General features: G+C 38.5%; 2 protein-coding genes across 5 annotated transcripts in view; both read right to left on the bottom strand.

Moving 5' to 3' along the window:
• The window catches only part of SPMIP7 (sperm microtubule inner protein 7), a gene marked incomplete at both ends in the record, with an annotated part of 16,249 nt that extends 13,423 nt beyond the window's left edge, over positions 1 to 2,826 (bottom strand). Inside the window, 2 exon segments of the mRNA XM_079299368.1 lie at positions 2,560 to 2,763; positions 2,766 to 2,826. Coding sequence (XP_079155494.1) covers positions 2,560 to 2,763; positions 2,766 to 2,826 — 265 coding nt within the window.
• Positions 2,827 to 36,115: 33,289 nt separating this feature from the next.
• Positions 36,116 to 89,014, bottom strand: VWC2 (von Willebrand factor C domain containing 2). 4 transcript variants are annotated; one of them, XM_079302241.1, is made up of 5 exons: positions 88,605 to 89,008; positions 88,061 to 88,186; positions 86,668 to 87,449; positions 79,903 to 80,032; positions 36,116 to 36,585 (listed from the first exon to the last, which is right to left on the bottom strand). In XM_079302241.1, exons 3-5 carry the CDS (start codon positions 87,379 to 87,381, stop codon positions 36,434 to 36,436), a joined length of 996 nt encoding a protein of 331 aa, XP_079158367.1. In that variant the 5' UTR covers positions 87,382 to 87,449; positions 88,061 to 88,186; positions 88,605 to 89,008; the 3' UTR covers positions 36,116 to 36,433. The 4 variants fall into 4 exon arrangements, with proteins under 4 accessions (XP_079158367.1, XP_079158366.1, XP_079158369.1 ...); XM_079302240.1 differs by lacking the exon at positions 88,061 to 88,186 and having other exon boundaries at positions 88,605 to 89,007; XM_079302243.1 differs by lacking the exons at positions 36,116 to 36,585; positions 88,061 to 88,186 and adding an exon at positions 64,343 to 64,379 and having other exon boundaries at positions 88,605 to 89,013.
• Positions 89,015 to 144,179: the final 55,165 nt, after the last annotated feature.

Here is a 144,179-nt window from a genome sequence, read left to right as displayed (position 1 = left end):
ACCCCATAATCTCTGGGTTAAGGCCTACAAATAGATTAATATTTACAAACTGAGCAGGTGGACTTCATCACTCATTCCCCAGTAAAAATACACCTTTATGGTCAATTTCTGAGGTCATCCTCTTCCTAACCACTCCAAAGAAAACTTGAGACCACAGAGAAAAGATTAGAAAATTGTGTTGCCATGAGAGGAGGGGACTCTAGAGGGACCTAGTATTCTAGCACAGAGCACCTCCCCTATAAGGACTGAGAATACACAGAGAAAACCTCCTCAGGTGTCATCTTTTCTCTGATTCTTCAGTCTTAGAACGACCTTCATCACCAGCTTCTCACATTTGCTTTGCTTACAGAGCTTCACAGAGCTTGCTTTGCCCAGCAGATGCAAAAATCTGCAAGAGAAGTTCAAAATTGTGGACTGCCAAGGCCATAGTGCTACATCTTCTCACAAAAGAGAAGCTCCTGTCTGCTGCAGATGTTTTATATATCACAGTTCATCTGTCTCAAAGGCTGCTTCTCTCTTTTTTTACATTCATCCCAGACACAGTGGAGAAAGTGACTGTAGAATTTGCTTGCAAAATGCCTGACTGATCTCTCTTTCTGCACAACTTCCCCAAGAGACTTAGCTGTGGAATGTCTTGGGACTGGTATCTAGAGAGGTTAATAACTTGCATCACATGCCTGGGGGCTGGTAGTTGGGCTCTGAATCATACAGCTGAAATCTGGAATTTATTTATGCAGTCTTTAAAATGTTATCTAAATTTTGTCTATTTTATTTTTCAATATTTAAGCATTTGTAGTTCATACCTCAGCATCACAGGAAAACTTGTAAATGCATACAAGGTTTGGAAGAATACTTATACCACTTCCCTAATGAATTTATGCTGCACTATATCTGCTTCAAGGTTTGTCCCTGAGTTCAGTTTGAGTTTCCCTGACAACTTCAGCAGATTCAGCATTTTAGTCTAATAGTGAACTTTCCTGAACAAAACAACATCAGAAAGCCACCAGCCAGTTTCTACCTGCTTCCTGAACTGCTGTTCATTTCAGAGCACTTTCTTGACTGTAACCCAGATTACTGACTTGATGGCATTCAGTTTCAGATTCTGTCTGTGTTCATTTCTGTCTCTGTGTGCCAGAGTACATCTCTCTCTGCTTTTCTTTTCTTTGGAAAAACTAATGGGCAGATAAAATTTCTTATCGCAAATCTTCTTCCCCCTTCATTTTCCAGAGGCTTGCAGAAAAAACAGCTGAACATTTCTGACTGATGTCTGAGATCTAATTTTCATATGTAAATAAAGAAAACAGTAAATGAGAAGTGAAAGTTACATGGTTTGTGCAAGAAAAGAAAAAAAAAGGAAATTTATGTAGTTTGTTTTTTATCCCTTGTGGTTTCTCGAGCTACTTACAGTTCTTTTATATGGCTGCAGTAAGCAAGAAGTAATTTAAAATGCAAAGTTTGAAGACAGAAACCAGGAATCAAAACCACTGCCAGAATTTATGGCACGTAGAGATGTTTTTGGTGACAATAACATGTATAAAGTATTGCTATCTGTGCAGTGACTGCACTGTTTACCTGTGCAGGGACTTCACTACTTGATAGTAAAATGGAAGTAGGAGTTTATTTGCATTTCTCTATCATGTTCTAAGGAATGCCTCCCCTTGTCTATGAGCATGTAGTGTGGCATACCATAAAATTTTGTTCTAGCTGTAATGAGCATTTCTCTATGAAAGTTACTGAAATTAACTTCAAATATATTGCTTATTTTTAATTATGTCTATCCTTATAAGGCCTGGGCAGGTATTTCTGCTTTCCACAATTTTTACCAGAAAATTCTGAAACCATCAAGCCAATTTTACTTTATAAACAATGAATTTCCATTTTGGTGCTACAATCACAATAAAATAATTAGACTCAAAATTATGCACAAAACACTGACATAAAATAAGAGGGCAGTGTGGTACTTTGACCACTATGTAATGGCAGTCTTCAAGAGCTTTTGTTCTCTGATCAACCAGACAATGGAACAGGTCTCTAAATGTGCTGAACTGAACTTGTAAGGAAATACTAAAATACACAGATATGTCCAGGGGATTTCTGACTTTGGAGTGATTCGGGTTTCTTGTTTTGCATTAAAGGAGGTGTTAATTAGAACAATGGTAAATAACTTCACATTTTACATAAATAGGTTTTTTTAAAACCCATTGATAACCTTCAAAGTTATTTTGGGTTTTTTTAGCATTAGAGTTCTCATTAGAATTTGCTGACTGGTACCTCTTTGCTACATCAGGAACCACAAATCACACAAATACTCTACTGCATTTGTTATAATCAGTTCAAATATCCAGAACAAATGCATTTTATAAAATTGTTTCTTTAGGACCCTGGGAATGGAGATCAGAAATTAATTCCATTTATTTGTTAAGCACCACCAGTTTCTTTAGTGATAAAAACCATAGTTTACTTTACCTCTGACTCATACCCTGGACTTCCACCTTCTGTCCTGGCTGGTTTCCTCCAGGAGGTCTGGAGGTCTTCTGTGGTCAGGCTGGGCTCTCTCACCTGTGATGGGGATGCTGGTGAAGTTTCCTATTGCTGTAGTCTGCCAGGGATTTAATAGCACTGGGCTGCTCTCAGCACCTGCTGCTGGACTCACAAAACCTGAGCAGGGATCTATTAAAGGCACAACTTCCTGGTGTGGAAATAAAGGATTATCTGCCCCTACTGGAGGGGTGAATGGATAGAATTTAAGGAAATAATTGCTCTTTTCTCTTCAAAGCTTGCAAAACCATTATTGCTCTCAAGACCCCTCATAACAGGTGCACACATCTTCTTCAACAGTCTTGGATACCATTGGTGATCATCTTGTAGACTGGCTCCACTGACAAGACAGCTGAAGACTTTTCAAAGGCACTTGCCTGCCTTTCAGGTCCATCAGAAAACTGTCATTCTCTTCTACTGTCCTTGTGAGCCACTAAACTTAAAAGATGTAACTTATTCCTGTTTCTCCAAGATTCTGAAATCCCAGTCAATAAATCACAGTAAAAGTAGAGGTCATTCTCCAGAAAAAAACAGGGCATAGAGGAGCATGGCAGTGATGCTTAAGTACTGAATTCTTTCCTGAAAAGAGATTTATCAAGTATGGTACAGAAAGAACAGGGCCATTGCATGCTCAGATTTTTCCTGTTGCTTGCTAGTGATGGAAAACAGCTCTTAATGAAATTTCTTCTGAAAGTGTGAAACTTAGTTCATGCCTACTACTGTAATGTAGTCCTTCAAGGGGACACACATAGCAAATTGTAGTTACAGCTGAGAATGTTTTATATGCAGTGTGGGCACTGTAAGGCTAAGCCAATACACTGAAAACACAGAACTCTCTCCGATACATCCTGTGTCCACTTTCCATCATAACTCTACATTTACCAGAGTAGAAAACAAACTTTCAAAATTTGACTTCTACCAGTAACAAGCCTTTAAAATGCCATACTGGTGTCTATATTTACTGACTCTCAGTAATTTCCATCTCAAATATAATCAGTTTCGCACCAGAAATTACATTCAGTGGTGCAGATTGACTTTTTCCTCTTTACTTTTTTACCTCCTCCTGGAAAGCTTTAGAAAAAGATGACAGGAGAGGTAAAGGCATGGGACCCAGGTAAGGCACAGGGTGGAAGGCATCACAAGGATGACTCTTGTTTTGTTGCATTCATCTTGTAGAATGAAATGCAATTTAAACTGTCTTGGATTTTGCTGACAGGGATTCTATTCTGTTTATCTTGGTAAGTGAATTTTCCAAGGAAGGCTGAGTTATTTCTACTGTCAACATTCTGAACTGATCCATGCCTAAAGAAGCACATGGATGGATTGGTTTTGTGTCCATGCTAGTTCTCTCTGCCTTTTACTTTGCTTCAGGATTCCTGTGGGTCATCCTTGCCTTTACATAAACGATTGCTTTCATTCTCTGGAAAAGTAACAATATACCAAATCTTCCAATAAAATGATGGTTTTTTTGTCTGATTTTATTTTCTCCCCAGTGAATTCCTCGTCTCTCACCCCTCTTGTCCTTCCCTCCATCTTTCAGCAAATCCCTTCTCTATTGCAGCATAAATTCCAAATGCTCGAATGGAGCATGCAAATGCCCTCGATTCCAGACACTTCAATTGTCTTTTTACAGCGTGCAATGGAGACAGAACAGCAGAGCTATGGACACCCACGGCAGTGTCTGATTCAGCACTTTAGTTCTTTGGCTCTGCAGCCAGAACTTCCTTGGTCTCTAGTTTTGGAGGAAGAGCTGCAGGCAGCATGGGGTTCCCTGTGCTGCAAGCCTGGCTGCTTCAGAGGAGCATCCTGGAGTGGGGATGGCTTGGGATTAGTTCACGAAACCCAGCGGCGGGGTGATTTTGGATGGCGGCAGCAGCAGCAGATGTTTCCCCGGGGTTTGAGGATGTGAAAGCCTCTGCTCCCGTCCCCTCCCCGCCCTGCTTTCGCCAGAGGTGCAGAGCTGGGCGCTGCGGCCGGGAAAGCCCCACGGCAGCTCCGGCAGGGAAGGACCGTGCGCCCGGAGGAGCCTGGCGGGGAGAGGGGCCGCCTCCCGGCCCATCCTCCTCATCCCCATCCCCCTCCCCATCCCCATCCCCATCCCCATCCCCATCCCCATGCCCATCCCCATCCCCATCCTCATCCATAATACAGGAGCTTTCCCTGTGGGTTTTGTGTTACACCTGCCAGTGCTTTACCCATCTACGCTCACCCAGTGGGATTGAACTTCCTTTCCATGTATGATTGTGCAGATGGATGCAGAAAAGATAAAGGATTATCTAATTTGGTTTTATTTCTGCCACAAAAATGAGCAGAGGGTGCTGGAGAGGGGGGTGTTTCACCTTCCCATGTGCCAAGGAAGTTGCATGCCAGGGTGGGGGTTATAGTCTCTGCTTCCTAGTGAGGTTTTGAAATTTGAACATAGTAAATCGCTTAAGCTTTCTGGTAGTATTAAACTAGGTTATTTAATTAGTGTACAGATACACATTGGATCTTCTTATTCTATGGTCTGGTTGTGATCAAAGATGAAATTAGAAGTTCTCTCTGACAAAAAAGGCAAACCCATAATGCAGTATTTTAGTACATAGTCCTTAAAACATCAGAGTATTTCTCCTGTCTTTGATTAAAGCAGACATAATAGACATTGTCTGCTCCAAAAGAGATGCTTCCATTTTATTGCACTGGAGTGTTAGCAGTAAAATCTGATTTTCAGACTGATGTAAAAACATGAAACTTTTAAATTTTTTTTTTTTGGTTAGTTGGTTAGTTTTTTGTTTTCTTGGGTTTTTTGTTTATTTTAACTTACTAATGTTGAGAGTTTTAGTACTATATTTTAAGCTTTGGCACTATATTTTATCTTAACTGATTAATTAAACTTTTTGAGAACAATTGGAGCATGTTTCTTGAATGTCTTAATTACATTTGAGTTTTCTGAGCCACCTGAACGAAGTTTCTATCTTACTGAAAAGATACCTAATTTTTAACTTGGCTTGCTACATGATAAAAAAGTTTCTTTTTGAACTGAGGAAACACATGAGTGGTATAGTTGTCAGAAAGAAAATATAAAGATACACTTGCAAAACATAATATAGTTTATATATTGCAAGGCTTTTGTCTAAAGGGTTACATTTAAAAGAGACAGATTAGAAACTGAAATTATTTCTCCTGTATGACTTTAAAACAGGTAATGGAAATGGTAATATTTTTGCACAGCACTTACCATGAATAGGCAGTTTAGAAATGTCAGTTGTCATTAAAATACTTAGAACTAGAAAACCACTTGATTAGCATGATTGAGAAAAATAACTTAAGTAAGTAGAATTGCTATATATATATAATCTTTTGCTACAGAAATCTCTTTACAAAAACTATCTCAAAATATGATTACTTTGAAAGAACTTTCAGCAGTTATAATGACTTAAATCTTTTCCTACCACTTTATAGAATTTTCATTGCTAAATAAATGAATCAAAAGCATGCCAACTGAACATTATAATAATACAGCCCTTAATTAATAAATTGACTGTTTAATTATTTAAGGCTCATTCTAAACTGTTTCCTGCCAATGCAAGTTTCAGACTAAATTTAATTTTCTGATAAATTATTGTGAAGATACTGGATTTTGCAACTCTAATGCTAATTCTAATGCTAAAAGTTTCAGAAAAAAGATATTTTATGAAATGGTAGGAAGTACTTGATGTGAAATTTTAAGGAGGTGAATGGCATTTCCTTTCAAGTCAATGGGCATAGGAATAATGTTAGTTTGGTCTAATATATCCTGGTTCCTCCTTTGGACAAGAAGTGGGAAGAGACCGCTCTGTACCTGAGGCTGTTGTAGTTTCCTCCTCAGGGTGGAGCAGGAAGGATTGTTTTCCTGTGTGGGAACAATCCACCTACTATTTCTCCTCTTGAGTTGAGACTCTTCTCCAATAGGCAGAACCCCTTAGACACACAAGGGCTCAATTTCTCCATGTTTAAGTGGTATCTCTACTGCTGCCCAACAGATTTTAAATGCATTGAACAGGATGTTAGCATTTTACACTTGAATTTAACTCACTTTTTTGGCCTGTTTCTGTATCATAAATTAGTAGCAAAGCTGTTGAATTAACTCAGTCTGATTTTAAAGCTGAGTTAATTCAGATTTTTTTTTTTTCTTAGAAAGTACTGAAACAAAGGATTTTTTCTGCTGTTTGTTAAGGATGGGTTCAGACAGAAGAGATGGAATAACATATTTAATGACTTAAGTGGTTAAAGCAGCTTCCTGGACTTAATTTTCTGTGACTCTTTCTGTGAGACTTATTGACTTCTTGATACATTTTTTTCCTTATGGAATGGGTCTCTTTAATCTGATCACACGCACTCTTTAAACAGAGCCAAGGAATGTGAAAATCATTTATACCTGACACTGCCGCAGCAAGTACCATTTCAATTCAAAAGGAATTCTTGTAAGAAATCTAAAACAAGTTTTGAAAAAATGTGAAAGACTGTCTTAAATGTGAGGAAAGGTGTGTTTGAGAGTTGGAATTCATCTGTGGACAGAAGATTTGTGGAGTGAAATGGCTCAATGTAAATGAAATGTGTATGCACATGAAACAGCATTTAAACTGACCTTCTCACAATACACCATGCAATGCCATTGAAGATACTACAAAAGTAAATCCAGAAGTTCTACAGTGTCTTCCTTTGTTAACTATATTGCTTTCACTTTTTCTAGTTCTTTCAAAACAAACAGTTCAAGAGCTCCATCTTCGGGTTTAAGGTGTTATTGTAAAAAAATATTTATTTTTGCATTAATACCTAAACCTCCTACAAGTTATGTAATGTACATCTTCCTGTCAGCTTGCTCTGCTTAACATTTCTAGATAAGTTTATTCCATTGCATTTTGATAAACTTTAAATAGTCTCTTTTTAATATCATTGCTTTCGGATTTTCTTTTGTTAACTTACTTGGTTTTGGTGCATTATGTTTTGCCCTTCCAATTACGATACATAAATTAGTTTGACAGTTCATAAAATATTTATGGACCAAGACAGAAAATAATGGTAGATGGAATTTTAAAGCAGGCTGGTTTTCAGGTAGGCTTTGTTATTTGTTAGAACTTAGTATGCTTTTATTAAAATGAGAACATATGCTCATTTTTGTCAATGGGGAATCATTCATGTTCTTTTGGGAGCAGAATTTTAATGAAACATTAATTTTGTTTCTGCCAGTGCAGCAGAGTTCTAAAAGACCTAAATATTACAGTGACAAAAACTTTAATCAATTTTATTTCTCAATAAAAAGCCTCTAATTATTCCAGGAAGTCTTTGGGGAAGATACAGTTATTTGAAAAATGTTGGTCCTCAAAGTTGTCAAAGTGGTACATGAAAAAAATATTGTGGAGTAAATTAAACTGTTAATCACAGAAATCCACCACCTATGAGATAGTCGTACCACTCTTTCCAGTATCTTGTGTCTCTTGTATTTTTCTTTCCTTCTCAAGTTGTTTTATTTCTTCCTACTTTCTAAGTATCTCTGGTGGCATACTCTGCTGACATTCTGACAGGACAAGTACAGACAGTTCTTTTAATTTACCCTGATTGCCTTGTTCTTAGAGACAGAGAATTTGCCTTGCTTCTGTTTTCCACAACACTGTAGAGAAGTACAATTGCAATTTTTGTACTAGACTGATGATTACCCATTATTGCTTAAATTATTGTTTAAGTCAAGATAAATCAAACCCAAGTTGTGATTTCTTCTTATTCCAAGGAAATATCTCTATCTATAATCAGCTCATGTCACTATTTATTGATGCTTTTGGTTTTTGACTACTGAATCAAAATTAGCAACAAACTCCCATCTGGTGTCACAAAATTATTTAGCCTGCCTTCATAAAATAATTGCTACTGATGATATATTCAGTATTTTGTTTTTGCCTTTTGTATTTTAGAGTTTCTCCTTCATTATTTACTTTCTTTCACAGATTTCTCCAAATGAATTAGAAATCACAATGCTTTAACTCCCTGTAACACACATTCTTTCCAAGCAGAAGGTGGAGACAAAGAACATAAAATGCTCAGAGGCTGAAAGCTGTCCTCATGTTCCTGCTGTCTTCAGTTCTGTACCTCAGGAAACTCTGTCACATAACCTCAGATCTGACTTTATTAGAATGACACTTGAACGAAACTTCAGTTTTCTTTTGGAAGCCTTGAATATCTCACACATCTCTGCAATCTTTAAGAACATTTTTAATTTCTAATTAAAATAAACTCAAATTACAGCAGAAATGAAATACCTTGTATTTCACTTCATGAAGAAATTAAGAAGGTCACAGCCATGACAGAAACCAAGGTCATTGCTTCATTGATGGTTGATATATGTGTGAATTGACAGGCTGACTGAAGTCATTGTAACAAGGCAGCTGAATTTTATCCACATTTTGGACAGTGCTTATTCCCCTTTTCCTCATTATGGGCTGCCTTAGTTTAAAATGCGACAGGTCTTTTTAAAAACATTAATATATTCAAAACTAAATTTAAACGTAAGTGCTGTTTAGAATAAGGATGGTTTTTTGATTTTAGGCCTTTGGCATTGTTGTTGGTTGCTGTAATGAGTCAAGGTTGCAAAGATATTAAGCAGATATTAACTGAATGCCCACTGAAGAAAACAACTATTAAAGAGTGTAGATTAACCTAAAGTATGTTAATTGATTTTTCTTATAAATTAAGTAGTTGTATTAATGTCATTGTCCTGCTATCAAAGTTCAACTCTTAAAGAGTTTTTAAGTGTGGCACCAAGACAAAACAGCTTAAAAATAGTGGGGTAAGTTTTTCTTTAAATATAAAGTAACAAATTCAGTAGAAATATTTTTAAAAGAAAAAGCATTTCTTTATCAAATCCCTTGCTCCTGAATGTTTTTAAATTACTTTAAGTTAATTAAAAATCTTTAATTAACCGATATATGCTTATTAGGTCATCCCGCAGAATGCAATATTTTTTTTAATGTTTCTTTGGATTCTCCCTCATAATTTTCATGAAACCAAGATAAATATTTTCTGTGATTGTTGTAACAATAACAGTGTTCTCTGTACTCTTCCAATTGTTTTTAGGACTGTTTACCTCAAAATATTGCTTTCTTCTACTGTAGGTATTTCAACTTCATCTAAGTTGTTATGTTCACAGAACCTGAAGCTTGAAGTTTATGTCATATCCTAACAAAAAAAATAGAAAGAGTTAAGATTATATTGCTTTCTAAGTTGTAAGTATCTAACTTCAGAACACAAAGTTACCACTTTATTTTCTCATTAAAAAAGCAATTACTGGAAAATCTAAGAGTTAATTTTTTTCTAAAGGTGAAACAATTCTGGGAACTAAAGATTTCTTTTATTAGTTTGTAATATTATTTCATGTTCAATAATGGCTGTGAGTGGTATAAAGGTTCATTTTACTAGCGTATTTTTCTCTCTTCTGACTCTAATGCCTGTACACATGACTACTACTTGAATGGCTCACTGAAATTTGAAAGTTAAAATGTAATTAAATGTTTTATCCCAACTTTGTTTCTAAACAATTTAATAGTAAGGAAGAATATTTTCATTATATTTGGGACAGACCATGGTGAATATACTAGGCTGGCTTCCATGTTCTTTTGAGATGCAGGGCAACATCTTTTTTTTTTTTTTAATGTGTGTTTTTCTTTTTTTCCCCACAGAAATTTGGTTAAATACAGTCCTTCACTTTTTAAATCCTGCAGTTTTAAAATACCTCACATTAATGTTCTTTTTTTTGAATTATCTAACTGAAGATAAGTATTTTTATTATGGAGAAAACATGAACAAATAAGAACAATAGCAAAGAAATTTAATTAAAGAGGAAGACTATTTTGAAAGAAAAAAGAAAAGGATGCAGATTTTTTCTCAGCCTTCATTTTCTATCAGATGCCCTTCAGTACCTTATGATACATGCTTACAAAACTCTCATGGAAATTTACAGTGGTAAGATAGAATTTACCACCTTGGCAGGTTATAATGATAATGACATGATCATTTTGTTACTTATGAATACATAAGGTTTTTCTTACTGCTCTAAGAAAAAACAAAGTGACTTTGAGAAAATAAAAAAGTGAAGAGGAGAAGAGAGAAACAAGTGCAACATGTAAAATTTTGCCCCAATAAACTAGTAAACTTTGAGAAAATGGCATTTATTTCCCTGATGTGGTATTGTACATATGAAAAGGTATAATGGGCTGGTTTCTGCATTATATGGTATGGTAAAAAATCAGAGTATTGGCTAGGATGGCCTATTGATCTTAAGAGTATCAAATTTCTTTTCCAGAAAGATGCCTCTAATGATGTAATTGTCTGAATATTCTAGCACGGCATGAAAACCCCATATCTTTGTTTCTGCATGGAGTATGTTGGATTACTTAAATATAAGGACTGCTTAAATATAAAGATTGCTTAGAAATCATGACTGGCTCATCAACAATATCTTTTGTAGTCTGAGCAGGGAACCCAAGTTCTGCTTCTTTGTTTCCTTCTATGTATGTCTCAATTACCCCGTGGTGTAATTTCATTTTTAAAAAGATTAAGAAGTGATATGATTAAATTATAAACCTGTTTAATCTCTTATTAATTTTACAATTTAGACTGAATCATTCATCCCTTTAGAAGGCAAATTCTATCCTATTTGCCTTCCTCTTAGTTATACTAGCCTCAATCAGAACTCTGTCCTTGGCCTAGTATTTTCCTATTACACAACCTGAAATACCATTTATATCATGGCAGTTCTTCATTCTTAATCCCTTCATGGTAGAGCATCTCTCATTTATGTGATTTTTATCTAATACTGCCCTGTGTCTTTCTCTCAATCTGAGGATGGACTTTGCCCTTTGAATTTTTAGCAATCTTTGCCTCCAAGTGGTTTTGTTTCTATTTGAGGCTGTGGGCAATGTCCTTGCAGTTTGAGCTGCTAATCTCCCTTTGGATGCATATATTCTGGTTATCTGAGTGCCCTGCACTGTAACTGATATATTTTGGTGCCCAGTCTGTGAAGCATGACAGACAGAATACCTGTTGTCATGTATCTAATTGCTGAGCCTCATCTGATTTGACAGAAGAAAACCTCTGATTCACAATTAACAAGAATTGCCTGTTTCACTTCTCTGGCTTCTGTTCACTCAAACTGCAGTTTCATCTGTGTAGAACAGAAAACCATGGAGACCTCAGACTTCTTCCAGCTGACAGGGTTAAATCCCTTAGGGCAGGTTACTTGAGCAGTATCCCAAGTTGCTATGCCAACCTTGGTTCTGTAGCAGAAAAACCTATGGTGGCAGGGATTCTTGGCTCTGTGGCAACTTCAGGTGCACTGCAATCAGCAGCAGGAAGCCAAAATCCATTTCAGTAGGAGAAGAAATCTTATGATTCCGTGATTTGCCTATGCATAGGAATGAGTTAGGTTTTGGAAAAAAGAATTTAAAAAAAAAAATGTTAATCAAGTGTTTAACAATGGGTGTAATCCTCTTTAGACAGTAAAAAATATTTGGGTTCTTGTGTAACAGCTCAGTTTTCTAATATCTGTCATAGCAAGTCTCCATTACAGTGGGAAATCAGGATTCATTTCATTTTCAGTGTGGTTCATGGGAAAGAAAAGTGGAAATTATGAATTCTGAATCAAGTAGTATGAAAGACTAGTAACATACCTCTTCTTTGGATGCTTTAAAATAAATAAATGCAATTGTTTAAGCATAACACCTGCAGGAAGAGAGTCTATCTTTCATTGCACTATCGGTCAGAATTAGAAAAACCAGATTCTCTTTCAGAGATGTTAGCTCTTGACACATACACTACCTAAGAAGGTGTTTTGTGCCCCAAAATCTGTCTAGTTGCATGCATTTAGACATCATGACTACAACAAAAGCTCACAAAGTGCAATTAGCACTTTCCTTTCTATATCATTAAAACCCAATTGTTTTTTTGAACAAGCAGCTTTGTTCACAGATTGTTCCAGTCCATATATAGAGTAATGAAAAATTAAATACTGCACAAAATTTAATTTAATATCACTACAACTTTAAAATTAGCAAGCCATTTTTCTTCAGCTGGGGCACAGTGGCTCTTTTGTAGTGAGATCTGGAAATTGTACTTTGAAGTTTTTGAGCAGCTGTTGGGCTGGCTGAGAATAAGAGGTTTTTAAAATATACTTTGAATGGAGGAAAAAACTCTTCAAAATAATTGCTTCTTAAGTTCAGGATCTTAGAATTTTACTGCATTAATCAGAATTTTTGATGTTCTATGCAGCCAAACAGAACAGCACAACAAAAGACAATGTTTCAATTTTTATTTCCAAATGCAGACATTGGAATAGGCCTGTTCCAATTGGGTGAAAATGAACATAGGAATTAAGATTTACAGGAAAGTAACTGCTTTTCATACACATCACCAAATATATGCATAGAAAGAATATATGTGTGGCAAGATTGTGACTGTCCTTTCATACTGAAAAAGAGCATCCTGGAATTTTGTAAAACAAAGCAGCTGAGCAACTGAGTAATTAAATACCTGCAATCAGCCTCTCAAATACAAGCTAAATCCCAGACATTATAAAACCTTCTATTGGTAGATAGAACAGCTCTTCTGGTGGATAGAAAACAAAGGAGAATCAGAAGAAATATAAAACAGCTTTTAGCAGCTGTGCCTATCTGTATACTCATTTTATCCTTATAATTGGTACATAGTTATTTCCTGATAAGACTGCCAGAGTCCTCCTACAGAACAGAGTATGTTTCATTCTTAAGAATCTTTTCAGTTAACTCAAGTTTATTATATATGTACATATGTACACATATATACATGTAAGGTTTATATGTACATATATAACTATATATGTTACCTTTAGTTTTGTAATTAATCACTGAATTTCCTTATTTGAACATCTTTATATATTACTTATTTAAATTTGAGCATGCCCAGCAGTTTAATCTGAATTTCTGATTTCAATTAATAGCTGTTTCTAAATGTCTGAAAATTCTGTATCTGAAAAACCCATCAGTATGATACCATTATCATTTAATTTTGTTCTTATTTTATAATTTCAAAATACAGAAGTTGAAGTACTGTAAAACTGGTCTGAATAAGAGGGCAAAAGGATAGGGAGTAACTTCATTTTTTACGCTGAATGAACTGGAAGAAGAATTAATCTGTTGTTTTTAAACTTAATAAACAAACTAAAAATAGGAACATTAGCTTTAAATAAAAGTATACAAAGCTAAGGGATTCATAAACCTTGCTTGATGCATCATTCATACTTTTTCATTGGGATTTAGAATCTGTAACATAGCTTTCACAGAAATAGCTCTGCTTTGCATCCTTCTAATTCCAGAGGGTCCTGGAAAATGGTCTAGCTCCCTCTCTCATCATTAATTTAAAAATAATTTCAGCTTTAAAATATGCCAATTTCCACTGACTCCAGGGAACCTCTGAACTTGCTTTTGGTTCATGGTGCATGTGAAAAGTATCCTGTGTGATAGAGACATATTCACAGAATCACAAAATAATCTGAAGTCCAGCCCCTGAGTTTGCACAACACCATCCCCAAGGGTCACACCGTGTTCCTGAGAGCATTGTCCAAATGTTTCTTGAGCTTTGTCATGCCTGGTACTGTGACCACTTCCCTGGGGAGCCTGTTCCAGTGCCTGATCATTCTCCAGGTGAAGAATTTTTTCCTGACATCTATAGCAAATGAGAGGCTACATGTAATCCCAAAATCCACCAGACAGGTTTATCTAAGAGAACTGCCAGAGGTTATGTTTTGCTTTGTTTTGTTTTTCTGTCTCTTACAATAGCATATAAAGGATTGCTAGGGGAAAAATGTAGCAACAGACCAAACATGGAATAAAGTTTTCATGGTGTTGCTCTTGGCGGTCTGTAGTTTAGAGACATACAGAACCAAAGTCTCTGACATTAGTCTCTGACATTACTTTAGAATTTTTAACTGCTTTTTAAAAACGAAATTCTATCAGAAACAAAACCAAAACCAAAACTACAACTCACCCCCCCAAAAAAAAACAACCAAACCAAACTAACAAAACATCCTCCCCCACCATTCAAGAACATACAATATTAGAGAACAGTGGGTTTGGTTTGCTTTAAATTTGTTTACTTTCCAATGGGTACCCCTATTTTCTATAGCACAACAAGTGCTGAAAAATTGTTTCATTAACTCCCTCATTTAGTTTTACAGCTCACAGTATCCCAGAATCAATATCACAGAATAAGCTCAGTTGGAACTGACCCTCAAGGATCATCAAGTCCAACTGCAGGCACTGCATAACTCCATCCCCAAGAGTCACACCACGTTCCTGAGAGCATTGTCCAAGTGCTTCTTGAACTCTGTCAGGCTGGTGCTGTGACCATTTCCCTGTTCAGCCTGTTCCAGTGCCCAAACCCTCTCTGGGTGACAAACCTTATTTTAATATCCAACCTAAGCATCCCCTGACTCAGCTTCAGGCCCTTCCCTCGGGTCCTGTCACTGTCACCACGGAGCAGAGAGCAGTGCCTGCCCCTCCTCTCCTCTCACAGGGAGTTGGGATGGCAATGGGATCTCAGTCTCATCCAGGCTGAGCAGACTGAGTGATCTCAGCTGCTCCTCACACAGCTTCCCCTCCAGGTCCTTCACCATCTTTGTTGACATCCTCTGGATGCTCTCTAACAGATAAAAATCCTTCTGGAATTGTGGCACCCAAAGCAGCCCCCAGCACTGGAGGTGAGGCTGCCCCAGCTCAGAGCAGAGCAGGACAATCCCCTCTCTTGCCTGGCTGTGATGCTGTGCCTGATGCCCCCAGGACAGGGCTGGCTCTCCTGGCTGCCAGGGCACTGCTGGATCATGGTCAACTTGCCCTCATCAGCATGGTCAACATGCTGATTAATATATAATGTGATTCACACCACAAATCTGCTTGTATATGTCAAAGATCGGAAGTATATATAGTTCTTAAATCTATTGATTTTTCTGACAACATTAATCTATTTATTAGCTATTGCAGGAGAAAATGAAACCTAGTTCACAGTCAAGAACCAGACCATCATCCAAAAAATGAAGGACAGTGTGCCATTACTGTAAGTGCCTAGGCAAATATGAAATGCCAAACCATTCTTGCTAAAGAATTTGCATTTTCTTTTTAGTAGTGCTCCTTTTCACTTGCACTTTTTTTTTTTTTTTTTTTTAACACAGTCATCTATATATAACAAAATTAATTGAAATCTTAAATAGCTTCTTGTGGAGCAAAGTTGTCCTACATCCTTCTGCAAAGTATGCTAAGAGTTGCACTTCATTTGTGTTATTTTTATTCCTCAGTATCTTTCTTAAAATCCCAAACCAAGTAAACCAGCATGTATCTACAGCAACATGTTGTTTTGAATAGAGTGTGACTTTGAAGTGAATTGCTTGATTGTGGCCACTTACCACATTTTGTTTGGATCTTTGTCTAGTTTCTTGAGTGCACAAACTGGATTCATTTTGGATGAAGCTTATTGGAGAGGTTTGCTTCAAGAAATGTGTGCTCAGCCGGTAAAACCACATTAGGACTGGTCTGAAGTAAAAGCCCTAAGCTTGTGTGTAATATGGATATTTCATTGATTTTTTTTTTCAGTAGAAAAATACTTTTGCACCACACTAACTGTCTGTCTTGGGTTGCAATACAAGATGTGGCCAGCAATGTGTATTCTATCATCTGTTGAAGCCTGGTGGGGCAGTGATCCTTATCTCTGTGGCACATATTATCTGCTAAGGGGCCATCTTTAAGAACAGGTGGGGCAATCATCCTTATCTTTTCCACAGTCCATCCTCCCTCCATAAGATATCATCTGCTGCTGGGCCATTCAGTCCTACTGTATGACTGATAAAATTACATCATCCCACTGGGAGATGCTCCAGCCAGGGGGAGGAGCCAAGCCTTTCCTACATAAAAATTGAGATTTTGGACAGCAAGATACCTTCTTTCCACTGGATTCCAGAGGAAAGCTGGACAGTCCACATTATCCCTGGACTTTTGGATGAAGGCTGCACCCTTCTACAGCAGCACTGCTTCAGCTGAACCACATCTGTCACTGCAGGAGGACTGTAGCCACCATTTAATGGGACTGCTACCAACACCCTGAATGACTGACAGGGTGTCAGGTTGTATTCTGACTCTGTCAGTGTTTTGGGACTGTTCTTTGTAATATTGTATTTCTATTTTAATTTTCCTAGTAAAGAACTGTTATTCCTAATTCCCATATCTTTGCTTGAGAGCCCCTTAATTTCAAAATTATAATTATAATTTGGAGGAAGGGGGTTTGCATTCTCCATTTCAAAGAGAAGCTTCTGCCTTTATTGGCAGGTACCTGTCCTCCAAACCAGGACACTGTCTAAGCTTGTGTTGTCCACACAAAAGGTCTGAATTATTTAGATTGTCAGAACTCTTGGGTTTTTTTGGCCTGAAAATGGAAACAAAATATTTTTTCTCAAAATATTTTATCCAAGTGAGAATTTTACCTTGGAATCTATTAAAATTAACTCTAATATAGTCTAATACAGGCTTTTTTCAACAGCAAGAAGGGCTGCATATCATTATTATTAAACTCTTTCTTGTTACTGCCTGAAGGCTTTTGAGGAAAGTCAACTGTCATCAAGTGACCCACATGCAGAATGCATGGGGCCACTCTTTGGCTTGTGGCCAGTGCTCAACCCAAACCTTTAGCAGTGCTTCTCTTTCAGTTTAAAAACACAATTTAAGAGCCATGCTCATGATCTTTCCTTTGCAGCAGAGCCTACTTCCCCTCTGCCTTGAACTACGGAGTTTTGTTAAGACTTTGGCCATGGTGACAATGCATAGCTTTCTCTCCAGAAGGATTATTTTGCAATATTAAAGACATTTCTTATTTTGGCATGGAAATATAATTTTTGAAGGTCCATTGTGTAGTACTTGCTTAGCATAAACTTTTTGTCTTACTTACTTAGAGGTTTACTGCATGTTAAACACCACCAGCAGCTAGCTCATGAGGCTCAAGACTGAAATGCTGTTAGTCTGTTTGCCTCTATAGAGATATAAAAACAGATTACTTACACACTTTGTTCTTTTTTCCCAGTAATACTTTTGAGTGAAGTCTGCATTTTCCCCATTATTTATAAGCTAACATCAGTGAAACCTGATAGAACCCTCATAATAAACTACTTTGCTTATATTGAGTTATCAGTCCAGGTAAGTGGGGTGGTGTTGCCTTGAAGAAGTTCTGATTTTTAAAATATATCTTGCTAATTTTAAATTAATGGATTTATTTAGAATTTAATATGCAGAGATAAGAACATTTTATTTCCTTGGGAAATAATTTTTAATATTAGTCATTACCAGGGAGGCAATTTACAGAGCCTTAAGTGAAGCTCAGTGACTGACTGAGAAACTTATGATACAGTTCTTGGCTAAAAAAAGAAAAATAAAACATAAAATGTAACACATTGAATAGGCACTAGTCCTTAATAACATTAAATGCTAGAATTTTAAACAGTTATTCTTTAGGAGATTAATTTTAGCACAGCCATATGAATTTATTTCACACATATTAATGCTTTGATTATTATCTGATTGTGTTTTTAAAGAACATATAATTTAATGATGTAGCATGTTTTTTTCTGCTCTGATTACATTTTCTTCTGTCAGCAGATAAAAAAAGTCTTTGGTAAACTGAAAGATCATAAAGGCAATATTATTTATTAATTTTTAACTTTTCTTCTCTTAAGGCTGTTGTGTTCTTGGGGAGATGTAGGCAAGAGGTCCTATTGCCCTCAGCAGGAACTACATCTGTTCTTGAATTTACAATGCATACCAATGTTCATTTAGAAACACAGTACAGCCCAATAACTTCAGCCAAACTCTGAGGAAGTTAAAAAATTGGTCCTTCATTGGCCTTCATTCAGAATAATCATGACTTTTAGCACCTGCCTTCCTTGACAGAACAGGAAAGGAAAAGGTTTCTTTGAAACAGTTTTGACAGAAAAGTTACAGTTTATATACATACAAAAAAAAAATTTCTGAAATATGAAGCAGCATATTTCAGGTAGAGGTTCTAATGAGCTGCCTTAATTAGATACTGTATTTTTCGTGTTCTGTTTTTCCTTTTAGGTGATTTGGTTTCTATTCCTTCTTTCTTCCTTGCCACCCCTTCTCATTTTTGTGATTGCATCCACAACTTGGTACCTCTGCTTCATTTCTTTATTCGTGTTTTCTAGTGAACATTGTCCTCTGTTGATCTTCAGCTTTGGATAAGTAGAGGGGTTATAATGAAGTAACTGGAAACATGTACATGGTACATTGGATTATTTGTAAAAGATGCTCAGCTGTGCACTTAGCTTCATGGTAAATGGGAAATAGCCTATCCATCCATAAAGGTAAAATTCTTACCTATACAGAAACTCTTTCAGTTGCTTCTGCTCACAGAGAAGGAATTTCTGTTCATCTATTAGTTCATCTTCTTCATCTCCAGGGAAGAGGTTTCAGTTTTTATGCCCTTGAAAATATTTTTGTGATAGTTGATTAAAATGTGTACTATAACTGGTCAAAATATGACATGAAATATCGTGCCACATGCAAAAGCATATTTTGTACTACTTGTAGCTACTACATTATGTACACTTCCTAACCTTTGAGTTCATATTCCTGATTCTCTTACTGTAATCTTCTGTTAGTTTAAAAACAATAAAACAAAGTGACAATAATAAACAGTAAGACTTACTTGTGGATGTAAATATGCATCTTGAAATGTAAAAATCTCTTCAGTGTTTCCATCTGACCCAGCATACAGTATTTTATCATTTGAAATTCTGCAAGGGTGCAAAACAAGTTTTGTTTATACATTGAGGATTTAAACCGGAAATTTTATTTTCAAATATGCTAGTACTTTTTTTCTTTTGATTTTATATCTGTTCCCCATAATCTTCCAAATTTTTTCTTGAAGCTTATTCTGATTATAAAGATTGCCATGAGTTCATAGCCTGCTATCAAACAGCCCCTGCAATAATTTCCTTAACATTTCTGAGGAAGTATTACTTCTGATACTAAGTAAAGTAGTTTCTGAACTTTTTGAATGGCCATTCAAGTCAACTTGTCATCGTGTAAAATTGCAGAGAGGAGGTCTACAGAATTTTATACCTTCAGGTAAAAATCTGCCTTCTTTAAAAGCATGATTAAAATTTTTATTTTAACAGTATTTACTGCTTACATGCAGAAAATATTGTAAAGATTTAATAATAAAGTTTCTCGATTGTAAAAGTACTTCCAAGTATTGAATGTGAAATTCATGTCAATTGCAAAAGGATAGTTGATCTACTCAAAACTGTGTATTTGACATTATTTCAAATAGCTTTAGAACTTTTTATAGCTGTGGATGGATCAAGATGTTTTTAATTTTGTATCATAAACCATTATAATGTTCCTTGTTGCACAGCAACACAAGAAGGAAAGTGATAAAACACATTATTTAACTGCCCTGATAACCTTCATCCAGCCACGTACAGCAGGGGTATAAATCACTTCATGGATGTGCCTTGGTCTTTATAAAGAGCTTCCAAATGACTGACTTAGGCTGATGGCTGATTTTCAAGAACCAAAGTTGAATGATATTTAATATTTTTTAATGATATTTAACATTTTTCCTTCTTTAAGTGGCAACAGTCAAAGAGAGAGATTTTTAAATTTTACATTTCTTTAAAACAAAAGGAACCTAAAGGAGACTTGGGTAAAATAGAGTTGTCAGAAAAACTGAGTAGGCTTGATTTACAGCAAGTGATAAGGTGCCTTGGGAAGCTGTCACCAAATTATAGGATTTTAAGGATTCTTACTGAGTGTGATTGCATATTGTAATAATTATAAAACTTTACATCTGATATCCAGGTATTTAGGTGTTTGAATATAAATGAGTTTATATATAAATGAAAACCCTTTCATGTCTTGGTTACTCATTCTTCTTTGATAAAGTTGTTAAAAATACGTTTCTGCTTCAATATGAATTTTTTTTTATAAAATATTTTCACTTCCAGATTTTCTCTGAAGGCTTTAAGTGTGGAATTCAGAAATCTCAGTGCCATGTCAATTCATTAGAGATTTTTTTCCTGATATTTATTCTTAAACTTTTCATTCTGAACACTGAAGACACATGAAAAAAGTTTCATTTGTGCTGTGAGTTCTGAAGGAACCTATGAGAGTTCCAATATACAATCAGTTCATTGAAGTGCTTTGTTATTAAAAGAGATATCTAAAGCCTAAAGAGGTGCTACTTAAAATTGTTGAGCTGAATATACATAAGAACATCCGCAGTATCTTCTTGGACTTACTGTTTCTAATTGCTTTGGTTCTAAAAAGGCCATTGTTTCCCTATGCTGTATTAGATTAGTCACTATGTATCAAGACACACAGTTTAAAAATATCTCCTTCTGAACAAAGTATACCAATTATCCTTAATTTTTTTTTAATTAAAGCAATGAAATCTTTCATCTGTTGTGTTTCTCTGGAAACTATTTGTAGTGGATGGCACTGATGTACCTGAAAAATCTGTTTCCTCTCGTATGTAGTTAGTTAAGGTTTTAATTCTAAGGTTATTGAAACTACATAAATGAGACTTGGACAATGTGCAGGCTTTATAGAACATTGGAATGTTAGTAGGAGAAATTCTTCACTGCGAGATTTTGACGAATATAAAGTTTGACATAAGTCAGTCGTAAACTGCATGGTCTTAAGCAGCTTCAAGTCTTAGAAAGTACATTTTGATTTCTATATAGCATTTGATGTTTCAGAATAACTTCTATGACAGAGGTAGATAAAGCTTGTAATATGAAGAGTTAAATTCAAATGCTAACACTTTATTTCATTCTTAATGTGGCAGCTTGCTCTAATGTCAGTCCTGGAGAGCAGTCCAGAAGTTTAGTTAACAGTTCCCCGGGTCCTGACCACATGTTGGTACCAGTCAGCTGATGAGGAGAGTGGATCCAGGCAAATGCATTACTAAAATGCAATCATGCTTATTCTTCAGTCTGTACTTGAAATCTCCCTTTGTTCCTGTGTGTCAGAGACATTCCAGGAAGAATGTGAAGTGCTGAGTGCAGGAGGCTCAAGAACTCCTATGTTTGTGTACAGGGCTGGAGCAGTGAAAGTTTTTAAAAGCTTTAGATATTAACCTGATTGATTGTTCTTGAGGGAAAACTCGAGTCCATAACTGAAATAGCCAGGAGCTGGAACTGTTATGGTTCCTGTATGACTGTTTAATAAAGCTGAATCTTCATAAAACTGCAACAGCAGGGAAGTTGAGAGGGAGTACCTTATTTTTTTAAGCAATTCTGATAATATAAATTTGGGAAGAGTCCAGAATTACACAGTTCCTTGCCATTAGAATTTGCAAATAAATGACAGTTCTCATGAAAAATTTAAGTATACTGAAAATTAGGTGTAGATATGTGATATTTATTAGAGGGATAAATTTCCTAAATACTTGCATCAAAGCTGACTAGAATCTTAAGCAAATAAATAAATAAATAAAATTTCATTGACTTTGTTCTTCTATAATCAGATTATGTTTTGTTACAGTTGCTTCCTTAGACAGAGAAAAAAAATCAGCAGTGCTTGTGATGCACCTCAGAGACTAAGCAAGGTACTGTAGATGGAAGAATAAAACAGCACCTAACATAATAATCTATCTCACAATAAAGAATAGCAGCACTGAAAAAATGAAACTTATGCTGCTTAGTAAATTAATAAATCGATAGGCCTAGTGGATAGAATTTTATCAGTTACAACTCTAATATTCTACTGCCATTATGGGCAAGGCAGATCACACTATCAATCTATATTAAGAGTATGAAAAGTGGCAAGCCAACAGGAAACTGAATATGTGCTACCTTATAAATAACCAACATGTTGTTCTACAATGGGAGTGCTGTTCCATCACTTCACAGTGATTTTATTAGTGATTAGGCAGAATTTTTAGCTGCTTGAGGGCATTTGGATGCTGCACTCAAGAACCAGAAGCCAGAGTCCTGCTTACCAAATTAACTGTTAATTCAAAGATTCTTAGAGGGGAAAGCACAAAGGGGAAGGGAAGTATGGGTGAATACCAAAAAGGAAGTATAGTTTTGTATACATATTGTGCTTTGGGATTCCAAGAGAGGGGTGAGGGAGTCTAATTTGACATTTTAGTCATTAAGCAGCTTCCATGTTGTCCACTGAAAAAAGTCTAAATTTGTAGGGAAAGCTGATGACTAAAGTGCATCTTTTCGATACAAAGGGGTGAAGTTAAGAGACCATGAATAAATTTGGTTTTGGTAATTTGTTTGTGTACTGAACCTTGTAAGCATTATAAAGACTTTTTTTTTTTTTTTTTCCTTTGTCCTCTTTGCTTTCTCTCTGTACAACTAGACCCTTGATACAAAAAAGTACAGTGGGATATGAAGCACTGACAACTTCTAATGTTACATTTTGTCAGATAGCTACTTTTTTTTTGTTCTGTATTTTATGTATTTAGCCCATTATAAGCCATATTTTCAAATTTAACTGCTATGACTTAAAAACTTTAATATTGAAATGGAAAATAGTGTATAAAAATAATCCAAAATTCGTGGGAAAATAAAGCATTTTTAAAAACAAACACTGTCTTTGGCTAGGGAGATAAAATAGATGTAATAGCTCCTTTGCATCCTAACATTCCTGTGATTCTGTGCTGCAGATTCTACTCTGAAATTAATGTTTTTCCTGTTAAGGATTGTAGTTGTACAAATATTTTTGAGTAAGCATATTAGTCTTCCATGATTATATTTGACTGATTTATCATTATCATCATCATCACCATCATCATCATCTTCATTTAACTTGGCTTCAAGAGATTTTTGACACTTTCTCTTTATTGAACAGAAATAGCTAATAAAGATGAAAAGTATTTCTGAAACATAAGGGGACATAAACCATAGTATTTATGCAGATGGGAGAGCTGCAAGTCAACTGAGGGTAGATGTTTTCATTGTGGAACTGCCTGAAGTCATCAGGGAAAGTCCTGATTTATTCCATGTAATGCACCACACTGAAGGTACTCTGCAAATGGTGAGTTGATTGCTACTGTCCCAGGAATATCCAGGGGATATCCATGGAATGAATGCTCTAATACATCCATACTGTTGTCTTAGGTGGCAAAATAATTTACCATATGAAGTACTAAATACTGCAATGCTTTTTGCTGATTGGACTCAATACTTTGATATTTAACTTCATAAGATTATTATGCCAGAATATTTTGGGACAAGTCTGTCAAAGTAACAAGCACTAGATCAGGTTAGTACTTAGGTAGAACTTTAATAAGACCTTGTTGAGTTAGATTTCAAGCCAGATCCTAAATTTCTATGGCCTGATTAAAATGAAAACCAATCAGATTGAGTTCAGACCTCTAACTTCAGTGGTGGTTTTTCTGTAATTAGGATATAAAATCTGCAATCTGACAAGGTATGTTTCAAGGGCTCTTCTACCATGAAACAAACAAGATAATTATTTTTATTCTTAAATTTATAAAGGGGGTCATGATAATGCAATGCTGTCATCTAATTACAAATTCAAATGCTCCATTCCAAATCTAAGTATAGTAAGGATAATAATTACTCTGTATAAATTTGCAAAATTAATCTAAATTTGAAATCAAGATGAGAAAAACAGGGGCTTTTTTTAGGATCACTTACTTTGAATGGACTGCAGTTTTGTTTTGGGATTCCCCTCAGAATATTTTACTTGATACTAAACTGATTTGTATTTCTTTTTTCTTCAAAATACTACTTTCATATTAGCTCTGCTGGCTATTTAACATAAGTAGAAAAAATTAATGCTGTTTTCTTAGCTTCCATGCTCCATTGTCTCCTGCTCTAGACAGAAACATTACACAGCCCTACTCCAGCATCAACCCCAGGAGCTGATCCCTGCTCAGCAGGGATTGCAACAGGCACAGCTTTGGCAGAGGCTTTGGCAAGCTTTCACATCTGAAGAACCCAAGAATCTGAAACTTGACTGCTACTAGAACCCATTGTTGAGGATGTCCCATAGATTGAGTATCAGCATGCTCAAAAATACACTAGTTTCCCTGGTTAGTCTCTTGGTAAAATTAGTAATTTCCTTTCCCAGAATCCAAATCATAATCCAAATCATATTGCTTATCATCCCCTGTACCTCAAGGCAAGATATGAGCTTCAGTTATGCCTGAGAGATGTATCCTCCAAAGCTTTTAAAAACCCAGAAGGCTTCACAGACTCCCAGGGAAATAAAACTCAGTACTGCAAATCCTGACCACTGGAAAGCAAACCTGTATCCTACATGTCATGTTTGATTTTAATATCTCTACCCAGGGTCACTAGATTACAACATGATATTTCGTATGAACTCTCACCAGTTCCTTTTACATCATTAATTATTTCCTCTTGGTCCAAATAATCTCTTTTGCAAAAGATGTCACAGCACACACTTCCCTTTTCCATTGTGACTGTTTGTGCACACAGTCCTCTTTAATCAAACAAATATTATACAGGCCACTCTCATTCTTCTGTTTCTTCTTGCCTAGTTACACATTGTCTTATATATAGGCTTCTCACACTTTTACTGCCAGCATTGTCCATTGGAACTTTTTCTGATAATCTTGTTAGTGGAAATATTTAGTAAGTCTGGTTAAATGCAAGCTCCCCTTTAGCAATTTCTGTCTAACTCTCATTTCCCTTTAGGATCATTCAGTAATCTTTTAAAAATTTTATTCTGAACTTTTTTTTTTAGTTAATTACATTTGTATGTGGTGCCATATCAGGCACCTTCAGATTACATGTTCATTTTAACTTAAAAAACACATCACATTGTATTGCTTTGCACGTACCTGCATGCATTTCAGCATTTATTAATGAAGTCTTTACATTATACAAGTCTGATCAGCTGGCCTGTGATTGCTTAGATTATTTTTTCTGTTTTCTGAAAAGTTTATAGCACATTTCTTACCAGTCATAGGCTATTATCACAGACACATTGAAGACCTCGTATTATAATCTGTGGGTCAGTTCTATTTTGGAACATGCCACTCAGACTTTCTAAAGTACATGAAACTTTGAATAGTGCATCTGTTTCTAGTCTCCATGTCTTGATAAGGATATGACTGAATGAAAGAGGTTATGGAATAAACCCAAGAGCATGGAGAAATGAAAAAAAACTATGTTTAGTCTCTGCAGGTTTCATAACCAAGGCTGCTTTATTTTTAATTCTTAATACAGCAAAATAGCTTGATGTTCAGTTACACGTGCTCCTTTTCATCTATTATTTTTAGAATATCTCTTTCCACGTGGTGTTTCAGTAGTTCTGCTCCTGCATGTTGCTGTTCAGTGCTCTGTTGTGCAATGCATCATTTATTCCACACTGCCATCACAAACTCTAAGCATGAACCCCTTTCACTTACTGCATCACCTGCAAGTCTAAATCTTTGTATCAGACCTTTAATTCATCCTCTTCTCCATGCATCAGTCTCATGCTCTTCAGTGTCAAACAACATCCTGATTTGTTTTTCCACTTCTGCTTTTCTACTAACATGGCAGGAAATATTGCGTTATTGTCTCAACTTCTACTCCTGTTTCCTAGTCTAAATCTCTTTTTGAATTAGTTAAATGTATTATCTCGATAAGCCATTTTGTGCTGTACCTATCTATTGAGAAAAGTTTTTGGCAGAAAACACAGGTGGTAAAACATATCAAAGTTTTGTTCATCCAGTACTAGATAAGCCTCAGGCTTTACTGAGCAATTTTTTAGAGGCAATGTCTTAATGACATAGACCTAATGATGACTAATATTTCCATTTAGTCTTCTGCTTCTGTAAAGCAGTCTTGAATTAAAAGAACTGATAAGCAAAAACATCTGAGAAATTATTTAATATAATTTTGTATTAATTTTAATGTTTTTCTGCGTTTAAAATCCTGTTTTATGTTAAATAAAGAATGTTATTTCAGAATAAGTTAATTAAATATTTTGGCAACGTGTTTGATCCACCATTAAATTTTACTTAACATGAGCAATGGAGTCACTTTCATGTCATCAAAACTTTTAAATATAAATTGTATGCTTTATAAATATATATATATATAAGTCATATGCAGCTGTGAGATTAATATAGTACAAAATGTCATATGTTTCTTAGGCCTTCTCTGGAGAGACAATTTGATATGAGATGCTGTAGAAACTTAATGAAATATTTTTATTCTGCAGAGCTTGATTTCCGTGGTATTTTTAGTAGACTAGATATTGAATAGTCAGTTCTAATTTGGTTTTCTTCAGCTCCTTCTCGTAGTATGGTGATTATTTATATTGCAGAAATATAGCAACTTGAAAGTTCAAAAGGAAAAGCATTATTCAAAGAATACTGAAACAGACATAAAAATAGGAAGAAAGTGCAAAAAACTATTAGTTTAGAGGATACAAGAACAAATTTGGATGCGTCCATTTTGGTTTGTGAGGTGATGTGGCAAGTGTAAAATAAGCTGTAAAGACTATTTTGTTAAGACTTTTATGCTTTCAAAGTGTATGTAGAGAAATAGGAGTTTTCCATTAGAGAAAATATTGAAACAATTTAACAGATAGAGAGTTTCCAGTAGCTGGCTATGTATGCTACTGTTCCTTACTTCAGATTCCTTTCTGTTTGTCATGCTTTCTGATAGACAGCAAGCAGATGACAATTCTGAGAAATAAAGTTTTCATCCCATCGTAAGAAAAGTCCACCTTCCTACAATTAAATGAACTGAAAACTCTGAAGGATTTCCTAGAAATGTGTCAATAATCTTCAATAAAAAGAGAAGAATTATTCCTCTGGTGCACAGGATGATGGATTTTCCAGACAGAAAAGTTATAAAATACCTTTAGTTACCTGTAAATCTTTCTCTTTCCAATGAAGCCATCTTGGTCTGCCTGTACTAATGCACATTAAAAGGCAAGGTTCTGACATCACCTGCAGAGGACTCCTTCTCTCTTACATTTCATAACCTACAAAACCCCTTCCATCAATAGCTGTGGCAAAAAAAATGCTTGGTGAGTGAATAGAAGCCACTGGGGATCCAGGGAATCCTGCCAGCCTCAACAAACAAAGATAAACCAAACCAAATACTGAAAATCCTGCTGGAGGTTCATGCAGCAGTGACTGTGATGTCAACATTGAGACAGGCAGAAACCAGTAACAAGGGAAACTGCAAAAGGGAAGAAGGCCTTAATTGTTTTTGCATACTGAATGCTAGCGCTGTTAATTAAAGGTCTATCCCAAAGAAAGGCTACCATTGCCAAACTGAGGTATGATTCAGGACAGTCACAACCAAACAGCTCAAATCCTGCTTTTTTCTCTGCCAAGAGCACTGTGCTGTGTTAGTCTTCTGCAGTGAAGTCATTTTGCAGGTGACTGTGCAGACTTTGTCAAATGGTGTACCATGAGCCAACAGGAGAAAAAGATTTTGTTCAGAACACTTGTTCTGCACCATACACTGATTTCTGGTTTGATGTATTATTTTTGCACTACTTCTTAATAAATACTGGAGCATAATTTTTAGCTTTATTTTGTCTTGTAGAAGTTATAGAAGGAGCTATAGAAGTATATTTAAAATATTACTGCATTAGGACCATATTAAAATGTAATTGATGGACATATTCCCCATATCTAAATGGAGTAAAAAGTGAAAAAAAGTATGGGTTAAGAAAGGATGATGTTTAAAATATATACAACTTTTTCATCATCATCTCAGAATGCTGAAGAAAGCCATTTCAAATAAAAATGAGCTCTGAACATTCTGATTGTAAATATTATTTATTAATGTCACTGGAATTCCATTTACTTTCTTTTCTCCCCATAGCTATATGAAGTAATGAAATTCACTGTCTTCAGTGTGATGGTGATTTGACATATGGAGTAACAAAACTAACATCTTGAAATAGGTCTTATGTATTTTAATATAGTAATAAGAATATTTTAAAAATGCGTACAGTTTGTTTTGGGCTCATAAATAGAATACATATGTTATTAAGAAATAATAATTTATCATCATATTGGTAAAATCTTTTAGTTAATACCACTTAGGACTACTTAATTTTCAAGGTCTTTAGAAGTTGTGTTAGGTTATTAGATAAGTATTTGAATCACAAAGCTATTTGAATACAAAAGCAGAGCTTGTGTTTTGCATACTTAGTCCTTTGCTGATAGACCTCAGTTCTCTCCACGTGGGCTGATGTAAGGAGCCTGTACTGCAGTTTTCAGCTCCCTGCCCATTCAGTGCTTGGTTAGGAGGATTAGAGCAGCCCATAGTATATGAGAAAGGTCATGCACAAAAGGTCATGCACAAAAACATCCTTAAGTCTTTCTTTCAGGATCACTACTGACCCATTGGTAACTTCTTCCCAAAGGATGTAATGTATCCACTTGGGTCAGTCATCTGTCCATCTTTAAGAGACCTTGTTGAGCACAACACTTTTGCTCTTACCCAAAGAAAACAAACAGCTACACGAAGTTCTCTGATACTTTTCTTGACATTCACCTTCTTAACTTTTGTAAGACTGCTCAGCATTACTAAGCAGTGGACTCAATGCATTCCTTGTCATCATTTCTCATCAAGCACCTTTTTTAAGTCGGCATTCACTAGTGGACTCCTGTTTAAAATCCTCTGTGTTTTTATTTGCAAGTTGCTTAGTTTTTAATAAATATTACAGAGTTCATAATCTTCCATTTCTTTTCCATCTAGTTCATGTATCAGTTAGATGTTAAAGCCATTTGTGCTGGTTTTGGCTGGGGTAGAATTAATGTTCTTCACAGTGGCTTTTATGGATCTGTGCTTTAGATTTGTGCTGTAGGGTTGATAATAAAGAGATGTTTTTGTTATTGATGAGCAGGGCTTACACAGAGCCAAGGACTTTTCTGCTTCTCACACTGCCATGCTGGTGAGAAAGCTGGGGGCGCCTGGGAAGTGGCAAGGAGACACAGGTAGGACAGGTGACACCAACTGACCAAATGGGTCAAATATTCCAGATTATCAGACATCATGCTCATTATATAAAGATGAGGGAAAGAAGGAAGAAGTGGTAACATCTGGATTGAGGGTGTTTGCCTTCTCAAGTAACCTTTATGTGTAATGGGGCCCTGTTCTCCTGAAGATGGCTGAACACCTGCCTGTCCATGGGAAGCAGTGAATTAATTTCTTGCTTTTGCTTTGATTCCTTTAGCTTTTGCTGTTAAACTGTCTTTTATCTCAACCCATGTGTTTTCCAGCTTTTACACCTCTGATCCCCTCCCCAATCCTGCTGGTGGGGCAGTGAGCAGATGGCTGCACAGACCTTGGTTGCTGGCTGGGGTGAAACCATGGCATCATTTTCATCTCTTTGTCATATCTGGAAAATGAGGAAATTGCAGGTACTTGTTTTTTCAAGCACAAATATGGACCACAGAGACAAGTATGTGTCTTTGTAAACTCTACTCTGAAAACAAGGACTAAAAAGAAATATTGTCCTACATCTAAGAAATAAGTTCTCAATATGATGTATTATCTTCAGATACCATACTGTAAGATTCCCACTAATATCTTGTTAATGTGACAGAGCCCGAAGGTCCAAATATATTATGATTTGAAGGACATCAAATTGAGAACAGTATACTTGAAAGTAACTACTGTGTTACTTGCCTTTCTTGTCTGAATTAAGTATATATGAAGTTTTTTGTATGAAATTAAGTATATATTAAGTCTTTTGTATGAAACTAAGGCACTTGGAAGAAGATGGAAAGCAAGCATTTTTAGTATTCTACAGTTACACTATTACCTGCTCAAATATCAGTACAAATGGCATAACTAGCACAATATATAAAATAGCTCTTTCTATGAAATGGCATTTGAAAATAAATAGTTGGAAAACAACTTTACAAAATGCTTGGCAGTTAAGGAATTGAACTTTTACTGTAACCTTAAAGGCCACCTATTCTTTATTCTTTGTGCTAACCAAAACTGAACAAACCACTGGGTTGTTACATTGGGCATGTCTGTGCTATCTCCATCATTTCTCACTCACAACAGACTGAATTAGTTAGCATTCATTTCAACTAGCAGTGGCTAACGAGCATTATATGGAGTATTTCTTTTGTGACAATACACACTTTGGTATTGTTAAACAAAACTGTAACAAGTAATACAGCACATGGACCTTACTGAGGTATGGATAGCAAACTAATTTGAGAGTTACCCTCTGAAATGGATACAGATATTTAAGGAAAATAGACATTTAGGTTGAACAGCACTTTGACATTTTTATAATTTGCCTTCATTTATATCAGAAATGGGAAGCTCTAATTGGCAGATGATTTCATCAATTAAAGATATGTATCGATTTGCATCTGTACTTTGTGAGAGAACAAGAAAGCTGATGCATTTTTCACTGGAGTATTATACACACCAGAATATTGAATTTCTTCTCTGAGCATCCATTTATGGATTTTAGCAAAGTACAGGAATAGTGGGATTTGGTCCTCTTGATAGGTGAAATTCACTTTCTTTCACTGAGTTTTCACAGCCTTTAGGACTTACTGGAAAAAGCAAAGTAAATGATTATAAAGGTTTGTCTTTAATTTTGCCTACTATGAACAAAGGCACTTTACACAGGATTTGTGAGTGTTCCCTCTCATTCACTGACTGCAGTCAAGCACAGAGGCTTTATTATTTCCACCTGCAGAAGAAATCCTGATCTCAGTTAACAGTGCTAACTTGGGCTTCTGAAATACTCTTGTTTTATGATGATTTAGCTGAGGAAATAATTTTTTCCTATTACTGATAATCTAATATTCCATATAATTATTTCCACTTCTCTGAAACTATTGAGTGACACACTAGTTTGGAGTTTTCCTGTATTTCTTCTACAGGCATATTAAATAAATAAATAGGCAAAAAATTACTATATTGTGTTTATTTTTTTTGCCTGCTATGGAAGTTTAATGTGAAATTTCAAGAGTCTGCAAATTTTCATTTTCAGTGTGGTTGAGCCTATTCATTTCAAAGGAAAGGTCCTTCCTTTCCTTCCTTCTGGGAAGGTCTGGCTGTTATCTCAAAACTGAACAAGTTATATACTTTCTAAAGTGTATTTACTTCAGAATAAAGTAAATCAATCATCACCAAAAAGTGATGAGAAATTTGATTCTTGCACATTCAGGAAAATAGTCTGTGATAGTCAGTTCAGTGCTGTCTCTCCAGTTTGAGTTTGGTTTTTAATGCAGCAAGAAGTTGCATTTTTGCAAAGAGAAAACCCATGTTAATACTGGCTATGAAGAAAACCCATTGCCTGATAAGGGTAATAAATAGAGCATTTAATTGGATGTCATTGGATTCTTAAATAATGTGTGCCTTTAAAAGCCTCCTATGCATCACAGAGCTATGATAACTTAGAGTTACTGTCAAAAGTAACATTAAGTACAAGCCTGACAGTACAGTTCCCCATATAGAAACAGAATATGTGTTTTCTAGAGTGAGGGAACCTTTCATCCTATCTTTTTTCTTTCTTGCATGTATTAAAGACTTTAATTCAATGTCATTAGAACCTGGTTTTTAACTTTACCCCTCTGGAGATGATCCCATCAATATCTTGCTGAATGCAAGTTCAGCTACAGCAGGCTGCTCAGGGCTGTGCCCAGTTGGAATTTGGCATCCACAGAGACTCCAAAACATCTCTGGACAGCATCCTCCAGTATTCATTCACCCTCACTGTATGACTTTTTACATTGACAACTAGAATTTTCTATATTTCAATCTGTTCCCAAATACTTTTCTCATTTACACCTCTTATAATATTCTTTTGAAAACTATGTTTTTCTCTTTCTTTGAACATTCCCATTGTAATGCTCAGCTCATCTGTCTCTCATATTTCCTCTTTTTCCCCTTTTGCCTTTTAAATCCCACATAATATTTAACTGAATATCAGCTTTTCCATTTTTGTGGCTTAAATGAGTAGTATAGAGAATCTTACTGCACACTAACTGTGCAATTTTATAATTACCTGGAATCATCTAGAATGTAATCTCTTCAGGCACCTGCTTACACAGGTTAGAAGACAAATTCATGTATAATGCACTTTTAGAGAAATGGATTGTCTTGATTTCAACTGGGAAATAAACAGAAGCAAGTGAAGCAGAAGCAGAAATCTCATATTCATACCAATGCAGCTACACGAGAGCATCTGAGAATATTCATTATCCAAGCAAGAGACCTGCAAATACAAAATTATTCATGAATTATCAGTGTGTCTAGAAATACAGCTTTAATAGACACAACCCACCTGCAAAGCTGAAGAACTCCTCACATGCAGGATGCATAATTCTTTTGCACTGACACAAAGACCAGCTGAGTATCTAGGTTTCAGTAGGATAGACAGTGTTCTCTGGAGTTTAGCTCACTGGAAATAATGCAGATGGCTTTTCTCTTCTTTTTTGATGTTACATATAACAGGTATATTACATAACCAAAGCATAACAATTAGATTAGTACATGTGGCCACCACAGCAGTTCTGGGGTTGAGTTTTATTGCTTTGAGATTAAATTAGCTGAAAGGCAAATGGCTCCCAAATGCATTCCATAACGGTTAACTTGAAATTTTACCTTCCCTGTTTTCATTATCAGGACCAATAAAAAGAAAATTTTAAGCCTGTTTGTGTGAAGTAACATTACACATCCAGCTGCAAATCTCAGTGCCCCAACTCTGCTGCCAAAGGCCCATGTGCTGCTTGGTGCAGTCACTGGTTAGAGTCTGGATTTTGGGGTGTGTTTGCCTCTGTGCCTGTGTAGGCTGGTGGAAACACCACATGGAAAGGAGCTGCTCTCTGTAACAGGCAGTAGGGTGCTGTGGTTCAGACTCATGGCCAAAGCAATGCTGAAACACACGAGTGTTTTGGCTATTGCTGAACAGGGTGTGCACAGTGCCAGGGTCTCTGCTTCTCTCTCATCCCCTGCAAATAGAAGAGAGGTGTGTAAGAGTTTGGGAGGGGCTCACAGGCAGCAGGTGACCTGAACTGAGTACCAAAGAGATGTTCCATGCCATACAGTGCTCTGCTCAGCAGTAAAATGAAGGAGAGTGAGGTTCAGGTAAAGTTGGCTATCTTTTGCTTGGGAATGGGCTGTCCACTGGCCTGCCCACGGGAGGTGGGGTGTGATGGCCATTGCCACGCTTTTTGTGTTTCTTTTTTCCCTTCTCTCTTTATTGAACTGTTTTTACCTTGATCCATGAGTTCTCTTGCTTTTACCCTTCTTTCTTTTCCCCTGTTCCACTTGGGTGGGCAGCTGGGGAGTGAGTGGCTGTGTGGTGTTCAGCTTCCTACTGGGGTTATCCCACAGTACATCGTGTGCCAAATGGGCAAGATTGGGAGATCTGCCCAGAAAGAGTTGCTCAGCCCATTTCCCCATCTCAGAGACAACCAAAGAGCTCATGTGGTAATACTACAGGCCAAACCTGGATGTGGCCAGTGATCTAAGCACAAAGAAAAAACTCAGTTTAACTTTTACATCATTCCAGAAAAAGAAAAAAAAAAAATCTAAAAATATCTGAAATTTGCTTCTCAAAAATAAACAAACAAACAAATAAATAAATAAATATACATACAACTCAAAATATAATATCTTTAAGAAACCATTCACAACTCTGGATGTCAAGATGAACAAGCCTATGAAGTTCCACATACAATTGAAAGGACCATCCTACTACTACAGTAAAAAATCACATTAATATGTTGGTACCAAGACTTAAAGACAGAAACATATTTTTCAAAAAATGTGAAAGAGAAAATATTTACGAAAGCTATACTAGAAATTAACCCTTTAACTTTGTACTTACTACTTCAGCAAAGAGAACTGCCTAAAAGAAATTTGCCCAGGAAATGGTATAAGGCCTAACAAGAACCTTCAGTGAAGAAAAGTGTGAGTAGTCTGAGGTGAGATTTCCAGAAACTACTGAGGCAATACACTGAAAGACACAAATAATGAGCTTCTCACAGTTCACTGAAAACACTTGTCTCTCTTAGAGAAACCAAGCAGCCTACTTGGAAAGACAATCCCACGCTGAGTTGCAAGTTCACCTTCTCTGCTCAAGTTTCATGGCTGCTTCCACTTGCCTTGACAAGTCATGCGTGGAAGACCACTGGCACTCATGGCACTCGCTCAGAGCTGTGCAGACACTTGATTTCAGTAAGCAGAAGCTCACACAGCCATGAGGCATGGGTCTGACTGGCTTAGGAGCTAGCTTTCTGTCATTTGACTATTGACTTATGAAATGGATTGGTATACTTTATGACAAGTTTTAGACAAAACACACATCCTTTACTCCAAATAACTCACAGTGATAGAAATATGCTCAAAATAAGGACATGAAGTGATAACTGGGATCCAGGATCCACTGAAATCACTGGCAAAAGTCCCTTAGTGTTCAGAAGCAGAAGGAAGTCCTACTTTGTATGGATGCAAACCTAGTAACCGGGTTACACCACAGGAGAAATTGGCAAAGAGTAAATGGGAATTTAAGCAATAGTCTTCTGGTTTCAGGTATTTATTCATCAAATCTTCCCTCCAGCAGAAGCTTAAAAGTAAATCCATATTTCTTGAGCCATTGCCTTAACAGGTATCCAAAGCAGATATATTGTTGGATTTGGTGACAAACTAAACTAAAATGAATTTAAGCAAAGGCTGTTTGTTGGTGGCTGAAGCAGGGAGATGCAATTCACCTCCTAGGCAGTCAGGGTCAGATTATGTGCCAGAAATTCTCTGATGGATTCAAAGATGGAATTTTAAACCTTTCACTTCAATACAGAGCATCACAGATCCTGTACACGCTGCCAAACAAAATGTTGAACCAGGTGGCAAGAGCAGGGTCTAGGGAATGGTGCAGGTACTAACCAGCTCCTCTCCCCACAGCTTAGCAATGTGGAGCCACATCAGTGAAGGCTTGTTTGGCTGCTGCAGCCCTTCCAAGCTGCACTTCTTCATACCCATTATGTCACTTATGTCACATCAGTGTGATTAACTCTGTGGTTACTTACCATCACTTCCACCAGCTTGGTGATGCCATATTATGTCACAGAGATGTTTGTCCTGCTGATAAATTTTATATCAGAAACGAATATTAAGAATTGAATTAATCTGAGTAATTTTTTGTAGCAGCAGCTGTGAGAGACCAGTTTTGAATTACCCACTGCTCCAAGTAATCTTGGCTGTGGAGCAGGAGACAGGAGCATGAGTAAAACTAAGATATGGAGCTGACCCTCTTCTACATTACAGCCCATTTATGTTGATAAATGAACACATGTTCTCTGAAAGCCTATTCTTCTCCTCTTCTTTTTCCAAAATTGAGAATGTCAGTTTTGTCATGTGATATATCCTGCCTGCCCCAACAAACTCAAAATAAGCAACAGCAAAAAAACCACAAAACAAAACCAAAAAGCACAAAACAAACCCCTCATCTAGCGAAACTGGAACAGAAATGTAATGTTTTAGCACATGTATACAAGAAGAGAGGCAATGATACAGTACTTCAATCTGTATTGTCTATATAAAACATTTATTTTTAAGCTCTATAATGGTATTATAGAAATACATAGAATATTTTATAGTGTATTTTAGTGTACTCACTGTGAAAATAACACATTTAAGACAGGTATTCTTATGTCCAAACGTTTTAAATATATGCACTTCTTTGCCTTGCAGTATTATGTTACTTTGAAAAACAAAATATCAGTATTTTATTCCTTGCTCCTTGCCAGAATCTCCTCATTCAGATTTCCCAGGGTCATCTCAGGGTGCTGACTGCAGTGGGATATTTTATAAAAACCACAAAAAGTCTGTAGATTTGTAGGTTTCCTAGATTTGCTTGCATTCATGTCTCGTGCACATGGCTTGCCGTTCAATCCTCCAAGTGCCTTCCTCGTAAGTGCAGTGACATATAGTGCATTCATCCGTTTTCACCTCCCGGCCTGCTGGAATCACAAGGGTTTCTGCAAAGCAGTTTGGGCCTGAAAGAAGGAGAGAGTTCATTATGGCACACCAAGCAAACATGGGAATCGTGCACAGGCATAAAAGCAGCAAAGAATGCAAGGACCTGCCCACCAAAGTGGCTGGATGTTCCTGGTACAGACTGTTCCTGCCCTCCATGCAGAAAGGTGCAATAAAACCTTTCTATGCAACTGTGACAGGGACCTGGGCACACCCTGATGGTGCAGATGAGCAAAGACTGATGCTAGAGAAAATGCCAGCTGTTGATAATTCAACAGTGCTACTGTAAGCCACTAGAGAGTCGCTTTTACATTTTATTACTTTTTCCCACTGGAAGCAAGCATTTTAGTTTCTGTAGTAATCATAGTATCACATTAGTTTATCTTCCCTTTCATAAGAAAATAGTCTATTTCCAGCAGAGGGAAATAGCTTCAGCCTCCTCTGAAAGAGGACACTTTTCATGTATAAAATAAAATATCCCATTTTATGTCAGTCAGTAAGTCTACAAATACCTCTTTTCATAGTACACTGACATAACTTCATTTCCAAGGATGAGGCATGAGAAAAACCCACCAGCACGATGTTCACAAGGCCAATCTGGTTCTTTCAAAAAGCAGAAGGCTGTGAGGTCTGTATTATCTGTATTTTTGTCTTGAAAGAAGGAGCCTATTTCTGCCTTGAAAACCCACTTGCAGAGCAGCATTAAACCCTCCAACCATGTATCTATCCACTGTCATGCCCCCAGTGGAACTCAGCCCTTCCATTCAAGGAGCACACACAGCAGCTGCTCAGGCACAGCCTGGTCACCTCATGGCACTTTGGCACCACTGTCACCAGGGTAGGATTTGCAGGAGGGGGCAGGATACACTGATCTGGTACTGCTGAAATTCGTAATGGCCATGGATGCACTCAACACTTGTTGACTGCCAGCCTGTTAGCCATACAAATAAATATATCCCAGATGGGCTCAATCTTCCATTGCTGGGGGTTTACTGCAAGACCTGCACCAAAGAGCATGGCTTCTTCTTCTTCTTCTTCTTCTTCTACAGAAATGTCGCCCACCTCATGGGCTGCACATTTTAAAGCACAAATCAAATAGTTCACAAATCAGTTTTAACAGCTAATTCATTGAAACAGGTTGTCTTTGTGTGCACACAACAGCCTGATAATTAGATGCCAAATTTGCCATAAAGAAGGCCTTTCCTACTGAAGAATAATCTCTAGAAGAGACCTACAAGATCTGCAGAAATTTGCTTCCCCAAGTTTTACTCCTTCTTAATGCTCTGAACATTTAAGCACATACTTTGTTTACAAAGAATCACAGACTGCAGAATCATTAAGGTTGGAAAAGACCTCCAAGGACACAGAGTCCAACTGTTAACCCAGCACCTCTATGTTCACCACTAAACCATGTTCCCAAGTGCCATATCCACATACCTTTTGAACACTTCCAGGGATACTGATTTCATCAATTCCCTGGGCAGCTTATTCTAGTTTTGGAACTGACTGTTGATAATTATCTCCAACATGTGTCTTCCATAATTTTGGGTGACTCTTGCCCATTTGGATGCAGGAAGTGCAGCAAAATATAGCATAGCTCATCTAAAATCACCTGCTTTACTGTCCTAATGTTATAGTGGTATTTCTGTGTTTTCAGTGCCTCTGTCTGCCCATGCAAAGTATTACTGAGCTGAAAACACTGGAAGGAGGACTTCTGGGGTGGGAGCAATGCTCCTGGGTCCCCACTGCACACTTTGAGGTGCCCTGTGTTCCAGCCAAAGTAAAGCAGAGTTAACAATACTGTGCTCAGTTGGACTTCGTTTAAAATATTTGAATTCTGATCTGCATAATTTTGTTTCTCTGAAATACAGTATTTTTCTTGAACCTAATAAAGTTTCACCCATGTAACTGTAACAGCCCCATGATTTACAAAGCTATATGATATAAAGAGTTAAAATATTAAAAGCTGAATCCACTTTCCATGGAGAATTTGTATGAAATCTACAAGACCACTTGAAATTTAAACACTATTTAAAAGGCACCATAGAAAAAAAGGTGATGTCAATACCCTGCAAAGGATTTATTTTATTCTGGAAAAGTAAATGTTATAGGTTATACTTGGTTAGAAAATCCAGCTGGGGAATGAAGTAAAAAGGGTGCAACACACATAATATAATTCACTCAGATTCAGAATGTAAATGCCTCCAGTCACAACTAGCAACACTTTAATGTCATGTGAGATGAGTTCTTTTTAAGAAAAAAAAAGTTATTTAATGTAAAGATTTAACAAGTTAGACCTCAACTGTTAAACTATTTTATATGGGAGAAAGTAATTGCTTTGGTAAATCTGCAGAAGAGCAATAGCCATCTCCCTGAGAAAGGGACCTGAAAAATAAAAGGCAGCAACAAATGTTGTTTTAGTACCATGGAACTTTTCCTTAGAAAACTGCCCATTTTCTGGTTTTTCATTTGCACCCATCATTACTGTAAGTGCAAATCTTATATTGTACTTAAGCTGACAAGTCAGCTGGCATCCTTGCCCTCACCTTTTTCTCTGCAATATCACACACAACATTGTGGGTAATGTTACAGAAAAGGTCACTAATGAAAAGGCTGGATTACTGCAACATCATGCACATAAATGTCAGTGCAATATAGTGTCCAAATAATAATTCCACAACTCTCCTGTTATTATTTTTCCAAACTATCAGACTTCTAAGGAAAATAACTCTGAGCTTCACCCCAAACTCTCATGCAATTTTGAAGCTGTATGAGCTTGTCCTGGCTCTTGGTGTCCTGTGGCTCCCTTCCCTCCAAGCAGGGAATGCTTGTCCCTTTTCCTCTGAGGAGCAGACACAGAACACAGACTGACGTGGCTGGACTGATGAGACCAGCCCACAGTGATGGGGTGTATGTGGGACAGCACTGGTGGGACACTTGGTGAAGGGCTCTGGCTGCTCCTGTGACTCCAGCAACCCTGCCTGTAACACAAACAGTGAATATTTATTCTAAGTTGCAAGAAATCCACAAGGATCATCAAGTCCAGCTGGAAGCACAGTGGTGGTGAAGCCACTAATGATTCTCTGCCTGTCTAAAAGGATGGTAGGGAAACTGAGGAATTGAAAATTTTGAACAGACTGTGGTAAGGCCAGAAGGCACGGCAGGCACACAAAGGCTGGTTTTAAAAGCTTAAGAGTGCCTTTTCATTAGCCTCTCTTTGAAGAGGGAGATCCTCCACATTCAGAGAGGACCAGCTGCCCCAATGGCAAGGCACTTGCTGAAACTACTGCTTTAGTTAAAACTGGGAAGTTTATACTGATTTAGCAAGATTTTCAAAAAGTAAGCCGTTTTTGAGTTTTTAAGTTTGCAAAATTACATGTCTTAGCACACGAAATGCATTTCCAAGTAAACTGGGGCTGTTCCAGTCCCACAGCAGCAGTGGGCTTTCTCACTAGATGCTGCTGCAGGAGCAGTGAATTTGCTCTCCTTGATCTACAAAGGAGGTTGCCTGCTCCCTGAGCTCTTTCTTGGCTACACTACTATTCTGCCCAACTTCAGCACCTGGTACTTGCTCAGTGCAGCACTGGCTGGTTTGCTCTGCAGTACAAAACCCATCTATGTATACTTATATAGCACTAAGGCACAGTCAGGGGTGCTGCACTTCTTCACACCAGACATAGATCTTGCCATATTACTCTTAAATCTGGCAGAAAATTCATTATGACATATTGCATCAATTCTGAGTGCAGCCCAAAATCTACCAGGATGCTGTTTGTTTTCCTGAAATATACAACTGGTGCTGTCAGACTCCACTCGAGCCATACCATGCTGGTATCAGCACAGATTTTTTTCCCAGGGCTAAGGCACAGTTGCTGCCATTGCAGCAATGTCTCAAAGCAGCAAGTTCAGTGCAAATCCTTAGTTCTCACACTGAGCACTGGACTGGCACACAGCTCTTGGCTTCCCTGCATCTGAAACAGTGAATCCTAACTTCCAAAAGCAACATTTTTACTGGTATCTAAAGAACTAAGAAGGCAGGTCCCGGTGGTTGATTCATTGAGTGATTACAAAGAGATCGCCATCCTAGAAACACTTAAAAACTAGAACAGTTTCAAAGTATTACTGGGGTAAATGCATAATTTCACTGGTCCTGTGGAAAGTTTCCAACGACTTACATGCTATGCTTCAGTGTTGACAAAGGCAACAATCTAATTAAAATGCAAATGTTTTCACCTCGGAAGGAAACAGTTGATGCCAATTCTCAGCAGAGAATGCCCAAGCCACTCACCTACAGAAGCACCTGTAACCTAGACAACCTCAGAAGTGCCTCTCTGAAACTCCTCCCTCCTTCCACAAAACCACAGCTGTATGTCACAGAGCTGTTCCTGTTTCCTCTTCCTCCTGCCCTTGATTTGTATGGGAACATGTTCCAATCAGTTAAAAAATATGAGCTACAGCAATTTGGTAAATCACTATTTAATCAACTGTTTTTATCATGTGGTAAACCAAACAGTGGACAAAGAAATCTGTTCAACTGCAAATTAATGTGCCTGCCTGGAGAATAAGCCACAGTGAATTTTGGCCAATTAAAACTACAGTGACAACCTCTGTAATACAACACTTTGATATAAGACTGCTTTGGGCTCTGGGTTGCACTGAACTTCCTCTCAGCTGGCTCTCTAATAGCTCCTTGCAGCAGTCAAGCAGACCATTTCCAAGGCACCTGACAGCAGTCCCATCTACCCTGACAGTTTTCTGGCATTCATCATTAGCATCATTCATTCTGGCATCATTCATGTGGTATTAGAGCCCTTTGTAAATTACATAACCTCAATATTTAGCTTACACCCTTGTTTTTTTTGGGTTTTTTTCATTTTTTTCATGGAGACAGTTCCAATGGCTGCAAGGAGGTCCACAGCTACCATGCACAGAGTTTTCTTTTGTTGTCCACTCACTACCTAAACGTGGTATTTCCAAATCCTCATAGTGGAAGAGGTGGTAACAACCATCCCCACCTTTGTTGTGCTGTTCCTGATGCTACTGACCTGTATCATGCTTCCCCACTGTCCCATCACCTCACTCCCAGGTTGAGGAGACTGGTTCTGCACCCTCACTGTTCCTGACTTCCCCAGACCTCCCCCAGGTCTGCTACCTCTTTTTGGGGCTGCAAGGATCAGACCAGTGTACCACACACAAACTGTAGAAACACCATGGACCTGTACAGTAGCACAGTGCTATTCCCTGTTTGTTTTCCTGTTTCCCTCCTACTTCCTGACATTTGCCTTTCTATTGTGACCACTGATAAAAAAGTTGAGCTGACATTGCATTTTCATTACACTTAAGAATTTTACATCAGATAGAAATCTTACAGAAACAAATGTATCATTACACTCAAGTAAAATCTGCCAGTGCCTGTGTTACGTAAACATTTCACTGCCCAGAAATGCTACTTGACAGTCTCCCATGTAAGGCAAGAGTGTTTTTGTTCCTCAGTAATTTCAGGAACATGCTGGAGAAAGTGAAGCCTTCCTTCCCATCTCTCAGATCTTTCTTGTTTCTGATGTTTTGAGACTTTCTCCATTGCAGATGCCAGGGAGACTAGTAAAACACTGCTGGGAAATGTAGCCAAGCACCTGCCTGCACTTCAAGCTGTCTATTGCTGCAGGTGACCTGTGATGCCACAACACAAAGCCAAGGATGCTTTGGAAGTTACACTGGGGAGCTAGGACAACTGAGGACCAAACCACAGGCAGATGCTGGCTGTGCCTGCCTCCCAGGGCACAGGGACACCAAATCCCTTCTCACCTGCTCAGATGTTTGAGACGGGTTTTGAAACGTGCTAATGTGGCATGGTGAGACATGAAAATAAGGCTCCTGTGCCACGCAGAACCACAACCAAAAGATATCTGAGACTTGGGCATTATCTCCCTCCTCCCTCTCAAACCTGATCACTTTCTCCAGAGACGGCATTGGTGCCTATTTTGTGTCCTTCCCATCTCTAATCTCTTCTAAGGGGTCTGTAACTCCCTGACTTGATTTTGTTTCCTTCTCTCGAGGATGTGTGTATATATATAATACATCTATCTCCTGTGAAATGTCAGCTCAGAAGATAAAGCACAAAAAGCAGCTGGCAAAAGGAGTCTGTGACCAGGATTACAGCAGACTCTCACTCTCTCACAAAAATAAGTTCATCACCCCTGCTACTGTCATAATTCTGACTTCTCCCAATTCATCCATATCTTTTACTTGCCTCAGTACCCCTGGACACAACTGAACCAAGCCCAAAAGACAGTTTTCAATTAAAGAAGGATTCAGGTAAACCAAATTTTAAAAAGCAATTTGAGACCCTGAAAAATCATGTACTATTTCCATATTTTATCAATTCTTTAAGATACTGGCAGCCAGAGAACCGTGGCAGATATCCTAACAGACTTCCTGTAAATGTGTCTATTTATATGCATGACAAAACCAAAATAAAAGTTTACCCATTTTGTGGTATTTCCTAGCTGCTATGGGAAGTAACAAAAAAGCAGTGGGTGCAATATGCAACCTTCCAGGAAAGCATCATGTTTTTTCATGCTAGACAGAGCTTTGGTGATTTTAAGAATAAAAATGTCCCACCTTCTGTTAGGGCCATATTTTGTTAGATGCACAGGGAAATGACAGAACGGAAGAAAGAATTTAAAATAAAATTTTGTCAACCAATTTAGAAGGATGTGTACAGCAGTGTCTGCTGTGAGTAGACAGATAGAGGAGAGCCCAAGGAAGCTCTTCTGTAGCTAAACAGGATGACCATGTCATCAGTGGCACTGCTGTGACAAAGTGAGTATCAAAGCTCTGGCACTTGCAGTAGCCTATGTGTGTCCGTGTGTGCATGTGCTTTAATCCAGAATATGAACCAGCTATCATCTATTTAAGAGTTGGGTTTTAATGTTCTGCTGATGAGACTTGCAAGTGCTGTTTGTGACCTTGTCTTACTTTTTCATTTATCATGTGTGACAGCACTATATTTATGAACGTTTTACTCTGGCTCCAGTCCTAGAAATTGCAGTAGTGTCAAAAAAGACCCACAGAACACGAAACAATGCCACCACAGCCACTGGACTGATCCTTTTCACCATTGCTTCCACCCAGCTCCGATTTTCCATCACCTTGCACTTGGTGGTGATGTTAGCATCCCTGGAATGACAAGGCCAAATACTACCAAAACCACTGACAGCAGCACCACGACCAAAAAGGGCTGCACAGATAGACAGTTTAGCACAGATAGAAATGGCTTGCAGGAAGGGAACAGCCTGTAACATGCCACTGCTGCTGTTTCCTTAGATTTTCAGGTGCACCCAGTGAGCAGCATTTCAGATATCTGCTTTTTGTGTACTGAATACAAAGAAGCAAAGGAGCATCGAACACCACAAAATCCAATACCACATAAGCCAAATAGAAAGCCTTGAAGCATAAAAGGGCCCAATTAAACATGAGGCTTGACTGCCATAAAAATAAACTGCATCAAACAACTTCCTTTATCAGAGAAAATACAGAAAGACTTAAAATAGGCTACTTTAAATGATTTTCAAAGGTCCTATGACTTGTAAAAGGACATTATATTCCACCCAGGAACAGCACCAATTAGACATGAGCTGAACATTGTGGGTATCTCACAGAAAATTACATAAACACTTAGAAGCCATCAAGCTGTGCATTGATTTTAGGCTCAGCTTTCTTGCAGGTCTGTCACAACCTAGATGATTAGGAAATTAAAGACATTGGACTTGAACGTATGAATAAAAATCATGTCAGATTCCCGAGATGAAAAAGGATCACAGAAATGTTGATGTTGCAAAAGGTCTCTAAGATCATTGAGTCCATATGATAACCAAGCACTGCCAGCTCTACCACTAAACCATGTCCCCAAGTGACACATCCACATGCCTACAGAATGTCTCCCTGGGCAGCCTGTTCCAATGCCTGACCACCCTTTTTATAAAGAATTTTGTTTTAATATCCAGTCTAAAACTCCCCTCACACAACCTGAGGCCACTTTCTCTCATTCTGTCACTTGTCACTTGTGAGAAGTGACCTGCACCTGGCTGCAACCTTCTTCCAGGTAGTTGTAGAGAGCAATAAGGTCTCCCCTTAGCCTCTTTTTCCCCAGGCTAAACAGCCCCAGCTCCCTCAGCTGGTCTTCACAGGACATGCACTCCACACATCAGCTCCACTGCCCTTCTCTGGACATGCTCCAGCACATCAGTGTCCTTGTAGAGAGGGACTCGGAACCAGACACAGGATTCAAGGTGTGGCTCCAGTGCTGAGCCCTGGGAACACCAGCAGTGAACAGCTGCCAGCTGGATGTAACTCTGATCACCACCACTTGCTAGATCCAGCTGTTTTTTTACCAAGTGAACAGTGAACCAGTCCAAGCCATGATGTCTAAGAAAACAAACTGAATAACTGCTAATTTTTCCCTCTGTTACAGAAACTGCAGAAGCATTCCCAGGCACTGCAGGGACTGGCAACAATGATGGGCCAGTATGTGGGCAGCAGTGGGGTAAAATGCCTGCCTGCCCCAGCACTTGTATAATGGGAGCTTAAAAACCCTGCTGCTGAGGTTAAGGGGGTTAATCCTTCCCTCTCTTAAGCTGTTTATACACCCCAGTGACCCTGCTGGCTTGGCAGAATAACTGGGGGTCTGGTGAAAGACCTGTTCAGCACTAAGACATTTTCTTTGCACTGGGAAACATCAGTTTACTCTTCAGATTAAGCAAGCCATGTGAAATGCCTTTGTTGAAAGATCCTCAACAAGCTATCCTAAAAACTGTTATGCAAGTTTAAAAATATTCTCCTCTTCCAAAAGCACATGATACAGGCCTCAGAGATTTGCTGCAAACACTGTAACTAAAAGCACATTATAATTAGCCAAAACACTGCAGCACTGGTGGGCTGTAGTGCCTATCAATTAGGTTAGTTAGGTCGCTGAGTAGTCAGTAACTTAGGCAAAAATACACATACAGTCAGGACTTTGTATGTCCTGAAACACAGGCTAAATGTGGGATACTAATGAAGGATAAGATTTAGAGAATTACTTTGGAAAAATCCCTGAAGATTTCAACTAAATCAAAAGCTTATGTGGTACCAAAATACAGTATAATTCTGCTTTAGCAATTAAGCAGAATCTAAATCAGAATATTTTTCCAGTCACTATAAATCACTGGTATTGAGAATACAATACGTGAGGATGGTCAGTGGCTACCTACTACTACAAGGAATTATTCAGTCAAACCAACAAAACACCATCAGCCAAGCACCAACCATTTTTTTCACACATTTTAGAAAAAACACACTGAATACAGTTAAACCAGAGGTTATCTTTCTTACTGAGAATGATTTATACCAAAATCCTAAATGCAGTATAATTCAAGTCCTGACAGACTGTCACAGCACCCAGTGACAACTCTGCAAATTACACCATCTCCTTGAAAGTTTAGGTATTTTACAAAGTCTTGGTTTGGCTTTTTGTTATTTTGTGTTTTGTGTCATCATTACTGATCCTGTGGGGCTTTTCTTCCTTTTAGTTTTAGTTGTAATCTTAGGGGCTTGCATGCACAGTCAGATTTCAAGCCACTCTTCACTAGAGTTGATTTGTTCTGACTGTAGGTGTACAGATGTCCCTAACATGCCTCTCTCTAGGTAATCTGCTGCTGAAGTGGTACACACCACTGAGAAAAAGGTTCCATCACTGAAGGAGCTGCAATTTGGGATCTCAGACACCTGTGTAACCCTTTCAAAAGACAAGCTGTGAGCAAAGCTGACAGCTGCAGAAAGAGGAAACAGAGGTTAAGACTCTTAAAGGGAATAAAGTTTGTGCAGTAACAGAAATAAGTGCTCTGTTACATTTTAACTGCTCAGCTTTTTACTTGAAGACTTTGGCCCTATGGCATTTTCTGTGATGTTGTGCTTATTTTATCCATTTTCTTTGAGTTACAAAAGGTAAGTATCCAGCCAAGACCAATATCAGCACAACTGTTATTTAAAAAACTAAAAAACCAAACAGTTCCACAAAGAATATTCTCCAATATATACTAAAGACTGACCACTTTATTTCCCTCTTCTACCTTTCTCGTTTAGAATGCTTCCAATAATCTTCCTCTTAAAACCAGAAAAATAGTACCCCTTCTTACAGGAATAGAAGTGTCAGGGATGTGTGCCAAAGAAAGAATTACAACTGTCAGCATGTCATGCATCGTTTTAGAATACAATGAATTCTAACAACGTCCTTTGCTGTGCATTGTTAGCTTCACTGACTGAAATAAAAAGCTGTCCTTGTGAAAAACAGGTGTAATGCATGGGAACCACAGCAGGATAGTGAAGAACCTGTTTAATCACCAGTCTTAACATATTACTTCTGTAGGTGTGAAAATTTACAAAATATGCAGTTGTAATTGCTAATTGATTTAATGTCATACTATTACTATATAAATATATCTGCAAAAAACTGAGTTGTTTAGTTTACTTAAGGAAAAAAATGCCTTATCAGCTAGCTTTAAGATGTACCCAGGTTACTCCACAACTGAGAAAAATCACAGTATTTTTATGAGCAAAAGAGAGGTTATGCTTTGCCCTCCATGCTACTCAATCAATAATTCCAGCTTTTTATCCCCTTTAACGATTTTCCTCTGGTGGTTATGAAACACAGCCCTGACACAGCTTGCTTTGGAAAGACTGCATTTTGTACCCATGGAGGAAGATGAATTCAAAATCAGAGGAAAATGTCTCTGTGAGAGCATGCTCTTCCTACCCCAAGCAGCCCTGCTCCCATGGCTGGTCAGGGTACAGTCTGGAAAATATCTGGCATCTACACCTGTTCCAGCACACTGCTTCTGGACAGACACACTTCTCAGGATGAGCACCCAGCATTGCCCCCTAAAAATGAGGGATCTGGTCCAAGCCAGCCACCCATGGACTCAGTATATGGAGGGAAAGGAAGAGGCACCTGTGGGGACCTGTCCTTGTACACCCTGCAGGCAGCTGGTGCCACAGCTGCTCTCTAGTCTGCTCTGCAGGTTGAGCCCTTCACCAGCACACAGGCATCCTCCTCACATTTCAGCCCCGTTCCTCACATGGGCTCCTTGCAGCACTCTCCCACCTCACCCAGGTCTTGCACAGAATACTGAGGGAGATGCTAAAACAACACCATTTGGATGAAAGAAATATGACAGGAAGGGGTGCATCAAATATTAGGTATTTGGTTGATCAGAAACTGTCAGTAAGTCAGAGCTGAAAATCTGAGACACTGTTCCTGACGAGACTTCACACACTCCACTTAAGACCATGTCTAAAGCCAGCTTTTAAGAATTACAACTGGTATTATGCAAATCTAAGTATATTAAGTTGCAACATGAAAATCCATCACTACCTGAAGTTAATTTCCTCTGATTTCCATTTGTCTCACCCTCACACAAATCATGAATCAAAAACTAGCTAACAGGGATGCTTTGGAGTAGGAAGAGTGGGAAACTAGAAAATGGAAGGGGTTATTCATTGCAAAAGCAAAAGATTAGGAAGCTACTGGTGCTGGAAGAAACCAAATTAATGGGATTTCAAGCAGGAAGGAAAAAGGAAGAAAGCAGACAGGGTGACTGGCAAAATTATTTTAAGGAATCACCTTTTTGTTGAGATGGAGCGACAGATTGTTTGAAGTGAGAGACATGAATCATGAAAGATATGAGAACCAGCTTTGTTAAATGTAAGAACTGCCTGTGAGTTATACAAATCCTTTCATCCAAGAGAAGTGCAGCAGCACAGAAATTGCATGTCATTCACAGGGGCACACATAAAAGGACACACACTACCCAAAACAGTCTTCCACATAACACTGCTCAACTTCTTCACTTTTAGAGTCTTAAGCAGCATTTATCTGTGTGCTGCAAAGCCAAGAGCACCATTTGATAGTGCAGCACTCTTCTCCCATGATGTTGTTAGTGCAGGCTCTTTCCTTCCATTACAGAGATGTGAAAAGTGGGGCAGAGCCCAGCAGAGAGCACAACCCCCTCAGAGCAGACAGATCTTTGGCTTCCTGGACATATGACAGCTGAGCCAGGGGCTAGTGAAAGAAACAGAGTGAGGATGATCAGCTCAATGTTCCCTGCAACATTCCCATGACAACTTGTTAAGGAGTATCAACAGATCAAGTCTGTATATTCAGCCACCAACACCAACATCACAGGGTGAGCTATTTCAGCTAGGAAAATTCAACAGTTCATCCCAGTCACACAGCATTATACAGACACCCTCAAAAAACACCAGGGCTCATGTAGAGCCCTATGGTTTTAGTCAATGCAAACTCACAATCTAAGAAGTCAAAATGTGTGCAAAGGAGATTGCAAAGATTCTGCTCTTCTAATGAGAAACAAGATACTCTCAGTGAGGGGCTGAACTATTTAAATGCCTGACCAACAAGTCAAGGCACTCAGCCCAAGAGGAGGCAAGCACTACCAATATTACTGGAGTTTCAGTCCACAGAAGTAGCCATCAAGCTCCTGCAAAGATGCTCAGGGAAAAGTAAAGTACCAGATCAGGCCTTTCATTAAATTAATAGTCCAGAAAAGTCTGAAACAAATCAAATTAGATTCCAGAAATGGCCCCCAAGATGGCGAAGTTGGCACTGGGAAGCTGGGCTGCTTCCTAGAACTTTCTTTTCCTTTCTTTCCCCCTTAACGTATTAGACCTCTGGAGCAGTCACTGAAGCATGAAATACAGTCTTGTATTTACAGTAACAGAATTATTGTAAACCTATTCTTAAATATTTCCACATATTATGTGCTTCTTCTTGTAAAATTATCTCCAAGGCAATTATTATGGAAATAAAAGTTCTGGAGGAAAACAGCTGGTGTTTTTATGTTTATCTGAAAGTTATGTTTGTTTTTTCCTAGGCAAAACCAAAGCATTATGAAACTGTAAATGATTCCCATGACATTTTGAACTGATTATTTTTTTAAACTCAGATTAGTACACTAGAAGAAGAGCGATAAAATAATATGAAAGTGGCAAAACTAAAAATTAAATCTCACTTTTCTAATTAAGTTATTACTCCAGAATGCCCCACAACCAACAATTAAACACTTGGTGCATGATTACAGTGACAGCTACTCTGTCTTGGGGGAATTCTTCTACTCTCTGGTGATAAAAATGATCACTGCTCACCTGCCACATACACAGCATTAAGTGCAAAGAAGACTTGAGAAGTTTGTGTAGAGCAGAAGTTATTATTTTCAAGAACCTCCCTAGAAGACAAAACTAAACTAAAACGAAAATCTCTTAGTAACAGAATAGATGGGAATGTTGTAAAACATATGAGATTCAGACATGTGGAAAATAGATTTTTCTGCAGAAGAACTGTGTCCTAGCAATGGGGGAATATCAGCCCAAGTGGAAGAAACCAGCAGATCTAATTTGCTCCCTTTGCAAGGTGAGGCTAATTTCTGTCTTGCTCTAGGGTTTAATTTGCAATTACTCCCTTTGCACTGATATCATAACCAGTAATAGCATGAAATGTACTTGTAAGGTCTAAAACCATTACTGGATTAGTAATTTATTTTCTGATTCTTTATTCTAAGTCTATATGTAATTTATGCATGTGCAATTGTAATCCATGTATTAACATGCATAAAAATGAATTCTGTAAGGAATCTTTGTGGAACAAAAGCTGTGGATAGGTTTCAAGAGAGGAGAGAAAATTAGTAAGAACAGAAGGAAAATCAGGAAAAAACCACTAAACCAAAAACCAAAACCTGAACTCCACAAGTTTTTAAGGGAAATCTTTACCACAACACTGTGAATAAGACAATGTAAATGCTTTAAAATAGACTAAAAAACTTGGGAATGGGAACTTTTATATAGAATATGTATCATTCCAGGCACATTACATCAAGGAATAAAATACATCAAGGAGTCTCTTTCCTCAAGCATGACTGTCAGCTGATTTCTACTGTATTAAGAACACTGCTTCAGGTAAAAACATCTAGTAGCAGGGCAAAATAATATAGCTGAAAACATGAGATTCCATGAGGGAATCATATGCAAACAGATGTCTTTCAAACATCTCTTCAAAATGCAAGCAATAAAAACCATGGTTAAACATATCTTCATCTTTGACTGGTGCTGCAAACACTAGAACCTACAAAGAATACTGAAACTAACTCAAAACCCTAATCATGGCTAAATAATTGGATGATAAATCTAGATTTCAGATTTTAAGCCTTTCTGGCACATTATGTCAATTTTTTCCTCTGGGCACAAAGTCTTATCAAATAAAACACCTCTATAACTCTAATTATGAGACTGGTATTTCAGCTAATTCTTACTGAATAAAATTGTGTTGTCAAGTAATGACTGAATACAGATGCTGACAAGCCAAAAAGGGGAAAACTCTTAAAATAGGGTAAAAAGGCAGCTATAATGGAAGGCAGGAAGAAAAACTGCTTTTTGGCACTTTCCCTCCTTAACTTTCACTTCTTTTCAAAGCAGAACTCCTAAAAGCTACACTCAAACATTTATTTTTTTCCCCAGTGCCTAATCTGTTGTGAGTTCTTCCTGCAGATGACATTGCTTTTAAAATATCATTTCTAACACAGGTTTCTGGTTAAAAGACAGAATCCACTTTCAGCCTGCTAAAAAGTGAGAAGAAATGTCTAAAGGAGAGGGACAGCCATATCTGACCACATTAGGGACGGAACACCTATGGCTTTGTTTCTTATTCATTTGCTTAGTGTTTAGAGAAAGATTTTAAGAAAAGCTTCAACCTTCACCACATTTATTTTTCCCCCCTTAAGATATTGCCCTGCCCTGTGTTCAGTTTCCATATGTGAGCTGTGTGAAAGGATTGTAGGAAGACTGTAGAGGGCATTAAAGCATATAGACTTAGGAGGAGAGTGCACCTTGGCCATACTGCAGTAGAGAGTAATGGGGATGATTAAAAAAATCAAGAAAAAGTAAGAAAGTAAGGAAATGAAAGAATCTGCAAGGTTCCCATGCAGAAATGTGAAAGTCTTCATGTTAAGGAAACCAGGCCAGGGAGTAAAAAGATTTCAAAAGAGGTCATGCAATATAAATAAAACTTAAAAGCACTTTCTCTTCCTCCAGCTATCATGGCATGGCCACGTCACATCTAAACAAGTTTTCTCAAATGTACCCCACTTCCAAGTCTTTATGTGCTGCTGTCCCCAGCATCACCCTTAGCACACTACTTTTCTTACTACCTAAGTCCCTCAGCTGACATGTACACACAAGTACAATCTGTAAGCAATCTCCTTACCTTTTAATAAAGTTTAAAGTTGATAAAATAAAATTACAGTATGTAAAGATCTCCAGGTTCTCATTCAATTTATCTTTCTGTCTTCACCTCTAGTCTTTCCATCTCCTTCTGCTCAGTTTTACCTTGCTTCCTTTCTTGCCCATAACTCCTGATTTCTGAGCCAGCTGCTGTGCAGCAGCACCACTTCATGCTGCCAGTTCAAGCACAGACAGCAGACCTGGCCAGAAAGGTTATCACCTTTGGGGGCATCACATTCTCACTGACAGGCACCACAAGTATTCCCAACTGCACATTCATTCAGGAATTCCACACCTGGTGAGGGATTTGCTTTCTCCTCATGAACACTACAGCTTTCATTATAGTAGTGCATGTTGCATGAATTCCCCCACGTATCTCCTGAACTCCTGCAGAACATGGATAAAAAAAAAGCTGATCTTGACATCTTGGCTGTCCCTAATGTTCTGAGGTATACTCAAGGCAAATCAAAAATACTGCAACCACTTTGGTGCTTCTGAACAGCTACTGTAGGTTTGCATCTCCCAGAGGGGCATTTTTTGGACTTTTCCCCCAGAAGAAATAAAAGTGCCTTATTAAGATCCTAGTAGAAATCTAGAAAAATAATTGTCTCTTGTTTTTGCTTTTTTTTTGTTTGTTTTTTTTTTATGACAGGCTCAGGTTCTTGAAAATTTCCATGTTTCTAATACAGGCTAGTCATTGGCCTAAATTGGTAGCTCTGGGGTAATACAGAGCTCCTTCATATAACTTCTTTACAATCAGCAACATTTTCTTTTAAAGATTTACCCAATATGTAGCATATTGGACACCTTAATAAAGTTTAAATTGTTTCTTTGTCTCCATCCAATATGCTGCTTCCCTCACAGTTCTGGAGGTCCCCTGTTGTATGACTTTTTGCCCTATAGTTATTACATAGATTGAGCTGCTAATTTAGGCACGGAATTCTGGTGACCATCCACACTTTTGTTCATTATTTTCCTCTGCATTTTGACAGACTTTTCTAAACCATCCAAAACCTAAAGATTCCCTAGAGGTTTTAAAAGAAAAGAAGTTGCACATGCAACTCCAACCCAAAACTCTGATGTCACATTGCTGGAGATTGCTGTCCTCATGCAGCTGTGCATACACTCACATAAACTATTAACTCCAAAGTAGTTCAGTAAATTGAGCAGGACTCAAATCTCTTTTCCCAAAAAGAAAGAAACTGAGGAGACAAAGTGAATAATTATGGCCACTTGGGCACTTATAATCTATGCTTTTAGTATATTATAGAAATATTTGAATGTTCCTTCATGCTTTTAGAATAATGGTACTTGCAGAAATTACAGGCCAAGCAGACTGCAAAGCACCTTTCAGAGCATTAATACCAGACTGTGAACCTTCAATGAGCAGACATATACCTGTCATCTTCTAAGGTTATTTTGGTATAGATTTAGTGCACTTAAGAAATCAAAACATATGATCAGTCAGAGCCCCAAGACCTCTTGGCTAAAGCAGTCTGTGTTCCTGCAGACCCTTGGTGCAGGAGGGGCAGTGCTGATCACTCCAAAGGCCAAACAAGAAGTCAGAATGAGAATGAATCTACACATTCAGCCACATAAGACCCAGGACAAACAGAGGAAAGGTGTTTCTTTTAAAGATCTTGGGAAGAAGTGGAATACAGAACAAACTGGCTTCCAAAACTCACGCCATGAAATTTTTTTTACTTCACGAAAATGTTATAAATGGATATAATAATTCAAAACCTGATCAATTTAAAATAGGAACACACACTGGTGCTTATTATGATAATTTCCGTATGAATTGGTAACTTTCATTTGCAAAGGACATATCAAGTCAATAAAATTCTACCAAGGCTTTGTAGAGTAAGACTATATTGGATTCACAATTAAAAGTACCACTTTTAAGAAAGACTGCTCTCCTCCTTCCCAGCACCTATTCAATAAATAGATTAGTCTTAGATAATACACATAACTTTTGTTGTTGACTCTGTGTTCAGGTGGTGCACACACAGACACACACACTCAAATTACTGTGAAATTTAGTGTTACCAGTCTGTGCAATGCAGAATGAAGCACCTCTGCACATAAGCATAAACAGAGGACAAGCATGGAAGGCAATTGAAGAGCAAGAACAATTGCTTAAATGAAAATTATGTAGAATAATAATGCATAATGCTCCAGCAGAGATCCTAATCATGATACAATGTACTACTGTATAATAAAACTTGTTCTGCTATAATTCACATTCAAGCAAGAAAATACAGAGGAGGGAAGAAATATTTTCATTCTCATAATTTTATACACAAGAAAGTTCTAACATCTTTTTTTTTCAAGGTCATAAGGAAATCCTGTGGCAAAGCAAAGGTTTGTATGAATATGTTTAGTGGTGTTCACAGCATGTGAAAAATGAGCCAGTTCCATGGCTGTTACACACCTGATTGCCTCCATGGGCTTTGAAGTATGAGCTTGAAGGACTTGTATTAATAGGGCCTTGCTGACAGTACAGACCAGGGCTACTTTGCTGTAAAGTAGTTAACTATGTGATCATGAGTGAGGGTGAGAATTTAAGCATTTTCTTTTGAAGGCAATACTAATGTTTCAGCATATAGCCAACACCTTTTCAAACAGAAATGAAGCTTTCTGTGTCCAGCCTGAGGGAGATAAACCTATTGGTGCAGTGATGCCTAACTGGTACAGGGAGTGCAGCACAGACACACAGCCTGGCACAGCAGGAAATGTTCAATGCAGAGAGACTTTTTTGTATTGTAACTTGGGGAGAACAATTGGATGAGCCTTTGAAATGGAGCAGGGTATGACAAACGGTGGCCAGGTCTGTGATTAAAACATTTCTGGAACATCTTCTGAAACTGACTCAAACATGAGTTTGCACCAGAACCTCTGCAAGCTCTTCAGAGACCCATGTGTGCTAAGAATATCCTCCAGTTGTTCCCAGTGACCAGCGTTCCCAAAGGCAAGAGCCAGAGAGAGACTCGTAGGCAAACAGCTGGAGGAATCTGAACTAAAGCATGGAAACACACAGAGAGCTCCCCCAGGGCATGACACAGAGACCACACAATAGACCAGCTTCTGCACCCTATCATCTTTCTGCACAGCCCAGAAGAACAGAGCAGGATAAGCACTGAGCCTTCCAAACCATCCCAGTGTTGGGGAAGCATTTGGACAATTTGGAGCACCCACAGAAACAAGCACAGCTTGCAGGCTGACCAACCTCAGCTCTGTCCTCAGCAGCTGCAGACAGGATTTCCATATACTTCTACTAGCATCTACAGCTGACAATTCTCATCTGAGATTTTTGTCTCACTAGTACATATGTTTCAAAATAGTAAACCTCCAAGGCCCTGGATTTAGTATTAGAATAATTTTCTGCAAACCCCCCAAACATGTACCATTTGATTTTTTAAGAAACTTCCCCAAAAATTACTCCTCTCTCCCCATCAGAGCTTTACACTGCTTGCAAAATTTACATTAATTCTTTAAAGACAGACAAGAGTTTAGTAGAAAACAGTCATCATTCAGAACTCATTATTGGACATGCTGGACATGCATTTGTCTCTCAGTTCCTGCTCCCTTGATAGGTGATGCAAAAAGGCACAGATGCGAAATCATTTTAGCAGCTGACCATAATAAAAAAAGGCTTTTGAAAATATGTTTGTTTGAAGGATTAAAAGAGAAAGATGATTTTAAGGATTAGAAGACAAATAGTAGGAAGTCTGAAACAGTGTCACATACCTTATGCTGCATGAGTCCAGGGACTTTTAAAACTTGTGGGAAATTTTACCCAGCTAGAGGTAATTAAACACAGCTGGAGAGCACACTTAAAAAGTGCCTCAAGGACTGCTCTTGGATGTCAGTTTTGTCCATCTTGCTCACAACATGGATCTTATCCAAGCACTTCCAGGAAAACACAACCAGGGATCACTCTGCTCCTCAGGCCCAGCTCTTTGGTTTCCACAATGGGCCAGCCTGTAACTCCTCAAATTGCTGCTCTGTGCTGAACATGCTCACACAACAACAATAGACAGAAGGCCAGTGTCCTTCAGCCTCACGCTCTTCTACTGATAGCTAGGGACTTGGCTAAAAAAGAAAGATTTTGTGCCATTAAGTAAAAAGAACAAAAGCTGCTTTAAGTGTATCACGTATTATTCCACAGATACATTCTTAAAAGATTTTCCAAACATATGGGACACTACAAGGCACACTATAGAAGTCCCAAGTTTCAGCTCATCACAGGGTATAACTTCATGGAATACTCTTAAGTGAGTTGTACAGATCTGTATGTAAGTGCAATTTTGGTTCCTGACAATACTTTGAATTAAGGTGAGAAACTAGTGAATTATCACTTTGGGAATTTACACAGATATACCACAGGTTTTTGGCTGTCAAAGAACTTGCTGAAGACTGCTGTGGGACGTGCTGTAATGAACAATCCCAGAGCACAGATGCACATTGGCTCTATATTTAATATCTGAAAAGATCTAAGATATTGATTTTCATTACCGTTATTATTTCTTCTTATTATTTTACTTTACTTCAGTTATTAAACTCTTTTAATCTCAACCTACAGGTTTTACCTTTTTTCTTATTCACCTCCCCATCCCACTGGGGTCAGGGAGGGAAGGAAGTCAGTGAGCAGCTGCAGGGTACTTACTACTAGCTGGGGTTAAACCACAACAGAGGGACACAGCTGCAGATTACAGTAATAGAGCTCAAAAAGTATAATCTCATCAAAATTTGAAGATTCATGAACCCACGGGTCAAGGACAATTAGCTCAACTCATCTAACAACACAAAGGAGCTGCAAAACAAGTTTCTCCATGTCTTAGATGAGCTTTTCTTCCAGCTAACCAAAGACAAAAAATTCTTCTCAAAAACCCTGTATACCACTAATGACTTTGCTTGTGCTTCATCTGACACCTAGCAGACCCAATTCAGCCCCTATATTTGTGCACACAATGGTTGGGCTCTTTGGTGATCTAAAATGCCCAGGATGCCAGAAATTTGGAACATGCAACATAAATTAACCAAGAATTAATCATGTTGTTAATATAAGGGCTCAAAATCGTCACAGCACTAACAGATCAAAATGTCTTTTTGGTGTGGTAATCAATTAGTGAACTTGCAGGCAAAGAAAAACAGGAAATCTACATGGTTGGACAAATACTTATTGGGGAATACACTCCTTTCTGTACATGTGAAAAGTTCCTATTCATGAACAATGTTTCCACTGTTGTCTTGAAGAAACCAATTCACGTGCCATCTCCACATCCCTAAGAGCACAATGACTGTTACCCATCAACACTGCTAAACTCCTCTGCCAAAGAAAATCTCCTATCTACTGGCCCAGCAGACTGGAGAACAAAGTAGCAGCAGGAGACAGCTCCTGGAAGGCAAAATCCCCCTGGCAGGACCAACAGAGTATATGGAAAGAAACCAGGGCTTTTGAAATTAATTTCCATCCTTTCTTACCAATTCAGTCTCAGGAATCATTTAGGTCTCCTGTGGTATTTCAATGTTATCCACAGATACATATATTAAACTTTTTCCTTTTTCTTATAATTAGTTTAAGTAAGGTTGTCTCTAGTGAGCATATACATATATATGCTTTCTCTATACATACATATAGATGTAAGCCATCAATAAGAATGTATTTACCACTCCTAGGCTACCACTGAGAGATGCTCATCAGGGCCAAATCAGAACCTACAGACAGGCACAATCCAAAAGAAAACCCCAAAAATTTATCACCCCAAGCTATAACAAGCTGAAATTTCTCAGTGCAGCTCAATGACTAAAACAGATTTTGGGAAATACTCTGTTAGAAGCATGGACTGAATTCTGTTTTCCATGTATTATGGCAGCCTTTCAGTGGCATTTTCTGCTCAGGGGAGCTACAAGAGAGACCAATTTAAGCAATTACAGAATATGTACCAGGGGACATTTACTAATGGGACTAAGCTGTGATCCTGCCATTAACTTATTGTAAGTAGATGATTTTATACACAACTTACACTCTGTCCTGGTCAATGAGATACTGTAATTACAACTAAACCCACCAACCCTGCAGGAGTAGGGTATTTCAAAATAAAGACTATGACTGTGCACACATACACCTGTGTATATACACACACACACAACTAACTTTATGCTGTGTGTCTTACACAGTATATTATTGCAGAATGTATTGTACATTTATTATATATTGTACAATTATTATATACTACACCATCTGTAAGCATCGCATAAAGTGTAAAAGGCAAGACAGTATTCTATATAGCGTTATAAATCAGAGAAAAAAACCCACATGAATTTGGTTAGAATATTAAAACACAGCAGCAAACACGAGCCTGTCAGTGACAATATTTTCTTCCTTTGTAAGATCTGGATTTCCTGTACCATGCTGCTTTAGAAACAAGTGATTTTTTTTCTAACACTAAAGCAGCATACACATTGCAGGGACAAACTCATGTTCCTCCAGGAGAGGAACACCAGACTCTGTGGGAAGTGTGTTGAGGCCACTGGCTCAGCATGATTCATTTGAAGCTGATAGTGAAGAGAGCTCAGCTCTGCCAGTGTTCACCTGCCCACAGTGCAAGATGAATACTTGATCCTGGGAGTAAACAGCTTTGGATCATCTGGAATGAAAACTCAGAGCAAAGGAAAAGCAAAAGGCTGATAAAGTCTTTGTTCTGCAAGATGAAATTTGAATAAACTATAGGCTTAATTGTGAATCACTGTTAGCTTGTTTTTTTAAAACCAAGACTATGCTAGCTATCGAAAACCCACCAAAACAGAGCTCAGCCACCCTTACCAAATAAAATAAATGAGTGCACAAGCACAGATTTCTTTCTCCACACATTAGCACACTCCTCTCTCATCCACATCCTGATAGGTGCCTCTGTTTTGACAGTGATGTGCTGGAACAAAAAAACAACTGCATACAAGGAAACAGGAGCACAATTCAGATGAACTACTTAGTTCTTCATCCACTTCTTTTGAATCTTTGACTCAAGGAGAAACTGCCACTGTTTTAATAAAGTGGTTGAAGAGAGTAACTTTAAGGTCTGGGAAAAGCTCAGGACTTGCACTCTTGTACCAGGAACCCAAAAGCAGGAGTGGAGTCTGATCCCTGCAATGAATAGAGCTGGATTCTCCACAAAGCTCAAAAACAGGGATAAACTTCTTCAGGGTATTTTTCCTGTTATGTAACTATGGGCAATTATTACCAAGATGATATCTGCAATGCCACCTGTCCAGCATCACTGTCATCCCCAAAAGATAATTAGAAGAGTCTGTGTTCATCATCCAATAATTATATCATTTTAATTCCCTCCTCCACTTTTAAGGAAGTACTTAAAACCTCCAATAATAAAATTAAGAAAAAAGAAAGAATCATGTGACAGCATACTGTATAGGAAAACACCAGTTTGTGGATCCTCATCTCTGATAGAATGAAACTATTCATTGCTGTTGAAAGCACCTCAACCACAACTTCCATGTGGGATTTGAACATAATAATGCCATTCAAGAAAAGAGCAAGTAAAGAAATAATTACTCACAGGCATCCAATTTTGATTTATGTTTTGTAATGTAGGAACAGGGTATGATTTAAGGGTGCCTGGCCAATAGAATTTCATATGGTGTGTCTATTTTTTACAATAGCTTTTACCAAGTTGTAAAACTGGAATCATTAATTTAAACCCTTAAAATATTGACATGATGTATTTACCACCAAGTCTTAAAAATAATTGGGTCATTATCATTAAAAGCTCCTTAACTGACTGCAACTTGAAAGTGCTTGCAATGGTGGAGACATGATGTATAACATGAGCATGTTTTTAATCTTGTTTTTAATCTCATTTTAAATGCTATGTGATCTAAACAACTGAGACATCAAAGCCTTTTCTAAGAGTTTTTGAGTTTTTGTTTTCAGTTAAATGACATCCAGTTTTTCTTTGCCATTTTCCTCTTTGTCTCATACCTTTCAATTTTTCCATTTATTTAAAATCACATTAAACCTCCAGCAAAGAACAGATGTGCAATCCTAAATGCCTGGGTGCATGATTCTCACCGTGGCAACCCCCATTTGAGAGCAGCCAGCACCACCTCTCTCAGAGGTCACTTTATTTCCTTTTCAAATACTCATCAGCTTCACAGAACAGGCAAATGAGTCAACATATCCCCTAATTATCAGTAAACCAAAGATGACTTGAAGAGATAATGAATGACAACTCTGATGTACCAACTCTCTGCTGCTGCTTTTGTCTGATTTCCACTGCTTAACAGAGTTGTCCTTGACCATGTGAGGGCATGCCAGACTATGACACTGCCATGTACTAATGCATATCCTTTAAACCTCAAGGTGATGATTTGCTTCTACCCTGCTCTGTGTGAAAGCAGCTTCTGGGTGCCCCAGAGGCTCCTTGGTGAGCACTGCTGGCTGGCTGGGCTTCCTGAGGCACTGCAGCACTCCTTCCCTCAGCTCCAGCCAGAGGAGCATGCTCACTCTGCAGTCACATTAGATAATCTCGTGGTTTCTCCACTGCCAGTTGTTTGATGCTACATGAGCTGCTGACATTAAGGTTTAATCTTGTTTTGCTTGCTGGGACACCTGGAAGCCAGAAGAGGAGGTGGTACCAGTCCACATGTGAAGAGCTAAGGGGGAAGAGGTTCCTGCCCCTTTGGGGGGAATTTCCTTTCAAGCCAGAACTTAAAAAGTACAGAAAACTGCAGGCCAAAGACAGGAAAACCAGAGATGTCTTGGAGAAGACTAAGCAGAACTGCAGGTAATGTGGAACCTTGATTGAAAGAAGAGTGGAGAGATCTCTCCTCAGCCAAACCTTTCCAAGTCATCCATGTCACAGCTTGGGAGACACAGGAATACTGTGGACAATCTCCTATGGTGGGAAAAAGTCCAAATTGACATAGAGGTCAACAGTTCAGTAGAGAGTTCAACTCACAGGCTGCAAAGGGGAAAAAGAGATCTGAATAGTTCACCACCTGTAACACTTCCAGCACTGAGGAGCACTGGCTTACAGAGCATCTTCACACACCTTGATGGTGTGTACACAAACTCACCCTGTTCTTTCTCCTATTCTCCTTATGCTTGCATTATTTATTTAAGATGTGAGTTGTTCATAGGAAAGACCATCTGCTTTCTAACCTCAAAGCTGCTCTTCCTTATAAAAAAACTCCAAATAACCAAACTCTGTCTCTACTGTAAAGCACATGTAATATAGATATGTGGGTCACTTAATGGTGTTTTTTTCTGTGGTGAAATCAATTGTTAGTGTTTATTACAGGTAGCAATAAAAGACCTTGTCCTAGATCAGGATCCTGCTGAAGTTCTGTTGTCTCATTATTTTCTTCTTTGGCTTTTTTTGTTTTGTTTATTTGTTTGTTTCCTTTTTCTCCAGAGATAAGGTTAGAGCATAGTGCATCCTACTTTCAGTCTGTTAGGACTGCATGACCACAATTGTGCAACACAGCCAGATAAGACTGGGCAACCCAAAGAGCTCAGCTGCTGTATCTAGATGTCTATATCCAGGACAAGGCACTCATTCCTTGCAGTTTTGCTAAATAAAATCTGTAAAAGTGCTGCAATGGCAATTTGAATCCTCCTGTTCTGCACAACTGCAAACAGTAGAAGCCCATAGGAAACATTTATAAGAGTGCACACAAATCAACACCTGCACTGTCTATTCTGAAAACACTATAAATAGGCAATGACCCGAATGCAATCGGGCTATGGTCCAAACCAGTCAGTCTGAAAGTTGGCAACTAAAATTATGGCAACCCAAGAAAACTACCTGAGAAACACTAAACTTTCAAATGAAAGTCCTTATCTAAGAATGACTCATACTTTTTTTCCCCTAAGGAACTAGGTAACATGGCAGTATTGATGGCACTAATAAATGCCTGGGTACACATATTCTTAATAAATGGTTTGAATGTGGAAGTGGAAAGTTCCCCATTTACTTAGACATGTACACCTTCTTTGTGGTTTAATAAAGGCAATTAAAGAAACTGAAGTCAGGGTTAAACAAACAAGCTTATTAAACTGGAACAAGCATGTTCATGAATAATAATTACTTTTAAAGGTGTCTGGAAGGTTTCTTGCTTCCTTCACTGGCCAGGCTTCAAGATAAATGACTGAAACAATTCTATATTTTTTCAATGCTTTCAAACTTCACATTGGCACAGGATTATCAGGTATAATATGTATATACTGTACAATATATACAGTATAATGTACTGAATTGTTCTGGTCGATCATGAGTAATAATAACAATCGGATTATTTTTCCTCCATACTTGATACATACACATCCTTTAGTGCTATCCAAATCCCCTATGTTTTGTGGCTATAAAAAATGACAACTCAAGTGTGAGAAAATCACCCTGCATATAGGATAAGTAATTGCTAGTTTAAGTTATGATAGTGTGGGGACTATGACATTAAGAACCATATTAATGAAAATAATCACATACTCCTTATTAGAAATGTGCATTTGGACTGTATACTGTTAAAGCAGAGATTTACTTTTTATCGTCCATAAAAATGCTCATGGATTTAAAAACTGTAGTGCCAATATAAGCCAATTGCAAACGTAGTGAAAGTTTCCCTAAGACTAGAAACATCTCCAAGCAAGACATTTCTGATCAAGTGATGTGGGAAAGGAGGCACTGAGATGCTGAGATACATTATTTGATCTGGTCAAGAAATCTGTGCTAGAAATCCTTTCTGAATTATACAAGTAAACATAAAACCACCCAAAAGCAGCTGAGGGAGTCATTTTATCCAAGCAACGAATTCATAACCATTGCCAAACAAGTTAGATGAGCTACAGGTGCCACCAGACATCAGAACTTCCTGTTTGAAACAGATGGCATGTCCTTAAAATAAAAGGGGAAGGAAAAGCAAATCATTCCCCAAACCTCATCCTTTTTTCAGCCAATGCCAGTTGTGATGGCTACAAGCAGAGCTGGGCATCATGGGCTTCCCTCAAACAACACAGCACAGTGATATCATGGACTCATACTGGAAGAGATGCCCTTGGGTCCCCATTCTGAGTTTCTCATACTCAGGATGCTTGCCCTAGACACTGAAAATCTGTGAGTCCCTAAAGTACCTAACACAGAATTTGCATATGATATTGACCTTACAAAAAGGGGAGACCTTCTCCTCTTTCCTACATTCTCTTAAAAATCCCAAAACAATTTCCTTGTGATTTCTGTACTTGCAGAAGACAAAACAGTACCTTACAGCCTGCAGCATGGAATACTTTTGCCAACAAGAAAAAGCATCATGTCTGCTCACTCAGAAAAAAATAGCCAAAAAGTGAAATAATTTAATCTTTCCTTAAGTTCCTCTGTTGTTCACAATTAGTTTTAAGGTAATGAAAAATCTATTATGACTAAAGGCAGTAACTAATTAAAAAAAATCAAATCACCCACAAAAAAATTCAGTCAATTCTTTTGAATACTCCGGCACCTCCACTGGCTACAGATCTCTACCACCACATTCCCTTTTTTTAAAAATAAGCATTTAGCAGCGCAGAAGTCCTAGTATGCTTCATACATTAAGAAAAAAAAATCTGCCAAAGCAACAGAACTGTGGTTTGATGAGAGTCACACTGTCAGACACATACAAAATCTCAATAATCTCATCAGTATAATGGGTGCTTAGCTCCTATGATGCTGGAATGAAATTTTTAAGATGGTGATGGATGACCTCGTTGAAGATGATTGAAACAATGAAATAAATCTGGTGCTGGTGCAGGACAGATTCAGGGAAGACAGAGACACATGCACTACACAGTTTGTGTCCACCTGCCTTGCAGGTGCAGGCTGGGTTTGTGTAGAATATATGGCACCACAGCTCTGCTTTCCATGCCTCCCACACCCTAATTCTTCACTAGACAAACATTTGGGCTTGACCCTACGGCTGGGTATATTCTTCTGCAAACACAGATAACAAAATACATCAGACTGCAATAAAAGCACTTCTTGCCTACCTCATTATGGGGACACAATTTTTTTCTGTGTCTCTAATTCATCCTCTCCCATCTTCTTTGACTACTTCTCCTCTCCTTCTTCCTCTTCATTCTTCTCTCTCATTTTTTCCTCATTCCCATACCTTCCATTTACTTTCCTTAAATCACTTAAGTGATATTTGAAGTGAAATATTGGTAGAATTAAAGAACAGCTTAGATGACCAAGAAATATCCACAGCAGACAGAACAAATTTATCAGGAAAGGAAAAAATACTACTTCGTTCCCAGACTCTTTCTGAGCTATATTCCAAACAAATGAAAAGTTTTTTAATTAAATATTTAACATTTCAATGATGACATCAGAAAAGGTGCCCACATTTTCACTGCAACACCAGAAGAGAGGAGTTTACTCTCTTTACAAGTCTGCACATGTACAAGGACATAACAAGGGCTAGCACATTGTTGTTGGAAATGGTTCTAGAGGTGGGAAAAAGAAAAAAAAATGCAAGCTTTCCCTCCCTTATTACAGATTTTCAAACCTCTTCATATCAGCTGTTCCTGGGATACAATAATATTTTGTGTCCTTTTATCACTCCTGTGCACATAATCTTTATCACGGTTTGGCACAGCTTTGCTCTGTGCCTCTGCAAATAGGTATAGCTCATACCAGTGGGAAAACAGCCAGGGACAGAACTCAAGCTGCAAACCTCACAGCTACAGACCTATCTCAATCTCACCAGCATTCTCAAAGCTGACAGAGAAAATACACAGACTGCACACCTATTTCTGGTTAAACAAAGAAAATTGGATTTTTATCTGTTTCACTTCCACCTTCTAAATAGCACTGTTTTGTCAAGAGCCACTAATGAAAGAGATTAGCAGCAGATAAAGAACATACAGTTTTGACTGAATTCATAGATTTATCTAAAACATTTTCCAGACAGAATTATATTACATTTTTTTTTCAGAGCTGAAATAGGATTACAAAGCATGAAAATGAATTTCTGAAAATATGTATCTATATTATTGCCTATGATTGAGAAGCTTCATTAATAAAGACGTCTCTAAAGCTTTCAGGTTTGTGCATAGTCTTGGTGAAGGTTTAAATATAGTGACAGTACATGTCAGTAATCTATACTCCTTTCAGCTGGCATTTTGAATGGATGCCCTAGGAAAGAACAGAGTGCTTTAGCAGCTCATGGTCTAAAACATAACCAAAGAAGTAAAACATAATTTCCTTTTCTGTCCATGTCTCCTGTGCACATGACCAATGACATTGGCCCACCAAGATTCTTCTCCAACACCAGTTCTGTGTGTGACAGAGGCACTGTGAGGCTGAACTGCACTGGAGATGTTTGGGTTGACTACATACTGTGATTTTGGATGTCTGTATAAACACTTAAAATAGACAATGCTAGCTGTAGACCTGAGGTCTTTCTGAAACACCCACCTAATGGCTCAGTGGTGCAAGAAGAATGGAAGAAACTTTAAAAAAACTGAAGAGAATTTCTGAACCAACACACAGCTTTTAACTGAGACCAACAAAAGAATGTGTTAAAAAAAATAAAAATCATGGAATGCAAATACAAATCCCAACAGCTGAACAGTAGAGCAAGCTCTCCCTGCAAAGCTGGAGAGGCAAACTCTTTTCCAGAGTCACATGTAAGGCTACCCTGACAAGGCAGCTGCCAGCAGACACCTTCCTGTGCAGCCAAGGAGTCAGAGCTGACTAAATAACCTGGTAACCACATCATTTCTCTGTGCACACAAACTGCAGGAAACCTGTGTGCCTCAAGCACACTCACCAGATGGGATAATTAGGCTCAGACAGATCACTGACCTTCCTATTAAAAATAACCCAGATATAGAGGTTGACTGAAGAAATCTGTGTCACGTTACCAAACTCCTCAACAGTCCATGGAAAGCCATCTATACTGACTCATGCAGCAGCTTGGTGTTCCTACAGGTGCATTTTGTGAGGGCAAAAATCACTTCATTTGGGGCATTCTTAAGTATTTATTGAATTTTCTTTATGGAAAACAGGCACTGGGATTTCACTGCTGGGAACTACTCAGTTGTCCTTCTATGAAAATGATGAAAGCACATATATATGCATTTATGCTAAGCTATTCTTTCTATAATTATCACTAAGGCTGGTTTCTCACACTAAAACAATTTTGGAGAAGTCAAGTCTTTCAAACATCACAAAATGCAAATGCCATTTAACCTTCCATAAATGGAAGGCTCGCACCCATTTAAATAACATCATTTTATCTGTAATTAGAAACGTAAATATAATCAAATATTCTGATGCTTGAAAATAAATTCATTATTTTAGAGTTTCAAAGGCCAAATGAAACATCATGCTCTCCCTGAAATCAGGGAGGTTTCCATCCTTTCTCCATCAATTCTATTTCTCCTTCCTTGATGTGTACCACAATGTTTAAAATCACATTGATGAATAACCACATTCACACAAGGCTACTCTTTTGTTTTCCAGGAATTGTTATGTCATATAATTCTCCCCCATGTCCTAAACCAGAAAGGATTAGACACAGTGCCAGGTATTGCTAAGCACAATCTGCTATGAACAAAGCACCCACCACAAGCCCAAAGACAAGCAATTTTGCAAGTTCACAGGCAGAAGATAACTGCAACTCCTCAAAAGACTCATCAATCCCATGGAGATTAGGCCTGGCTCAGTGAGCTTTAGCAATTGGAAGCATCTTTGCTTGCACACCCATGGCCTGGCATTCTCAGGCAGCCAAAACTTTAATGTACTCAGAAGCTTTCTGTGAACAGAGCCTACAAACACGTTACATAGCCCAGCACAGTCAGGCAGCTCTACTTGGCCATGAACTGGACACCCTGGCACATCCATCTTGCTACTTGAGATTTACATCTATATATATTATTTCCCTAAGAAAAACTAGGCTAGTTAGTCCTCATTTTATTAAAACACATATATTCCAAAAATCAGACTAACTAAATATTCTAATTCAACTCTACCTTTTACAAACAGAGCTTCTTTAGCTGGAGTATTAAAAGGAGATTGAAGGGACCTACACCAATGTTAGAGGCAGGGCATTGGTGAAAAAGTTTTAGGTCTTTGATTCTACACAAGATACATTCATACACATGGATACCACTTCCTATATATCCAGCTGCTGTCCTGAGAAAAAACAGCGAATCACAACTGAAGTATCACAGTATCTGTAAATTTAACTTCTGATACTAATCCCTGACTGAAAATTATGTTAACAGCTATTCAATTCGAACTCTGCTAAAAAACTGACCCACGAATTTGAAAAGGAACACAGATTTTTAATTATAAAGTAGGGAAGTAAGCAGGGAGGAGAAAAGAAAAGATAGCACGTTAATCATCTTGTTACTTACCTTGAAAGCAGCAGTCACACCATCAAAACAAGAGATAACAAGAATGTATGAAATTACTCAACCCAACCATTTAACCTCCATATTTTACTCATTTCATGCAAGTCCCATCTGTGTCACAACCATCCACAGCTCCAATCCACAAACAATTCACTACATGATAAGAAGAGATTTGATCTTAAAATTACTTTAATGCTGACCTCTAGTGACAACTGATGGGAATTTACCTTTTTATGGGCCTTCCCATTTGGGAATATATTTTTGGGCTTCTTTGTAATTACAGAGCTTGCTCCAATTCACAGCTACCCCCACTGCAAGGAGTGTTCAGCCAAGGAGAGACCTTGAAGTCACATTTATTACAGTCACAGGTGAATTAATTCACCACACTCTGCAGAAATGTTATGATTGAATCCAAAGCTCTGTTTTCACTTATTAAAAAGAGGAAAAGGCAACAAAATACAAGCACTAGATTTTGAGCCTTGTAACTGTAACCAATGCATTACAGTACCAGCTGTGCACAACTAATGACACACAACTGCCCACATCTTCAGGCAACCAAATGTCATCTTTCATCTCCGGGACCATCATAACCAGGCAACCTCTAGTGCTCCACAGCAAAAGCAGTCCTGCAGCTGGAGCAAAACCCTGCAGCTTTCTCTGCAAAACAAGGGTGTGATGGGCCCTTGGGGGCAGGCATTTCCCCACACATCCATTGTAACATAGCCCAGATGGAGGGATACTCAGGTCACAGCAAGTCGCCAACCACCTCGTCTCATGAAAGCAGAGAGGAAATGACAGTGGCTGCTCCAGAATGCAGCCTTAAACACTTCCATTGATGGAGCATCAACAACATCTGCATCATAAAAAATTTCCGCCTTATATTGAGTCTAAATCTATCTTCTTTTAGTTTAAAACCATTACCCCTTGTCCTACTCCAATTAAAAAGTTTGCCCAGTGTCTGGGAGGCAAAGTAAAAGGGTGATGGCCATGGACCACTGCAGGCAACTGTTTTGAGAGGGTTCCCAAAGTGGGAAATGTTTTCATCAAGTATGGTGATTGATGACCCTTGTAGCATGTGTTTGTGTGTGTATATGTATATATATCTATATATCTATATCTGTGTATACACACACACACACATTCAAAAAACATGCTTAGCCAGGAGGCTGGAAATCTGCCAGCTGAATCTCAGAGGGTGAGAACCTCCTTTGAAGCTGATCCCAGCTTGTGTTATCTGAATCTATAACATTCCCTTTTGCATTGTCCAGATGTTGCAACCCCTGTACATCATTTACATGGACATGACTGAGGTCAGGGGGGATTTTGACATTCTGTCAGCTGTCCACCCCAAATCTTTGTCTCTGGTAGAGTCCTCAAAAACAGAGTCAAGAAAACTTCTGCCTTCCTGGAAGCTTTCTTAAAGTACTGAAAAGTTTCCAGACTGTTCCTCCACTCAGCTGATAACACAGGGACTTTTACAGAAGCATCTTCTGGTGCACATGGCCAGGTGACAGCACAGAGAGCAGCACAGTCAGGGAGAGAGCCCCAGGGCCCTGAGTAAGTGTGCACCACAACACAACATGGAGCCAAAGACTAATCAGTCATACCTAGGCACAAACACAAACCCATGTATTTCAAGATAATGACTTGACTCTTCAGTCATTGTGACTGGAAAGAATCAGTTGTCACAACAAACATAACTTCAGAAGACTGAAGATTAAACACCCAGCTGATGTGAAATGAAAAGGTCCTCTCACACTCAGAAACACATCACCTTCTCATGATGTAGATTGCACAATGCTTAAAACATCTCTTCTGAATAAGCTGCTGGCAAAAATATCCAAGGAAGTGTTTATTTTTCACCACCACAGGCATATAAATGGTACATTTGATGAACACCTGCTTGCCAGCAAGCCAAGCAGCCTTTGGCAGCAAACCTGGATCTTCCTTCCCTCAACATTTGGACTTGATGATTCTTCCAATGCCTTAGCAGCTTATCTAATCACAGCAAAACACAACAGTCACGTGAGAAGGAAAGCACACCTTATTTAAACACACTGAAATCAAGCCCCAACTTGCAGATTTAATGTCTAGGCTACAAACCAGGTAAATGAAGCTTCCTCATGTGTGCCAGCTGCATGTAGGAGTGCTTAAAGATGTACATATATAATTAGACAATTATCTAAGAGGGTTGGCAGGGAAGAGTGGAGGGGAGAGAGAAAGAGGAAGCAGAGGCTTAATAATGGATACAGAATAGCCTCTAAGTTGTCATAATAATCACCTAGCTTCAATATCAGCACAAAGTGGTCTTAGAAACAATTATTTGCTCATGTTAGTGGCTGTCAAAGCTCCATCTAATTCATTCATTAACAAAATATCAGGTTCGCAAGCTGCTGTGGCCAGAAGATAATTAGCTTTCATTGTGGGGTGGCACATTCTGTATCACATTGACATAATAACTTCATAAACTGCTATATTTTATTTGCTTCTGAGCCTTTTTTTTTCCCCCATTAGTTCTTCTGCAGATTGTATTAAACATGCATGAACTATAAATACAGAGTCCTTTGACCCATCTCAGAAGTCTTGGACAGTCTAGATAACTATTACACGAGCAGCTCATGGGTGACTTGCCTTTAGGTCATTTAAAGAAAGGCTGATAGAATGGCTGAGAGCAGACCATGCCAAAAAGGCATCCTCATTAGGTCTCATCTACAAGTACTGAGTAAGGTGCTATTGTGGTCCAGCACACACCACCAGGATTGTGCAATGGCTGTGCAGGAAAAAGACTGCTGGTTTTTTTCACATCTCTTCATTAGGTCTGTCTCCCTGCCTTCACAAAAACATACCCATCCAGCATGGGTTTGGCTGGGCTAAAGTCAAGACAGCCCAGTCCTTTTTGTGCAAAGTAATTCAAAAAGAAGCAATTCAAAAAAGGAAATTGTAATATGTGGACAGTAGGAAACAAGGTTGTATTTCAGTTCATGTGAAATTAAGCAGGTTTCTGGGAGGCTCTGCAGCTTCCCATCCCAGCCAGTTTTATGGTAGCTATGTTAAGATATTTTATTCCTTCTATCAAAGACATGATCTTCATTCTAATCCTAGGGAACTGTGTATCAGCACTATCTTCTGCAGTGAGTTGATGGGTTTATTACTATATCTCCTATTATTTAAAGATCTCATGCATGATGCCTTTTGATTTTCTTGCTCCTCCCTTGACTTATGAGCACAGGGGAGATTTTCACTGGTACTATCTCTCTCCCCTTGTACCACACTTCATGACATGATTTTGAATTCATGTGCTATCTGGAAGCCTCTTTTGTTCTCTCAGAGGAATATTCCAGGGGAATTTGTTGCTGCTCTTCTCTGTACTTCTGCAACCTCTTCTTGCTGACTGCTCAGCAAACATGGAAGATTATATAAACCAAGTGGGAGGAACCAGTCTTCAAACACTACTGTGCTTCTAATAAATGCAAGCCTTTCTTAGTGAAGCCTGACAGATGTTTACATACAATATTTCACATTGATATGTAAATAAAACCACTTGGCAGAAATCTTAACAAAAGGTCATCAAATTACCCAAGCAATTTCTTTCAGTACTTAACATATGGTTTCACTGAATTTCATTTACCATTGTGCTACCTTGCTGTTTGGCTTCATGAGATATTATTAATGGTCACTGCTCCTTGCTCTTCTGTCTTTAACAGGACTCATTATTTGCATATTTCCCCAAAATTGTCCAGCTTAACCAGTGATTTCTCTTTTGAATTCAAAATGTTGACATTGTATTAGCAGAAAGGAATGGGAGCTATTTTGGAGCATAACAAGCCACTTTTTCTGAAAAATGCAACTAACATCACCCTTCAGTGAAACTAACTCTGACAAAGGAGGTTATACTGTAAGTATTTGAAACACAGGAGGCCTAAAAGCAATTGCCTGGATATGGATCTTCTTTATTCAATGTTATTCACCAAAAAGTATTTTGAATCCTTTTACAATGCATTGCTTGTTCTTTTCTTCTTGCTACTGTTACATCTGATCAATTCCACTTGAAAATGAAAAAAAAATTAAATAACATGTTGGGTGAGCATGCAGTGAAGATATAGTTATCTTTTCCATGGGTAATAAAGAGTGTGTGACTTGCTGCTCCCAAGTTCTTAAAAAAAAAGGTGGTCAGTAACCAGTGTGCTACAGCAAGAAGAAAAAATGCAGGAGGAAAAACACTCATCATCTACAGGACTGTAAGGTAAGTAGAATTTATGTATGCAGTTTTTAATGGGCCCCTATCCAAGGGCTAGCAGCACAGAAATAACCAAACAGAGCTGAAGACTCAGCAAAAGAACAGGGCATTTAGAAGTGATGTTTACCAGTAGGAAGTCATTCCTCTAATGAAAATTTAACAAGCACTAGTGTAGTCAGAAAAAAAAAAAAAAAAAAAAAAAAGAAATTACAGTTTCCCTAAATGAAAATAGCAATCAAAGTTTTTGATTGCCTATCAGGTTTGAAATGCTAATCATTATGGTAACTGTGTTGGTGAAGGTAAGGAATTACTTAAAGAGTGTTATTTTCTTTATTCAGGCTTTTTTTTTTTTTTTTTAATCACTGCTGCTCTACAGCTGCTCATGCTCAAGGAAACAAAACTGTATGGATAATTACCCCTATGGAAGCAATCCAAAAGGTTCACAAAGTAAAAGCTCCTTCCACCTTAAAGATCAAGGTTTTAGATTAGGAAAATACTTAAGTCTCCAGCTGATAAAGATGTTTGATCTGCTGGGCAAAGGTAGTCGCCAGGGACTTAATTCAGGACTCTCTCAGCACACAACACAGAGGGGATCCCAGTGCAGTAGTTTGAAACAGTAAGATGCTACTTAGAGCAACAAGAAAAACAAGCACTGCAATTTAAAAAATATTAATAAAAAATAAGAAAAGCTTTTAGCCTTTTTCCTAAGAACTCATCATTCCTTTTTCCTTCAGAACCCTTTTCCAAACACTGGCAGAGATGTCCCAGTCAGCTCCTGGTCAAACTCATGTCAGGAAAGAAAACAGGTTTTCTTGCTGTTGATCAGATTTTTACTTCATTTACAAATACAGTTCCAGTAGAACCAGAAGAAAACTTTTGCAACTGCTGTCATGCTTGTGTTAAGACACTCAAAAGAAAGAGTTGTGTTAAGACAAACCTGGCATTAGCAATCCTGTGCTGTGTGGAAAGGCCATCATGATTGCAAAGCTCAACCACAGCAAAGCAAAGTAATAAGAGAATGAAATCTAAAGAAATCAGCTAATTCCCTGTTTCAATTAACCAGTAAGTCACTAGGATCAATCCACATCTTCCTTAATGCCTACATTACAACTTCCTATGAAAAAATAAGCAAAGAAAATTACACTGCACTTAGAAATATAGGAAATTTTGATTGTATCATTAATCATCAGAATACAAGTGTTCTTGTATGAGACAGATATGCCAACATACCACAGCACTTTAATATAAACCTCCATTTCCCCTCAAAGCCAAGCAAACTCTTGGATGCCTCATTGAACATAATGAAATAGTAATAAAAAATGCAAAAGACCATAAAGCAAAATGCACAAGGTGTCTATTCATTGCTTCTTTTGATCACACCACAAAATACTAATCAGCCATGTAGACCTACTACTGTAGCACCTAGCTAGCAAACAGCTTCTATTTACAAACAGGATTATCTGCAAAGAACACAACTTAAGAGCTCACATGGACAGTACAGTAGCTCAGCTGACACTGGATAATGAATTAACCTATGGTAACTCAAGCTGGACCAAGACAGGGTTTCAGAATCAAAGAGCTCACAATTTAATCCAACAGTGTAGTGTTCTATTCATAGGGAATATTGCTCCAAGGATGTAGCATACAGCAAGATGCACACAAGTATTTCAGACCTTGAAAGCCTACATGCCCCCCAGATGTTTGCCACAATTTCAGCTAGTGACACAAACAAAATTAAAGTAAGATGTCCAATAGCAGAATGGGGGACCAAAATTAGCACTGTGAATATTTTCTCTAATGAAAAGCTTATAAAGAAATACTGGATGTAGGAGACAAGGCAACTCCCTTAATGTTTGTTTTCTCTGAAAAGCAAAGAACTAATGCTGGGGGCAGTGAATGGAGCAGGAGGAGCTCACAATGTGAGTGAGATCTGTTTTTCTCTTTTTACATCTTACCCATCTCCACGTGTGTGGAATTTAAAATGCGATAGAAACTCAGAAAATTCTCATATGAAGAACTTAAAAATAAAAGCAAAACAAAACAAGGAAACAAAACCCTAAAGCAATTGATGACTGCATTTTGGGGAGCGTGGGCTAACATTCTGCTAGAAACCAAGCAAATGCCCAAATCTGGCTCTGTGTAATAGAGAAATTGTCAGGAAAGACAAATCAAGCCATAGCACATTGTTTACTCCAATACTCTGATGGGTACTGGCAGGAAGGCACTTTCCTGTCTGAACCCTAACCAGAACTACAGAGAACTGTAGAACTACACAGGATGGCAGATATGTCAAACTGCCATGACAAGCACTATAAGGTACATCAGATACATGGAAGTTGATAGAAAATTTCCTCCTCCCATCCCAGGATTTCTGTGTCTGTACCTTTTCTATCAGCATGGTAAGCATGTTCATTTTTCTGCTCCTGAGGCCAACACAAAGCACACTTTAAGAAGCCAGGAAGCCAGGACACAAGTTCTGACCACCATGAGGAACTGGCAGCTTGTGTCTCTCACTCACCTGGAACTATCACCACTAAACAGTTTGGGGCACATCATCACTGGCTTTTGCTTCAATTTACAGTAAAATGACAATCCTTGCAAGCAGCTGCCAGGAAAGTGGACTGATTCAGGAGAATTTAGCTTTGATACACAACTTAAGCCTGTAGTATCAAGTAAGAGGCAAAAAACTGAATGCTTTTCAGGCTCACCATAACAGCCTGTAAAGAGAAAATACTGCAAAGTGAGTTCTGAAAACTTTATGCGATACACCACATTTAAAGTTTAATAGGCTCTTCTACATCCTTCTACTTATGTACAAAGTACCACTTTAAATACCAAGGTGAGTATAATCTCTAACTGTCCTTAAGTCTTAGCAAAATGATGGGATATTATTAACTCAGGGGCAGATACTGCTGCCTCTTGACAGCAGAACTCCCAACTGAGAGCATGTTGGCCTCTGGAAGGAAAAAAAAAATGCACATGATATTTATTTGCAATAAACACATGCACACTATATAAACTGACTTATCCTTGTAACTGATTCTCTTATTTCTGCACAGGAAGCACATGTGGCCTATGCAGGCACCAACTTTCCCACAGCAGAGAGAAAGTGAGCAGAGAGATGAAACGAGTTTAAAGGAATTCCTTGAATTAAGACAATACAGTCAAAACTTGTGGAAATATAGTATAATGAAGTGGAGAGTTCATACAGAAGTTTTTGCTAAGCAACTCATGCACACAGAAGCATGGAATAAATGTTACCCTGCATACCTAAGCATTCAAATACCTCAAGTAAACACATTAGAAGGGAACAAATCACATTGGTGCATATTTGTGGGTGGAACTGGGATTAGTTTGAAATTATTTCTTGTTCATTAGCTTATTACTTTTTAATGTACACTTCATTTTTTTTTTTAATCAATGAAATACTGTTTCAATCTTATCAACTACAATTTACAATTTTATGGTACCTATATTTTACATCGAGAAGAGACAACCATGACCACCTGACTAGATTCTCTCCTTACAATGTAAACTGCAAAAACCACTCTCAGGCTTTAAAACTTTTGGATCTCATTTGCTATATATAAATTATCTGCCAAAGCATGACTGAAAAAGGTAGTGTTACAATAGAAAGAGGAAGAGAGGATAATTAAAGGCACTGATTACTTAAATTTTACAGCAGTTACATTCCTGATGTTTGCAATAGTTCTGCAGCTCTACTTGGACACCAGCATGACTTTCTCCATTGCTGAGATTAAGGCATTTATGGTCAAGGTTATATCATATTTTATTTAAGCACACTGCAGAAGGACATTAGCTTTTACAGGTCAGATTCACCGTGGTACTTGAGCAAAGCTGGGGCTGCAGGGCAGAGCTCACTGAGAGCTGCCAAGGTGCAACTTCCCTTCACAGGCCAAGAATAAACATCTCATCTTTCTTATGGCCAGACAGGTCTCACAGCCCAAAGCAGCCTCTGTCCATCTGGATTTTAGGGGGATGACAGGGGCAACAGTACTGCATCAATCAGCACCATTAAATCCTGGGGTGAAACAAAGTCCTGTTTTATGAATAACAGCAAAAGGGGGCAGCTCTACCAGCCTTTACCAGGGTTTTGCTCCCTTGAGAGCTCCTTCTCTCAGATGGAGGTCCCCACTCGCCATTCAGAAACACTTTTAAGTCACCTTGGGCCTAAACACTGTAATTGCACAGTAAGGCATTAAAGTTAGTTTCAATGAGTCAATCTCACAGCACAAGGATACAAAACCATCACCCTACGCCCTTCCTGGCACAGCACATTACACCTGCACCTCACTAGCAGCAATCATTTCCACCAAATTATGCATGTATTTCAACCATAACTATGAACACAAATAACCAGTAAGGTCCTGACCCATTCCACCTAAGGCTCCTGAAATGACTGCAATCAGTAAAGTCTCCATACTGCACAGCCAGCAAGAACAGACATTTCCTGCAAATGTTACAGCCCTGAGAACACACTTGATCCTCCAGGAATCAGTGTTTTAATTTTTGACTGTACAGCTATGAGCCTTTGCTGAAAAGAGAAGCTCAGCTCTCCCTGCTGTAAACAGAAACAACACTGACACACAGATAGATGAACACAAGGAAGGCAACAGGTTTCGCTTCATTTTATCTGGGGCAATCTTTCAGCCATATAATGAAATAAAGATCTCTTGGGGACCTTAGATCAAAATGTTTTTTGGTCCAGCAACCACAACTGCCCCTGAGGCTCCACGTGGGTTCTGGGTTTAATCTCATCTTCCTGCAAGCACACCGGCAGGAGCGGGGCCACCCCCGACTCCATCGGCTGCTCCATGGCTGCGGGCTCGGGAGAAGCACAATTCAGCTGTGCATGCCTGTCAGGGCTCTAAGGCTGGGAACAGAAGTGGAACACACAACCAAGGAAATTTAATCTAGAGGAAGGTAATTCACTACCAGTGTTACCCCCTGCCCCCTTCCACAGTGCCAAATGCATCAGAGACCAGCACCCAGACTTTTCCCAGTGAAGGAGAAAAGTCTCCTTCATGCATGCCCATTATCCTTAATGCATGCCCATTATCTTTACCCTTAACTCTGCACAAACTGTAGAAATGTCTGCACCCGAATCTTAGGTGCTGTGAACAGGGATGTCTTCCACAAAAGTAAGCACAATGCTAATACTGTATAGCAGGATGGAGATCTGAACTGGGCACCTGCTACTTAATGCAACTTTCTGAAGTCAAATTTAACTTCCTGAATGATTTTTTTTCTTGTGGCTGGTGCTGATGGTTATCAAAAGCATGAAGCTTAACATGTCAATCCACATGAGAAGCAAGCCTGTCTTCCACCCCCCTCTGGCCTCCCTTGTTTCCTTCCAAGGCATTTATATAAGATAAACACAAACCAGCTTCCTCTATTGCAGTAACTTGAGACATAAAAAGCAGGCAAATTCCCTTTATCCCAAGATCTTCTCAGTGAGGGGTTATATTTTGTCTCTTCTATATACTACTTTTCAGAGCAAATGTTCTTTTACAGCATTCACTGTCCCTGCCCACAAAGGAGCAAATAGTATCTTCAGCTATGGAAGCATGCAGACATCTTTTTGAAAATCAGGATGTGATATGGAAGATTATTGAATACTACACATACAACTGTTCTTTAATTCCACAAGTCTTACATTCACCACTGCTTACATCCCAAGCAAGTCTGTACCTACACATGTGCACAGTTGTAAGCCCAATGCGCAGTTACACATCTGCCCCTCCTCATAAGCAAATTTGTAAAAATAGAGAAGTCAACTACATACCTGCCTTCCTACAAGAGAGAAGGCACAGGGTCTCACACCTGTCAAAACACTGAATTCATTAATTTCTAATAATCACAGGCTTTCACTAGATATTCTCCATACTTCTTAATTAGGCATTTGTATATATTCTTACTAGTGACAGAGGTAGTCACTCAGCTCTCACTGTTAGGTCACTGCCACCAATCTTCCACCAGGCAAGTTGGGAAGGTGTTGTATGTTAAGTATCAGGAAAGGGAGGGAAATCAATTTGATTGTGTGCATTTTCAAGACACAAAGGCTAGTAACTGTAGAGAACCCAAACTGCACCTCCACCCCTTCTTGCTCTACTGCAGATCATGATGGCAGTTACCTCACGTGGATGCTTTCTATGCTTTAACCATTCAGGGTAAAAGGTTGAGCTCCCTGTATATCACCCAAAGCTCTTTTGAGTCACTAACATGATGTCATTGATGTCATTGCTGTAACAATCAACCCTGAGGTACAATGCAATGATTGTTCCTCCAACTCACATTCACAGCACATTTGTTCCACTAGGCTTGAAAATGAGAGGATGAGGCAGGTTAGGTTTTCCTACTCAGTAGGTTTTTGCTCCAATCTAATTAAAAAACATTCAGCAATTCACTGGAGTTCCTAGAAAACTGCACGTTACATACATTAAAATAGGCTCTAAAAGCAAACAGTCCCTTTTTTTAAAATGCATTCTCCAAATGGAGAGGTTTCCTCAGAAGTTTCTTTGTGATCTTATACTGAAACGGCTGAACCAGAAAGTTGAGCTGCTCCTGAGCTATCTTGGTCTTGTTGTTATTGCTAATGGTTTTCTTCATCTAAAAGCTAACAAGGAAAGCCACTGCTGGTTCTCTGACATGCAGAAAAGTGACAGGACAGCTCACTAGAAACAAGCAGCTGTGGTCATCTTGGTCTGAAACTGGGTCAGAGATGCCAGCTCTTGGTTGTATGAGCGAAATATGCAAGTAATATTGGGGATTCAGAGGCTGAGGAAAAGATCATCCTTTCCTTGCTGGTAGAACTCAGGTAATACAGCTTTAACAGCTCTGAAAAGGGCAGCTTCCTCACAACAAAAGGTGTGCTTCATGTACAATTTTTGGTAACTCTTCTTCATTTCTGAGAAAAGTGTCAGGGAATCAGTGTGAACAACCAAGCCAAGCCCTGCTACACCACCTTAATCCAAATGAGAGCCAGCAACAGGAGATTGCCACTACTGTGCATTAAGTTGCTGCTTGTGGGAGAACATGTGCTGCTGGAAAGTCAACCCACCTCCAAATGCTGTTACCATCACTGGACAAATTCAGTGGGAAAGATGACAGAGCCTTACCTATCCTGCTTGTAACTTCATGCCTGATACTGAAAACAGACCTTTTGCCAGCTAAAGTCACTTGGACCTGGGGAGCTGCAGCAGAGCATGCCACACACAGTGTCAGTGGTGTTCTTGCCATCAGACAAGTGCTACAGAATCTTCAGACTAGCTCAATTGTGACATCACCAGCTTCCAAATTCAGACTTTCTGAGAAACTGTCCCTAAATGCCTCGAAAAATGCCTGTCCTCATCTCCAGAAACAAGAGTGTCCTTAAGCTGTACAGCCAAGAATAAATTCCTTCAGGGTTCTAACAACCAATTAAGGGATGTGAAGCAATTACTTTTATATCCATACAAATGAAACTCCTCCAATGCAATTAACAATCCCTTATCATCTACTGTTGAATTTGCAGAAACCATATGCTTTACACTCTCTCCTCCCCCAACTTTCCCACAATTTTAAGCAGATTGTTTTAGCTAATGTAATGAAACCTGTCTATTCAAGAGAAAGAAGAGATGTGTGCACATTATCTGAGTATTTTTAAACGTCTTTTTTAATTTTAAATACAATTTCATTTGAAATTTTGTAGCTTTCATTTCTATTAATAAATTATCATTTCTCCTTTATAAATGATGAGCTAGTATGTCATGTAATTTCTTTCCTCTAAATAGACTAAGACTTTGATCTAATGCAAGCCCTTGCTGGAAGTACAGAGACTTTCTGTCTCATTTAGTTACAAAAAAATATTCAATTAAACTTTGGAGTTTAATCCATTTAGTTATGAAAATTAGATGAGCTCAATAAGGTACATTTGATTTGCCCTAAGGAAAAAAAAAAAAAAAAAAGAGAAAAAAAAAAGAATATCTGAAAGGAAAACAAAAATGAATGGAGAACAAAAGTAGCTTTTCCTGCTCATTTTGAAAAGGCGGATAATATGAAGAGTCTGAGTTCCATTTGTGTGCCTAATTTAAAACAGCCACAATGACTTAGAGCAAATTATATATCAAGAGGTACATGAACAGCTGGTGTTAGCATCTTAACTGTCTCTCAGGTAACAAAAAACCCTGTAGGTCATAATTGAGTCCACCCCAATGAAGGGAGATCTGATTCCTCACAACAGGATTACACCATCCACACACAACTCTTCTCCATCTCCATTCGAGGAAGAAGAAAAATGTCTGAGTCATTTCTCGAAAGCAGAACAGAGCACGATGGGTCTCTCCTCCTAGTCCTGCAGCCCTCACTCACCGTTTTTGCAGATGGGACAGCACTGGTCAGGCTCATACACGGGGTCCACGCACTCGGTCTGGGGGCAGGCTGAGACCGTGCACAGCACCTCGCCGTTGGCTTCGCAGCGACACCGCTCGCACGGAGAGACCTGGAACACAAACCCAGGCACCCTTAATCCTTCGCCTGACGCGCTCCTGGGCTGTGCAGCGCCCACTCCTCGTCTGCAAGGAGAAATCCTTCACGGCTTTCTCCTCCTCACTCTAAAACACATGGGTTATGGGGCCATGCAGAGAGCAACACTGGGCTCCTGCAAAATTACAGAACCGCGGCAGGGAAAGAAAACCAAAACAAAACGGGTTCTTTGAATCTACACACCAAATGGGAAAGTCAGAGGGATGCTGAAAACAAGAACGGTGAAGACTTTTGTTACAATTAAAACAAAAATTACCTTACTGAATTTCTAATGAACTTCCAGAAAATTAAGCTCATAATGTAATTCAGTTCTATTAGAGGTTCAAAAAATAATTTAGAGAAAAAAAATACGTATTTTAAGAAGAAAAGTTTTGCTAAATGAAGTTTGAAACTTATCGTAATGGAAATCCTTACTGTATTTTTTTCAGGTTTGAAAGTATTTTGGTAGCAGGAATTTGAAAATTATATTTTGAAAATATATTATATTGAAAAGCATATTTTTCCAAGAGAAGTCAGGAAAAAACCTCATCCTTTTGAATTCAGGTATTTCCCAGAGGTTAATTGTTTTTGGGCAATTCTTCTAATACCTGTAATTTTCTGGAAGGAAGTTGAAATTCAAAGTAAGGGGTGAAGGAAAATACAGGTAATCTTTTATGCCTAGTAAAATGCTACTGGGTTTGAAGAACTCTTACAGAATAGGAATACCATGAGATAGTTACTTGAAAGATCTACTTCAAAGAAATGAATTCCCAACAAAAGAGTAGCAAGACTCTCTTTAGTAAAAAATGGACTTTGAAATGCCTGCATTTGCCATGTAAAATTCCAGCTGTCCTTCTCAGCATTCCTGACCAGGCACATCACACTTGCATTGCTGATATCCTCATACCAGAAAGATAGAGGGAAGCAAGGATGTGAAGAGCAATAAATGCTATACTGTAAATCTCATTGCTGCACTCCATAAAACCACATGGGTACCCATGCTCAGAACAGAGGATGAAAATGCAGCTGAATGTTATTATTAGTGATCCTCTAACTGCATAATCTGTGCAGATTACTGATCTACTTAAGAAGGAGGTTGTTCTTTTTATGGACCCTTTCTCATTCCAGATTCCAGCTGATGCAGACAATCCCCCATTGCACTTCTCCAGTAAGAGCAGAAAATAAAAATCTAAAAAAGAAAGTAATTATTTGTTATGAAGAATCACCCAGATGTCTAACTTGCAGATCATCTGCTTCTTCTCCCTATCTTTTTAGGCAGCCTATCACATTTTTTCCCCAAATCCATTCTCTGCTTGCTTGCCTCTCACATCCTTCTCACTTCCAAAGTTCAAACATGCTGATGCTTGCAAAGCATCATCTCCAACTAAATGCTCATTCATGCTTTGCTACTTCCCACCTGCCAAAGCTGTTATTTGCTTATGCACTCACATATCTTTCATGCCCTCCCCTTTGCTTAGAAAGCCTAAATAGGGTCTCCTGCTGTGTTGCTTTCTGCTTTTATTACTATTATTTATTTCAGGTTCCCTTTGCTAGCTACTCACTTGGTGTTTTCTCTTTGCTTTACAGTCTACCAAGGGTAACACCATGGCACCATGTTTATGACGTCCCACACAGAGGCTGACAGCCTTGTGCAGAAGATCTTTTATTACAGACTTTGGGACAACTTTGTCCTGTAATTGTTTTTAAACTGTCATGTTCACTTCCAGAGCTGGAGTGTCAGCACATGAGGAGGTTTCTGATTCAGTGCTCAGTTGAAAAGCTCAGGTATTTCAAGTAATCATTTGAACCACACAGGAAGTTTTGACTGTCAGCAAACCTGAGCTCTTAAGTATGAACCCAATAATAAGAATGCTTTTAGAGTTAGATCTAGAAACAATACTTACTAAATGATAAAAAACAGGTTTTTTAAGGAGGACTGATTTTTTAAAAATTATTTTCAATATAAAATATTATAAAATATATAATCCTACTTGAAAAAAGATAACAGCACTCAGTTCCAAGGATCAGGATCAACAAGGCAAACCTACAGCTTTCAATCAAATTTTACACTTTTTGCCACAACTTGGAAAAGATGCAAATTTGCAAACCATCGAAGTTGAATGAGATCAGTAGCTACCACAACAGACATTCCTTAGTCCAGGACACTGCTCAGTAGCTGTGTCATTCAATACTGGAAGTGGTGCAAAAAATAGAGTATCTGATGACAATCAGGAAAAATGGCATCACACACATGTTATTCCTAAAATCTCTCCTCCATAAAATTTAGGCATATTCTAAATATATAGGTTTACTAGATTTTCCAATTTGACAAAGGCTGAAATGCTCAGGAAAATAAGCAATTTACTATTGATTGAGAAACAAAACTGATTTAATTCTTATCTAATAAAAATGACTCATGATACATATTTCTGCCCTATACAGCACTACACCTGAAGGCTATATCTTTCATGAACAGAGTGCATGGTTAATGTGATACTGCAGTGAAGACACTTCTATTGTAATAGATCTTGGGACTTCAGGGGAATACTTATAGTACATCCTTGGTAAGTACTGTCATCTGTAGAACCCACCAACCTGAGTAATGGCAGCAACAACAAGGAAAGTCTCCACAAGCTTATTTCTACAAAGCTCTTTTCAGGCATGGAAGTGAACCACAGTGGCTGCTGAAATGGTATCAGTGTCAGCCATTATCTGCTCATCTTTGGACTAAACAATAGCACATTGCTTTTTACTGATCATCAGGATACAGCAGCAACAGTAAAAAACCTTCACTTTCTGTACCTTAATGGCAGCTCAATACTTGGAGACATAATTATCACCAGAGACACTAAGACAGTGCCTGTATGTAACAGCAGTTGAACAAATCAGAGTGAAAAGACACATTTGGTCCTTCATTTCCCCTCTCCACTCATGCAGTGCAAGCATGTTCCCTGTAGAGCAGTTCCTAGTGGCAGTCAATGCAAGGAGCATCCCACTTGTTCCTGTGGGGAAGGACCAGCCCTGCAGCACTCACACTCAGCACTTGTGACAGAACCAGGCCAGACTGGAAATAATATCACTTATCAATCCCTCTCTGACGACTAATGATACCACGTCTCCATAGTCTACAGATGAAGCTGCTAACTCAGAGCAGCAGCAGTTCTGCCTATGAATAAACTGCAGGAAGACAACAAGAGGCAACAGAAGTCTTGTGTATTCACCAGGCAGCCATAAAACCTCAGGAAAATGGACTACAGATGGAAAAAAAAAAACAAAACTGGTTCTTCAGGGTTGTTTAAATGGAAGTTTATTAGCAGAGGTATAGGAGTTGCAGGCACTGTAAAAAAACACATGCACCACTGTGTAAACTGCTAAGTTTTCCACTAGTGAGATGTGAAGAAAGCTGGAGCTAAGCAAGAGTAGTAGGTCTATCCAGCAACTTAATGTAAATTATGATAATTAAGAAGTGACAAATCATTTTTAGTCCAAAGTAATTTGTGTTTTCCTCTACCACATGTTCAACTTTAATCACAAAGCAAAAAGACATAAAAACAAAACCAACAAAAAAATGGATTAACAGCAGATATACAATCTACATTTGGTTCCTTAAGCCTTGAAAACACCTAAATTTAAAAAAAAAAAAAAAATCAGTCATAATCCCAGATTTATTTTCTTTTGTGTTGGAATTTTTAGTAATATTTTCTTGCCAGTGACACAGCTAAGGAGAACATGAATGGAGATTATACTGACAATAATAAACATACCAGCCATGCTTTTATTTTTGTGCCTTCAAAACACCACAGATCTTTCAAAGATTATTTGGGTTTACTGACCTCAAGATTTCCAAGGAACTTACTCACAAAAAAATACCATTTGTGGTAGCAAGGAAATTCTAAAAGACAAAAAGAAACAACTTTCAAAATTATAGGTCTTTTCCAAAAGAGACAGCACTTCCGAAGATAATTTCTGGCTCTTTTAAGACTTTATATATCAGCCTTCATTTTCAAATTTTACTTGTAAGATTTGGACCACATGCTTTAGAAATCTCCAGCTTCAGTGCAGAACTTTAGCACCCATTGATTTTCACCAAACAAAGATTTTGCCAGTAATGTGGATTTTGTGATCACAATACCCACAGGTGACCACAGTGGTGCTGATGGAGATCTCATTCTTTCCCTACAGCCAAGCTGTGTTTTGTGCTGTCATCCATGTCCTTTTTGAAAACACAAAAGTGCAGGCATACATGCACACAAAAGCAAAGTCAGAAGGACAGACTGCAAATCAAAGAAGAAATACATGAAACCTCAAATTCCCTGGCACACTCAGCTTCTGGCTCCAGTCACGGCAACTCTTTGCCATGCCAAGCCATACAGGAATTTTATACAAGCAGACTTACAAAATTGCATGCATAATTGCACATATATGCATAAATGCTTTTGCAAAAAAATGTCACTTAAATGTTAGGAGGCCACCTTTTTCTTCCTTCATTGATGTCTGGTACTCTTTGCCACAAATAGCAGGAGCAGATACAGAGAAAAATCACATCACTATTTATTTATAACTCCTTCCCTAATCTTAATCAAGAGCTAGCATATTAGTAACCTCTCTAAGACCATCAACTTTAAACTCACAAAATTATCTTTGAAACTGTGAAGTTTCTTGCATTTTGCAATTGCTTCAACTGAGCAGCAGCAACCTGAGTACATCTGTACCTTGTGCTGCCAGACAGCCCCACTGATTGCAGTGGCCTGGGCAAACAGCTGCATTTACAGCTTGTGCTCACAATATTGGAACCTACACTGAAGCTCCACTTAAAAACAAGGTTCCCACATAAGAAAATAATCAGGCTGCAGTTCCACTGCCTGTGTCAATAACTTTCCTTGTTTGTCCTAAGCAGACATCCCTTCTCACTTCTGTTTCCAAAGATGGGTAAAACATAGTAAGGGAACCAATTTTCCATTAGAGGAAGATATGAAGACAAGGCCTAAAAGTTGAATGGAGTTAAAAAAGAAATCTGAAACCCAAAATGCTTTCACAACATTTCTGTAAATGTCACTGTTCCAATGCTCCATTTTTTCCAAGGCTGTCTCAGCCATATTCAAATGTACCACGGAACGTTAAAGTTCTATACTCTCACTACACATTTAACACAGTATTTTAGCTTTGCTTTACAGCCATTAATACAACACACTACAGAAAAAGGCTAAGAAATGAAACTCTGAAGAAGAGTGTGAATGAAAAGTAGGGAGAAGCCCTTAAAACGCTGACCTATGGAGAAAGTGTGGAGAAACTTCATGTCCTGGCCACTCCTCAAGAATTAAGCTTGCTGGGAAAGAAAGATCTCACAAGCCATCTCTGAAAAGGTCACAGCAACCAGCTGCTGCTAAAGTAGCTTTTCCCTCTTAAGCAAAAAACCGCCACTCTGAAGTTGAACGCAACCCTTAAGGGTGACATGGAAAAAGGAAGGATGATACAATGTTTTCTGCCATACCTTACAGCTCACCAGCGCTCTGGAAATTGCTGCCTAAGAAGAGCAGATGACAATGCTCTTCGTTATTATGGATAAAGTACTTCTGCTCTGTTATTTATTTTCTCTTAAATTGAAGAATATGGAAAGATATTATGAACCAAAGTTAAGTTTTCAGGAACATGCAAATACCAGAGAGCAAAGGTGGCAACTTACTTTTAGCCTTCAAAAATACATTTTCTCCATTCTGAGAGGGGCTCAGCTTCCAGAACCTTGAATTGTATTTTATACTCCCCTCAATATATTCAGCATGAAACTGTCCTGTGTATTCAGAAATAGATTTGGGAACAGCCCTGTATCTGTCATTCACAAGAAAACTGACAAGCCATTCTTAGAGCCTGCTCACCAGTCTCAACCACAGTAAAATACTAAATGGAAAAAGACAAGGTAAACAACTAGAAAACTAGCCCCAACTCCAAAACTTCTGAGTGCACTGTAACATCTTGCATTTTCAATGACAATGACCTTGCACAGCCATGCTAAAAACACCCTAGTCTAAAAGGATTTCCCTGAACATGAAGCTTTGCAAGTATTTTCTTTAGGTATCACTGCAATCTAGACTGCAAATAACACTATTATTAAAAAGAAGGCCTGTAGTCATTCACAGAAAGTAAACATTATGCAACCTTGGCAGCATTAGTTTAAATAGTTAAAAAGGAAATAGAAATGACAATTAAAAAAGAAGGGATCATCATGGACTGACTACTAGGAATAGAAGTCAGACCACAAAACCCTGCTTGATCCCTGGAAGGCAGAGGCTTAACAGCTAAATAAGGAAACAAATGTATTGCTGATAATTTTCACAGAATCCACAACATCACTGAGTAGCACCCTTCCAAGAAGCATTTTTTACTGTAAATACCAAAGGAATTAATAAAGATCAGCACCCTCATTTAAAAATGTTAGAGTACCACACAGTAAGAAAGGTCATGTTTAAGGAGAGTATTTTGCAGGACTGCAGAAGTAATATTAACACAAAAATGAAAAGAGGAGGGGCAGACCCAAAACGCCCTCTGAGAAAGCAGTTAAAGACCATAATACCACTTTAAACAAGAGAATAGCCCACAAAATGACTTTTGGCTCACCATGAACTCCTCTAGGGTCTGGTAGGTTTTCCCTCGGAACTCGCAGTAGTTCTTCCTCTCCTTGCACTGCGGGCAGCACTGCGTGGTGTCCACATGGATGCAGCGAGGGTGGAGCCTGGGGCACTCGGGCTGGATGCACAGCGGGCCCTCCTCAGTGCAGAGGCAGGGGCAGGCGGACGGGCCCGGCGCGAACTTCTCGCCGATGGCGTACACGAAGCCGCTCTCGTCCACGCAGCCCTTGCCCCGGTAGTCGGGATAGGCGTACTCCTCCGGGGGCTCGGCGGTGACGCTCGCCACGGATGCTGGCAGAGACGAGTCTTCAGCCACCTGAGCTTCCTCGGGAGCAGCATCCCTCTGCTCTTGCACTTGAATGCTCCCAGATTTACTGCCTGTCCCCTGGCTGCTCCAAGCCTGCTTCTGCTTAGTCCAGGACTCCTTGTTCGAGTAGTTCCTGTTTCCTTTGCTCTTCCAGTCTCTGCTACCCTCCTCCCTCCCGCTCCTGCCGATCTCATTCATTTTCCCCGGACCTGTCTGGCTGTCTCTTGTAGACGTGTGATCCCTCTTTTCCTGGCTCGCCTTTATCACCTGTTTGTCTTGAGCCTTGGCCAGTTTTTGTACGGGTACGGTGGAGCTACAGAGGGCAACCATGAGGCAGCAGGTAACGAGAAGAGAACTCGAGAGAGCTCCAATTGCCATTGCAGTAGAGCTGGGCATCACCTACTGCATCCCACAGGGGACACTGCATTCACATCGGAGGGAAGCGCTTCATAAAGCCACAGTCCCTAGGAAAAGAAGGATTAGGAATACTTCAGCTTCCGCACTTCTTCCCCCCCGCAGCCCGCCTCGCCTCCACCGAAGCAACATCTCAAACAATATGCAACCTGCCTCGGTAGTTTATGCAAAAGGCAAACAGCCTGCTGCTGCATTCCTCCTCCTCCTCCCCCGCTCTGCCAAGTCTTATAAATAGCAGGGCTCTGGACACGGACCGAGCATCTTCTGCTCCAAGAGAGCACCACGCAGAACTCCGGGGAGTCAGCGTTTGCAAAGGCAGGTGCACGCAAAACTCAGAGTGCATGGTGGGGGCGGGGGGGGGGGGGGGTATTTTTAACTTTCAAATGACAACATGTGAAAAGGACGGACGCCCGACGAATTAGATGGAGCTCCCCAAAATTCAGCAGGGTCCGGAATAGAAATTACCCAGTTGAGTGCTATTCACTGTCTGCACACACGGTGATTTTCATTAACCTTTTATTCAGCCTGGAGTACGCTGGTTTGGGTTTTGTTTAAATACCTACCAGGGAGCACATTTCTGTTACAGACAACTAAAACCAAGCACACTAAAGCGAGGAGACACAAACTCCCTCCCTTCCGAACTGCCCAAACCAGCGCACACCACCGCCTCTTCCTCGCCCGTGCTCCTAAAACAAGGTAGAGCCGCTCCGAGTTTCCGCAGCCGAGGCTCATTTAACCCACACCCTCCAGGAGTTCGGCTGCGCTCCCGGCTTCTCTCCCTGAAACACTGCACGCCAAATCAGCAAAGAAAATAAAAACCCAAACCAAAATACGTACACTACTCCGGCCACGACAAGCAATGCCGCTGCAGCCTCCCGGCACGACCCCAGCTCCGCGGTACCGCTCCCCAAAGCCATTTAAAAGCCCCTCTCTCCACCCGCCCGCCTCCCGGCCCTCGGCGATGGCACCGCGGGGCACCGCGCTCCGCCCGCCCGGCAGCGCTGCCCGGCCCGGCCCAGCCCGGCCGCCGCGGGGAGCCGGGGCTCCGCGCCGCCCGACCAAACTTTCCGGAGGGCCGGGCAGCGCCGCCCGACCCCTCCCGGTGGAGCGGGAAGGGAGCGGGGCCAGCCCCTTCCCCAGCCGGGCCGGTTCCCCCGTGGCCCGGCGCGATGCCTCCGTGCCTCCCTCCCTCCCTCTCTCCGTACCTGCGCTGGCGCCGCGCTCAGCCCCGGCGGCGGCTCGGGGCGGCGAGCCTCGCCCCGCGCCCGGCTCCCATGGCGGGGGCCGCGGGCGGGCGGCCGGCGGCGCCTTGTTGCTGCCCGCTCGCCTCCGCAGAGCCGCCGAGCCCGCAGCGCGGCGCGGCGGCCCCGGGCGGTGCGTTCCCTGCCGGTGCGTTCCCGGGCGGTGCGTTGCCTGTCGGCGCGGCCCCGCCGCCCCGGGGACGGGCTCCGCCGCGGGCCCCGCCGCTGTCACATGGCGGCCGGGCGCCCCCGTCCCCGGGGGCGGCGGGGCAGGACGGGGCGCTCCGTGCCGCGCTCCCTGCCGCGCTCCCCGCCTGTCTCCGCGCCGCGGGTGCGGGCCGGGCAGGGCGCGGCGCGGGGAGGGGACTCGGTGCCCGCCGGGGGGCGGCGGTGCCGCGGCCCTGCCCGCCGCCGCCCGAGGGTGTGCGGGGCGGGGGAGCCGCTGCTGCCGCAGGGCCCCCCCGGGCACGGCGAGCCCTGTCGGGAGGGAAAGCGGGGCAAGGCGGGCGCGTTGGGGTCGGCCCCGCACGCCGGCGGCTCAAACTTTGTCGGTGTTAGGGGCGTCGGTTCGGGAGGCGAGCTGCGCGCTGACCCGCGGTGCAGGTGCGCACACCTGGGGCGGCTGAGCAGCCTTCGGTCCCGTCCGGTGCCCGCGCCGCAGCATCACGCAGCACTGTGCGTTAGCGCTCCCCTGCCAGCCTGCTCTAGCAGCGAGCTGGTACGTGGTTTACTAGTTGAAGTACTTACTTACGCTTTTGCACGGCTGATGGACAGTTCTGAAGTTAAGTGCAGTTGCATTTTTCTCCTTTCTACTTTTTTTTTAAAAACAAAAACAAAAGGACAGAATGGTCTGTTATAAAAGGCTTGCTGTATGAGTGTTGAGACAGACTCGCACAAGATAAGCTAAAGGTACTTTTGTTCAGGATCTAAGCAAGGGCTTGGAGCCCAAAAGGTTATTTATTTATGTAGTTATTTATTTTTAAGCTGCATTAGATGACATACCAGTATAATCTTCTTTTCTGAATTCTGCTTTACAGATGTTCCAGAACAGTCCCAGCTGCACTAACCCTCTGCTGCAGTAGTACTTTAACATCTGCTGTGCCATACTCATGACTAGAGCTGGATATCCCAACGTATTTGGCACTGTATCTGAAATTTTTAGGCTAGGTATAATTTTCGGGTTTGTTTTTGTTGTTGTTGTTTTTTTTCCCACTGAAATGGTAGCACTGCAATATCAGTACTCCAGAGAGCAGTGGAAATCTGCTGTACACTAATGTTTCTTTGTTAAGTACCTTCATGAGCACCTGTTATTTGTAACAACCCAGATACTTAAATTCCTCCCCGGGACGATGCAAGTGCTAAACTCTTTTGGCTGCTGGGTTGTTGCTATTAGAAAGTATTGACTCCTGTCTAATTTTCAAAAATATTTCTCTTGAAACCACCTCATATCTTCCAGTCAGATGTTCACCCGCTAAATACTGCTTTAATTCTCAAAAACTTTAAAATACAAGACTTAAGTTTTGTAGGATATGATGAAGTCAAATTTTTCCATAGATTGAGCTTGTAAAATGAAATTCCATATTGCTAGGGGGTTTCTAGACAAATTCTCTCATTGGACTTAAGGTTCTGTTTATTCAGATTTGTAGGTATATTAAGTGATGAATTGTAGCTGACATTAGGACCCTTGCAGAACTGAAACCTGACCACTTCATTAATGTCATAGAATCAAATTGCAACATGTTACAGTCTAATTCATTAAACGGCAGATAGGTAGGAAATGTTTGGTGTTTTCTTCAGTGAAGTGAAATCTGAACTAGGAGAGAGAATAACAAAAATCTGTCATCCGAAGGCAACTCCTAACAATATTTTAAATGAAAAATGGTATACTTATGCTTTAACATGCAAGGTCCTGGAGACTGAAATCCTGTTTATTTACAAAACAAACTCAGCATAAAAATACAGCTCCAAGTTTCCCTACTCTGCTCCCCAACCAGCCAACAGCAGCAAGGACAACTCTGTATCTGGATGAGGATCAAGTTCTGAATCCCATTCAAGAGTTTCCTTTCCTCTGGGTCTTTCTGCATGATGAGGACTTGGTATTATCTAAATAAGGGCTGTCACATGCACAAAACAGTTCTCGCTGTTTTAGCTTAGTTTTGCTAAGAATTAGCCAAGTTTTATAGGATGCAGTTGAATGGGAAACAAGAGGGAACTCAGTAGTTGAAATAAAAATTGTTCTGTCAAGGAATAACTTAAGCTGACCATCTCTATTGGACCAGACAGTGGAAGTGGACATCCATGCTGAATATAGCTGGCTATTAGTCAAAAATACTTAAACATCTACTCCTGTAGGTTAGGGGGACTGAAATTTTGGTCAATATTTTTAAAAGTTACCTTTGTATGAACAACACAAATTGAAATGTAGGATCTTTTGCCAAGTTAAAATTGGTTCTCTGACTGGGTAATTATAAAAAACTCAAAACCTCGCAGCTAGGCAGACATGATCTAGGCAGACATCTGAAAGTATTGAAGACAACCACTTTTAGCCTAATATCTTGGATATGCACATACCCCAGTGTAGACACACAACCCTGCACTCCAGGAAATCACCTGAAACATCCAATCCTTTCATGTATGCTCATGCAGGGACCATTTTACTGCTGGAAGTGTCCCCTGCCTCCAGTGAGGAGACAGGGAGAGAAAAGAGGGGGGAGCTCCATGGCACCCTGGAAAGCTGGGCAGGGCAGGGGGGACAGAAGAGGAGCCCCAGTGCAAGTGGGGAGTGGGTGTGGGTGTTGGAAACCCCCCCAGGACAGCCAGGCTGGCCTTGGTGACAGATACCTGCAGAGCCCAGGGGGAGGACAGGGCGTGCTCAGGGGGAGCAGGGCTGCAGCAGCTCTGAAACTGAAGGTGAGAGGGGAGATGTCCCCAAAGCATGACTCCTCCAGGAAAAGGGATGGTTCTGCCTTTTTATTTTGCTTTGTTTCATTATTCCTCCTGAAAGGAAGAGGGTTGTTATATGAAAGGTATTTTTTTTATTGTGGTGCTAAAGTGGCAGTTCTTCAGGCTGGTTGAAATCACAGCCTTCAAAAGGTGGCAATTTGTGCAATAGCATTAGTTCAGCCATATAAAATAAGGCCTTCAAATAGCAGTCAGTCTGAAGACAGAAAGAGAGAGACAAAGCTGAAGTGCATATTACTCTAACAAATCATGTGTATTCGAAAGGCTCAATTATAAATAAGCAGTTTAAACAACTCTTAAAAAATAAATAAAGAAGCGCAAGCTTCCATAACTGTTTTAAAAGTAGGTTGGCTTTCATATTTTCATTTTTATTTCTTGTTTTCTTTATGCCACCTGTCAAAGGATACTCAAGACACATTCCCGTTTATTCTTTTTTCACTTTTCTGATGCCTCTTTAGTTCTGAAGTTATTAACTTTTCAGTTATTGAAGAAGTATTGCACAAGTTTTACTTAGAGTTGTCTTCATTAATTGTTTTTAATTTATTTAGTTTTTCACAAATATTGATATGTTATAATACAATTTTTTCTGCTTTGTGTTCATGAAAACTTAAACTCCCCCACTATCATTTAGACTATAGGATCTTCAATACTCTTCTACACTTATTTAAATCACAGTTTGCATGCTGGGAAATAAATAATAATGAATTTTTGGTTTAAGTTTTGTTTATTACCTGTAAATAAATTAAAAAAATATATTTCTGTAGACCAAAGGGAACTTTAGAAGTCATAGGTTTAGAAAACATCTTTTAAACAGGATTTTTGCTGCTACTGGTTTATGTTCTAGGAACTCCCCTTTAGTTTATGATTGTCTCATTATTAAGCAAAATATAAATTTAATGCTGTGCTGGTTTTGACTGGGGTGGAGTTAATTTGCTTCACGGTAGGTGGTTTTGATTTGTACTGAAAACAGCGTTGATAATTCAGGGAAGTCTTCACTGTAGCTGAGCAGTGCCTGCACAGAGCCAAGACCTTTTCTGGTTCTCACCCCACCCCACCAGCAAGGAGGCTGGGGGTTCACAAGAGCTGGGAGGGGACACAGCCTCACCAGCTGGTCCCAGCTGACCCCATACCATACTGTATGGCATCATGGCTGGGGTGCAGAGCTGGGGGAGGAATAAGGAAGGGTGATGAGGAGTCAGTCTGGAGTGATGGTGTTTGTCTTCCCAAGTCACCATTACCTGTGATGGAGCCATGCTTCCATGGGGATGGCTGAACACCTGCCTGCCCATGGGAAAGGGTGCCTGAATTCCTTGTTTTACTTTGCTCATGTATGCTGCTTTTGCTTTACCTATTAAACTGTCTTTATCTCAACCCATTAATTTTATCACTTTTCCAGTTCTTCTTACCACCCCACCAGTGAGTGAAGAAGTGACTGTGTGGGGCTGAGATTACCTCTGGAGTTAAACCATGACAAATAGAAATAAAACACTTCATTTAATATAAAATATCCTAATTAAAGGTGTCTATAATGAAGTCTGTTTCAAAATGTTGGAAAGAAGACTAGTTTTGTTTTAAAAAACCTCTGAAAATATCTCTTTGAAAATATTGATTTATTTGCTCTGCAAGCTCTGCAGAGATTTTGATGCACAGAATAACTTGAAACATTTAAATACACAATCTTTTGTATAAACAAGTCTTAATACTTTACCTAATTCTTTTATTTGCAAAGCCAAAGGATGCACTACAAATGTTTTTAGTTTTTACATTGTCTTAGTTTTGAAAAAAGTGAAGAAAGTGTTTCTTAGACTTGTGTTTAGGTCTCTTCACAGAGAATCTAAAATTCAGTTAGAATTACAAGTCATTGTTACTTTTCCCTTTATTATTTATTATTAAATTCTTCTTTTATTTAGAATATTTAAATTTCTCTAGATACATTTTTGGTAACATGAAGTTCTTCAATAAAGGCAATATCAACTATCACAAGGTTTTTAAAAAATTTTGGTTCCTATCTTGTTCCACATTTTAATTTAATAGATCTCATCCCTCCATTGCTCTTTAGTTTACTGTAAAAAACAAAACAAAACAAGCCTACAATCAAAAACCCAGCTTTGCTTTCTCTCCGGATTTTTGCTTTCTCTCAGGATTTCTTGACTTTTATTGTATTAAACATTGACCTAAACTTAATAAACAAATGGAATTGAAAAACAAAAAAATAAACAAACCACAAACAAAACTTATGTACCTTACAGGAAGATAGGGAAAAATGAAAACTATTTTTGGCAAAATTGATCTAGTACTGTAACTCACACCAATATTTATTTCCATTCTCTATCTTTTTTTAAACTTCAGGAATATCAATTTTACTCTTTACTATTTGTTTTCTGTTGAACTATTTAAAAAACAACATAGGTGTTTTCTAAAATATATATGTATATGAAATAAAAATGTGTTTAAGTACATTGTTCTTATTTACTCTGTTAATATTGTTAGTATAAAGCAAAACCATTTATTATACAATTGTTGCTTATAAACTCCTGTCTCCTACCAAGACAAATCCTTAAAAATAATGAATTGTTTCCTGTATCAAGAATTGGAAAGATAAAGAATTCACAATATTTGTGCAATAGCCTCTCTTCTCCCCATAGTTTATAAGATTAGAGTATAACCTCCAGGTACTTGATCCTGGAGTATTAAAAAAAAAAAAAAAAAAAAAAAAAAAAAAGTAAAAATCCAAAACCTTAACAGCCTGCAGACTCAGAGAACCATCATGGAGCTTAAGCGATATTTTTCACAACTTACTAAGCATAACCCTCTAGTTACAAAGGCCTCAGTGATATCTTTCCAGAAGACCTCTTACAACTTTTCCTATTCTTTGCCCTCTTTTTTTTCCTCATTACTACTATCCAGTTTGTAAAAATTGCAGCTTTTGCAATGACACTTCATGCATAATGCATACACATCTGATCCTACTGCCCTCCTTACTTTTTGAATCTGCTGTCTAAGCTCAACTAAAGGAGCTTTGACAATGGAATTGCTTTCTCAAAGTTTCACAAAAAGGTGAATTGATAGCAAAGAGCAGCATTACAGTGATTGTCCCCAAAGATGTGCCCAGGCCACATTAGGCACATAGATCTTGCACCTTGGATGCTGGAGTTAACAGATTTAAAGTTACCAATCTATAAGATAATTCTGCTAATTGTTGTGCTCAAATGCCTTTGCTTTCCTGTCATTATCCTTCCCTATGTAACTATAGAAATCCCTGTGTCCCTCAGCAGGTACCTGTGATACAGCACCAGGTGAGCAATGGATTATTTTGTTGCTCTTCTTAAATTAAAGGCCCAATGAGGCCTTTAAATGAATTCATATACATTCGATAATGTCATAATTTTAAAGGCTGGGTAAATTATGATTTGTAACATATTGAAAGTTTTATGAATTGCAGATTCCCAAGTGTTCTGTCCTTAGATCTAATTACTGGAGTTGATTACATTCATAACCTTCTGAAATCACAGGGGCTGGTGATACTGTTTTCTCTCTAATAGGAAAAGTTACATGGTTAAAAAAATCATAATTTAGGCTTCAAGCTAACAGAGCGGAGCAAAAAAGTCAGAGTAGACAATATTTGCACTAGAACTTGAATTAGGAAACAGACAAACAAAAGGCTTATTAATTGCTGTGTTTGCACTAAGGACTAAGACACTCCAGGTGCAAACTGGGTGTCCATATCCAGGCACTGCACAAATACTTAACAAATTGGTTGGGATCCCTAGAGATGTGCATCTTTCAGTGGATGGAAATGAATGGCCTGAAGTCGTACAACAGGTGTGGGCTGAGAAGTTTATGGAAAACTCCTGCTTCTCTCTCATCTTTTCTTTCAATTTTCATCTTACCAGTCACCTTTACCTGCCTCTGTTCCCTGGTAGAATATTGATTTCACTGTTGCACAGCTGGTATGCTACATCCCTTATATACGTACAAAAATTTAGCTCGTTCATTCAAAAATATTGTTTGCTTGTTACCACCAGGCCTTCATGTACTGATGTCCTTAGGTCAAGTGTAGCAAGCAGGGTACTCTAGCACCATGGTACTAATATGGTATTAATATGAAATAAATGGAGGTATTATGTAATTTCAATAATGAATGCAAGCCTTTCATGCTGGTTGAGTTTACTATTTGTTGGAAGAAAATAACAGATGTCCCTTGCTACTCACAGTTCTGCTTGAGAGTTATTTCAGACAGGATTTGCTAAGATCTGACTTTTCAGATCAGGTCCTTGACAAATCAGTGAAGAAACTGACAGCCTAGATGCTCACAAAAACTCCCCTGTGACACTCCTGACAGTGAATCAGGGACCAAAAACGAGATAGAACCACAAGTTTCTTCCTTCCCCCACCTGAGGATATTAAACCCCATAGTCCTACCTTTCCTCCCTAACCACCAGACTACTGGCAATTAATTGCTCACTTAATACTGCTCTGCTTTAAATAGTTTCCTGAAGAAAGACTGACCTAAACTTAGTCATCCTCACTGTCAAGGCAATCAATTTAAGCAAGGAAGGGTGAACAAACCTCTTTTAGTGCCCATTTGCAGCTCTGCTCAGAGCTTAGAGACAGATTGGATTCTCATGTGATCCTAGAGGTCTTTTCCAAACTCAGTAATTCTGTGATTCTATGTGTTTTCTTCTAATAATTCTAACTCTAATCAGAAAATATTCTGTAAGCGTGACCCAAATGAATTTTCATGTGAACAGGCCTTGAGCTCTAATTTGTCAGTCTCTACTTTGGCATTGCCAAAAACCAAAATTGTTTTTCAACTTGGTTTTACAGCAAAAGTCATAGACCAAGAACTGACAAAAAAGTCTGGCTAAAAAAAAGACAAAAGAGAAGTTGAATCTTGCTCTAGGGATGAAATGGTTGTTGGAGAAATACAAGGATATTAAATCAGCCGTGAATTGGTTTGCCTGAATCAACTATTCCTAACTTGGTAATCCTCACTGTGTTAAACTCTTGCCTTTAAAGACTTTCAAAATGCATCCTTCCTTCCTCTATTATTAAAACCAATGCAGCTTTAACACAATTACTGATTGCTAAAGCAGATTCAGGCTGCTGACCCAGTATAGTAATTCCATACAAAGCTATACCTCAGCTTCTGCCAAAGATCAGCAGCAGCAGTACCAGAAGAAGAGAAGGAGGATCAATGCATCTAGTACCTTCCAGACTCAGGAAGGATTTGCCTAGTTAGGACTTTGACAGGCCACGAAAACAAGGAGCCTGATTGTCAAAGATCCTGAGCCCTCTGGGCCTGCTCTGAAGAATCATGGAATTATAGAATGGCCTGGAATGGAAGGGACCTTAAAGATCATCTAGTTCCAACACCCCTGCTCTGAGCAGGGACATCTGTCCCAGAGAAAAAGCAAAACAATAAAATATCATAGTTTCCTTTTATTTCACTTTAGCTAAAAATAATTTTGCCATTCCCATCTGAAAACAGTCTCAAAATTCCATATAGAAAAATAATTCCAATGCATTTTTGTTTAAGAGTAACTTAACTGATGTCATATGATAATTTTTCAAGTAGTCAAGGTGTATAACACGGCACATAACAGAAAAACCACTCAAGATATAAATAGTGGAAAACAATATGTCCATACCCTCTTGAGAAATCAGAAGTAATCTGACAATTAGTTTTACAGGAGAAACAAATTAATGTCCAGGACTTCTGAAAACCTAGTCCTTAGCATGCCCTATAAGCACTGCCTTATTTTTTAACTGACTTTCTTGCTACCATTGAGCCCTCATCATCATTATCCCAAAATAGTTATCTGCTGAGAAACTAATCTAGGTGTTGACATTGAAATGAACTTTGTTTTGCTAGCTGTTTGATTTCTGAAACTTAGGTTCCTTTTGCTTCATGTAACCTTTTGCCTTTATTTTCTTACAAGGGTCCACTTAAGTTCCTTTTCCCTGACAGATTCAAGAACAGGTGTTTATGTGCACATATGCAATTTTCTTTTACTATTGGAATTACTTCTATATATTTAATTCAAAAAAGAAAATTTTGTTTCGCACCAGTAACTGCTACACATAAAGATCATTTAAGAAACTAGGATAAATAACCTAGGAGCCTAGGTTATTCCTGAGTGCTAAAGCTGTCATATTATTTGTATTATTCCTGACAGTCCATTAGAGTTTTCATTTTCCTTCTGTATCTTTTGGAATCAATAATTTCCAGTTGTGAGGGTTTTGTTTTGGGTTTATTTGGTTGGTTGGTTGTTGTGTTTTTTTAAATTAAGGAGAGTAACAATCAATATGAGTTGAATCCACAAAAAGAGATGCCCTTGCCAGTACTCCATCAAACTCTATCTTGGGTCTATGGAGAGATCCTTGCATAGCAGCTTGCAACCACCCCAAGCAGTCATATTTCTCTCTGCAAATTAAATTTCTTTAAAAAGTCTCATTGTATCCTGAGGCTGAAATTCTGTTCCAGTAAATTCTGATCTACAGAGACATCTACTTCCCATTGAAGTTGATGAGAGCTGCAGGTGACCAGTGCCTCTGTAGCTCAGACCCTTAGGCTGGATTTCTCCCAGAGTACGAATATGTTATTAATAAGAGCTAGCTATCTTTGGCTGAAAGCCTGGTGAAAAGCACTTTTGTACTTTAAACAGAAGTGAGATGGTTGATTATGGCACAAACTCTCATCTCTCCTCAAAAGTTTTTGCCTTAGTTTATTTTAAATAAATTTTTTTTCAAGCCAAGCCTTAAGTTAGAAGTAAACATAAGAACAGGCTCCCAGAACTTTTCTACTTTTTTGTTTAAAAAGAATGAAATCAGATAAATGGGGAAAAAAGCAACCATCTTCTATCTCCAATGCTTTCTTTTTTTTTTTTCCACTTGGGGTTAATTTTTCTTTAGAAAGATAGAGGTTATAACTGATTTTGGAAAAGGAAAATATCAAGCACACCTGAGGTTTTAAACAAACAGTTCCTGCTGCTAAACAAATCCACGGTGATTTGTAGATGGAAGAAAAATCCCTGAAGCAGTGGCAAAAAATCCAGTAGTAGTTCACTGGATCTGTGTCTAGGCTTTTACTTTGGTACTAATGGGATTTCTTTGATATGTTGACTCAGGCTTTTGATAGAGGTAAGATTTAGTGCAAAAATGTTCACAGCTGCCTTTGCTGCTTTAGTTCATATGTTTGGTTTCGAAGTTTGGTGTTTACATTGCTTTTTAGAGTCTGCATTGCAGAGATCACATCTGTAATTTAATTTCTCTGGGGTTTTTTTGTGCTGCTCTGCTCAGATTATTCAAGAGAAGGTTACTCTCTTTTGATATATACCTGACAGAGATTAATTTGCCAGGAAGTTGGGTTCAAATTAAAGAATAATTTTTTGCCCTTATTCTCAGCAATTTAAGATTGCTGAACACACCAGAAGATAAAGGAAAATGTGTGGGTAGGTGTTATTCTGTTCACTTGCTAGCTGGCATCTGGACAATCAAGGGCTCTTAAATTCTTAGAAATGTTTTGTTTGTTGATCTATGGCACATGGATCCCTCAACCCTTCTTCATCTTAAACAGAGGGTTCAGTAGGTTATTTGGGAAGAAACCTCTTTCAGATTATCCATTAAGTTCTTGCCTAGGGGGGAGAAATTGAATGTTTTGCTGGTGTGGGGAGCCCTCAGTCCCCAGGGTTAATTATCACAATTGCTGGAAGGGCTGTCAAAGCCAAACAGTCAATTATATCAAGCCTGCAGGAACCTGGTGGCAAGCCTCAGGTCAAATCTCTCAGCACAGATAAATGACCATATTTTGTCAGTTGCACTAATACTGAGCCAGGGTGGGAAACATGCAGTAATACAGGCAAAGCTGGAGCATCACATCTTGGATTTTTTGTACTCAGAGTAGAACTAGAATAAAGAAACAATTAATTACTTTACCTCTAGTCATCTAAGAGGATTTGGAAAATAGACCTGAAAATGTCACCCCAAAATTTTATATTTTAAAGGTTAAAACGAAACCAAATCCCACAATCCCCACAAAAACTGAAACAAAAATCCTCTGATTTTCTCTGATCTTTTACTTCCCCACGCAATAGAGCCTCACTGGACAGGAAAATAAAAGATGTCTCAACTCAGCCTGTAGAATTGCTCTGGCAATGCAGCAAGTGGCCTGCCTGAGAGAAAGGCAGGGAAGTGAGAAGACAGCAGAGAACCAGGGGACAAGTTTGAGTGTGAGGGTTGGATTGGAACATCATCTGCAAACACTCTGTTTGCAAAATCCTTTGATTTTTGACAGGTAAATTCAGATAAAAGTATGGTTAGAAAGTTTAATGAACTAGCCCAATCTTCTGGTGTACCGTCTCTATTTAAAGTTTTCTTTGAGACCATCAAACCATGAAAGGCAGAATATGGAAGGATGTGTTCAGTAGGGAGAATACATCTGAGAAAAAATTTCTGTGGTGTTTCTGGATCACTGATGTATAAGAAGTAAAGTGATTTTCAATTCTTTTTAAGAATTTGGAACTTGGATTTTGATCAAATTAAATAATTCATATTAAGTGTTGTTTGATGGTGAAGAGCTACACAGCATTGCAGAATAACTGGTTTCCATTCTCAGAAGCCAAGTAACACACACAGTGCTGCATTTTCCTATTGTTCAGATCCACATCTGTGGTTTATAGATATCAAAATTCTCTCTCCCTAAAAAGAATTATTTACTTAAGTGTGGAGAGAGAAATTAATGAATCAAAGTTCACCCAATGGGACTGACTCACTTGCAACTTCTATGGACAGTAAAGGATAAACATGAAGATTTCCTGCATCCTGTGCAATTTTCACAAGCCCTGAGTGAAAGTTATTTTAATGTCACCCAAATACCTCCTGATGAAAATCCCAGTGAAGCAGGTACAATTTCATGTCTGTATTCAGTCTGACTCAATCAATCAGAACCGTTTGACAAAACTTCTCATTAAAACTTCTCATCCGGCAGAGTGCAGAACTCCATTGCAAGGCTTTCATTTGTGGCATAAAAGAATTTCCTCAGTTTCTTGTTCAAGACAGACTTTTTCTTTTTTACTGTTCTTCTCTGAGTGTCTGGACTTAGCTACAATACTGATTTTATTCAACTTCACCAGATTTACTTCTGTGTATGTATAAAGTAAGAATAAATGGAACTTCCCATCTTTCCCATTTTATGCCACTCATCATTTTCCTGCACAGTGTCCCAAATGTAGTTACAACCCAAGAGTGCATGCATGTTCTTGGTACTGACCATAACAGGGTAACCCCCCAGTATATTCTATTCCTTGATTCCTTTCACTGAAAAATCGTATATTATAGTTCTGTAGTGCAAATAGAAGCATAGGCATCTTTTTGAAGCAAACTACATGAGAAGCCCTTGGAGGAAATGAGGTCATAATAGAGAAGCTAATTTAATTTTTTTTGTGTCTGCTCACTGTGAAAGAATCTTTTTTGTACAGAGGCACATCAGAGGTTGTATCTCAAACAAATCTTTGTTTCAGAATAAAACTGATGTAAAATACAGAGATAATTTCTCAGGATTCAGCCAAAAGTTTTAGCCTAGTATTAAATTTCACCAGCAATGTGCAGTTTGTCATGCCAGCCTTCATATCAAAAGATTGTAATACTAACTCTAAGGGTTTCATGGAATCCCAGAGATACCACTTTCCAGAAAAGCCTGACATGATGTAAAAATCTGTAGAAGAAAATCTGGACAATGTACTGGCTAAACCAATGCTGAAGAATAAAAATAGTAGGCATATAAGAAAAATAATACACCATGGGAGAGTCAAGTAGGGTATTGTTTGAAGAAACTGAGAAGAGTGTAGATGAATATGATCCAGCTAATGACACTAATCTGGAGGGGTGAAGGCTTTCAAAGCTTTTTCCAAAAGACTTTAACTGACATGGGTAAAAAGGAAGGCATTCTCATGAACTAATAATGGACTAAAGCATAAGGAAAAAAAGTGCACGAATAAAGCATTAGTTTTTTAGAATGAAAAGAAATAGATATTTATGCTGGGGTATCTTCACTCTAGTGTATTCAAGAGGGATCTAGAAAGTGAGTGAATACAAAGAAAATGGTGTGACGGGTAAAAAGAAAAGCTGATTGAAAACCACTGCAGAGTATTTCTTATAATAATAATAAAAAAATTAGTACCAATGAAGAAGAACAAATTCTGTTTTAGTAAAGGAAAGTCATGAGGGGAAAAAAAATCTAGAAAGTCCCTAATGATGAGCAGTAAAGCAGTTGCTGCCACTCAGGAAAGGGATTTTGGAGTTATAATTGCTAGGTCTAATGCAATATCAGGTTGATACTAGTCAAAGAGGGACTAGAATGTTAGGCATCCTGTTGAAAAGTATAAAGAACTGCCATAAATGCAGTTTTGATTTCCATAATCTCCTAATGAATATGGTTGACTGAGGAAAGGAACAGAAAAATGTGACAAGCAGGAACCATCTGCTCAACCAACAAGGAGATGCTGTGCATACCAAGACTCCTCAACTTATAAAAGATGTGACTCTATGAAAACATGGTAGTCAGGAGAGACATAAAGAAGCTGAATATAGAATGATGATTCAATTTGTCATTATATCAGAACTAGAAGGAAGCAAATGAACACATATTTTGACCATGCTTTCCATACTGAACAGTGGAATTGATTGTCAAAAGATCTTATGGATGGAAACGGTTCAGGAAGCAAACTTGCTTAGACAGATGCACAATTATGAAGTGTGCTGGCTCTACTCTCCCCTTGCTGATAACTGGTGTCCCCATTCAGAGGAAAAATACCCAACTTTGGAGTTTTAATCTAGAACACAACAGCTGGTTTTGCAAATTTTTAATGCACTGACCAGGAGCTGTGCATTTTCATCTCCTTCAGAAGATCAGTGAGGTGGTCCAAGAATTATTCTACATGTTCTGAACTTTTTTCCACAGAAGTACCTAGTTCCTCTAAAGTTAATCTTACGTTCAGAGTGGTGGGAGACTTCTGGTTTCAATGCAATTTCTGGCAAAATGCAGTACTTCACCTCTAATTTTCTTCAATGTATGGTCTTGTAATATTTCCCACGATCAATGATTTTAGGATTGTCTCAGACAGACTTACAACATTCAGCCATGCAGTAATGTCTATCATTGTGCTGGGAGAAAAGGGTGAAAACGGAGATATTTTTCAAGGAGGAGAGGATTATTTAATTTAAAGAGACCTTGCAGCTGGGAATACTAAAGATGTCAGGATGGGAAAACTCCATTTATTATGCCTAGTGTTGCCTGTTTTTAGAATTCCCATGGAGAGATAACACACAACACACTCTCAGACATGGCCAAATCCTTTGTTCCAGTGAGGCAGGCAGTGAACCCAGCCTCTGTAGGATGAGCTGAGCCAAACAGAGCCTGTGTCCCTGAGTGTCTGTGCCACCCAGAGGTATTAGTGAGGTATAAATCTGCCCTCTGCATTTCAACCATGGTTTGGTGATTGCTCTTGGTTACTGTACGTGTCAATTCACACATTTTGCAATTTTTCTAACTGTTTTTGAAAGACGTCTGACCAACTTTGACCTAGCTAAATCTGGAGAGAGATTATGTTAGATCTCCAAGAAGAATGATATGCCTTTTAGGACTGTTTTCCCTAAACACAGGAAAGAAAAAAACCCAAAAGGAAATGGAGCAAAATAATATGGTTACAACATTATAGAGTCAGGAGACTTTGCTAGTACAGAATGATTGCATATTAAAATTCCATACCTATATGCAATCAATGTATATTAAATGTGTTACATAAGATATAATTGACCACTCAACCAGGACAGTGATAAGGACTGTGTAGTGCTGAAAACAATTACATATTCTGAAATTATAGAATATTCAAAAGTAGTAGAATTCACTTATTCTCAGTGGTAATTATTTTGATATATTTTAAAACAAAAATTTATGGAGAGATGTAAATTTTTGACATGACAATGGTGTTATGTTAAACTATCTGTTGGAACAATAAGAATTTACAGAGGAAAAATTTAATTCCAAGCAACAAAGAACCTGCTAAATGTGTATCTGACAATGACCCACCCTGTTACAATAGTTAAAAAATCAAAATATCCTCTACATAACATTTATGTTCAAAAAAGGGAACTTGTTTGAAAAGAAAAAAGGAAACATAAAAAGCTATGAGAGAGAAAAGGGTAAAATCTGTTTGGCTGTCAGGAGAGCTGTTTAGACACCCCTTTTTGATGGGCCAGACTAAGTCAAGATTATGTCTCAAGAAGAAATTACTAGGACAAGAAAAAGATGGCATACTTTTAATAGCAAAGTAAACAAGGTTAACAGAATTAGTAGATAATGTCTGAAAATGTGTTCAAATGGAGGAAATATGAAACTGATGGCATAAAGATAGAACTTCAGCAAAATATAAATTAAATTCTATGCAATACAGAATGTTTTCTAGGGATATATTAACACAATATATCTATATTATACATACACAGAGGTGTTACGACAATATGAAAATACAAAACCATCATGTAAAAAGTAAACCTAGAACATGGCAGACCAAAAAAAGGATTTTTGAGGAACACTTGAGAAGACAATGCAAATCTCCAAAGATGCTTTTCAAAACATTAGAAAAAAGAAAACTATTAAAATGCCAAACAGAAAATGACATACAATGGCAGTAGTTAGGGGACAAATGACGTTAGGCAGATTTCTGTGCCAGAATCCTTCCTTACAGGATGCTAGTTTGTGAAACTATGGCCAAACTGAAGCCTCAGCAAAGCAGCCTTTGAAATGAATACATAAAATTCTTATCATAATTAATTCAGAAAAGAATTTCAGGATTTCTGATGGAATTCCATGAATTCTGAAGGTGTTTAAATGTGAAATTGCTAGAAGTATTGTGTTCAACATAACATTTATGTCAGTCCTGCTGTCAAAGAAATAGAAGATATTTTAGAATGCCAGTTACATATTTTTAAACTGCATCCAAAAGTACTAATGGATCAGCGATCTTGATATTTCTGACATTTAAATTATGTGAGGTCTTAAAGTATATATAGATGTATATGTTCTAATGAGGAATAAATCATGCCTCACAAATTTCTTAAAATTCTTAAAAAAATAAGAGTCCATGGAAATATTGTAAAGAATAATCTAGCTAGTAAAGTAGACAAAACTGCAGTTTTACATAAAAGCTTAGATAAAGTTCTTTACCAGAAGGTGCTAGAAAATAAAGTGTGGTACAGGAGAAAGATCTACTTATGTACAGGAAATTGGCTAAAAGGCAGGGAACAACATAGACAGACAGGAGTGGAAGCATTCCCTAGGGCCAACTAATTTCTCTTTCTCACTATAATATGAGAGATCTAGAGGAGAAGTGAAAAAATGAGTGACAAACTTTCATAAAATGTGACAAGCAATATTTAAACAAAGGGCAAACAACTGATGGGTTGAACTTTGGGTATATTATCACTTAAGAAAGACTCCTGAGGCATTGTTGGTAGATATTCAAAATCTACTTTGCAAAGCTCACTGGGAGTCAAAAACAGAAGAAGATAAAAATTGGGAATTATTAGGAAGAACGAGAAAACAGAAACCATCATTATGACACAGCATAAATTCATAAACCAGATGTCATTATGTACAAAAAGTACCTATAAAGATAAACATAAATACAGAATTATTTTTAGAGTTATTGAATGATTTATATATCAGATAAAATTAATATCAAAGGCCACAACAGTTTAACAGAGAAATTACTTTTGGGCACAGGGAGCAAGACAAAACAGAAATTTGTTGGATAACCTAGACAAATCAGAGGGCTGGGCAATCAGCAACCATATTTAATATGGGTAAGTGTAGATTCTACATCTGGGATGTGTCAACCCTGGATGCATGGACGACTGGGAATGAGATACTGGGAAGCAGTGCCATGGAAAGGGACCTGGGGCTGCTGGTCCATGGCAAGTTGACCATGATCCAGCAGTGCCCTGGCAGCCAGGAGAGCCAGCCCTGTCCTGGGGGCATCAGGCACAGCATCACAGCCAGGCAAGGGAGGGGATTGTCCTGCTCTGCTCTGAGCTGGGGCAGCCTCACCTCCAGTGCTGGGGCAGCTTTGGGTAAAAAAACACATTAAACTATTAGAGAGCATCCAATGGAGGGCAACAAAGATGGTGAAGGGCCTGGAGGGGAAGCTGTGTGAGGAGCAGCTGAGATCACTTGATCTTTACAGCCTGCAGAATATTGAGGGGAAACCTCACTGCAGTTACACCTTCCCATGAGGGGAAGAAAAGGGGCAGGCACTGCTCTCTGCTCTGTGCTGACCAGTAACAGGATCTGAGAGAATGACATGAAGTTGTGTCAGGGGAGGTTTAGGTTGGATATTAGAAAATATTTTTCACCCAGAGGGTGGTGGGGCACTGAAACAGGCTCCCCAAGGGAAGTGATCACAGCACCAAGGCTGAGAGAGTTCAAGAAGTGTTTGGACAACACTCTCAGGCACATTGTGTGATTATTAAGGTGTCCTGTATAGGGCCAGGAGTTAGACTTCAATGATCTTTGTGGGTGCTTTCAGCTGAGCTTATTCTGTCATTCTGTGATTCTGTGAACTGAGAAACTAAATGAGGATGGACTTAGGGGAACAATTTTTCAGCATTAGTTGTGCTATAGAAAGTAGGGGTACCCAATGAAAAGTTAAGTTTAAAACAAATCTAACCCACTATTTTTAAATATTATACATACTTGAATACTGGTTTTTTCCTTTTTTTTTTTTTGTTTTTTTTTTTTTGTTGTTGTTTTTTTTTGTTGTTGTTTTGCTTTGTTTTGTTTTTATATCAGAGTATTGTGTTTAAAGAACAGTCAAAAATTATGAAAGTAATGTCAGAGACTGTTAAATAGAATAGCTGGTCTTGATGCAACCTCTGGTTCAGGGTGTCTCTAAACTACAGATTGCCAAGAGCAAAAGTCAACACCATGAAAACTTTATTCCATTTTTGGCCTGTTTCTACATTTTTCCCCTAGCAATCCTTTATGTGCTACTGTAAGAAAAAGAAAAACAAAACTAGAAATTGACTTCTGGCAGTTCTCTTAGGTAAACCTGTCTTGTGGATTTTGGGATTACATGTAGCCTCTTATTTGCTGCACATGTTTGTTTTTAAATTTTATTTATTAACACATTTTCTTCAGTTTTCATAGATTCAATGAAGCTGGATGCCAGTTTAATTTAAAATTAAAAAAAACAACAGAAGTCCCTTCTGCTTCCTTTTCCTAACTTTGAACTTCTGGATTTTACTCATGTTTTTATTACAAAATGAAAGCTCTAGACCATCATTCTCTAAAGGGACAGTGGCAACATGTATTAAATAGTTCTAATTCCCTCTAACTATTCCCCATAGCCCAAAACATTTTCTGAGATCCTAGGAAACACCATTTCTTTCCTCATTGATTTTTTCTTTACTATAAAACAAAGCATTGATTTTCTTCCTTCTGTCTTGTGTTTCTAATGGTACGTAAATTAACAGGGTTCATTTGTATGCCACCTTACCAGGCCTCCTTGTCAGAGCAGCATCACCAATAACAGAATGTAGGACCCTCCACTTAATCAGCAACCTGATAAATGCTGCACCAGCTGACAAGAACAATGGTTGGATTTGGTCTTCCTCTATGCCCTTGATCATGGCTTTTTATCTAGCCTACCTTTAATTCTATGTGTACAGCATAGGGAAACTGTTTGTTTATGCCATACATGTTTGAAAATGATTCAGACCCATTAGGGAATGTTACATGGGCCCAAACACCTCTCACAGAGGCTGAACACACAATCCCATTATTTGGATTCAGAAGAATGAACATATCACAGTTTCACTGGCACAGCCTCTCTCGTTGCTGCAGTAATCAATACTTTCTTGAAGCTGTACTATTCATCCTCTCTTACTGAAAAGTCTTCTACTTTTACAGGTGCTATTCAGCATGACCAAATAAAATTTGATTTTACAGAATAAGCAGGATTCTTATACTCACAAATAATTTCTTACCACTTACTTTGATTCTTATGAATTTCTTGCAGCTTCCTTGCTGTATAACAGCTGCTAAATAGACCAACATTGCCATTATGCCTTTCTAGAGGTACTCATGGTTTATTATATACTCACAGCCTCTTTGCTTAACGTTTCTGTGACTCCCCAAAGTAATGCTTACCTAGCATTTATTCATTTGCTCCATTATCTTTACCTGGAGCATGTTGAGGGTTTTTGAAGAGCTTTTTGTTTGTTTTGTTCCCTCTCCTTCCTCAATTTACAGTGATGTTGATATATCCAGATGCAAAGCTAGCCAAAAGAACACAAATGTGAGGGGTTTTGAAATGGTTGTAAAGACTACCCATGGCTCAGGCATTTGGCAACAAAATAAGGACGTTTTATATCTCAGGACAATGTTCCTCAAACAAACAAGTCAGAACTGAGAGGTGGAAGAAACACTTGCAATAAAAAAAAGTTCTGTTCCTGTCAATACTCACCCTGCCAAAAGAAAACATCTGCAGATGGATTTACCCCCAGCCAGCGCTTGGGCTCTGAATGAAGACCTAGTGTTGTAGTATTCATTCATTCAGCACAGCTCAAAGCCACGTGGGAAGTGCATGAAGAAATAAAATCTGTTGACTGTGGCATTGGAGATCTCCCCATTTAAATGCCTGGTTTCTTTGCTGAGGGAAGACAGGTGTCGAACTGCACGGTCTAGTTATAACAGCACTTGGAAATACATTGGCAAACAAGACTTTGTCAAGCACCACTGGCCTGAAAATGTTCCTAAGCAAAATGCCAGTACCAGATTTTACAGACAAGTCCCCAGTAAATAACTTACTTTAAAGTATCTGTTCTGAAAGTTAAATATTTCTAGTGCTGCATTTTCCTTATGCTTATGTTGTGCAATACTGCCATGGCTGATGCTCCTAAGTGGAGGGGTGAGAAGAGAATCTCAACTCTATGGATGATATATTAAGATAATGAAATGATGTATGTGATAGAAGAAAGCTTGTTATTATTTTTCTGCCATTAAATTATGTATCAATTAAAAAAGTAAAATATTTAGGTGAGTATAACAAAGTGAACCACACAGAATAAATTAATGTTAGAAGTAAACTGATCCATTCAGGCAAATTTGCAACACAATGCTACAGGTAGTAGCTTGTTTCAAAGACAACTTTGCCAGTAAAATTGCGCATCAGGAGAAATGAGTACCACGCAGTAGAAAAATACAGTGTAAGTGAATAATTTATACTTGCCAGAATTTGCTGATTCTTGGAATGTCTTCCAAGCCTGAAATGTGTTCTTAAAGAAATGAAAAGAAGTCTTCAAAGCTGCACTCTGATTGACAGACAGCACATTATCTTTTTTTTTTTTTCTAAGTAAGAAACAAAACTCTTAGAGCTCCTTAGCCACAAATACTTATTAAACAGCTAATGTAAAAAGGCAGGCCTAAAAGTGAAACAACCTCACTTACACACAAGTGTGATTTTCAGTAGTACCTGCCAAAGGAGGTGAGCAGCTTGGGGTGAAATTCTTTTCAGGATGAGAACCATTCCATTGGAAAACTGTTCATTTATTTGATTGCTTCTGCTTGATGCTGATCAGGGAAACTTCTACAGACCTCTTAATTTTTCAAGAGTTGATTCAAACATATGAAAAAGCTCTATTGATAAACTATTGAGAAAGAGGTTGGAGATTCCCCTCACAGTAATTAAAATTAAATAAACACTGTTCACATTATCCATCACTGATATTAACTGGCATCCCTAATTATATTGCTAGTAAAGCTGATAGGAACACAAATGGCACTAAAAGCTGAACAGTATTCACATTTTGTATACCTCAGCTTCATCCAGCCAGTAGAACAGCGGGGGAACCATGTGGGTATGTTCATCTGTTATGCAGTTTAAAAGGATTTCTCCATATTAGTCTGAAATGCTGTACCAAGACTAAATTCCTAGCGATATTTAATTAAAGGGAAGCCATATATGACAGCTTTGCTAATGGGCCATGAAGCACCTCTTACAAGTGACTCTGGCAGCTGTGGGTAAGCCTTAGGTTTCCAAATGTTTGTAGCTACATAGAAAGCAGCTGTGTTGATGAAAATCTCTCAGCTATGAATAGTGAAACTGAAAATATACCACCTTGTGCCCACAATGAACAAAGAAAAAGATCTTTACCTGTTGACAGCAGCAAATCAAACACATCTCAGGATAGCAGCATTCAACCTAGATAGTTAGTTGGGGGTGTAATATTAAAATGACAGGGAAAAAAAGCAAATGAGTAAAGAAAGATGTATTCCACAGGTCAGCACGCTTACCTAAGGAAGTCTCAGTTCTGGGAGTGGAGATGGTTCAGGCTAAATAATCTCTTCTGATCTCTCCACAGCAAGAAGAGTTTCCCCCATTCATACTATGGATAAACAACAAACAATCACAACTTCAGTCTGGTTAAAATTGAAAGCAGTCAATTCATTTGAAATGAATGAAGTCCACTTGCAACAAACTTCCTGGGCTAAAGTGAGAGAATGATGTAACAGAGAGAAAGGATCAGATTAATAGGGTAGAACTTTGTAATAAAAGCAAGGATGCCAGCAGCTGGGAAGCCAGGCTGTGAAAAATGGAAAGATCAACACTTTCTCATCTGAAGGAAAAAAAAAAAAAAAAAAAAAAAAGGTTATATAACACACTGCAGCAGCTTTGATTTTTTTCCTCTTCCTGGCCAGAAAATTCCTATGGGGAGAAAAAAATCATAGTGAGCTTCATCCTACTGACCACAGGTAGGCAGAACAACAGGGCTCTGAAACAGATCAGGTCATTAAAATAGGGCATGAATACTTGTGTGTTCTTCTCTGCCTTGGAGGCTGCACAACTCAGAGAGCACTGGGAATGTTTAAACTCCAGTCATCTCCCTGGGGTTATCCCATGTAAAAGAGATTCACTCTAAAACTCTGTAATCTTTGATACCTGTCTCTCAGGTCCTACAATTATCTTTTCCAAATTTAAGTTTGCATGAAATACTCAAAGAGCAGCCCCATGACTGCTGTCTGCTGGGCACGGTCAGAGCTGTTCCCTTGTTGCTATTTGCAGGGACATTTGAACATCTTCATACCTTTTTTTCACTTTGATTTTGTGTAAAGGGGTCAAAGCAAAGCTGCAGATTAGCATGGGGTCTCTAACAGAATGGTGTCTCCTTGAATTAGGTAGAGTGCATGTATTTGCATTAATGTTCAGTATAAAAGGCACATGTCTTGCTATGTGAATGTGTTTGCAAAATCAAATAACTTCCATCTGACTGACAAACTCTATCCCAAAGAAAGTGCTCTGAATAATCCATTACATAAAAGGAAACAAAAGTGCAGCATACAAAAAGTGATGTATTTAAAGCTTGTTCATTTAAGAGACATTGGAACAAGAGCAGACATCGAATACTCTAGCTTTATACCCAGTCAAAGGCATTTGTGCTTTACTGGCAGTAAACAATTTCAGGATGCTTTTGAAATGTCATTGATCTTGGTTTGTACTCAGAACTGCAGCTGTCTTTTACTGCTTAGCTGGTGCTGGGCGCTTGACTTCATTCACTTGCATTTTCATTTCAGGTGCCCACCTTGTGAGTTCACTGGGTGGAAATTGTGAAGATACCATGCATGAAACAGCAAGCTACAGCCATTCACCAGCTAGTCTTGAAGCAGATGAAGAAAACACTATTTTCCTCCAATATTCAGACAAGAAATTTGCATAATAGTGGGATGCTATCCTTTACTGAGCTTTAGGTTAAGGACAATGGATTTTACAATATAGGGTGTCTTGCTTCTGATAGCTTTAGAAGTCTCTGGGGAAATGCTTATTTTTCTGATGTTTGTGATGTGTGCTCAGTCAGGAAGTTCAGAAGAAAAGAAGAAATTAAATAGTTACCAAAATTAGCCCAACTAGACAATAATTTTATTATTTTCAGGCTTCTGCTCTCCTAATAAAGCATTCCACAGCAAGGCTAGGGATTTCTAATTGATGGCCTGATCTGTGCCTATCACAGCAAACAGCAAAGCTGCCCTTCATTCACTTTTTCTATGCATAGAAACACTAAAAAATACCCTTTTCTTTACTTGCTAAAATTTCCAGCTACCAAGTAGAAAATTGCTTGAGTTTCAATAATTCCTTTACACTTCTTGCATTCTCAAGTCCAAAAATATCACAATTTCAGCCACTGGTTGGCAAAAGGAAGAGAAAGTATTTCCTTTTCATTAAAAAAAAAAAAAAAAAAAAAAAAAGAGCCTTGTTTTGAGCAACATCACCAACAAATCACAGCTTGAAGCCCAACCCTCATAAAGGTAAACATTTTCATTCCTGCAGAAGACTAATTTTTGACTTGAGAATTAGGATTTTGTGAGAATTGCTCACTAATGGTGCACAAGAGATCAATACAGCCCCTTCTGCAACATATTTTGAAAGCATATGGCTTCCAAAAAGATGATGACTGTTTAGTACTCAAATCCAAGTGCTTTCTTCCCCAAGGAAATATTCAACTTCTTCAGCTTTCTTTGAAGGTACTCTTCCTGTGCTAGACAAATATGTGAGACTTGCCTGTGTTTTGTCTCTCCTCATTACAGCTGACACAGCCCAAGACTCAGAGGTGGATGTTCCAAAGCCATATGCTCATTTCCTGAAAACTCAGCAAAATGCGAGGACTTGGGGATTGTGTGTGTGAACCAAAACATTGTTGTTCTTCTCCCCAAAAAACCCCAAACAGCCCAGCACTTCAGGCCATATGCAGCATATGAGTTGGCAACCAAAGTTGTGTTTGGCAAGATTTCTATGGATGCTACTTAAAATAAAACCAGAATAAAAGCACAACCTCAGCAGGCAAAGTTTTACACACAGCCTGGTTGAACAATCTGCCATAGAGGAACATATACCCTGAAGAAATTTTTATATATTTATCCACTTTCAAACCATCTTCCTTTCTGAAATAGACATTAACCCTGTGTAATCTTGTTTTCTACAGAGAAGTGAATCTTGATTTCTTTTACATCAAAAATTTACAGATTTGCCACATAAATCCTGCAGAAAGAGGGCAAAGGAGGTCTTGCTTTGTGGAAAAAATTGCTCTCCTGATGTCTAGCCAAAGGTTTGTTAAACAGAAGCACAGACAAATTATTTCCCTTGTCACCAGTGCTCACAAGTCACTAAGAAAGAAGTGGTTTTACCTTTTCTTTCCTTGCTGGGCAGAGGGCAGGCAGGAAGCTGTGCTTCCTTCATCAGCACAGGCCCCTGGTGTAGGTCACAGAGTTTTGGTGCAGGCTGCATCTCCCTCTCCTGCACTTGCAGGACAGCCTGCTTGCAGTGTGTGGCAGAAGCATAAATCTCTCCTCTGCTGCCATCACAGCAAGGTTATCAGAGTTGCTCTTCCAGGAATCCCAGTTTGCCTTTATATTTTTAGTCTATGTGTGGTAGGCTACAAAACAAAGCAGGCTGGCCAGCATCTCCTCAATATGAGGAGTGGGAGGGTGCCAAGGATATCTTTACATGGCTTGGGGACTAGGGCTAGAGGAACAGGAAAAAGCACTGCTTAGCTCCTGGCTCCCAGCACAGCAAAGAGTGTGCAAGAGGAAATCAGAAGACATCCATTTCTGTACATGAAAGAATCCCTGTGTTCAGTAAACAAAAAGCACTGTGAAAAGCAGAGTCTTGGCTTTTTGGTATAAGGAAAGGAAAAAATAATAATTAATATTTAAAACTGTGTGTATATATATATGTCTCTAATGCATGTATTCATAATATTTATGTATGTAGAAATCTCTATTATATGTGCAGATTTTTAATATTTCCATACAAATCTGCACATATAATAGAGATTTCTACATACAGAAACGTTATTAACACATGCATTAGAAACACATATATATAAACACAGTTTTAAAGATTAATTATTAAGATGTTTAATTTCTTTAGACATACAAAGCATTCTTTCTCTAATGAGTACTTTGGTGCAGGAGAAAGTTTTAAATAATGCAAATGAATAAATATGTCCCAACTCCAAACAAACACAAGACTTGGAAATTATTATATTCAAAACTAGCCACATTGTGGCTGCATTTATGTATGTAGATTGGCATCTATGTAATCTTTTTAAGAAAATAATTGACTGTGATTGTACTTATACTCCATCATCTATTACAAGAACAATGAGATAGATGACATTTTAAGTGGTGAAAGAAAGCACAGTACAGTTACATTTATCCCCTGATAAAATGCGTGTTAGGAAAAGTCTTTCAGGACTTCTCAGTCATGATTTCACTAAAATCCAGAAGTTTTAAAAAATTTCCTAGGGACAACTGAGCTCTTCTGGTTCTTCAGCATGTACTCTCAGACTTTGCAAGAAATTAGAATAAAGGATTTCTGTCTCAGCAGCTGCAAGCTCACAGCACACGTGTATTTCCTGATTCTGTTCAGCAGTGTTCAGTGCATGAATCATTGAATCACAGAATCATTAAGGTTGGAAAAACCTCTAAGATCATTGAGTCCAGCTATTAACCCAGCACTGCTGTGAACCCTGTCCCCAATGTCACATCCACAAGTGTTTGGACACTATTCCTGTGCATAACCACCCTTTTGCGGGACAAATTTTTCCTACTATCTAATCTAAACCTCCCCTGGTATAACTCGAGGGCTTGTCCTTGAGCACAGTGCTCCTTCAGCTGTCCCTGCTTTACCTCTTCCCTGCCACAGATCCTCATAGTGATCCACAGGCAATAAGGAATCTGAGCTCTGCATTCAAGGGAGAAAGTTTTCCCTCGTGGGGCTTTCTCCCAGGAAACAAAGCTACCTGATATTTCTAGTAGTGGCTTCACATCAGACATCTCACAGTGTAGAATGTCTTGCTGAAAAGATGTGTACCATGGGACTAGGGGAGGTCTAAGTTGAGACTTTAAAATGCTGATTGTTTATGTTGTCTGGTCCTGCCTGGTGACATCAGGGCAGAAATTTTGCATGTGTCCAAAAAATGAACAAGAAAAGGACATTTATGGATGTTTGGTCCATAACTGTCTCTGGGCAATCTGGCAAGGAACAGAGCTATCAGTTATATTTACCTTGTTGCTTCATTTTGTGATTAAAATTTTATGAACAAATGGTTGATTCTGAGTAGCAATTGTGTGTAATGAAAAAGGATACCAGTGTTAATTGAGGCCACTGATCTGCTAGATCACCTGGAAGAACCTGCTTAGAGCTCATCATACTGCCATACCTACAGCAGTAATCAGTAGTCATTAGGTAGTCTCTAATGGCTATTGACGGAATACAAAGAGGAGACAAATTCAAACACAATAAGCTACTAATTTTCAAGGGTTGTGGTATTATCAAGACCTTTAAGTGAATGACAAAAAATAGGTCTATCTGGTAACTCCAAATTTATCACACTTTATTTATTTAGAGGCTGAGGTGCTTTATATGTGCACACTCAGAGGGAAACTCAACTCTACAGAGCAATGCCAAGGAGATGAGTTGCTGCAGGATGCAGTGCCTAAGGCTAACAGAGCTGGGTAGTTCTGAAACTCATGCACAAGCCTCAGCTCTTGGGCTGTGCAGCTTGGATGCTCTGAGCTGCAAGAGCTCTTGCTCTACCATCCCAGGGCTGCATGTCCTTCTTCAAGTAATTCCTCCTTGTGCCCTCTCTTTTCACTCCTCCTGAGCTGGAAGTGAGCTGCAACACACTGCACGAATACCATAGCAGAGAAGAACTCCTTCACTTGGGCCTAGCCTGCAAGGAATGAGGGAAGGAAGGAGATTTTATCCTGATGATGCTGTGAACCAGGGAAGCAAGCCAAGGTTTAAAGCAACAGCTGTCACGCTGACCTGCCAGCCCAGAGCATCCATCTGTGACTGACCAGCTGCCACGTACCCTGCGAACACGAACACAAAAACATGCTTCCCTACTTCTTCTATGCTGGATCTTTCTCTGTTGTGTCTGTTTTGTCAAATGTGAGAAAATTATCTGTGTTCTCACAGCACTCAGCTTGTAAAGTCAATAACACAGCCTTTTTGCCAGCTTTACTTTACAGCCTAGGAGACTGTTTGGCAGCCTCTTTGGGCCAAAAGGGCTTGCATGAGCTTCAGTAGCTGGTCTTGCATTACTACTCAGCTCCAGTTTCAGAATGAATTGTGGCTTGATTTTGGTTTTGCCTTTCTTGTGTATTGTACTTTAAATAGTTCCAAAAGGAAATGTGTTTTATATCATCTTCTGGTAGAAAAAGTAAATTGAAAAATTTATACTCAAAGGCTGAACCTTGTTGATTAATATTTTAGGAGGAAAACAGGATTTTACAATTTGAGCTTTCTATGTCTTGCTTTTTCCTCAGAATTAATTCCTAATTAGTTTCTACAGTATCAAGGAACTATCTGTTATGGAAAATGAAGTTTCAACTTGCAGAAACATGGGAGCAAGTTATATGATAAATAAACACCACTTACCAGAAGCACTTTAGCAGCCATTAACTCCTTCTTCCCCCTTTGCAGTTTGGGTTTCAGTAGTTAAACATCTACTTCCCATATTATTTCCCTTTTGCCTTGTCTGATGATGTCTGCTATCATTACCAGGAGGTAGTTCCTGCACAACTACTCAGGAAAGGAGACTTGCTCTCCAGGGCTCATTGCATTAAAATAAAACAGATGCAAAAACATGGTATGTCCTGTGTGTGGGTGGGAAAAGTATGAAATCAAGCACATTAAGAGAGGTCCATAGAGAGTTACTGATGAAAGGCAGAGGAGAGAGCTTTGCTTTTTTGCCTTTAAGCAACTCATCAGTGCATTCAGCTGGCCTCTACATGTTCTCCAGGACCACAGTAGTCTGCTCTCCATATCTCAGGTGCCTTTAGGCCAAACTGTCTCCAGTCCCTAGGCTAGTCCAGAACTCATCATTTCTTCATTCTTTCATAGCCAGTTAGGGAAGACTGTCCTTGAATATTGTGACAAAAAGGTAATGGTGTTGTATGGTATCACACAGAGCCATCAGCTTCATATGATTTCTCATTCAGGAATAGAAGAATGAGGCTGGAATGCAGGAGGTACTGCTGGGAGTGTATTTCCTGCAAAAAAGGGGATCCTTTTTTTGCACATCTTGTGTGTAACCAACTGTCATGGAAGGAATTGTGGTTAGAGACCTCAATCAAGTGAAAGTTTTTAATTTTTTAAGCTCAGCATTTCTCTTTCCAATATCAGGGAATGCCATGATTACCTTCTCTTTGGAGACCCAGTTTTTCTGGGGTTTTAGGTGAATATTTTAAGTACTTAAAGCAGCTCTGTTGTTTCTCTTTCCTTTTTGGCTAACATCACAGAGCAGCTAGCCCCACACAGAGGGATTTGCTGAAGCTTAACAGCACATTGCTTTATTTAATGACTTTTATTTCCTTCCCTTTTTTTTTTTTAATTTTTTTTTAATAAGTCAAGATAGCGTACAAAATGTGTTAAGGACCAGTATTAATGCAAGCTATGGGGATTAATACAACTACAGTTCAGGAAAACGCCTTTAAACTTTTTTTGTTAATGCTCCCAAGGCAGTGCCATGGCACACAGAGAGGGTGGCAGCCTGCAGATGCTGGGAGACATGAGCATCATTCTCCACCCTCAGAGGTGCTGCCCTGTACAGTCTCATCCTCACTGGACCTCCACTCAGCTCCTTTACCATCAAACAATGCTAGATGTTTGTTTAGGAAGTTAAAGGCCTGCAGTACTATTAATATGGCACATTCAAAGGGGTTCTTCTTGCCTGGGGAAATGTTTTATGGCTAGCAGAGACCAGAAATTTAGCCCTCCTGTAGTAATGCTGCTGAGGCCTTTATGCTTTTCAGTCACGGTTAAATGGAAATAGAGGTCCAGACACTCAGGATCCATATCTGAAACTTTATTTGTTCTAACTACAGACTTCCCCTCCCCCAGTATTTTCATACTGCCAGTAGCAAACCAATGAAACACCTACAAAATGACAATATATGTTGTGGTATGTTTGTCAGATAGGAGACCAAACTCATCCTAATCTGGTTTTAAGATCTGGTTTTAAGAACTGGTTTTTAGATCTTGTGAACTAGAGTTGCCCAAGAAGAGCATTTCCCATACTGACATCTACAACAGCTCTACTAAGAGGAATTCATCTGTCAGTTATCTCACACCAATTTTGGTCCAAGCAGATTTGGTTGATCCTGACTACATTTTATTATAGAAGAATTCATTAGTTATCTGATAATAATTTGTACAACTAGGAAAAAAGTTACAGTGTATTAATTCCATTATTAATGAAGTTATTGACACAAGCTTTAGGTGAATTTGTTAGTCATTACTTTTGTTGCATATCTTTTCCTCCTCATTGCAAACAAGGTATCTCTAGAGGAGTGAGGTGACTCAGAAAAATCATGTTTCTGGTTTATCTTAATTTTCATTCTTTCATAATCCTGTGGTTCTCTCTGATAAACCTTCAACAAGACAGTTTGCACTTTGTAGCACAGAGTCACCAGAGAGTCTAGTCAGGCTGTTTTTCAAACTCCAATGTTTCTGCATTTAAAAAGAGTGAATTAAAATAAGAAATAAAAATAAAAATAATTATTTTGATAAAACCTTAATAGAAAGCTAAGAAAATGCAAAACAAATGAGAGCTGTTAGAAATGAATTATTAAACCTCTCATGCTGAAAAGTTTGTCTGCTAGGATGCAGAAGACATGGTTTCAAATAGCTGCTTATTGCATTTTCCCTGTGACTGTTCATATTAAAGCAGTAATAGAAATAGCACAAGGGGTTGATTAATAAGACTTCTGAGAGGGTGAAAGCTCAGTCACTATTTTTAAAGTATGAATTGCTTTTTCTTTTTGTTTCACACCTTGAATTAAAACAAAAACATAACCTATAAATTGGAATTATTATTCCAAATTAACAGAAAATGTTGAAATAAGTAGCCTGTATCTCTGTCTTTCTTAAAATGTGTGTGTGAGCATTTGCATAGTTTATTGTACATGTTTTTAACATTTATAACAATATTTAGGTCCAATATCAGTGATGGCTCCACCAATATAGGATGGCCACAATCAATTTGTTAGCTCTTGCAGTTTTGATACAAACTCAGTAATTTTAAAGTCCTGGGAAAACTGAGGATAAGAGACACTGCATTATATTTACAGTAATTGCCTTGCAAATGTTTGCTGAAAATCTGAGAATTAGCATATCATCAAGGTAGAATACATAAGGAAAAATATGACCATAATCATCTAGATAATAAAATAAATGTGTTCTGACAAGAGGAATGGCCCATGGCACTATATTTGTTAGAAATACCATCTAAAGGATGACCCAGCTAAAGCTATTTGCATACCCTCTGAATACAAGTGGTCCAATTGTTGTAAAGTGGTAATAGAAATGTGCCTGGAAGTGTGCTTAGCATTTTTTATAGGATTTAATCAAGGTACAAACATTTAACAGAGGAGGTTTCTTCATAAATACTGCATAATATTCTCATACAAATATTATGATGTTTTCTCAGATATCATGTTCTACATATATTATCTTCATGGCCTTCAGTAGCTACTGTTATTCCAAAACATACTGTTCTCCTCTGTGGGAATGCACTAATAGGATTTTCTTCTTCTTGCCTGAGAGTTATGATTGTAGCATTGGTAATTTCTGAAAACTGTGAATACACTTTGTGCACTAAAATTAGATGTGTGTTTTTGTAAGTGCTTGGCATGTACAAATAACCAAGACATACTATTTTATCACTGGGTAAAATCAGTCTTCACTCTGAGGACTCTGCCAAACTGAATATATATGCATTTCTATAATTTTTTTTTTTATAGAAATTCAGACCTGTACTCTTTTGACAACAATTTCTGAAAGCACATAACTTTTAGAAGTAGTTTATAACTGTAGAAGAATATGAGAACCCTAAGAAAGACCTGGATATGTATTAAAATAAGATGAACATGTTCTAGCACATATAGCATTTATTAGTGTAGTAGGCATCAGTATTAGTATTATAGGCAGCTGTACAGCAAAGCTTTAATTGATCTGTTCAGAAAAACATTTATAGAATATGAGAGTGGGCTGGGACACTTGTCTCTCTGGTTCAGGTACAAGGCTTCATTTAAATTTTATTTAATGCAGAGGCATTCTCTTGTAGCTTCATAAATATCCTGTATTAAACTTATTCTTTCCCTCTTTTGTTAATTATTAGAGTTTTGAGGCTGCCTTCTGTGTCTGAATTTTTTTTTCCTTTAGAGTTCAGGGCTCCCACATTCCCTTGTGCTGGGATTATGCTGTTTCACTGTGCAGCTGTGATGAGCAGCACTATTAATAGCTCGCTCCCTCGTGCTGCACTCGCTGGGAACTTGTGAACAGCCAAAGAAATGCAGCGGCGCAGCGCTGCGTGTCCTTCTGCCACCGCCTTTTATCTTCCCTCTGCACTCAGCTTACTTGATTGCACAGGGAAAAGCACCTTTATTCTGCTCTTCCACGTACCTGGTGGCCCTCACAGGAGGAGGCATGGCTCTCAGGAGAGCACCTGTGGGAATTCAAAGCTCTGGCCCCACGTTTAATTGCTATGCCTAGGGGTGTCAAACCACTTCATTTACAAAAGCATTATTTACTTTATCTTGCCTGCAACCAGGGCTGCTTGCAAGCACATTCAGAGCTGGCATCAAGTTCTCAGGAGCTGCTAAACATGCAGGACCTTTTTCTCCACAGTGCTCATGCACCCTACAAAGCCAGAGCTGCTGCTGCTTTGCTCAGGTAAGGTGTAGAAGCAGGATAGGGGATAAGGTGGCAGCCGCACTCCAGCGCTACCCAGCAGCAAACACAACCAGTGTCCTACCCTCATGCTGTCAGGAGACACAGAAGGGTTGTCTTCTCTGGAGTTACCCCAAACCTGATTGTCCAGAGCAGTCTTGGCCTGCTTGGCCATAGGAACTACGCAGCCTTGGACATCCCACCCAGCCCACCCTCTTCCTGCTCAGGTGATGGTTGATTCTGTTCTGCAACTGGAACCTCATGTTGCCTACCTGCCTAAAACCACCTGAGCTGGATCTGCTGCTGACCCAGGTCCCTCTGGGTCTTCCCTCTTTGTTGTGCTAGCTCTGACTTTGCAGGCCAATGTACAACCATAAAGAAACTTGCTGAAATCCACCTTTCGTTTAGGTGTCTTGTTCAAGGAATTAAAATGTAGTTAAGCTGTTGCTAATTAGCCTACTGGGAGTATCACAATTCAGTTAACCATCCATTCCTCTCAAGATCATTTTGCTGCAGAACTGAAATTCAACTACAGGTCACCTGATGGAGAACAGGTGATTTTTGAAGATGGGCACTGAGGCATAGGTGCCCTTTAGCTTGCTCCCAGTAGGAGAGATACCACACTTCTGCAGTCTTCTTGGATAACAGGGAAATGGATTAGCCAACTTGGCTCATAAAGTGGGGAAATTACATGGAAAAAAGGAGCTAAAGGCTGTATAATCCTGGAGGTGAGATAGCAGAATCAGATTATGGAGAGTGCCCTCCTTTAATGAAGTATAACAGGCTTTAATTGGAGAGTGGGAAAATCTGTTTTCTCAATATGGTGAGCTGATGCACTGAAGGATTACAAAGAATAACTTTGCAAGACTATTTTCACAACATCTGAATAACAAAGCCCCATTTAAAATACAATAAAAATATAAATCCATGATGGCATAAAGACTGAAGAACATGGATGTTGAGAGAAGAGTTTCTCTTCAGCCATTTTAACTCCATCCCATGCTATCTGTCAGCTCTGATTCCCTTGTTTTTCATATGCCCTCACCACCCATTTTACTAATTATTTATTTATTTGTTTGGTTTGTGTGCAGAGAGGAAGGGAACATTCTGAAACTCAGGAAACACTTAGCTGAGGAACCTCAGGGAACAACACACCAGACCCTGTGTTTTCTAGGAAAGTGTGCCATGCTTTGAAGAATCCAGGTGTGCATAGAAGCCTCATTCAGCAGCCTCATTGACATGCTTCTCTTTTTTTTTTCATCTTTTTTTTTTTTCACAGACAAGCCAGGCAGGTTCCCCTATCAATAGCTGACTTTGAAGCTGTGGCTTTTTGTGCTTCATTCTCTAAGGGGTGCAGCAAGAGCACCTGAGCAGTGACTTCTGATGAAAAAGTAGGAAATGTGAGTTTTGCAGTAGCCATCACGATCAGGGTAAGAATTTGACAAAGTCTTTCATCTGTCTGCAGCCAAAGCATCATTTCCCACACACATTGAGAGCTGAAGTACAGCTGGTCCATTCTCAAATGCATGCCTAAGTATGCAGTCTGCTGCTGCTTTAGCAGGAATAATAGTGCCAGAAAAGAGAGTTTACAGATCTTTTGATGAATTCAAAGTCCTCTACTATCCACCAAGACATGGGCAGAAATTGTTAATGCCAGGTCTCAATGCAGGCAGTAAATGATTCTTTGTTTTTGACTTACAAATATGAGAAATGAGGTCCTAGTGAATCTTACCAAACCAGACACCTTTTATAACTTATTTTGAATTAATATCTTTCTATTCTTCCCCTCCTCCTCAAATTAAGTTTTTACTGCAGTTCATTTAAAATTTTTAGTATATGATAAATGTGATTAGCTTCAGAGAAAGAGCTGATGCTGCTCAATGAAAGAAGAATACTTTTCACTTTGAGGAGAGAAAGGGAGTTTGTGTGTGGTACTGTGGTGGAATATTCAGGAGTGATTTTAAGATTGTTAATAATTTTTTCCTCTTCTTATTCAAAGCCTTTCTTTTCACAGAAATAATATTCAATTAGGAAACTCCTATGGAGCAGAGGGAGAAACCAGCAGGCAAGGAGTCAAAATCTCAGCAATCAGCGCTGATAAAGGGCTGTTATTTTGACAAATGGGATAAAAATAAAAAGCATAAAAGGCTGCAGCAGGAGGGCTGAAATGGACACTGAGCACTCTCCTTACTCAGCGAGGATGTGTTTGCCATGGTAAGTCATGCATGATTGTTGGAGGTGATATTCTTTGACTGGTTGCTGCCTTTTATCTTATTAGCAGCTACTGTAGTTTGAAATGTGTTAAGCAGAACAATGCTCTGTGTGTGTAATGCTTTCAAGAGTTTGACTGCAGCATCCTGAAAAAATTCACAGGCCTTCTGTGTTGAAAGAGTAACAAATGGCTCAATAGGTTTGTGTTTCAAGGTCTGCTCAGGTCTGAAAGAGCATAAAAATCAGTTACAGAAGACGTAGGCTCAGTTCAGCAGGTATTGACCAATGTTTCATAGGCCACATCTTTATTTGTTAAATGCATCAGGGAATCATCTGACATATGGCACTTTGCAATATTTCAGAGCCTCTAGGATGGCCAACAAGTTGCCCAAAGCAGTTTCCTGTGGCTCATTGAAGCACAGAGACTGGGGAAACATTCCTCTGGCACAATCACTTTGAGCACTGTCCCTGCAACCTAGCACCGTTTGCCACAGAAGATGAATTGTACATGTCCTAGGAGCTTTTAGAAGGCAGCCTAAACTAACACTGCATACACACAGAGAGCAGTGGAGAAAAGCCAGGAGGGAGGATGTAGTAAGCTACATCTGAGACATTTGCAGCTATTAGCATGCTGAAATAAACTGGATTAATTTTGCAGCCAAAAGTTCTCAGAAGTTGAATCTGGAAAATTAGATAAGATGCAAATTCATCCTTATCCAGATTTCTAGGAAAACTATATACTTCTAATGCTTAGGACATCAGAGTGTCCTATAGCTTCATTTCTTGCTTCACTTGTCCTGTGCTGCAATGTCTGATAAACCTGCTCAGCTCCCATTGTTGAGGCTTTTTATCTGTAAAGCAGGATTAAAACACTTCCTAGCATCCCTTGAAGCACATGATGGATGCATGCACCTCAGGATGGAGACAATGATGAATTGTCTTTGTGAGCCAATTTAGAACTGAAACAGCTTTCCGTGGACTTACTATGTCCAGTAACATCACATACAATCAAAGCCTGTCCTAATCTACAGAATCCAATTGTTTGGAAAACACTGGATTTTTCCACTCAATGTGAATGCCTTTTAAAACTTCTCACATACATTTTAAGCCTAAAGAAATGGTAGCATGTTGATACTAGTCTATGTAGCAGACTGATATAATATTCATTACAAAGTGATCAAAACCAATCACACAGATATAATCTACTGGGGAGACAAAAGCCCTGAAAAACAGTAAGACATTAGTAGCTCTGCTATATATGGAGTATGATGATGACAAAAGCCAGCTAATTATTGCAGTTATGCCTTAATAATTTATAAAGTCAGCTATTTCCCCAAAAGATCTATAGGTCTCTTTTGACTCCTCAGGGGAGGAATAAATATATCACAAATAAGAGTCTAGGTTTTCCACAAAGGGATTCAAGTGGATGGTTAATGCTGATCTCCTGTCCTTTGAGAGAGTACAATTTACTGAAAATTTACTTGGCTGTTTGAATGAACATCCTGAATTTTGGACTATGCCTCTGGTCTCTGAAAAGGCTCCATGGAAAACAGAATCTTTTGTGTCCCAGAATAGTTTTCTCCAACAACCTCCTCACAAGCCATAGACAAAAATGATAACACCCCAATATTATACTCATACAAATATGTCCTGAATTTTTCAGAACTGTTTAGTGCTTAAATATCCAGGTATCAAAGTTTAATCTTTCAGAAGGTCCTAACCCTTTACTCTTGAAAATTTTGGTCTTTATCTGGAATCTCCAGTTCTTCATATAAAATTATAAAATTATTACTTCCTTTTTTTTTTTTTTTTTTTTTTTTATTTTTTTTTTTTTGCTAAAGCAAATCACAACCTAATTTGAAGGGTAATATAAAGATAAGCCAGTCTATGAAGTCTCAAGGTTTAATAAGGGTGCACAATTTCATTTCATACTAATCAGTCATCTTTGCTATCTTGGAAAGTAGGTAAGAGAGTTCACTGAGCAGTTACCCACTTCAGCTTTTAGGAGAATATTGAAACAATTAAAATCATATACCAGTGAAATGTGTGTGCAGACATTCAGGTGAATGCTGTTTGGGAAATTAAAAGTGTTATGAAATCTCGAGAGACAAAGGCATTAGTTTTCAACAGTGCTTATAACAGAGTTGCTTCCAGGCTCCACCTTGTGCCATGTTAGGCTTTTTGTGTCTCATGCCACTTGTATGCAGTAGGCTGGTTTCTGTATGTACATGTGATGCTCCAAAGAGGCATCTGAAATGCACAGAATGAGAATTTAGATAGTTTTCTGTAGCAGTGTGTGGTTTGTTGTGAGGCTTCCCTCCTCCATCACTGCACTTCAGTGTGATAAGGAAAGGACTCTGGCCAGTTTACAGTTCTCTTCACCCTAGAGGGATCACAGGTGTATGTTGGAAAAGACCTTCAAGATCCCTGAGTCCAACTGCTAATCCAGCATTTCCAAGTCCACCACTAAACAACATACCCCACTGCTACATCTGCATGTCTGACACTACCACTTCCCTGGGAAGCCTGTTCCAATTTTTTATACAGCCCTTTCGGAAAAAGAAATTTTTCCTAATGCCCAATCTAAATCTCATCATTATAGCCTTTTCCCTACTGGAAGGGGATTTATTAGGTCTGGATAAAGACACTTTCTTCAAAGCCCAGGCTGAAGTTTTCACTGGATTTATTGAAAAAAACCCCACCACTTTGGGGCCAAATGATTGTGGAACACTATCAGTTTCAAATTGCCCTTTTCCAGCTAAAATTTCCCTTAGGAAATGGTGTAGTGATTTAGGAATTGTACTTCCTAATTTAGCATTCCCACTGAAACTACTGCTAACCACATGCCACTTTCTCACTCCCTGCCTCCTCCTACCCCAACCCTGCAGTGAGCTATGGAGGAGAACTGGGGCACAAAAGGTGAAGATCATGGGTTGATATAAGTACAATTTACTGGTAACAGCAATGAGATAAGAAAAGGAACAATCACAGCGCAATATGAATTGTCACAGCTAAGAACTTGCAAGAAATTATACCTTTTAATGCTCTATTCTAAGAATACTGTATTTACATGAGAGAAAATAAGACTTAGAATTATAGGTCAAGTTTCATGCAATGTCTAAGAGTATGTACATTATTGTTAGCTCAAAGAATTCAAGTTACAAAAAACCAAAAAAAAAAGCCATGATAGATATGAGGTAGAATATGAACTAATATGTGTGATGGGTGGCAAAATATAGACATGAAGGCAGACAGCCTGAAAATTCAAAATTCTTAGCAAATGCAGCAATGCATCCTATTAGTAACAGAACTCGCTAGGAGAAGGACTTCAGGTTATGGAAAGCACCCTCAGGTGAAAGGAGCATCCACAGATTTCCCTTTTTCCAGCTCTGCTGCAGCTCTGCTTTGATAATTTATTCCCACCCAGTCTCCAGCACATTGTGCCCAGTCATCCATACAAACATAAAGTAAACAAAAACCTGTAATAAATTAATCACGCCATTTCTCCTGTCTCCAAGGAAGAAGAAAGGGGACTTGCTGTTATCTCTATTTCAAAACACTTGGGTGACAGCCACATAAGTGTTTTAATGTAAATAAGTGAACAGCAGCTTCATTAAAGGAATGAAACCCTATTGAAATGCACGGGCAGAACTTTGCAGTTTGTTCAAAGTTTGCTATCAGGAACTTTTGCTGCAGCTATCAGAGTTATGCTTACACATTGCTTCTCTTCTGTCACATTTAGCTGTCTCCTTCCTAACAAGCACCAGTAATTGCACTGATGTACCACCAGTAAAACAAAGAGGGTAAGTTACTGGTCCCTAAGGATGTCACACCATCCCATAACCTGAAAATCATCCTGAAGAAGTAGAAAATGCAATCAGCACAAGCACAAAATAAACTCATTAACATTTTTGGCTTTATTATGCTGAAAAAAACCCCAAAAAAACCAAAAAAGGCAAAAAAAGCAAACAAAAAAACCCAACAAACCTCCCACCCACAAAAAACAAAACACAAACCTACAAAAAAACCCAAAACTCAAAAAGAAAATTAAAAAAAACAAAAAGAAAAAAAAAAAAAAACAAAAAGAAAAAAAGCCCATCAACCTAAAAAGAACCCCATAAAAACCCAGTGAGAATGGGCGATATAAAAGACTCCAAATAATATTTCCCCAAACTTCCAGCTGAGCAAATTTTTCCTTGTGGCACTAATGAGAGGACAAGTATGGTCAGGGCTGTGTCTTCACCTGGTTCTCAGGCATGCAAAAGCTGTCTGTTTTATGACTGCAGCCTGCTTAGCCCCTGCAGAGGGAGCAGGAACACCTCATTATCAGAGATGGGAGATTTGCAAGCAGGAATCTTGGATGAGATGCACCTAATTAGAGAAGAGTCCTTCCCTCTGTCATCATCAAGGATTTTTACCATTGGCAATGTGTTCTGAATGAAAAGGGCCCATTGTGTATTTTACTGTAGTATATTCTGTAGGAAATGCATATGAAAACCATTGCTGGCAGCCAGTCCTGCCTGTGCAGACATTGCATAATCAAGGCCAGAAGCCCTAGGGGCCTGACAGTCAGTGGCTTTAAAAAAATCCTGCTGTTTCACTGCACTTTGGAGAAGATTTTTGTAACTTTTGCTTTGATTACTTTCCTAAGGAAAATCCCGTATCATTTTTCCATTGTTCCTGATCTTGCTGTTCTTTTTTTTTTTTTTTTTTTTTCCACTGAACAAGGTTTAGGAAGTAGACATTCATTTTAAATAATTCAATTACTCCTACTGCTGCACAGTTTGCCTTAAACTCCATTTCTATGCCCAGAGCTATGCTCAGGGCAAGAGAAGACTTCTAATTATTTGGACAGTTTTGCTCTTTAATTATAGAAGATCTTTGGCTGGAATGACATTTTCAAGAAATGAGGAGAGGCTTGTTAAAGAAAGATAACAAAAGAACCCACAAAACCCAAAAGACTGAAATCTTTATGTATTCCTTGTTTTGATATAGTGCTACTCATTATGATAGTGTTGAAGCAGGTTTAAAGCCTGGGGTGTTGGAGGGAGAATAGATAACACGGTGTGTTGGAGAGTGTGAGAAGTACTGCTACTGTCAACACTGATTTTTCTATTCTCTGAGATCAGTGTTAGGATATCCTAAGACCTGTTCTCAGTTTGTTTAATGTCCATGCAGGTCTGGCTAAATCGTTAAAAAAATAGAATGATAGAGATCTGTAGATATGGAATATTGACTAACACATTTTATGTGTCAGCCCTGCTCTCTTATCTCTCATGCAAGGGGCTTTCATTTCTCAGGAACATTCCCTGTCTACTTACACCCTCCATCTTTCTAAGTAGCATTTGGGAATCCTTCCCCTCTTCTCCCTCTTCACTCTCTTCGTTTAACTGAAGAGTGGCCTGCCATTGTCCATACTGCTCCACCTTCCCATTGTCGTGTCTGCCATAACTTCCTTCATATTGTGTCCATTCCAGGTCCTGTGCTCTTCCTCAGTTTGTTTCACAGGATGACATCACCGTGCCCAAAAATATGGTTCATTCATTTTTGAATACAGATGCAGGAAGTGCTTCCAACCTAAGCTCAGCACTTCCAGCATCACAGCATCTTCCTACTTCTTGAACTGAAGATAGCACTGGAGAGGGAATCTCATCCTATGAAACAATGAATTATCTCATCAGCTTCAGAATGAGTCAGCTCTACTGGAAATACTCTAGATTGCAGCTTGAAGCAGTAACTCCCCACAAGTTAACTGTGTGCTGCTGGGAATGCAGCAGCAGCTGCTGGCCCTTGGAAAGGTTTTCAGACAGAAGCAGCATCATGTAGACACACACAGGTGCTATGTGGAAACTTCCAAGCCACAGAAGATTTGGCACTGACCCTGATGTTACTCTTTGTGACACTGTGGGCACAAGTTGTCAGATAAGGACCGAGGTTCATGGAGCACATGTCTCTGAAAAGATAATACATGATGATACCTGACATGAAAGAATTATCAAACGCAGTCACCACAAAAATATGAGCATATTCTGCCACAAAACATGTTCATGTAAGGAAAAAATATTCCACTCACTGAATTAAGTAGTCTGCAATTGAATATTGCCAGATTCTATCAGCTGTGTTTAACATTCTCCAAGTACTTATGCATGCTGAACTGAAGCCTGCCTCACAACACATAGTGCCATCTCTCAAGACAATATTAAAGCAGCTGCACAGCTTTGGACTTACTACCTCCAAGAGCTCAATAATTTCTTACTGTGTATCATTTTGTGCAGGTTTGTGAGAAGCAGGTCTGTTAGTGAGTCCAGCAGCTCACAGCATTCAGTCCAGCTGCTGTGAGCATCATGCTGCTGCACCCACTTTTGAGATGGTCCTGGCAGGGATGTGTCTACCTGCAGGCTCTGGAAAGGATGATGCTAACTACATCTGCTGCCTAGGGCATGCAATCATCCCATGCTGCCTGTCATTTGGGGTTTTCCTTGCAATCTCTTTTTGGCTGATATTTCTCAAGTTATAATCTCCACCCCTAAATCAGAGACTTTCTTCTGTTCAGAGTCTCTTAATTCCCTTCCCCCACAGATATATACTTTCCTCATCTAGAAATGATTCCTCTGGGATCTTGCACACTTACCTTCCTAATCACTTGTTGACTTTGTTGTCTATACCCAGGGACTATGTTGATCCCCAAATACATCACTTTGCTGACATTAAGCATGGCTGGAATTTTCCCCAAACACATGTCATGAATCCTTTACTGCTATTTTTGCCACAGCATATGCTACCAGCTGATTATATTAAGCATAGGCAACCACCAAACAAGTGGAGTAGAGGCAGCAGTTCTCCAGAGGCTGCCTTCTGAGCCTTCAGCTGAGTGCTAAATTCCAAGTGTAAATAATAATTAACTGAAAGCAATTAATGTAATAAAACTGCTGCAAATGGTACAATTTCATATCTGCAGAAGCATCCTGCAATTGGTCTGGCACTCCCCTCCTGGTAGAGGGATTGATACATAGTCCCAAGATCAAAGCATTTATATTTTCTTCTGGTTTAAATTCAATTTTAAAGGAAAAAATTAAAAAAGTTTCTTCCTCAATTTAAAATAAAAAATTAACACAAATAGTTACCTTTATCAAGAAAAGTTGGCATCATACATAAAACTATAAATGTAGCCAAACAAGCTGTCTTCTCACACCAAACTTAGCTCAGGAATTTAGTTCTTAACTTACTAGAAGGTCACATCTTTCCACAGGTTTTTCTGCTGAGATTCTGAAGCTTTTGAATCTAATATAATCTTCTAAGCAGACACTAAGAAAAAGAATAAGGAATGGGATGCAGTGAGGTAATTATGCCATGATTCAGGATTAAAGAGGCTTTATTACTATTCCTCTCCTACATCCCTCCCTCATCATCAGATGGAGGAAGGGTAGTAAAAGATATGTGCAAGGGAAGAAGAGAAGGAAGAGGATAGTTTCTTTGCTTCTCCAGCCAAATCAGTATTTGCTAGTACAGCTCCTTGGGGATTACAACTGGATCAACTTCTCTGTTGCTTATTTTAGAGTCAGCTTTTGCCAAACTGCTGTGCTGTTTTCCCATTTTGCTGTTCTCCATAAAATCCTCACATTTTCCTTTCTCAGAGAACTGCTTTTGAAAATTAATGACTCAGCCAAAATGCTTTAGAAAATTAAAAATTGAGGACTTTGGAGTATTTTACTAAGCCAAATGGGTCTTTATGGAGCACCCTCCCCAGCATGGCAGGCCCCCTGCTCCCTCTCTTCTCTCCGCCACTCATTTTAGTGTCATTCACAGACTTGAAAAATTACACGGGTTATTTATTAATAGAGACATTAAACAATGCTGGCCCCAATGCTTGCCCCTGAGGGATATTGCTTGTTACAGGGCACCAGCAGAATTGAGACTGATGGTTCAGCCAATTTTCCATCCACCTTAATGTCCACTTATCCAGACAAGAATTCATCACTTGGGCTGTAGGCACCCTATGGAAGACCATGGCTTCCCTAAAGTCAAGGTATACAATATCTAGATAACTTTTTATACTACTTCTGGGTAGTCTGCCCCATCTTTCCACATTCTATGTACTTTCATTTTGCCCTAAGAGTTCAGCAAGGTGTTCCCTATTTCAAACCATATACCTTCTTCTTGAGAAAGGATGAGTTAACCCTTATTGAAGATATTAAACTAGTCTCATAAAGCATGGCAGAAACACTCATGCATTTTTCATGGGGTTAAAGGTACTACAGCACCATTTACAGGACTGAAAGGAAGCCAATGCCTCTTGAATTACTGGAAGAGTAAATGGTCTGTGAGACTTGAATTTCAATACTTGGCATGGGTGTTTTGTTGAAGAAAGACTATATACTGATTTTGTGTATCATATGAGTTTATGTATCATACCTAGGAATGGATGTCAAGGTACTTTTGGGGAGTATGGGTTCATTTTAAAATATCCTTTCAGCTTTCTCTGCTTTGCTTCAGGCTTCTGAAATCAGCCTCGGTTGGTGCATGACAGATCTGCTAACCAGACCTTTACCCATTTTATGGAAACCCAGAGCAAGAAGGGGCAGATACAGTGCCCCAGAAGCTTCACAGTGCAGGAGCACAAGACAACAGGTGGAAGAGTAAGTCTCCCACTTAAAACTCAAGATAGAGTATGTTTTTACTTTGGTGTTCAAGACTACTGCTGCAACACTGGATGTGGACTTTTATCTCATACATACTGCTAGCAGAGAGAAAACCTCAAGAACAGAAGTCACTGCTATAGCAGTAGACCACAGGTATTTGGAGAGAGTTGATCTACAAATGGAAGAGATGGTGAAAGGTTTAAAAAACAACCTGAAAATGGGCTGTGAAAGATGGAAGCCAAGATCTATCTGTTTATTAAGAAAACTCATGTAAGATCTGCAATTATTTCTCTTGAAGAGTTCAGCAGATCACAAAATCACAGCAGATCACCAAAACAAGAGCACTTTGTTGGCAGCTTCAGATGTGACAAAATGTAGGAGAAAGCTTTCAATTGAAAAATAATGAACTTGGACTCTGAAACACCCACAGGAATGAAAGGTGGAAGAGACCAACTCACTTCTTATAGCTTTTATGTAATATTCCTTGTTGACAAGCATGAAGTGTCTGAACCTGCAACTGCATGTTAATTTAAGTCACAAGAATGTGAAGTTTTTCTACTGTCTTTTACAAGCAGACAATGTAAGGAGGTGAAACTTTCTTATAGATAAATCACTCATTTTTACAGAACAAGAGGAAGGCTCACAAGATCCTGAGGAACCTGTGAGTTTGCAGAGTTAATGAGATTAAATCCCTGTTGCTGTTCAGATCCACTTTTGATTTTCTTTTGACTTTCCCAGTGCTCTCTGGTTCTACAAAGGTCAGCCTCTCTTTGAGAGATATAAAACTATAAACAAGGTCAAGTGCAGAGAAGTGCAATATATTTATTTTGTTATGCCATAAAATACAGATGGGATTGATTTCTGTTTCACCTCAAATATTTTAGTGCTAATGTGAAACACAAAATCATGTCCAAAGAGACTTAAGAAAGATCATGACTTGCAGTAAGGAGATAATCCACTGTAATCATAACTGTAGGGTCAGAATTAAACCTGTCAATTTAAGACTCCACATTTACCATTTTCAAGAAGTAAAATTTCTTATTAAAACCATTCATTTAATTACAGGATGCAGTGGTCTTTACATATTCTCCTGGTCAATTTTACACACTGATTCCTTCGCAGTTGTGACGGGATTGACCTGAAATAGAGTATTGCCAGTACTTGTGATAAGTTTGCAAGAACTCAGGACTGAGGTTTTTTATGTTTGTTTTGCTGGAAGGTTTATCAACTTGCCTGTAGCTTTGTTTTACTTGTTTCACTCTGGCAACAATTTTTTCTCATAGACCAGGTGTTTCAGGCTAATTTGGTTTACTTTTGTTTTTCTTTCTCAGTTACAGCCATCACTATATATAGGTAGCAGTAACAAGCAACTCTGTGCAGAACAAGATATTTATGATTCTGCAGTGGAATTCCCTTGCTCAGTTTACATCCATTCCAGGTAATTATTTCATAATGCATGGATCCTTGGGATTCTTGGTTAACAGCAACATCTGCTATAGAGGTGTTTAAAAAGACTTGTTTTTCTGAACATAAAATCTCTCTCTCAAGCATGTAGAGGGGGAAGGAATTTTTTTATTTTTGAAAAAGAGAATTTTAATTATACTCATATATTCTGTCTGTAATCCTGAAGCAAAGGACTCAATTCAGATTCTTGAATGTTTGTATAGAGACTTTATTAAATTCCTTAGAGAACATTTGCATGAGAGCATGGTTTTCCATTAAATTAATATTGATCATGTTCACAGTCTGGAATTAAGTGGATAATTCTGTCCCATGCTTGTACCACTTCTGTCTATATAGAACAATTTGATGACTGTATTCAAAGGATAAAAGCTAATAGTACATGTAATCAATATGAGATCAAATCAAAGTTCAGCTATGGGCACTTCATTCCATTTCCCAATATGTAGTGTTGCAAATGAGGAGGGTCTGAGGAACTGGATTCTGCTCTGAGCTCTTCTCTTAATAGCATCATCAACGAAATACCAATGGCCATCTTGTAATCACTGCAGTTCTAAAGGTCCAGTTTATATGGTTGGTATGAGAATTCTCTATTTAGCTTCATTCATGCTCTAAGAACTACAGAAAGTGAAATACCTATGTACATACATATTAAAAAAAATCTGGAACATTAAAAATGGTTTAATGTTCAGTAGATAAAGAATTAAAATTATGAAAATACACTTAAAATGTTATCGCTGTGGTTTTGCAGAAATGATAATGAAAATAATGGAAAGACTCTATTGTCTTAGAGGCATTTTCTAATCTGAATGATTCTATGATTCTGTGAAAGGCTGTCCCACAGCTAACAAAAGCAGTGCACAGAATGCTGTAAAAGAACTTCATTTTTATGCTAGAGCCATCAGCAGACCCTGTAATGCAAGTAAGAGTGAGCTGGGAGACCATGGCATAGAGGAAAACTGTGCACTTTTCACTGCCTATGACCATACAAAAATTTAGCTTACAAAATTCATGCTGACAGCACCTTCACTGTAAGCACATACAGAAGTATGTTCTTCCTATGAGATTTAAAAAAAAATAAATCTCTGGTTACAAAACTGGCCACAGAAACATCTTTGTGCTGCCATCGGTTACTGTCATGAGGTAATGGGTCTTGCTACACATAAGATTAAATACTGATCACACCATGTAGCACATGCAATCTGTAATGAGGCTTTCTTATGTTGTTTGGGGTTTGGAAATAGCCTATTAAATCTTGTGTGTGTATGTGCATCATAGATCATAAATCACTCAAACACAGCATATAACTGGAAAAATTTAACTCACCAGGGATTTTCATGTGTAGTGAACAGACAGGCTTTTTTATTCTTACATAATACCAAAGTAGAAGAGAAAACAAGTGCATTTTAATGTATGGGATGAATACATGGAGTTATACTATTGTAGGGTGCTTTAAATATGTTTTTCTAAAGTGATGAGACCAAAACAACTCAAAAACTGAGGAGAGGAATGGGATTATGTTTAGAAAAGCAATAGATATTCAAAACCCCCAAATGCTTTTGAAAGGAAGAATGCTTGTAATTTATAAAGAATTTATAAAATCGAGTTATACTCATTTTGAGAAGAATAAACATAGTGGGCAGAGACAATGTTATCTCAAAATAGATTTACACATACAAAAGAACATACAATCTTCATTTTTATCATGAATATTCACAGTAATATTAGCTGTACTTCTGCAGACCCTCCCTTCATTGGGACTGTTAAATTTTATGTTTAGTTTATCATGAGACAAAACTGACATGGTCAGAAATCATTAAAATTAATGAAATTACATAAAGCACTGCCTGCTAGGTCACAAGCAAAATCAGCCTAAGGGCTTGGGAAATACAGTGTGCTACATCAAGATTTCCATTTTATTTTGAGAAATTGCTTCTTGGCTAAGTGCTGTGTTTTTTTCTCATGTTTACGTGGATCAGTACAAAGAAGCTTAGTCACATCTGTGAGGCAGTGGAACCAGTGCATAATACAGCACAGACCATGGAAACAGTTAAAAGGGTTAAATGCCGCCTTTTAGAGGTTTTTTAGGTTTCAGTCTGGCAGAGACTAATGCCTAAAGGAGCAGTCACAGCCACTGTGTCTCCTGCAGCCTTCTCCATGTTCCCATGTGCCAGGGCTGGCATTCATGTAGCTGCACTTCTTCAGGAATAACAATCTTCTTCTGCAATCTTCTTCAGGAACCACATTCACCCTGAATGACTTCCTGCTGCTCAGCTTTCACCTTACACCATTTTCATCAGCTTTTGCTCTGAAGCCACATGACCATTAGCTCCAGCATAAAGGCAAGAGGAGAAATGACCTTTTCAGCAGCAACACAAACATATGCCAGATTAGACTGACTGTGGAATTTAAGTCAATTCTTCTGACATTTTCCAATTATTTGTAATGGCTTAATAAAAATATAATTCTCAATCCAAAAAGACTGTAACTGGGCCCATCCTAGGATAGTAAGTATAACTCTGCCAAATAAAATCACAAGTTATATATGTCTTGAAAATCAAGATTCATATTAATTTAAAAAGGAAAATTATACTGGATTTGATAAAAAATCCACATCCTAGTTATAGAGTCTATTACCAGAAGATTTATAAAGTAGCCTTTTTCTGCACATTTAGCATATGGGAAAAATACAGGGCATATGTGTACTGTTACTGTCCATGTTGCTGGCTTTCTTTTTTTACATCCTTCTGGCTGCTCATATTGTACATATTACAGGGTATTTGTAAAGTAACAAAGTCAAACACTATTAATGTTATATAAGGACAATAAATGAGAACCTGCCAGATCAAGACAAACCTTGGCAATTAGATTCAAGTCAATCTGGCAAATGCAACTAAAATTAAAGAAAAAATACTAAGGAGATGGAGTCAATTGAAGGAGAATAATATCAAACACATATGATTTAATTCTACCATTACTTTTGTATGGCTCCAACACAACTCAAAATTAAATATTCAGCCATCAGACCAGAAATATTTCCTCAGCTTGCTAAGAGCCACTTTTTTAGAACAGTTTATGTCCTTATTCTGAATTTGTAGAAAGCCCCACAATGGCCTGTGGGCAGTGAAATACAGCCCCTCCATAGGCAGGATCATGAGCTAACATGGAATTTCCTTTAACTGAAAGTAAATTATGTACATAATAAAATAAAGACCAAACAACCAACTGCCCTGAGAAAAGCAGCAGGAGAAAATCCAAAGGTCAGGAGTCCCTCCTACCTCCAGGCAGCAGAGGCAAAGTAAGGCTTGGGAAAAAGGTCTTCTCAAACTCACCCTGAGCACATGGGAGTACCAAAGGCCTCAAGCCACCTGAGTGAAAAATTAATTCTTTTCAAAAACATACAAGCAACTACATCAAGACAAAAGTAGTTAACATTATTTAAGGAGGCAAGAACCAAGAAAAAGCAACCTACAACAGAAGTCGAAACATTTAGTGCTTTTGGAGAAATGGCAATCTCCACCACTAAATTGCAGTAATACATAACTGCTCCCTGGGGCTGCAGGCAGTTGGCTCTTCCAGTCTTAAAGACCCAGCAACTATAACTAAAAGGAGAGGTGGGAAAGAAAGAGCCAGTGGTAATCCATCAAAGGAAAGTGAGCCCTTTTTTACAAGGGCTGTAATACCTGCTTGTGAAGACAGTTGGTGTACTATTATACCAAATAAAAAAACATCAAACATTTGCTTTAACTTGGGTTGTGCTTACCCACTGTCTTGTAGAAGACCTAGTTTGAGTTGCATCAAATTAATTAAAGAAGCTTTGAAAATCTATTTCAGATTAATATTAATATTAATATTAATATAATTACTATATTTTATATTATAAAATCTTAATATTATTTTAAATAATACTGCACATATACTTACCTAGTTTGGACCAGATTCTTCACCCCTTTAGTTTATGTAAATATACAGATATTAACTTTAGATTTGATTAGCTGTGCTTTTACAGAAAACAGAGATGAGTGTTTACAATTCACCTGAGATTCCATTCAGGTTTTGCAAAAGGATTTTATAAATGTTCCGAGGTCCTAGAATTCCATCACTGAACTGCTGACATCACCTCTGCTATCCTGAGAAAAAGGTGATCTATCTCTGTCCACTTTACAGGTTTACCTCTGTTGGCCTGTTTTTGCTAGAATGCTCAAGGGAAGTGTGTGACCAGGACCTTGCTTTTAGGTGCACTTATGGAAAAGTGTATTTGTTGCAAAGTACATTAAGGAAATGTTGTTGTTGTTGATGTTTTTTCCTGCAGGCATTTATAGTCACTATTCTCAGTAATCTAATTCAATTGAGCTCAATCGGTACATTCACATTTTTAAAGGCTGTATCTTTGAAGGTCTTATATAATAAAAAAACCCCTCTCTTAAAATAGATTATCAAAATAAAGTAGGCAGACAGGTTTAAAACTAGGTATTCATGGAGTATACTAAAAAAGTCCTTAAACTTTCAAGGAACTTTAATCTTTTAAGAGTTTTACAGGGGTTTTAACAGAATTCAAGGCATTATTTCAGAACACTGCTCTAAAAACAATAAAAGAGTTCTTCTTCAAGTCTAGTTCTCAGTGTTGTATGAAAAGACAATGTAAACAACTGGTGGCAGGCAAGAATATTAGCATATACCCAAGCTATCAATTTTTCTTTAGAACACTATACATCTCAGTAATTTACAGATAATGTAGATCTTTATTAGAAATGCTTGGGGGTTTTATTTCTCTTTTCTAAACAGGTAAACTCATAAGTTATCAAATATTTACATTTTAAAGAGTTGGCTCTGCTAGGTGAAGGTTCTGTTTCAGCAATTGCATTCACCTAATGAGTCTGTTCTAGGGTGTTTTCACTGGTTAGAAAAACCATTATGCACTTACATAGTAGCTGTTGCAAGTTACAAGGCCTATCAGGTTTTAAGGACTCTTTAGAGGTCAGCAGTGCTGCATCCTTTACATTAGCCAATGCAACAATTTTTTCTCCCTATTTTTTCTTGGTTAAGAGCAGTGATGCTTTTTATTCAGCTGAGTTGACCATATTATTATCTGTTCCATAGCTTTGGAAAGTGTTCTTTTCTATTTGCATGTCACATTGTGTGTCTGTCTCATTATTTCAGTGGTGCACAAATGACCAAACATTGTAAATGCTACACTCTCTAAAACAGCACAATGACTGCAACTGCATTGAAAATCTTTCTTGGTTGCCACAGTACAGGATTCATTTTGATCACACCAGGGAGAAACATATTTTAAAATGGACTATTAGAAATCTTGTAAAAAAGGAAAAAAACACCTATTTAGTGAAGCAAATTAAAACACTGCTATTGATTTAATTAGAAGTGAAGTGGACCCTCTTTTCTCATTATCAATTGTTAGTAGACCCTGTTGTTTGCTTTGAATACTACTGCAAACCACAAGTACTTTTATTGGGATCTCTGTAGGACTATTTATGTTATGCAATAACCTACTCCACATGAATAAAGGCATCAAAATTACCTTGATCATTTGATCAAAGGCAGTATATACTCAGGGACATTAACAGAAATTCTGGAAAAAAGAATTTTTCATATTATTTTGAACCCAGTGACTGAAATTTAGGACTTCTTAGAACTTTGCAAACACTAATTACCAAAAGGCCTTTTCATCCTCTCTCGAAAAAACTTTTTACTTCCATAAAGTGATTAAAAGTATGCCATTCTTAAAAAAACAAACAGGACTGTTGGGAGCTTGGTAGTTCTCTTATAATCTGTGCAAGTTACAGAGAATAAGCACCTATAGGCTGGCTCCATTAGCCTGACATACACCATCATGTCACTGTAGCAGTCTATGGTAACTCACTGTCCTTGTGGTCATTCTCTTTCTGTCACCAGAGGCCTCAGTGAAGATTTTACAACAGTGATGCTCATCCTACAGTGCTGAAACCAGCAGTCCTGCATCTTAGTGGTGGTTGTATGAGCAACACTTTAAAGGAATAACCTTTCCTAGTTAAACTGATCATTGCCTTAGGGATGAGTTGCTGATTCAACATTTTGATAGAAATTTCTGAGAGCTGTGGAGCTAAATCTCTTATTTCTAGATATGCCATATCATCCCTATCTCCCAGCTACCAACTGATAGCTCAGTGGATTTTGCATGTCCCCCTTAAATATTGTGATACAGTGGGGCAAGAAGCCTACGTTAAACTGATAAAAGTCTTCTTGTCATCTACCTATAGAATTCTGCCCCTTTTCTCCAGCTATAGATAACAGTATTTAGGTTTGATCCAGAGAATACAAGTGTAAAAACAAGTATGTGCATGTGCATGTGAATGTTTGTATATGTCTATGCATGCATGTTTTATATCTATGTATCTGCTGCTATGTAATTAAAAATATTTTGAGTATTTGACTTTCTCATTTCCTTCTTTGTTTCTTGATGACTCATATGTCTAAATCCCTGTATCCACTAATCAATTTTCTGGCTGAACCAATTGTTCAGATTTTTCTTTTTTTTTAATATGCAATATTTGTAATGCAAATTCTTTGATCAGTTTCACTTTTCATGGGCAGGTTTCTAAAATGGTTGTTCCTGGAAATCAACCAGTGCTATAATTAATATATGAGAAATGCCCCAGGATACTTTCTTATTTTTCTGCACTGCAAACAAAGTGTTTGATGGTGTTTTTTTAAATATTCATGTATCTGGGATCAGAACAGAATGTGGGAATAAGAGGAGAGACTGCAGTGGTTAATTTTGGGTGAGAAAAATTTAATACAAAAGAAACCTAAACTTAAAAGGGAAAGGATTTCTAAAATTTGGGGTTTAATTATTCTGGAGGAAAATAAAAAAAGTATTTTTTCACTTTATTATTTTGTTAAAAATTCAATGTAATTTACTGAGGAAAATGTGCTGCTAGATGGTCATGAGATATTTATCACACTATGTAAAATTTATAATGATAATTTTTTAAATTACTATTTGCAGATAGGAATCAAGCAAAACAGTAAAATATTGATATAAAAAAATTCTGTAAGGATCCAACTATGTTTGCTCTTTCCCAAGTGTTGTGGGTTGACTCTGGCTGGACAGAAGCCACCTCTCTACCCCTGCTGCTACCAAAGCTTGGCCACACAAACTCAGTACACCAAGAATAACTACAAGAGATCAGAGACAGCATTTTCACAACCCAGTGACAAATCTCTGATATTAAAGCTTAGCTGATATTTTAGGGGAAGATTCAGAAATCCTTCAGTAGTCAGTTGCAGAGAAATATGCTTTGAGGGTACAATATTTCCATCTTTGAATGCATTTATCAAATATGTCTCCAAAATTAAAAGAATCAAATTCCAAACCTGATTCTGAAAAACATATTCTTTTATCAAGTTAAATGCTCATTTAAAATGAGAATAACATCAGCAATACCTTCACTTACTATTCTATTAAGCTGCTGATGTTAGTTATCTTTTGAGAATTACTTGAGCAAGCAATGATATTTTCAAATATTTAGTGCACATCTATGACTATTCATACCTTTTCATAGTTACTGGAGCTTGAAAATGAATTCTTAAGAAATCCACAGCTTTTGATAAGGCCTTTGCTATCACAGACAGGAAGAAACAAAGACTCAGTAAGTAGGAGTTCTTACATAAATTTCATTTTACCTGCTCATGCATTGCACTGCTATTCATATGGGATTGCAGGATGAAGGTAAATACCTGTGTATGTATCTATATGACTGTATCTGTGTCTTTATCTGTCTACTTATAACAATATGTGTTGATATGTGCATGCACACCCCTTTTTTTTTACATGGAGGGTTGTCAAACACTGTAACAGATTACCTGAAACGATTGTGGAGTCTCTGTGGTGATATTTGTAATGCAACTGGACATGGTCCAGGAAAGCCTGCTCTAGATGACCCTGCTTGAGTAGGTGACTTGAGTGATTTCCAAAGATCCCTTCAATTAAACTCTTCCTTGATTCTCTGTGATACATGTTAATGGATAGCCTCTGTGAATCAACTTGCCAAATTACTCAGTCTTGATGCCATAATTTTGCTTCACAGAACAGTTTACTGAATACCTCACATCTTATAGTTCTTACTGCTCACTTCTGAACACTCTTTATTTCTTTATTCTTCTCCAAATTGACTGTGAGAAGTGTGTTACATTGATTTCCAATGGGACACTTGTGTGCTTTATATCCCATTCATTATCCATCTTACCAAGTTTGCTTTCCTTAATTGCTGCTGTGAAGTGCAGAGTGCTCTTCAGTTGGAGCTGTCTGCAATGATAATTACTATTTATTCTTTCCATGAATCTTTACATATAGATACCTTAAAGCAATTTACATGGAAATATGTCTTAAACATCAGCTTTTCCAATTTGAAGATTTCTAACTACAAGGAAGAAGAGATGAACTGATTTCATCATGTTGGTGGCACATCTCTAGAGCATGTCAGCATCTTTTACTTTAAACTAAATATTTGATTTTGTTGATTTCTGCCTCAACCAAAAAGCAGCAAAATCTTAAAAACATATGGTTAAAGTATTACCTCATTTACATTATATGTTATCCTTTTATACCGTATTTTATTCTCATGTTATTGTCCTCAAACCTGCTGAAATTCATGCATCTCAGTTAGTTTCAGAAAGTCTAGACTCTCTGGCAAGGACAGAAGAGATTCTGATTAAGAAAACTTTGATGCTAAGCAAAACTATCATTACATAAATGAAAAATGCTTCTTGATACCTTAAAAGGAGCATTCTTAGCATCACGGAAAGTGCCAACAGAAATGTCACATACTAATTGAGGGCAATATGAACCTACAACATGAAAAATTCTTCCCAATCAAATTATGCAGGAGGTTAGTACAGGATAATGTTTAGCTTTGAGCCCTTTTGCACTTTTTCCATTTGCAAAGGGTCGCTTGTGAATGTGGTAGAGGCCTTAGCCTTCTTAGCTGAAGTGATTACCCAGTGCCTGTATGGAAGGCTAATCACCTCTGAAACTACACCAGGCAGGAGGAATATATTCAAATTGATGCTATAAAGGGTATAAGCAGCCATATGTATACATTGGCTCTAATGGTGAAATAATGGAATCTTATAATATCCTTTATTCTGCAGAAACCTTGTTGCCTAATGGACTGATTCTACTCTGATGCTAAGTGCAACATAGGCTTTAACAACAGCTGTAGGAATGCTTCCTCCTCCTCCTCCTTCTTCTCCTCCTCCTCCTCCTCCTCCTCCTCCTCCTGCCTCTATCCTACAAGATAGAATCGCACTGTAAATTTTATAGTCTTTTCTGTGCTATGAAAAAACACTATACTTCTTTTTTTAAACCCTTTTCTAACATCAGTAAATTGGTTTGAATGCCCCCTGCAAAATAATCAAACTTCATCACTTTTATGTGGATCCACTGAAGGGTTGAACAAAAATGTTTGGAATTGGCCATCTTAGCCCCTAATCAGCAGCTAGTAAGGATGATAGGGTTGCTAAAAGTTGACAAGTTCAGAGTGATTGAACAATATAATAGAAAATTCCATGGAGGGTTATTAAACAGACAATTAAGGTGTCTAGCTGAAGAAATCCCTAAGCACAAATTTTTGAAGGCTGCAGGGTATTTTCAAGAATTATCACTGCTCACTTGTCCTGTTCTTATACTTAACCTTACATATCTTCTGTTGACCATGGTCTTGGCTGTGCAGCTCAACAGATATTTAATGTGATCTATTCTTATATTAGAAAAATACTATTGGCAGTTAAAAAAGAAATTATTTGTATTGTCCTTCTTTCCTTCTTCAAAAAAAGCCATAAAATCATTTCAATTGTAGGAAATCTCATTATATGTCTATTTCAAGAAATGCCAGTGAGAACAAGACCTGAGTTAAAGTTACTAGTACAGAGCTCTTCCTAGTTTAATTAGACTTCTTTTACTGTGAATTAAAGCCAAAACATTGATACTGCTCATTAGGAATAACTAAATGTTGGTACACTGCTAGAGTTTATTAGTTCTATTTTTTTAATTAGAATTCTCAGTTTAGCCATCTGATCTAATTCATAGTAGGATTTTTACTCTTAGAAAAGTATGTAGAGGTTAATCTCAAAATGAATTGTCATGAAGAAAACATTGTCATGAAGAAAAGGCCAAAGAGCGCAGTGAAATGACCAGTTAAAGCCCAAAAAGAAGCCACTAACTGGACACAACAAAGACTTCACTGCACTCAAACTTGTTATTGTTTAATGCTGATCAATAGTTTTAAAAGAACTTAGAACAGGACTGGCTCTACTTACTGAAGTTTACAGATCCTATGAAGTCATTTGAGTCAGGAAAGGTCACAAAGGTTGAAATGAACTTTGGACATGCTTAATTCAAGTAGTTGATTCATTAACATAAAAAATATTTGATTTTACATTTAAAAGGAAATTCCACGTTTTTCTAGCATCTCAGAGGGCTCTGAATTTGTGGAAGCAGCACCTAGAGCAGACCTGAAAATTGCTATAGATTCCTTGATAAAACTGTAGCTTGGAGCCTAACAACAGGTTATGTTACATGAAGAATAATAGGGTAATCAACATTGCCATATGATGAGTTTCTGTAATTAATGATATTACCTCATTTGGAGTGCACAGTGCTAATCACTTATCCCAAAAGGGACATGGCAGAACTTTGTTTAGGTCCTAGGTTATGGAGAAGTATGACAAGTGGACTGGAAGTGTTTGCATATAGAAAGAAACAGAGAAATTAGGACTGATCATTGAAGAAATAGAAAACAGAGACATGAAAAAAGTATATAAGAAAATAATAAAAAAATAGAAATTATGTTACTTGCCTCATAGTGCAAATACAAAGAAACATGATGACATGAAAAAGTTTTTGAATAAAAAACAAATCCAAAGAAATTAGCATTCATTAGCTGCAAACTACAGTGCTTTTTTCACATGAAATTGCCAAAATCAAAAGTACAGAAGAATTTTAAAAAAGAATTCATAAAATAAATTCATGTAATGATTGTCAACAATAAATTTGATAAACTATCACCATGTTTGCTAGATATAGGAGAATGATGGATTCACTGAACTTGGAAGTCTCTTTTGACTTATTTTTCTAACTCATTCTTACCAACACCCTGGAGTACAAGACCTTAATATTTACAGAACATATCATCTTCATATACATAGCAGGTTTAGCATTACCTTTAACCAGGTGAGGGGGACATGCCCCACTTTATGAAAGGAATTAACTAGGTTACTCCAGAAATGGAGTCTGGTTCCAAATTGTGCCCAACTCATCCCAGAAAACACTAAGAAAAGTGTTTCTTCTACAATGGAAAGCATAATTTTGCAAACATTTCCTACTAATTTACTTTCCTATTATTTTTTAACTTTCTAATATATAAGTTACAATCTCATTTTATAAGGTAGTGATGTAAAGTTTTACCTGCTAGAAAAAG

This window comes from Erithacus rubecula, assembly GCF_903797595.1.
Source record: "Erithacus rubecula genome assembly, chromosome: 3".
NCBI classification, from domain to species: Eukaryota; Metazoa; Chordata; class Aves; order Passeriformes; family Muscicapidae; genus Erithacus; species Erithacus rubecula.
The sequence above is the reverse complement of the archived record's forward strand: the minus strand, read 5'-3'. Positions and strand labels throughout refer to the sequence as shown.

Excerpts from the sequence above, each read along its gene's own strand:
- VWC2 (XM_079302241.1), bottom strand. The coding sequence starts at position 87,381 with ATGCCCAGCTCTACTGCAATGGCAATTGGAGCTCTCTCGAGTTCTCTT. Across the intron at positions 80,033-86,667 it reads AGACCCTAGAGGAGTTCATG|GTCTCTCCGTGCGAGCGGTG; the intron begins GTGAGCCAAAAG and ends TTTGTGTTCCAG. Across the intron at positions 36,586-79,902 it reads CTGTCCCATCTGCAAAAACG|GCCCAAACTGCTTTGCAGAA; the intron begins GTGAGTGAGGGC and ends TCCTTCTTTCAG.